General features: G+C 41.3%; 2 protein-coding genes and 1 long non-coding RNA gene across 4 annotated transcripts; 2 read left to right on the top strand and 1 right to left on the bottom strand.

Moving 5' to 3' along the window:
- The first annotated feature begins 28,236 nt into the window (after nt 1–28,236).
- Nucleotides 28,237–29,165, top strand: LOC134204250 (uncharacterized). Its single transcript, XR_009977816.1, has 3 exons — nt 28,237–28,390; nt 28,537–28,623; nt 28,697–29,165. It is a non-coding gene; the product is annotated as an uncharacterized LOC134204250 (long non-coding RNA).
- A 14,076-nt stretch (nt 29,166–43,241) lies between these two features.
- On the bottom strand, nt 43,242–101,419 carry LOC134204253 (protein gooseberry-like). Of its 2 annotated transcripts, none has more exons than XM_062679074.1 (3): nt 100,907–101,419; nt 44,235–45,429; nt 43,242–44,127 (listed from the first exon to the last, which is right to left on the bottom strand). In XM_062679074.1, exons 1-3 carry the CDS (start codon nt 100,959–100,961, stop codon nt 43,986–43,988), a joined length of 1,392 nt encoding a protein of 463 aa, XP_062535058.1. In that variant the 5' UTR covers nt 100,962–101,419; the 3' UTR covers nt 43,242–43,985. The 2 variants fall into 2 exon arrangements, with proteins under 2 accessions (XP_062535058.1, XP_062535057.1); XM_062679073.1 differs by lacking the exons at nt 43,242–44,127; nt 44,235–45,429 and adding exons at nt 94,281–95,173; nt 95,281–96,475 and having other exon boundaries at nt 100,907–101,390.
- Nucleotides 101,420–140,510: 39,091 nt separating this feature from the next.
- On the top strand, nt 140,511–141,845 carry LOC134204246 (uncharacterized). The gene has a single exon (XM_062679068.1). The coding sequence runs from the start codon at nt 140,511–140,513 to the stop codon at nt 141,843–141,845; it is 1,335 nt and encodes a 444-aa protein (XP_062535052.1).
- Nucleotides 141,846–144,179: the final 2,334 nt, after the last annotated feature.

Raw genomic sequence — 144,179 nt, 5'->3', positions numbered from 1 at the left:
CTTCCGTGCGGTCGTGCAAAACGCGAATCTCCCTAGCTTTCATATGCCACCGGGCGTGTATGTTTTTTAACTTTCAACTCGTATTAGTGTTTCCCATCCCATAGATCGCATCGCTTACCAAAGTGAATCCAGATAAATTATCCTTTGTAACTAAGACGATATCCTATCCCAAGACAATCGTGGAGATGCAGAGGTATACTCAGTCTCTAGTAGCAACGAGATTCGGACTAACAATCCTTCCATTCCTATATGACCGTAAGGACGTGGCCGGCGCCGTTATTGACTTTAAATATTTGAGCTCCCGAAACGTGTACATTGAGAATGGGTAGCTAATCCCAAGCCCTATTCATTGTGTTCTCTGTACAATTTCGCAAGTTCAGTCAATCACGGAGTAGCAACTACGAATTGTGCGGTCATAATGCTCATGCTCATGCTCATGCTCAAGGCGTTCACCTAATAGAGAGCGATTCTGTCGCTGACTGTCCCTTTTAAGGGGTTCCTCCTTCCTGGTATAGGATTTATTCCCGACAGTCTTAGTCAACTGTGGCGGTTATGTGTAACTTTGTGAGATAGGCGAAGGAGGGGTGTTGAAAGGCATTGGGAATAATTTATTCTCGGTATAACTTTTGGTTCATATTCATTTGATTTTCAGTTCGTTCTTATTTCTAGCTCATCGAATTGATTGTTTTTTTTGTGATTATATAATAACAATAACAACAGCAAAAATAATAATAATTTGTGAATAGTAATAGCAATAATAACAAATAATAAAACAGGGAATACCAAAACTACTGTGAAAATATTTACAAATGCGAACGTAACCGAAGTAAGAGGTTACAGATGAGGGATAAGGATGACGACATCTTGACGGACAAACGTGTAGTGATGAAAAGGTAGAAACAGCACTTTGTGGAGCACTAAGATGGCGCTTAGAGTAGAGGCAGTGAAAGTCCACTCAGCCGAGGAGATGATTATGTCCAGGCCTTGGAAAATTCGTTCAAAAACGAACGAATGCTTCGTTTTTAGCCCACAGTGAGGTTATAATTTCGGTACACCGATTGATATTCCTTCGATGACGTGCTGCTTACTGCACGAACAAGGGAAGAGGCAGTTACAAAACATTCGTTTTATACATTGAAAGAGGGGAGTTTTGAACGTGGCATCTTCACAAGCCGGGTACTACCGAGGAGGCATCGTTCAGTAGGGAAGCGTGAAATGAGGATGCTTCCTTCGTTCATCGGTAGTGTTTCATATGCGAGTGAGTGTTGTGTAAATACAAAACCACATTAGCGGGAAAAAGATAGCCTGCGTTATATACCTCTCTTTTACACATTCATTCCAACAGAAATGCGCAACTCAGTAGAAGTGAGGCAAGAGAGTTAAATATTCTCTGCACAAGCGGGTGCTTGATTTCACTCTCCAACTGTTTCGTATGGCAGTGTCATATGGAGCGAAGAAGCATTCTTCACTAAGCACTTTGAAATTGGTCTCTCATGAAGCTACCTTCCTCGGGAGTATATCTGGTGCTGAAGCATCCTCATCTTCATTGCTTCATTCATCCAAGCCCTGATTATGTCAGTTCAGCGGACGATGGAAACCAATTGGCCACAATTGAGAGAAGGGAAGGATGCCATCCAGCTCAGGAACAATAAAGGAGCTGGTGAGGATGGTGTCGCATCTGATAGGCCCGGAAGAGCTGGCCACCTGAAAGGGTTCGTGGGAAGTTATCAAGCCGGCTTAGTTGATGGCCGCTCGACAACGATTCAGATCGTTAAGGTCACTCCTGACGGAATCCAAGTTTAAAAGTGCTCGCGTTTTCGGGGGCACACCACTCGATTCAGAGGCGGCGCACAACTGTCATTTTTGTTGATTGACCTTGCTGCGTCCGTAGCATGCGTGAAATAATAAAAATGACAGTTGTGCCTTGCTTCCGTATCGAGTGGTGTGCCCCCGAAAACGCGAGCACTTTTAAACTTGGATTCCGTCAGGAGTGACCTTAATGTACGGCAAATGCTTCAAAAATACGGTTAATATTAAATCCTAAAGCTCCCTCTGTTTAGTGATTTCAACGCTATACACGATGGTATAAACCGCGAGGAGCTATGGAAGGTCATGAACGAGAAAGGCTTTCCCGCAAAGCTTATAAAATTAACAAATACTACGATGCATGGTGTGCAAACTTGTTTGGATACTTCGGGCAAATACTCCAGTCTGGTCGAATCCCACCGGGGACTACGAAAAGGTAATAAAATATTGTGACTGTTGTTCAATATTGTGCTATCATGTGGAGTGATGGGTGTAACAGCCGGGATACGCCATTCGGTAAATCCAGTCAATTTATTTGCTTTGCTGCCGAACATTAGAAAAGGTTGCAAAACTGTACACCCGCCGAAGATAAAGTATATGCTAATGTCTGAACCGATCGTGACATGGCTCATCTGGGAAGCAGTGTTGCGATAGTTGGGAATACCTTCATCCACTTTATATCCTTGCTAACGGCTGATAATAATGTCGTGCAATACGAAGGCACATCATCTCTGGAAGTCGGGCCCTCTGTGGGTTCTAAAAGAAAAGCGGTCAAAATAGATACACACTCGCAGCAAATGTGTCATGACAGAATGCTCATAAGTCCGAAGGTCCTTCACGGACATAAAACTTGGACCTGTAGGAGAACTTGCAAACACTCGGCAGTTTTCAAAGACGGGTGCTTAGGACAATCTGTGGTGGTTTGCAAGAGAATGGTTTGTGGCGGTGAGGAATGAATCACGAGCTTGCTCAATTCTACGGTAAACTCTGTATTCCAGTGTGTTTGCAAAGAAAGTGTTTGCCTCAGAGCCTGTCGGAACAACTTCGTAGACTATATCTGTCGCTAACCCCAAGTCGAGCACATCTGTTTATGGAGGCCCATATACAGATGTGCTCGACTTGCGGTTAGCGGCAGATATGTAGTCTACTAATTGTTTTATATTATTTATTTTCGATAGTAATTGATTAAAAGTTTAGAAATAGGTGATCCATCCAATCCCGTTCGTGCATCACAAGCACAGAAATCCAAATCGATCAGCTTGCGATCGACTTTCACCAATCATTTTTCCAGCATTTTATTTCGATACACGAGATAAGAGATTCCCAAAATCTCCAGTTTTAATAGATTGAGACGCATAAATCGTGCTTGTATTCAATTTTACCTTCGCTGGAAATGCTGTCCTACAAATAACGATATCGCTTCGGAATTTGCAACAGGTTTATGAGCCTGAAGCCTAGGCCCTAGGGGCGATTTCATAGTTAATACTCTGCTCTACTTATAAGAAACGGAATGAGTGAAATAGGAAACGATGGAGGTGCCCAAAAATTCTCCCTCTCCACCATGAAGCCCTCAGGTTAGCCACTTAAGTCAGCTAATTACAGCAAATGAAGTCAAGATCTTATGAAGTCAAGATATGTGCTGTTACTAAGAAATTTGGTATAGTCAAATATGGGTAAGACTGCTATCACTGCGGTGTTCTGTTCCCAATATTATGTCGAAATTCAATATCATTTAAATGAGAAAACAGACAGAACTGTGCAATAAAAATCCTATTCGACTAAATGCTGATGTCATATTAGAAATTTGGAGACAGTACTCGTCGATAGAAAATCCTTCCGCACGCGATGGCATATGAGCAAATCAAACCACCTTCCTTCTGCCAGTGGAGATATATCAGCTTCCACACTGATATTCTTCCCTCCCTCTTTATACGGGAGCTTGGCAGAAGGAAGGTCGTGTGATATGTGCCATCACAAATATTGCCCTCCGCTCGCTTTCAAATCGACTTCTATAAAAAAACATTCTTCATGCCTGCCGTATCCTGACGGAACAATCAATTCTATACTTTTGCCTCTAATTCTATCATGAACATGTACGTCTAAGTTTGGAAGATGATATTAGCATTTCCATATCATTACTTTATTAAAGTGTTTTTTTAATTTACAGATTAAATTTGCGGACGATATCGATATTATCGGAATTGATCGCCGTGCGTGGAAGAGGCTTTTGTGCCTTTTAAGAGGGAGACAGCGAGGATTGGACTCACGATCAATTCCAGAAAAACGAAGTACGTGTTCGCTGGCAATCAACGTGGGTTCATTAGTGGAGGTGGTAGTGATATGGTGAAAAATTTGAAGTGGTGGAAGAATTTGTGTATCTTGGAACATTAGTGACCTACGATAATGATGTTACCCGCGAGGTGAAAAGGCGTATTGCAGCTGCAAATAGGGCTTATTACGGACTTCGTAACCAGCTTTAGTCCCGTAGTCTGCAAACGAAAATCAAACTTGCACTGTATACTACTCTGATTCTTCCGGTGGCTTTATACGGCCATGAAACATATACGTTAAAGGAGGCTGATCGGAGAGCTTTCGGAGTGTTTGATCGTAAGGTGCTGCGGACAATACTCGGCGGTAAACAAGAGAACGGTATCTGGCGGCGTCGAAAGGTATATAAAGGGCTGGATATTATTAAGCTATACAACACGCCAGACTACGGTGGGCTGGTCACGTTGTTCGTATGCCGGAAGAACGTCAAGTGAAGATAATATTTAGTAGAGAACCCGGAAGAGGCCGCAGGCTTCGTGGAAGGCTGCGTACACGATGGCTTTTTGCAGTTGAAGAGGACCTGAGGGCGCTCAATGTCCAGGGCGACTGGAAGCGATTGGCCCAGGATCGAGTCCAGTGGAGAAGGATACTCCATTCGGTGGAAACTATAGAGTACGATTGTCGTTGCGGTTCCCTTTGTTATCGTCCCCTAACATGTTGGGTACCTATCTGTCAAAACGTTCTGATTTTTCCTTTGTTGACATTTAGTACCCTATCCTCGTCAGCAAAAGATGTTTCGCCAGTGACGACAGCGACAAGCGTCCTCTATAGTTTATTACCTCTATTGGTCGCACCCAGCTAATGCCATATTCTAACCTACTTCAATTTCTGCCTTACACATTACAATGAATTGCTAGTGTTTCCCGAGGAAAACCAAAAATAAATATTTCCAAATGGATATTTGGGAAGATTTACAAGTTCATGGAAAGACTCGTTTGATTTTTCCGGCGAAATTTAGAAGCCCTGAGCCCTATACGAAATGCGGCGGAACGGCGGCGCAAACGACAGGATTTGACAGTAAGCTCGCTTCGGTCGTCGTAGCGCTGAATTGCGTCTAATATGTTGAAAATATTCTAGAGAAATACAAAAAAAATCTCATAGGGACGGATGTTATAAAAAAACGGTCACGCCCATTCACGCCACTGCCCGTGGCAACCGACGATTTAACGAAACGAACCAGTAGTGACTTTTAGAATACGTTTATCAGAAGACGTGCCCATTCGCACCAATCTTAAGACAAGTAACGATTCCACTTCAGGACCTGCAATTGCTCCGAATCATGTACGTATTATTGTTTTTTGTGCCGATTATTCCATCTCCGCTTTCATTTCCGTGAGGCTGGCCCGGAATGGACTGCGCTGTGAGGCCGCCCGGCACTATCAGACCTTCGAATCGGGCCGACCGCGTGCGACCCGTCATCGCTGCTCGGCAGTTCCTTAAATATAAGCCTTTATTTATCCAACAATCAGAAACGGCAACGACTTCGCAGCGGCATTCGGCATCGGCGAGATAACTAAAGGGCCGCGCTAGTGAGGCTGCTTAATTTGATTACATACATCGCACCCCGGATGGCAACACTTGGCATCCGGGAGGACTTGGTCGGTTCACGGCAGGAGGGGAGGACAATAATTTGCTCACGCGTTCATGAAATCCGTGCTGCCCTCAGTGCAGAAAATTCGCTGCTTGGGTGGGACGGCTGGGGGATGGGTGGCTTCCTCCAGCGGCAGACTGGAATCGATGGTTATTTGAGTCGAATCTGAAGTGAGGAGCTTCTCGGTCGACGAGTGTCATGATGAGGCATAACAACGCGGATAAACTTGGGGAAGTCCTTCGGCGAAAAGTTGCTCTTCGTTCTCGGGGTGAATTTTCCACGCTCTTTGGGCGATAACTTGCGGTGAAGTTGCGGCCATTAGGATTTTCGGGTCTTGTCTGTAGCTTATTGTCAATCCCTGGATTATAGCATTTAAGTGGATATTCAAAAAGTGATACGCAAGAATCTAGTGAAGCAAATTGAATACTAGTATCAATGGATCGATGAATATTGGAATGTTTCATCTGGATTTTCAGATTCATAAAAATTCTCTATATCTTTCTCGCACCACGCCACCTACGTCATTCCTCCGTAAAGTCAGCAGGTCTTCCTGTTCGATTAGTGGGTGGCAAACCACCACATTGACTTCTGGTCTTTGCCGCTGCCATTCCTACTGCACTGCCTGACTGACATACAATCTCGTTCGGCTGCAAACAAAAGAATCTCCTTCTCGGCAGGATAATAAGACCCAATATGTTTGCCAGCTCGTTCGTCTGCGATTCATTTTGCCGGTGTCAGGTTCCGCAGGGCGGCATTCCGGACCTGTCGTCACATTATTTATCGCCATTCTGTAACTTAACTATTGTCGAATTCGTTTTTAAACCTGGGTCAGTGCCAACCCGAACCCTGAATAAAAAAACATTTTCGGTTCCATCGGTCATTGGATATGTTGGTGTGCGTAGCATCGTGTTTGTTTTGATTCGAAACATATGATCCAGGACATCCAGTGCACTGGCAGTGCGTTGGCGTTGACTAATCAGATCATGATAAATAAATATGTTTAAGTGCGTGAACTGATTTTTTGCGGATAGTGGAATTTACTTTTGGGTGGATATAAACAGGGAAACTGCTCGTGGAATTCATCTCATGGCTCCGATATTCATCCCATCAAAAACAAAGCAATGGAAAGGAATTTGGATTGTTTATTATTTTTGGGATATTTCTCAGCAGTGAGCACAAATGTTGACAAAAAGAGGCGACGAAATTGGTGCTGCATTTCTTTGTTTCCCGTTGAGATGAATATATGTTCAGTGAGATGGAGATCGGAACAGTTCCCCTATTTAATTATATTCAATAACCCTGTGCACATTTTTATACCAAGAATTTCGTATTTCCGTAAATTCATCTATTTCTGCAAAAGTTTTTTTTCGGAGAACACTCAGAAGCATGTAATAAAAATTCTCCAGGATTCGCTAATTTTTTTTCCTCGCTACCTCTCCTGATAAAGGTAGCCTCACACCTTGGGAACATTTTCCGCCGGATTTTGGGCCCCGTGCATTTTCAATTTTCAACAATCTCCCGGAGGAATGGCTCAAGGTACTTCCGGGGGAATTTATGTACGAAACTTGCGGAGCAATTCCTGAAGGATACTTCGAGTAAGTTCCTGTATTCTAGAAAGATTTCCTGAAGGAATTATATTGTAGGAATTTCCAAATTAGTTCCAGGAGCAACTTCCAGAGAAAATCCTGGAACAGTATTCAAAGATATTCCTAGAGGAATTTTCAAAGGAATTCATCTCGAAAGGATCCCTTGGAATTCTTGAAAGATATCGCCAAAAATTCAAGAAAGAATTATTGAAAGAATTTCTGAAGTAATTTCTGGCAGAATTCCCGAAGAAAATTTTGAAACGCACGAAAGAGAAATTCTGCATAAGAAATAATTGTATTTGGTATTTTTCAAATATATTTTTCTGACAATTTTTAGCGGATTTTGTGAACGGGTTTCAAGTGGAATTCCCAAACTACATAATTCCATCCACCGACCTAATTTAGGACATCATCTGTGAGGAAAACTGAATGAACTTATGAATACATAGCTTCCCTAACAATTATTTTTAAAACTGAATCTAGACAACATTACCGGATTAATTTCATTTTAAACTACAATAACAAATATCACAAAATTCCTCGAAAAAAGATTTTCAACGCGCATTTTATTTTAATAAACAGATAGTTTCGTTTCTCCCTTCTGCTTGTTTATTCCGTCCAGTCCCACCCACCCACGTGGTTTTGACAGTTGTAGTACAGTTGTATTGGTGAACCCGGTGCGAAACCGTGAAACAACACAGTGCGAACCCGACAGCTTTGGGGTTGGAACTAGTGCGAACCTAGTTCCAACCTGAGCGAATAAAAAAACACTTTGACAGCACTTAGGTTGGAACTGGTTCCAACCTAGGTTGGAACTTTTTAAAAACGAATTCGACATATGTGTGTTGTTCGTGTAAGCAATCCCATGTCTGTTCTATGCTGCTGCCCTGCTGCTATTCATCAATCGTGCTGCTGGGTGTGACGCACTTAGGACACTTTTCATCCATAGGCCGGAGGAAGAATTCACACCAAGACGATCCGTTCGTAAATAGCACATATCGACATATGGGGAGGATGGTGTGAAGTGCATCATTCGATAATTTCTAATCAATTCCCATTAGACAGTGACGTCATTAACACTTATCTATTCTAATTGACATTCTCTAAATATGTTTTATTAGCCAATAAATGTTTCTTGCGGTGTTATGCATAAGTAACATAGAAATAAATTCAAAATTTGTACATACAAAGCACAATTTTCCCCTCACAGACAGACCACCTCGATGGAGGACGCAACAAGGCCAAGGACCGAAGGCATAACAAGCAGTAGTCACAGTGGGACTGTGCTTCGTGGCAGGTTATTTCCATCCTTTTTGTTCTAATATTTCCATTCCGGCATGGCACCATCAGCATCTTCGACTGACGAACTAGCAGTCGATCCGGAAGAACTCAACAAAGGCATCCGAAACGAGATAATTAATGGCTTTTCGATACTGCTTGGACGAGATGAATTGGGCCACGCAGCGGTGACGGTGTTGTTGCTGAGTTGTCGAACATTCATTTCTAAAGGACGCAATCTACATGTTGCCGCTTGCTCTTGTTGTCGGTTTAGCTACTGGAGTTTGTCGGTTCGGCTACAATCAAATGTTACCGATGTTTTTTGTTGCCACGACAGGATCATTTCCCGAAAGAATTGGCCCAGTCATGCCGAAAGGACGGACCGCTTGTTGTGGTGTCGGGCGGGAGGATGAAAGCATGGTACGGAATTAATTTATTTGATTGGATCGTGGAATAATTCGAGGGTGAGGGTGTTAATGTGTTTTTGGATCGACAAAATAGGTTGTATAGCGGTGGATTGATCGAATTCCATACCAATCAGTTATTTTATAAGCCAGTAGCAGCAAGCTGTTTTAGTTATGGGAGACTTAAGAAAACGACTGACTATTCTATTACGGTCTAAAGATACTGTAGAAACAGAACAAGGAAGTTTTGAATTGAATGAACGACACCCACAAGAATGTGAAGCATTTTATCCATTAATGATAACTATGATAACGAACTGATAAAATATGCCGGCAAATGTTTACTACAAACAGAGATGAGAATTCTCGCATCATGAGCTGCGTAAAGTATTTATAAATTCGTGTGGACTGATGATGTTCCGTCCAACATTGTGCGAGCTGACAAAATGACGACCTATTTCGGCGACCTTCTCTGTAGGAGTTATCAAGCGATCCTTAGAGCCATTGCTGTCTAATGGGATCAAAGGTGGAATGGGTCGAGACTCGGATTTTATAATTTTGCCAACTTCCAGAACGGCTTAGCACAGTCTGGGAGGACGCGGGTCTTATTGGAAAAATCACTATTTCCGAGGTCCACCATTCTGGCCTGTATTACTTTTGTCAAGCGATTGCAACAGGTTTTGAGTGCAGGCAGCCCAGTACGTTGGGTGAGATCTTTGATGAGGGTGTCAATGGTTAGGATGTTGCTTACCTGACAAGCCGTTGGAACATGCTGCTCTCTTGCCACCGAGAATGCCTCTTCGATGGCGCATAGCTGGCGTTCAATACTTTCAGGCATATCCGGACGCACCTCGTAGTTGATGGTGGTGTCAACACACTGCTGGAACCGCTCGATGATAGTTCCTTCTGGAGAGTTGGTGACGGTTGATCGACAAACCGATTTCGGTCACCACCGGATAGTGATCACAGCTGAGCTCCTGGTACACGGTCGGTTGTAAGATGTGATCGTCCATGTTGGTTATGTACAGGTCTAACGTTGCGTGGACTCTGGGCCGATTAAGTCTAGTTAGGGAATCTGGGCGCAAGATCATGAAGTAACTTTCTTCCAGGTCGTTGCTCCAGATGGCACCGTTTCGATTGCCATGACCGTTCTCCCAGGCTTGATGCTTCGCGCACAGGTCACCGGCAATGATGTACTGACCTTCCCGCCACGTAAGCTTGACAATGTCCCTCCGAAGGGCAGTCGATGATCCAATTGACCAGACCCACCCTAGTAGTCATTTTCAATGACGAACATGCCCAGGGTGAAGATCTGGTCGAAGCGTGTTTTGCATCCGCGTAGCGTTGCCAGTTGGGGAAAAATCGGAACTAGCTGCGGAAGGTCACCCTCGGCCGGAAGGGGCTCATTGTCCTGACGACTGAATCCAGGAGAGGAAGTGGGGGACATTCGTTGGTAGATGGAGCGTGTGATGTTGAAGCTTGAATCGATGCTGCAGCGGCCGCCAGCCGTTTGTGAGAATGCAAAATTGGAAGTATTGGTATCCCTCCTCGGGGAGCCGGGATGGCCGGAAAGTTCGCCTCGTTGAGAGCAGGAACACGGTTCTTCTTCGGCAGGGTCCTGGCGGAGGCCTTCTTCCGGATTTCCAAAAACGCCGCCCGCTTTGGACAGTCCTTGGTTTTAGCCCGATGTTTGTCACCGCAGTTGGCGCATTTGGGATCAGCAGCGTGGCCTCATGCGGCTCCCAGTGTACGACGGTGTTATTTATAACGCCGACCAGCATCATGTCCTACCACGTGGTGAAGCCGTGCTCCAGGTGGACCGTCCGGACCGTCGCGATATCTCCACGTCTTGTCGTGACGAGCGATCTTGTGCAGGGTCACTGGCTTTTGGATGCAGCTCTCGATTTCCGCAATGCGATCTTCTTAATTCATGTTGTGAAGCACTCGCAGCAAAGCCTTAAGCGGCTTCGTGCCGGGGTGATCATGAGTGTAGTACTCATGTTTGTGGACCTCGACGAACTCTACGATGGATTGATGATGGTCCTTGTTTGCCGGCATCACTTTTACGCACTCGCTGAGGAGCCGAAAAGTTCATTTCAGCCCTTTAGCCATATGCTGGCGAATTTTTGGGCGCAAATCCGGCGGATCGCCCTTCACAAACACGGGCGGGCTCTTTTCCTTCCGCTCCGGTTGCACCTGCGGCAGCTGCGATTGCTGCTTCGTCCTCTTTTTCGGCGGATTGCCGGCGTCATGAAGCGGCAACGAAGAGAACACGTTGCTCTGCATAAGCTGCTTGGAGGAGTTAACCACGCCTTCAAGAGCAGTGCGCTTAGGCACTTTTCCCGCGACCGAATCGGCTACCGAGTCCACCATGACGTCCAGGAGAAAAAAACGCCAACGCGACGAAGCGAAAACGTAAACCACGAAAGAACGAGAGAAAAAACACTTGGAAAAAAAATGCGCGAGCAAAAAGCACGTCCGTACGAGCTGCTGTCTCGAACTGATGATCACGGGTCGATAAAGACCAATGTTATGGATTTTATACAGGTTCGGGCGAGACAGCACAAACGTGTTCGTTAAATGTCGGAATCAGTAACAGTGTTCGTTTTGCACGACGACGGCGGTGGCTCGGGTGCCGGAAACAAAAGAACGGTGACGTCAATCTCACACCTCATGAATGAAATTTGGTGTGAGTTTGACGTCAGCAATCAGCTGATCAGAAATGTTTACACTTTTTGAGCTACTAATACAAACAAAAGGCATGCACAACCGGACCTGTATAAAATAAATGCCATTGGATAAAAACTCCCCCAGATCTAAGCGATTTCATCGCCGCCACGGCTTCCATACCAACGGCGACAGAATCGCAGTCGCATGCTGAAGTCGACCAACGAGTGATCAACGATCGGCCGCAACGTGAGTGATTATTGTAAAGAGATGTTGAATAAATGAGCTCGAGATTCAATCTAATTTAAATGCACACGCTAAATAAGTTCTCCTCAAAAGTCACTTCAATATTAATGTTGAAATGTTTTGATTCTTCAAATCAATAAATTGTTTGATTATTGTCTGAACTAAATTGTCTAGAATTATTTTTTTATTTTATTACAGTCCATTTTGTTGCGTTTTTGCTTTATTTATACCTTCATATTGTTATTCCATTGCTCAAGTAACCATGGGGAAGGAAAGTCCGTCAATCTTTACCAGGAATCGAACGTCAAATGAACGACCCTAAAAGATAACCTAACTATCGCTCAAAAGAGACTGTTGTAGAGCCCACCCCAGTGCACACCGTGGCTAGACCAGTGTCTAGGGGAATAGCCAAGGGTCCATCTGACCCTTGCGGACATTAAGATAGTTCAGACTGCACCATTAATTCCTTCTCATCCCCGATGACCGTGAGGAGGTAGCCAGCGCCGTTATCGACCTTCCAAAATTCTAGAGCTCTCGGACTGTTCACATTGAGGTTGGAGTGCAAATTCCAAGCTTCCATCCATTGGTTTTCTGTGCAATTGCGATTGTTCTGGTCGATCACGGAGTAGCAACTACGAAATGCACGGTCATCATGCTCATGCTCATATATATAATTACGATCAAGATTACGATACACGTTCGGATTTTTTAAAAAACTAACACTGACATTATTTCTTATTTTAAACACTATATTCGATTGATTAAACTGCACTGATTGAAATAAAAACTTAGAATGAATCGATAATCGAGCCTCGGGCTCTATTTAATAAAGTAAAACTGCTGATCCAGTGTAACTGAGGAATTCCGCTGACTGCTGTGGTCTGTTGCTGGGTGCTGGTTGATAATTGCTGACTTTGCTTGGTGCAAAGTCCGATGTTGGGTTGATGGCCTGATGGTTCGTTGCGATGGCTAACGTAACTCCTCCGGGGTGAAAAAGTCGTCCTCGGCCTGAATGTTAATGTTTGTGGTTTGCTTTATGGGATGATTTCTCGAAGTTTCCTGGGGTCCTGGTGCATCTTTTGATTTGTCTGTTGAATAGCTCTTAGCACTTCGCTTCTGAGATGGTTGCTTAATTTTGATGATTATTCTCTTCCTTCGGAGACACAAGATAACGATTATTATGGTGATACTTGTGGTGGATGTGATTCCTCCTAGAAAACTAAATAACCAAATATTAGTTTTGTATTGTTTGAATTTGATATGATCAATTTGTTTTCGATTGACAATCGTCTGGTTTCCTATGTATGACAGGTTGTGCTGTTGAATAATTGTTCTATTTATGTAAAGTCCTGGGAATGCTCCCAATATTTCTGGTGCGTGTACCGTGGTTTCGGTGTTAGAAAATGTTTTGTTGTTTATCCAAACGGTGCAATTTGAGAAGGAAATCAAGAAATTTCCATGTAGAGTTCTATTGTCTGGACCACAGTTTGATGATAGGGTTACTGTTTCTATTCCACTTATTAGGATTTTGTCGTCCGAAATCATTTTGATGAAGCCATGATGTACCATGTGTACGCTACAGTGACTTTTTTTGCTGAAAAATAGTGACTCGGTGCATTCATTTTCTAGTTGTTTGATGAAGGGGTACCGTTGGATGAATTCGTTAGGTCTCTCTGTTGAAAAGATATCATGTCCATGTTTGATGATATGTGTTGGGATTTCAGTAATTATTGTATTATTTATTATTACTGGTATTATTTGAATGACTTCTGAATTCGCTTTGATTTTTGGTATGCGTAGAATGTACAATAACATGTCTTGTTTGATTGCAACTTTGGATTCAATGAAGTTAAGAGCATCCTCTGGAAATTGTGTCTTTATGCTGTTCGTTGATGATCGTTTCTATGGCCAGAATTTCTTTAAGTGTTAATAGTTTGCTGTTCGCGAGTGATAATCGTGACTTTAGAATCGTATCTTCTATGTCTCTGAGGATATTGTAGGTGCTGTCCATGTATGCAAATAGCGTAAGAGCATCTATTTCTTTTAGTAAAATTTGGTTTTGGACTCCGTTTCTTTGAATCATTTGATTGACTGTGCTTGTAATGTCCTGGATGCGGTCGTTGATCTTATTGTTGATTTGTAACTGTTGGTTGTTGCCATCGATTAGCTCATTTAACGTTCTATTGATGATCCTGAGGTCGTCCGCGTCTGGAGTTCCAGCTATCCATTTGAATGCTGTACCAATCTTATCGTACCTTCTAACTCTTCTACTCTTCATAGGCTTGATTTGATAAAAAGTATTGAATAGGGCTTTGTTTCGTTTTAATACAAGCCACAATAGGAAAAAAGGAGGTATTTTTGGCCAAAATTATGAATCCTGTAATAAATGGTGGTATTAATCATAAAAACATAGATAGAAACGAAAAATATTTTTTTCGAGCCTTTAATGGGGTATGGGACCAATTTTTGGCATAGTATCGATTTTAGTCATATTCTACAAAACCAACGGAATTTTGTCACTTTTTTGGCTTGCAATAAGCCCGCTTGATGCTGGATAAAATACTACTGGTCATATAAAGGGTTTTACTGTATATTCGTGTCACAGACAAATGGACGCAACACAGTTTTCCTAAAATGATCAAAAAAGCACTATTAGCTTCTGGTGTTGAAAATTCACTGAATAAAACTTATTAAACCAGCAAAGGAGAGTAGAACAGATTCAATTAGCGTCATATTGTGACATCAACGAAATGGAATTTCATTTATTTGATATTTCCATAAGATTTATTTCATAAATATAAAAACGTATTGTGACAAGGAGTTATTTAACACACTACTCATCCACCACTTTATGACACGTTATGGTTAAATCGCTTCTTTTATGTAGTAATGTCAAAATTGTAAATTTTGAACCCCTTCCCTTCTACTGCGTGACGCTTTTTATGTGTTAGTTGATTTTTTCTTGAATTAGGCGCAACGTTAAGACATAACCCTCCCCCTTCAAATGTTATGTAAATTGTGTTCGTCACCATTTTCAATAGAAGTGGCATTATTGAGTAACTCAGATGAAAATTTGCAAAAGAAGAAGTTTACCAAAACACCTGATTAATCCCCCTAGTGGTAATGTTATCTTTCTCGTACATTATAAGAAAATGTATTTTGGCCATAACTTTTGAGCCCATAGTCCGATCCAGCCTATTTCTAATAGGCAGCAATGGAACAATGTTCTCTGACGAATGAAACTCGTTACGAGTAAATCGGTTGAGTGTAAGTGCCCAAAAAATAGTTAAGATAATTTTTGCTCACACACATACAGACATTAACATACACGTACACACAGACATCACCTCAATTCGTCGAATTGAATCGATCGGTATACAACACTATGAGTGTTTGGGCGTTCTTTTTAATGCTTTTGGAGCAATCATATAGCTTCTACGTATACTTAGTACACGAGAAAGGCAAAAATAGGCATTTTTAAAAAATCATGTATCTTACAAAGTTGTGAATTTGGGCAGAATTTTATTCATGGTCCTCAAAGCTTAAGCGTTCAATAGTATAGTGCATGATGTTTTACTGCGGGGTATTGCGGGGTACCAAACTGTTTTGTTCGTTAAAAACTGCGTAAAATATGCTTTTACAAAACTACTTAAAACTAAATTCTGGACGGAGCTATTATTACATTATCAAGCCTATTGAATAGATCTGTTTAAGAGCATTGTAGCGATATATAAATATGTTACTTTTGAGACGAAAATATGGCAAAGCTGGCCGTTTTCCTAAAAAACGTAAAAATATCATTTCTAGGAGAGGCTAGTTTGAACGCCCCCCACCCCTCCCAAAAAAATCTAAAAAATAAAAACCGTCCTGATTATAAAAATATAGGTTCTAAGCTGTGTATTCATCACATTTTACACGCTCAAATCGAAAAATGGCCTTTTGGTAGTTTTGGCCACTCCTTTATATGGGGCTGTCCTATTGTGCAAGCTCGGAAATCGTCAATTTAGGATCGAGTTGTCTAGCTAATTTGTTATAAGTAAATATGTTTTCTTCAACATTCGTTAGATTGATGGGGTGAATTATCGCTGTGGTACCAGTTTGTATGCCACAATTTCCTAATTTTATCAGGAGTACTGGATTGGAATGTAGGTCTCTTATTTCCATTTTGGCTTCGGTTAGTAGTATAAATGTTACCAGTTGAATGATTATCTGAAAGAAGTAATTTACATTTTCTTTAACCTTTTAATTTTATTTTTATGTCTTTTTATATTCCTTTCATTCTTGAATGTTTTATGCCGTACATCGTGTACTTTAGTTTCCTGTGCTCGCGGTTCCTTTTTAGACCTAATGTTTGGAATTACAAATACTTTTCGTTCTCGACAATTTCAGGGGTCTTCTTTGTTTACATTTTGGCTTCTTTGTTTACTTTGAGATTTATACATGTTTATTTTGGCTTCTGTAAATAGCTTATTAGCTTTTTGACAATATCTATCGGATTTACATTATTATTATTATTGAAAAGGAGCTCATTCGGAGTGAATGAGGTGGCAGAGTGTACCGAATTATTGTATAATGCTACTGACAATTTAATCATTGATTTAGTTCCAAGATGTTCGAATTTGTGTTTGTTACTATTGAATATCTCTATAACAGTAGAATGTGCTCTTTCTACTTGACCGTTGGTCTCGGATGACGAGGCGTATGCTATGGAAGAACCTGCTTGAGTTACAAAGTTTCTGAATTGAATTGAATGAAAGGTAGTTTCATGATCGGTTACAATCAATTTTGGTATTCCAAATGATACAAAGTATTTTGTTAGGGATTTTTGTACATCAGTGAGATTCTTGGTCTTCATATAGAATAGTTGCAAATGTTTGGTAAAAGAGTCGATAAGTGAAAGGAAATTGCAAGAGGCTATTATGAAAATGTCCATGTGGACTCTTTCCATAGGTTTATCTGTTATAGGTCGGGGCGATATTTTGATATTGTACGGCTTCCGCTCGTACTTATGCTTATTACAAATGTTACAAGAATTAATGTACATGTTTACTAGCTTTTGCATTTTTGGGAAATAGTATGATCGTTTTAACTGAGCTATTACTTCTGTGATGCCTCGGTGGGCTCTATCATGTTCGTTAATTATCAAATCGTTTTGCCTTTCTACGTTTTGAACGTCCTCTACAAGTTTTGTAGCAAATACAAAATGGCCTTTCGCATTAAAATTTTCTTTAAATACTTCTTGTATAAGGAGCATAACATTATCCGGTGCCAAAATGGCTGTTTGCTTACCATTATGATGCCTTTTCAGAATGTTTGTTACGTCTTCCTTTGAAAAGTTTGGTTGGGTCACGATGGTTCTATAGTGGTTGCCAAAGAGAGTTTCTGCTATCGTGGTGGTGAATCCTGATGTCCGGAATATAAGTTGGCCGATCTACAAAATGTATATAAAAATCATTAGAATCTTCGCCGGAATGAACTGTATTGCAATCTGATGACTCGTCCAAATCTGATTGGTTCTGATGTTCAATATCCTGATTGTTACCTAAAATGGAAGAATTTGTATTAATTTCTATATGACTATTTACTTCCGGAGGTCGTCGACTTAAGGCGTCGGCTACAACATTAGCTTTACCTTCTTTATATTTAATGTCGTAGTCGTAGTTTTCAAGGTCTAACCTCCACCAGAGGATTTTAGGGTTTTTGTCGGATGTTTTTATAAAAGTCAATGGCTTGTGGTCCGTTATAAGAGTAAATTTTGCGCCATATAAGTAGGATTTAAATTTGTTTATGGCCCATTTAATAGCTAACGCTTCTTTTTCGTTGGTGGCGTAGCGTGTCTCTGTGTCTGTCAATGTTCTTGACGCAAACGCTATAGGCCTTTCAGTGCCTTGTTGCATTTGTGAAAGTACTGCTCCTAACGCGTAGTCTGACGCATCCGTTGTTAAAATAAACGGATTCTCAAATTGAGGGTAGGATAATACTTGATCTGTCGAAATTATCTTCTTCAATGTGTTGAAAGCGTTAATATATTGCTCATCTTGAAGATTCAAAACTGCGTCTTTCTTTAAATATTTTGTCATGTTTCTCGTGATCTTTGAAAAATCTTTGATGAAACGGCGATAATAACCAGCTAGTCCTAAAAATTGTTTTATTTGCTTTTCGGTTTTTGGGATAGGCCAGTTAATAATCTTATAAATTTTCTCTGGGTTTGGCTTGACACCATTTTCAGAGATTATGTGTCCTAGAAATTCTGCTTCCTTTTTTAAAAATTCGCATTTGTCGAATTGAATTTTAAAGTTGAATTTAGAGAGACGTTTCAGAACGAGAGTTAGATTTTCTAGATGTTCTTTTAGGTTCCTTCCAACGATAACGATGTCGTCGAGGTACACGTAACAAATATGTCCAATGTATTCACCAAGAATATTGTTCATAGCCCTCTGAAACGTGGCCGGGGCATTCTTTAAGCCAAATGGCATCCGGGTGAATTCAAAGTGACCTTTGTCTGTGGAGAATGCTGTTTTTTCCTTATGCTTAGGATCCATTTCGATCTGGTGAAATCCAGATTTCAGGTCCAGCGTAGTAAAGTAAACAGACTTGCTAAGATGGTCGAGGATGTCCTCAATCTGTGGCATCGGATATTTATCGTCTACAGTCTTCTCATTTAGCTTCCTGTAGTCGATAACGACACGAACTTTGCGTTTTCCAGACGCATCTGATTTTTTTGGTACTACCCATATCGGGGAAGAATATGGGCTAACCGAATGAGAAATGATACCGTTGTCCAGCATTTCTTGAATTTGTTCTTCAACATCTTTTCGGAAATGGTGTGGGTAACGGTAGCTTTTGGTATATACAGGAGCCTCGTTGTTGGTTATTATCTTATGTTTGATAGCCGTAGTAGCTGATAATTTTTCGTCTTTATGCAGAAGGACTTCTTGGTTTTCATGAATTAGGTCTAATAAATAAGATTTTTCCAGTGGTGATAGGTGTCCTGTTCGTATGATTTTATCTATTTCCTCGGTAGTTAGTTTATGATTGGGTGCAATAGGGATAGGATCAAGTGTTTCGAAGTTATTTATAGTTAGTTGAAGACTCGGAAATTTGGGAGATTTCTTTTCGGTACTTAAAATGTTAATAGGCTAGATGTACCAGTTGTGGCTATAGCACCAGTTGTCGCACTAGTGCTTTATATGCCAAATGGCCAATCAAATCATCGCAAACCAAATTCATATCGATAAAGCATATTCATATGATACGATAACACCTTTGATCTCCTCCAAAACAAGCAAAACATAATTGTAAAAATTGATTTTCCTTAATTTTTGACGTCCTTTGCACCAGTTATCGCACTAGTGGTCCCTATTTGGCCAGTCCCATAAGAAAACAATGGGATTTACCAAATAAGGAACCAAAATTAAGAATAGTGCCACAACTGGTGCATGCGTTCCTATTATGGATTAATTAATTATGAGGATAATAACAAATTTTATTGTGGTTTTCACAGCTGCTCTAAGAAGCAGGAAGTAAAACCATTCCCTTGATATATAAAGTTCACCCACATGCCTTCTACTTATTTTTTAAAAAATAGTTGTTCTTATGTATGGCGACAATTGGTACACCCACCCTAGTTGTTTTTAAATTTTCTGCTCTATATAAACCTAGTTTGACAAAGGAATCATCGCTTAATTTTTTAAATTCGGGAACGAACCAGTCGCCATTATTTTGTGTGTCTAGAGTTACTGTGTGGTGATATGTGGCGGCTTTCAAGGGGTAAAATTTTGAAAATTTATTTTTTTTTCCATTCAAAAGTAGTGTTTGGGATTGGAAGTTGAGTTGTGCTTTAAATTTTGCAAGTGTTTGTGCGCCTAATATTCCGTCAAAGAAATCATGGAATTGGAATTCATAGAAGGTAAGAGGTGGAAGGTATTTAAATAGGTTCAGTTTTCCTTTCTTTTCGATAGTGTGATTTTCTGAAACATTTTTTATTGAACTCTGGATAGATTTAGGGTTTGTAAGTATTCCTGGAGAGATTATATTTTTATTAGCGCCGGAGTCGATTAAAATTTTAATAATTTGGTTGGTCTTCGAGTATGGATGTGGAATCTCTAAATATGGAAGGTAATTCGTGTTCTTCATGTGATTGTCTCCGTCCCGGTGTTCACTAAAAAATTTATCGATAATTCATCTTCTTCTTTTTCTTCTTCTGAGTCGCTGTTTTCTAATTCTTGATTATTGATGAGTTTTTTGTTAAGCGTTAATCGACTCCTGATGGATGGGTCTATTTCTATCGGGATAGGCTGATTTGACTGTGTGGAATTAGTTGATTTGTTTTCTGAAGGACCCTGTCTTTAAAATTTGGAGTTTTGTCGGAATGGTTTGGAGGGTTTTGTCTCGGACATGTAAGAAGCAGCAATTTCTTTTGATTTGAATTTACATAAGAATGCGTAGGCATCCTCAATGTCGCTGGGTCTTGCAGCTTGTGCGTACCCGAAGTAGGGTTCCTTCAAGCCGGCTATGAAGGCAGCAAGGCTGTCTTCGTCGATGAACGAATTGATGGCTTTCCAGTTGTCTTTGTAAACTTGTTTTTGCTTGGCGAGATTTTTAATACTTTGCACAATTTCTTTGGTACGTTGATAATATTTATGTATCGGTGTGTTATCACCCATTTTATTCTGCCAGAGTTGGCATTTATAAGTCGAGAGCTCTTGTCTGTCGCCAAGAGCGTTGACTAAAATATCTTTTATAGAATCAAAATCTTGCGGGTTTCCAGCTAGGCATAGAATGTCCTTTGCTTTACCCTGTATTTTATTCGTCACCGCGGTGGTGTACATGTCAAACAGTGTATCGTTGACATATGGTTTGAATCGATTCAAAGTGTTTTCCGCTGTCTGAATCCAGGCGGATAATTGCTTCCTATTACCCTCAAAAATTGGAAGTGATTTTATTGGGTCAGGTATTTTGAATAAATAATCCAAGTTTGTTCTATTAACATCTAGCGGTGCACTGGACGATGCACTTGCTGACGAAGTTGAACCGGGCGACGGTCCGGTTACATTTCGTATGATTGCGTCGTGCTCGTTTTGTTTCGCGTTTATTCTCTCTATCGCCTGCATCATTGCGGTTAACTGTTGCGTAATGTGTTCCAGTGGGTTACTTTAATACATCGTTATGTTTTGAAATGGGATGTCTAGGTTTTTAATTGGAATATGCGAATTTTCTGCAGATTCGATTGAATCGTTATCAGATTCGTTAGTTGAGTCGGAATCAGATTGAGCTCTGATCCTATTTTTCAGATGTGCCTTTGTGATATCCAAGGCACTCTTGGCCTTGTTTGTAATTTTAGGCATTAACTGAGGGGGGGTTAAAATAATGCACACGTTCTCTTAGAACTCGTGTGTATTGTTCAGAAAACAATTCTCTAAGAACTTTGATTTTCTGATGGGGAAGAAGCTTCTCTAAGAACGGCTAAGACCCCGCGGGTAAATTATTCGAAAGATGAATAATAAAAGTACTCACCTAATTGCTGTCGTGGTGGGTCGCGGTTCCTTCTGATGTCGGTAGCGTGGCGGTGTCACCTCGACTCCAGCACACCCTCGATGACGCTGGATGATTTCGCTTGTTCTCTCAGAACTCAAGGTACTTTCGGATCAACTGAATTTGGATTTACGAATCCAAATTTTTACACTGTTTTCACACGCACTTTTTCGAAGCCCGGACGGCTGCGCCAATTACGATACTAAGTCACGTTCGGATTTTTAAAAAAAACTAACACTGACATTATTTCTTATTTTAAACACTATATTCGATTGATTAAACTGCACTGATTGAAATACAAACTTAGAATGAATCGATAATCGAGCCTCGGGCTCTATTTAATAAGTAAAACTGCTGATCCAGTGTAACTGAGGAATTCCGCTGACTGCTGTGGTCTGTTGCTGGGTGCTGGTTGACAATTGCTGACTTTGCTTGGTGCAAAGTCCGATGTTGGGTTGATGGCCTGATGGTTCGTTGCGATGGCTAACGTAACTATATATTTTTTAAAAGATGGTAAATTTTGATACACACATTTAAGTTTGTTTTCATGAGATATTGCGGCTGCCGGTGGGACTTGAACCCACACTATTTCATTAAGTACACGGACGTATTACCAATTATACAAAAGCTGCCCTTGCGAGAAGTTAATATTATAGATAGAGGTGTGCGCCGGACCGATATTCGTTGACGGTGGCGTTTGTCAGAATTTTGGTCGGCAGCGGCGGCGTTTTCGGCGTCATTTTAGCCGTCAGTGGTGGCGTGAATCGGCGTGGCGATTTTTTCATTACGTTTTTCTAAGATTTTTTTTTTCATTTTTTCGGGATATTTTTAAGACATTAGAATGAGAATATTTTGAATTTTCGACCGATTCAGTCAAACAGTCAATTCTTAAGAATTTCCGCGGGAGACTCTAAGGAGTTTTCGAGAAAAATTGGATTTCTATGGGAAATTCTTTATACAGTAGACGTTCGATAACTGAAAGTCATTTAACTGCAATGCTTTAAACTGCATTTCGAAAGTTACATCAGTTTTGCAGTTATCGGACAGCTGAGCTTCAAAACGATGTCAAATTCGATGATAGCTGCATAGCGGTGAACAATCATATGCACTTCTATTTTGACGACGTCTGACAATTGTTTGACGTTTAGAATGCGTCGCAGTTATCGAACGCCATATATGTACATTTTGCATGCAGTTAAATGGAGGCATGCGCCTATAGCGCCTCCACCATGTATACTTATTCGCTAGCATATGTGACTTTGTGTTGACTGGGTAGTGTATTTTCCATTCTTGGGTAATTCTATTGGCCGAAAACCGTATGTCCCAACTGGTAATTTGGCCGAAAAAGTCTTTTTCCCTAAGAGGTCGTTGTCTGAATAGGTCATCAGCCCAAAAATGCCGTTTGGCCGATATGATTGTTTGACAGAATAGGTCATTTGTCCGAAAATATCGCTTATGCAACAGGTCATACGGCCAAATGTCAATAACTGAATGGGTAATTCAGTCCAAAACATCCATCCGTCGTCCATGGTCGATAACGGCGCTGGCTACCTCCTCACGGTCTAGCGGGGATGGGAAGGAATTGATGATGCAATCACTCGCTCACTGCAAGCCGAGAACACCTCTGCACTCGCCACGAGTTCATGCGGAATTTTATTGGAATCTGGGGGCTAGGCTCTGTGGCAGAGATTCGTCTTGGTATATTTTAATTGGATGCCGAAACGTGCATTTTGCTCATTTCGAATTCTAACAGTTAAAGCTCGATCCACTTAGTACTTGGCCGTTTTTTTTTTCTAAATACTGCGGCGCCTCTGGTTGCCGTACCGAGACGTAAAATACATCACATCGTTGCGGAAGGTTTGTTTAATTTATGATGAAAGTTTCATCAGTATTGATGCTCACGTTCAAAAGTTATCGAAAACGAGAGATGGGAACAAATTTTGCACACTCACGTTAGAAATCCAACATAGTCAGGAGGAATGATTTCAAAGTATCTAAAATTAGTGAAATTGACTGTAAAAACTGTCAAACGTTATAGGGAAACACTATTACTGGATCGCGTAGCACAAAACAATCGTAGAACATACGACCAGAAACATCAAGTGAAAGTCTGCAGATCAGTTCGGAACCATTTTGGGATTTCCTTGCATGATTTAGCGAAAAAGTTCACTGTGCCGAACAGCACACGGTGCCCCCAGACGCGAATATTATCGCACTTTCATGAACCTCCGTGGTTTTCTCACGAAAAGAAAGCTTAGAGCACCAGGAAAAGGATACGGGGTGTTTTAAAATCTTTCATCGGTGAAATTTTGAATACGCCCTATTTTTAAATTGTATGGGTTTTCCCATATACATACATGTAAGCTGCAAACTATAAATATATAGTGCTTACCTTTTCAATAATAATTAAATCAAGTATTGTTAAAATGACAGTAGCAATACGAAATCTTCCAAATAAATGAATGTTCTTCGACATTCATGTAATGTGTCCAGCCAACGTAGGTCTGTCATGCATTAAGATTGGTCGAACTATGAATCTGATGGAAAAACAGTGCTGAACGCGTACGTTTTTGCTCTTACTTGCACAGTTTACTCTTCAGATTAGACAATCCAATGTTTTCAAGGGAATAAACCCATACGTCAAGACATGTTTTAATATTAAGTAAGTGACAAGATAAGTGATATGTTCCCAATAGTCATGAACATCGATCACGAAAAGCGCCGCAACTTAGTTTGCGTTCTATGCTTGGAAAGGAAATCCTAATAAAAGATGTGTGCAAATGCCAATTCACTATTGCATTATCATGATAAATTCAACGAATTTTATTGGATAATAGGTATTGTTAGAAAAGTGTCACATGTAAACATAATAAATTAAAACAAGCATAGAATATTCGCTTTCCTAATGCATCAGTAATTGTCTGGGCACAGAGATGTAAAATTGAATGATTATAATTAAAACAAATTACTAATTACAAAAACCTACACGGACAGATAGATCAACCCAAAACTTGAGTTCAAAATATTTACTGATGAGAATATCGCGACAAAATTTTCTCAAAATTTGGGCATTTTTCCCTTTCTTTCCAATTATTCTTGATAAAACGATAAAGCGTCTCGCCGGGGTAGTTCGGCCTAACAACCCAAATTTTGAGTATATTTGATATTCTACATATTAATGAGTAAATGAGTTTCTCCGTGTATTGAAATTAGCCATAGCAGGAAAGCAGCTGAGTAATAAACGCTAAAAATAAAAATAATGATGATGTATTGTTCGCTTTTGGACAAATTTTAGAATGATTGAAATGCGATATTTTCAGTGTAAAACAATAGAACTTGCTAAGCTTACCGTGTACCGATTGCATAGGTATTGAGTCTTTTGTTAGATTATTGTATCCAGTGACTTGTTTTATTATAATCATACAATTTTGCATATCATGCTCTAGAACATCAATCTTGCATTAAGATCAAAAAAATATCATTAACAACATTCTACGCAACTCTGCTTACTTTTCTACTGTTTGTTTACATTTTCTAACACCGAACTTAATACAAACACTGATCTCGGAATGCAGTCATGGATAGAACTTACCAGGCTCTAGAACATCAATCTTGCATCAAAATCAGAAAACAATCATTAACAACATTCTACGCAACTCTTTGCTTACTTTTTTTTCTACTCTTTGTTTACATTTTCTAACACTGAACTCAAGGCAAACACTGATCTCGGAATGCAGTCATGGATAGAACTTACCAGGCTCTAGAACATCAATCTTGCATCAAAATCAGAAACAAATTATCAACAATATTCTACGCAACTCATTGCTTACATGTGTCTCTCTTTGTTTACATTTTCTAACACTGAACTCAAATCAACTACTGATCTCGGAATGCAGTCATAGATAGAGCTTACCAGGCTCTAGAACAGCAATCTCACATCAAAATCAGAAATAAATCATCAACAATATTCTACGCCAGTATTTGCTTACATGTTCTTACTCTTTGTTTACATTTTCTAACACTGAACTCAAATCAACTACTGATCTCAGAATGCAGTCATAGATAGAGCTTACCAGTCTCTAGAACAGCAATCTCACATCAAAATCAGAAATAAATCATTAACAATATTCTACGCGCGTATTTCCTTACATGTTCTTATTCTTTGTTCACATTTTCTAACACTGAACTCAAATAAACCAATGATCTCGGAATGCAGTCATGGATAGAACTTACCAGGCTCTAGAACATCAATCTTGCATCAAAATCGAAAAATAATCATTAACAACATTCTACGCAACTCTTTGCTTACTTTTCCCAACTTTTTTGTTTACATTTTCTAACAACGAACTCAAGACAAACACTGATCTCGGAATGCAGTCATGGATAGAACGTACCAGGCTCTAGAACATCAATCTTGCATCAAAATCAGAAAACAATCATTAACAACATTCTACGCAACTCTTTGCTTACTTTTTTTCTACTCTTTGTTTACATGTTCTAACACTGAACTCAAGGCAAACACTGATCTCGGAATGCAGTCATGGATAGAACTTACCAGGCTCTAGAACATCAATCTTGCATCAAAATCAGAAACAAATCATCAACAATATTCTACGCAACTCATTGCTTACATGTTTCTTTCTTTGTTTACATTTTCTAACACTGAACTCAAATCAACTACTGATCTCGGAATTCAGTCACGGATAGAACCTACCAGGCTCTAGAACATCTCGCATCTAAATCAAAACCAAATCATCAACAATATTCTACGCAACTATTTGCTTACATATTCATACATTGGTACCCTCTCGGGGGAATGATTTGTTACCCTATCAGGGATACCCTCTCGGGGGAATTACTGTTTACCCTCTCGGGGGAATTATTGTTTACCCTCTCGGGGGAATTATTGTTTACCCTCTCGGTGGAATTATTGTTTACCCTCTCGGGGGAATTATTGTTTAGCCTCTCGGGGGAATTATTGTTTACCCTCTCGGGGGAATTATTGTTTACCCTCTCGGGGGAATTATTGTTTACCCTCTCCGGGGAATTATTGTGTACCCTCTCAGGGGAATGATTGTTTACCCTATCAGGGATACCCTCTCGGGGGAATGATTGTTTACTTTATCAGGGATTACCTTTCGGAAAATTATTGTCTAGTTCACACTACTAATAGTCCACATTTTGAAATCTATAAATTTAATCCACTTAGTTTATCAGCGCACACATAAATATCTCCAAGCGATATACAAATAATATATATTCAAATAAAATTTCTGGTTGTCTCGAATGAGAAATTTACCTTTTTAAGAAAAATAATTTTTATGGTGTCACACATTCTATTTTTGCAAAAATTTTTTTTCCCAGTGTCATACATGTCACAAACGAAACTTTATTATTATTGCGTTTCCGTGCACGCTAACTTGAAATAACCCAGTGACCGGGTCGTTTGTACCCGGATTTTTTCAATGTTAGCAGTTGTCAAAATCTGGGTATGTCAACAAAATGGATCTGAGTCAGACGAACCCGAAATCTGGGTAACCGGGGACTTAAACATTTTCGGATATAACAACATGGCGTCGACGTCGTATGCCGGAGTAAATGCTAGGTGATTTTGCTGAATGCAGCAAGAAAAAAGGTCAAATGAATGGCAGCGGAGCATTGTCGGCACAGCCGGCAAGTGATATGCGTTTGGGGAAATTGTTTTCTTTAACATTTTTTACACAATAATAATTTTCTGAAGCGAAAATAGCTGGGTACCGGTTACCCAGATTTTTTCGCTTGTTCGGTTACCCAGATTTGAGTTTAGGTACCCGAACCCAAATTAGAGTAACCACGGTTTTGCCGAATCTGGGTCACTTTGACATGATTCTGGGTAGGTCCAGGTTAGCGTGTGTACTTTTTTTCAAACAAAACAAGCACTCGCGATCAGGGCTGCCATATTTACAGATTTATCTGTATTTTACAGATTTTTAAACGTCAATACAGACATGATACAGATTACAGATTTTATACAGATTTTTCAAATAGAGTACAGATTCGTACAGATTTTTTGTTATTTTGAATGTTATCGTCCCTATAAAAATCACGTACAAGATCTAATGAAAATTCTAAATAAAATCCCTTAAGTCTAAACTGTAGAGCTTATTGTGAGAATAGGCAAGCAGGTTTGGTGGAAAACTATCATATATATACTATCTGCCATGGTTCACCACAGGCATTTAACTGACGGCAAATTTCCACGATTTCTTTGAATCACATTTCAGGTGGCTCTCCGGTGTGCTTCAAATAAACTCTTTTTCGATGCTATTGCCGATGGATATCCCGGATAAAAATTTACAGTACCTCGTATGGCATAATCCATTGGAGTACAATAGATTGTATGGTAAACAAAATAATCTATTGTACGTTTATTGTAGTTTTTTCACGGTCATAAAAATCTTTTATTGTGCTTACTTTAAGTGCACAATAAATTTAACTGTTACTAATACATTCTATCTTGTTTTTATTGTGCGCTTATGTTTTGTATTGCTCATGCCAAAATTAAATATATTATACAAGTATTCTAACTGGGTGATCAGAAAATCCGTCGTGAAGAAAAAAATATATAATTTTTAAGCATTTAATTTGTTTATTGTATTAATGAAATGACAATTGAATACAATATAGTAACAAAAGGTTTAATTATTAAATGAAAAAAAAAGTTTTACCGATTTTTAAATAAATACTTTTTATTTCAGGTCTGTAAATATTCATATTTTGACCAGGTTGAATTAAAAATATAAAAAGAAACAAAAACTTTTGCATATTATTTTACTCGAAGATTGGCTGGATTTATTTGAGCGTGTAAGTTTTGTTTATGATTAGTGGAATGAAAAAATGAAACTGATGTTGTGGTGCAGGAAGTGTCCCTTCCTAACGAATTCTAAAAGTGGGCAAGCGGCGGATCATAGGTGAGTATCTATAATGTTAACATCATAATACCGGATGATTTTGATGCGAAAGAACTTTTAAAGTATCTTTAGGAAGGGGTTCTTAATTTCCACCGCTGAAGCAGTTCGGAACATTTTTGTTAACATGCATCCTTGTTCCTTTTCAGGAGGAAGTTTATGGTAAGACCACGTAAGACAGAATATCGTTATTATTGGCCTATCTTACCAATTAGATACAATAATAGCTGATACAGGTAACTTTTCTTTTTTTCTTAAAGTACTTTTTGTAAGGAACTGACATGCTTTTATAATTAACATTTTTTACAGGTTCACACATAACCTGATGTGTTAGAGACAACGACTAACTTCGATTCACCCACTCAAGAAAAAACGTATATAAGTCTTATAGGAGACATATCAAACTCCCTTTCCTGGTGGCTGAAATTACAGCGTGCTCAGCGAGTATAGCGAGGTGCATCATCGGCGCATTTGATTTTAACGTCAATGCATCAGTGACTAAGCAACAGCAAAGCGCCAAACAACAATACTAACACATTAAATTTCGGATTGAATGAAAACTAATTTGAAATCGATCAAAAACTGAATTAAAACAAAATTTAAATTGAATTCAAATGAAATTGAAATATAATTAAAATAAATTGGAATTAAATTCAAATTCAAATTATTGTTGAATCACATTGAATTGAAATTAAAGTAAAATTAAGATCAAACTTATTGAACATTAACCTTATATTAAAATAAAATTAAATTGAAATCATATCAATAAAATAAATTGTAGGACATAAAGTTGTATTGTATTTCTATTGTAATATTAGAGTAAAATGTATTCTAAATCCTATTATATTTATATTGTAAAACAATAAAAAAGTGAGAGAAAACATTCAACATACATTATTTTCTATTGTTTTGTCCCTCTAAATCGTCCCATTGGAGAACCGTTGAATCAATTGTTTTGCTCTGAAAAATGTATGGAAAATTTTCGATTTTTTTATTGTAAAGATACATAACAACCCCCCTTTTTTATTGTAAAAGTCCCATTTACAGTTCATTTTATCGTGGAAAACCATTATTTTCTATGTGATTTAATTGTTAAAATTCCATTATATTCAATGGTAAATCCTTTGTTTTAGATGGTGTTGTTACAGTAAAAATTATGATATTTTAATTATATTTTTTATCCGGGATTGCCTTTCCATAATTCAAACCCAGTAAAATTTCACTGCCACACATAAACCATACTTGAAACTAATAATTTAATAATAATATAAATTGAGGTATGAGTGTTTTCTGCGTATTTGACAAACTGAAACTCAACTGTTTCAGATAAAGAACTGTTATTTCTATTGAAATTGATTGGGCCTCAAAAGAACACAAAATATGTTTTAAAGAAGTTTCGAATATTTGAGTCTAAGTAAGTAAGTAAGTTAAGTAAATTAAGATGTTTCACAGTCACACTTAAAATTGTTTTGCCATTGTGATTTATTCTTCATTTATACTTTTACTTAATTGGTAGAAGTAAATAGACAGGTTTAATTCATATCTATGGAATACATAAGATATTTATTACTATAGTTTATTACACAACAATTGCTATATTTTGTTATTTTGATATATACCTGTGTCATGAGCATCAGTTGATTGGGCATGTATGAAAAATAACAAAATATAGCAATTGTTGTGTAATAGAATTTAGTAATCTTTATTTAGACATTGACAAAAATCATTCCGAATTTTGGTAGAATATTGTAGAAGCTACCCAAAATATTTGAACAACATCAGTTGTAGAATCATGATAAAATTTTTGCTGAAATCGAATAATGATTAAGATGAGATGCGGTTTTCAAAAAACAACATGAATTTCGGAAAGATTCAATTTTGAATGTGAATCCTAACAACTGAGAAAATTTAAGTGATGTGATGCTTCTACATAATTGCAAAGAGCCCCCTTAATAGGTTTTAACGGATTTCTGGGATCTCCAATTTTGTTTAACTGGCTTAAAGAACTTATTGAAAATGTTAACATCACATTACAATTATCAGAATCGCTTTTTTGCATGATTTATAAAAAAAACTATTTTCACCCAAATACAGACAATACAGATTTTTTACGCATGCCAATACAGATTTACGAAAAAATCATCTGACAGCCCTGCTCGCGATTCCGATTTTTTTTCCACTTGCGAACGAGCGTATAATTTCGGGAGCGCCACTGATCATAACATACCGACTTGGCCATTGTCGTGTCCTCAGGAGACGGCTGCATCCGAATCAGCCGTCTCCAGCTGCTGCTCGATCCGCAGCAGCTCCGAAGCACTACTGCTTCCCGCGAAATACATCACAAAACTGAAGCTGACTACGCTCATCTGTCACTCACACATCTGACACTCGAGTCCAATGTATATGCCCTCTTATTCTGTTTATATTTATATTATCAATACCCGTCTCAATCCCTACACTGTGCTCAGGCTTTAACAATTGCTGATGCATTAGGAAAGCGGATATTTTATGCTTGTTTTAATTTATTAATTTATCGTGATAATGCAATAGTGAAATGGCATTTGCACACATCTTTTATAAGGATTTGCTTTCCAAACACAGAACGCAAACTAAGTTGCGGCGCTTTTCGTAATCGATTTTCATGACTATTGGGAACATATCATAACATAACATGTCTTGACATATTGGTTTATTACCATGAACACATTGGATTGTCTATTCTGAAGAGTAAACTGTGCAAATAAGAGCAAAAACGTACGCGCTGAGCAGTGTTGTTCCATCGATGTTATAGTTCGATCAATCTAAATGTATGACCGACCTACGTGGGCTGGACACATTACCCGAATGTCGAAGAACATTCATTTATTTGGAAGATTTCGTATTGCTACTGGCACTTCAACAATACTTGATTTAATTACTATTGAAAAGGAGATCCTATATACATATTTATATTTTGCAGCTAACATGTATGTATATGGGAAAAACCATACAATTTTAAAATAGGGCGTTTTCAAAATTTCACCGATGAAAGATTTTAAAACACCCCGTATCCTTTTCCTGGTGCTCTAAGCTTTCTTTTCGTGAGAAAACCACGGAGGTTCATGAAAGTGCGATAATATTCGCGTCTGGGGGCACCGTGCAGCATAGCATAGCATAGCATATGTGATTGTACAAATCGTGGGTGGCTATACAATGCTCAATTGAGCAATCTACTGTATATTGTCGCAAATTGGTACTTGGGATTAGTACCTTTTCCTATACAGTAGCAGTTGTATACATGGCCACGTCCTTACAATCACGGAAGGAAGGAAGGAATGTTAGTTCAACATCTACTAGTGAAGATGCAGGAACCCATACTACCTTCATAGATGTCTCAGGAAGGAAAATTTGTGTTAGTGGGAAAGGTGAATAATAGGGAGCTCTATTCGACAATATAGAGCGTTTGTCAATAACAGTATATGCTGAAAAATAATAAAATATATTCATCAATTTACTTACGAACCGTCCTAAGGAAAAACAAAAATTTCGGCAAATCGCGCGATCGTTCTGCTGTCCGAAACACGATTTTTCGATTGTTTTCAGTTTTCACGACTGTTCGACCAAATGACATTCTCGGCCAAATAACTTTAGGCTAGATACCCTAGAAAAATCTGAAAGCATTATGAGAGCATATAGAAAGCAGATTTTGACATCAAATTGATTCATAGTTTGTTTTCAAATATATCATCATGATTAATCACATATTTTGATCTCATTTTGCTGTAAATTACTAAATTTAATGCTATCGGAAACCAATATCAAATTTGGTTTTCGATTTGCTCTCATCGACAGCAGAAATAGTTTTTGATTTAATGTCACAGTAAGATCATTCTGCTATGCGGTATGTTATTTTAACCAAAAAGATATCAAAATTAAGTCAACATAATCGATGATTTCACAATATTAAATAAGTTATCGATTTGCTCTTAAGCTGTGCTCGGGTAGGCTTCTACCAAATAGTCTTTTCGGAAATGATTCGACCAAACAACTTTCAGCCTTGTGACTTTCTGTCCATCAACTCTTTTCTGTTCAAAAATTCAATTAGTTTTTTTTTTTTCAACGGGAACTCCTTCGCAATTTTCACGCTTAGCTCTTGATGATGATGATGATGGTCCCGCCACATACCCCTACAAAGGTTTGAGCTAGACGATTTATCTTTAAGATAATTAATTGAATGATATAATAAAAATTTAATCAGACTTGCAAAAAACAAAAACGATCTGATTACCATCACAGATATGAATTACTTAACTTTTCATTACTATCCAGCAAAAAAGGTAAATTAAGAAAAAAAAACTGTTGTTTTCATCTACAGATTCTCATAAGCATCGGTAGTGATACTTCGAGTTTATACTAAAATGCAAAACTTGTGATACCTCTCGCACAGATTTCAAAAGTTCCACCAAGAATCGCGTTTCATGTTTATACAAGACCACTTAACGTTTATCACTCGTAAGCATCAATAAAATTAATAATCTAAGTCGTCAACAAAACTAAAACTTGTGTTACCGCTCCGTCGATATCAAAAGTTTCGGTATCAACCACGGAACAAAACTCTACCAGATAGCCCATTACTAATCCGAAGAATCATTCAAACAGTTGAAAATGCGCAAGACTGTACATAAATTTGAAAAATCATCCATATTTGCTTTGCGCGCTAGACTCAAACTTTTGTAGACTTCACAAAAAAGGTCAAATTACAATTACGTAAATATATATAAAATCCATCATCATCATCGAGGCGAACAAAATAGTTCATCAGTGTCTCAATAAATAAAAAATACAATTGTCCAAACAAACAATCCGTAGGTCAAACTTCGTCAAGATACAAAATTTATTGAATTATAAAAGTCAACTAAGTAGCTGCTTAAAAGGCAGCTTTACGTGTGAAACACAAAGTCTCTTAAACTGTGATAGTGTAGTTGCACGTTTGATATGTGTAGGCATCGAATTGAAATAATTGATACCTTTAAAAACAAAGAATTTTGTGAAGCTCCATGCGGTGTACGGTGTTCTTATATCTTCCGCGTTTCTAGTGTTATATCTATGAATGTCACTTCCTCTTTCAATTCGATCACACAAATATCGAGGCAGCAATCCGTTAATTACTTTAAAAATGAACACCATTGTCAAATACACAATTCTTTGCTTCACCGAGAGCCACTGCAAAGCATCCAACAAAAAAGTTGAGGAAGTGAATCTGCTACATCTCAAAATCAAACGCATAATCTTATTCTGCAAACGCTGCAATCTCGATATTTGTGTCTGATTTGCTAAAACAAAATGGAAGGACAAAAGTCCAAGTGAGGAGAGATGATTGATTTGTACAACTGTATTTTGCTAGCAATATTTAATTCGTTTTTCAGTCGACAGAGGATTCCATACTTCTTGGCTATTTTCTTGATGACATTGTCAATGTGTTGGTCAAATTTCAATTTATCATCAATAATCACGCCAAGATATTTAATTTCCCGTACGCGATCAAGTGTCTCGTCATCAATTTTCACAGAGACATTATCTATTGAACGATTTCGCGAAATAATCATATACTTTGTTTTACTAATATTCAATTTCAACTGTTTGTACTTCAACCATCTACTTAAAGAATGCAAATCTTCATTCAAGCGTTCAATCGCATCTTCTAAGTCTCTAGCTGCAATGAATAACACAGTATCGTCTGCAAATAAGTTTATATCACAAAAACGTAAAACCCGTCGCATGTCATTTATATACATAATAAACAAAAGGGGCCCCAATACACTTCCCTGTGGCACTCCTAGGGTGTTCTCCACGGGACGAGATACAGAATCATTAAAAGCAGTCCGTTGAGTTCTGTCAGACAAATAGCTTTTAAACCAATTGTATGCAGAACCTGAAATTCCAAAGCGGTCTATAGTTTTCAACAATAAGGGCCTAGAAATTGTCTCAAAAGCGCGTTTCAGATCCAAGAACACAGCAACAATCGTATCTTTACGCTCTATGCTTTCTTTCCATTTAGCTAATACCAAGTTCAAAGCGGTTTCGCAGGAGTGACCTCCCGGTATCCTGATTGTTCCGGTATTAACAAGCTATTACTATTTAAATACATAAGTAGCTGGCCTTTCACAACAAGTTCTAAAATTTTCTCTACTGTGTGCAACATGTTGATGGGACGAAACTCTTCGGCTTTAATCGTTCCAGCAACTTTTGAATTGGAATCACTAACGATTCCTTCCAAACTTGCGGCACGTGCCCAGTTTGCAATGATTCATTTATCAGGTCCAGCAGGTTGTGTCCGATGACATGAAAGCAATCTTGTGTAATTTTAGCATTAACGTTATCAATTCCAGCCGTTTTTCCTAAATTAAAACAAATCGTTTCAAGTTCTTGAAATGTTATGGGGTGAACACTTTCGAATCTCAATTTACTGTTGTTTGGTTGTTTTATTTCGTCAGGTTCATCCACTAACTCGACAGATCGATTAATGGTTGAAACACTGTCGACAAAATAATCATTAAATTTAGACGCAATTACTTCTTCTGACTCTTCTAATGTGCCATTAAAAGTTATGGATCGCGGTTTACAAGAACTAGGTTTTAACAAAGATTTTAATATTTTCCATAACTCTTTGCTGTTGTTTTGATGCTGATAAATTTTCCTCTGAATATATTCGCATCGAGTATGCTTTAAACATTGCGAATATTTATTCCGCGCAACCTGGTACCTATTCCAATGATTTTCATTATTACTTTTACGACATTTTTTGTACAACTTATCTCTTTTACGTTTAAGACGTAAAAGATCTAGATTGTACCAGCTGTTTGAATTATTCAAAGTTACTAATTTCTGTTCAACTAATTGATTGGTACAGGATTTTAAGACGCTCGTGATAACAGCTGCTCTTTGATCTAAATTACCAGTATTTTCTCGAAAATCCACGTTTGTTTCGATAAGGCTCGTAATTGCTTGTTTCGAATATTTTCTCCAGCACTTAAGTTTTACCAAATCGTTATTATTACTACTGTCATCTGTAATGCTAATGACTAGTGTTTCATGATCGGTTACTTTTAAATCACAATTCGTAACACTAGTGACAGAATCAAAGTTAGAGTAAACATGATCAATCAAAGTTCTACTGTGCCGAGAAATACGCGTATACTCATTTACTTTTTGTTTTAAATTAAAAAGTCAACTAATCGCTTCAAATGATTCGAATTTGAATCGTCACACCAATTGATATTAAAATCGCCAGCAATAACATTTAATTTACTAGGATCCATAAACGACTCTAACCAGTTTTCAAAAATTTCCAAAAAATGCTGGTCATTAGCACTGGGAGAGTGATATAAAATACCGTAATTACCCAGCTTCATGCCACGTACAACTGCAATGCCTAAGAACCAATTGCCATCGCAAACTTCGTTCAATTGAAGCTTGAACTGAACTGATTCTTTGACATAAATAGCAACTCCGCCGGTGTGTCTCGAATGTGATAGACAAGCAGCAACACTATATCCCGGAATACTATATTGATCAAATGCTTCTAAGTTAACAATATGAGTTTCAGATAGAAATACTAAAAGTGGACGTTTATCTTCTACAATCTTACGTAGTGCAACGTAGTTTGTAGACAAACCAGCAATATTCAAATACAAAATATCTAAATTATTCACATTTCTACTGGAACTTGGTTGCTATTCATTGAAACGTAAGCTGCTCTTTTACGATCAAATAACCTTTTATAAACTTTACACTCAGTACTAAATGCTCCGTGGTTTACGTCCAGATTCATTTTACGTTCTTTATTCATTTTCAAACAATTGATACATTTCAAAGCAGTTGACGTGCAATCAGATGTTTTGTGACCTTCACTGCACTTAGAACACGCAATACTATTCTTGCATTCCGTACTCATGTGCCCAAATTCTCCACATTGGAAGCATCTTAGAACACTAACTTCGGGAACTACAAGGCACCGATCAAACCTTATATTCACTTTCTTCGCGGTCAGCAAGCAACTATGAGTATCCTTATCGACTTCAATCACAACATTGTATTTGTTGTACTTGAAACGTGGATTTTCGTACGTCCTGATAACCTTTACTTCATTTATAGCGATGTCTTCATTTTGATTTTTAAAATCTCGATGAAGTCATCGGAGGATAATTATCGCACATGCCCATCACTTTAAGCCTTGGCACCGAAGTGGGAACAACAGCATTATAGCTTTCACCCAGATCACTTTGAATGCCATCTTTCACAACATTTACATTGTATCCTGTTGCACACTCAGCAATAATAGAGCCGTCTTTCCCGTTCCTAAAGTTACTGATTTTGTGTGTTTTTGGATCTAATTTATCGTTCAAAAATTTCCGAGTAGCATCACTACTCTGGTTGGACTCCTTTGGTTTAATCACAATAACCGGACGAGCCTTACGTTTAGTTTTCGCTTCCTGTGAAACAGCGATTTTATTACTAATTTTAACTTTATTCCCAGCTTTCTTTTTTACAACATCCGCGAAACTAACATTCTCAGTCAACAAATTCTCTGACGCTTCATTAACATCATCCTGAACTTTACGCTTTTTAGGTCTGGGAGTCTGACCTGGCTCTGAGGCCGGACTTGAAGTACCATGCATTACATTCATTGCAGCCAAACTTTTATTCGAATTAAATTGAAAAAATGAACATTTCATATTTTCCAACTCTTGACCAACAGATTTTTGGAAGCTACTAATAGCCTCACCCAAAACGCAATTCAATTTACTTGCCAATTGTTCCATACCGAGCTTCAACGCGCTGTCTATCTGGGCAGTAATGTGATCTCGGATGCCACCAATCGAATCGGAGAGAGAAGAAATTTTCTTCATCTCTTCCTCAATACGGGTAACATCCGACACCTTAACATTCTGCCCGTCGCAAAACCGACTCGACAGACAGTCCGAACACTTGAATAGCACATTTGCGTTCTCCGTTATCAACCTCGCTGCTGCCTTATTCTCGATAGGAGAACAGCGGGCGTGAAAGTGCTTATCGCACTGACAACAACACAGCGGAAAATCGTTGATAGCGATCCCCACTTTGCACTTTTCGCATTCCATTATCGCTACACAGCAGTGGATACCAATATGCAAAACACCACACAATACACAGAGATAGAAAAATCAAAGGTGCAAAAAACGACAACGACAGCTTGCCGCACGAAACTATAGGTTGTACTACGGCTTCGCGGGATGCTGTGTTGGGTAATAAATCACAAAATTAGATATAATTAGGCACAGAGATAATATATCTCCTACTTATCCTGATATAAAAATACTTCAGGCACACTTTAGAAACTAATTTCTCGTGGCACAAGTACACTTTCACACGTAATAATTATATTTTTATCACTGCACAGAGGCAAACAAACTATCATGTCCACCATCACCACAAGAATGTAGCTCTTCGAAATTTTAACAAGATATTTTATGGAATTCCATGAAAATAATTGGTATCTTCACGGAAAAAAATCTGGAGTTTCAACGTAATGTTGTAGAGATCTATCAGGAAATTATGCGGAAAATGCACTGAATCTTCGGAGTTTCCACTGAAAATTTGAATGGGCTCCACGCCCACATATTATAGATCAGCAGCGGCGTGACAAGTTTTAAGCGGCGGCGCTCCGATACATAAATGTCGGCGGCGGTGGCGTGACAAAAACTGTCGGCAGCGGCGGCGTGGCGCGGTGACGCACACCTCAATACAACAGCAGCTGTTCCGGGCAATTTCCATCTTCGACTGCCACAAATTGATCTTCCCAAATTCGCTAAGGATTTCTCGAAGTAGCTATCCTTTCGGGACACCATCACATTGATGGTGCACTCGAACGCCGACATTCCAACTGTAGCCAAATTGCAGTACCTGATTCAGTCCCTCGAAGGAGAGGCACGGAAACCGTTCGAGACTTTGCTGGAATTGTTTCCGAACCGGTCACCATGCTAGAAGCTGCTCATCTAAGTATTCTTGTCGAACGTGTCGCGATCGCCACCAACGCGTTGCTGCATGATCCATCCAGACTGTTAAGTCTTCTGCTGCTCCTGCCGTGATGTCGAAACCCCATGACGTGATGTCCAATTCTGTCATGCTGGCCAATCCGGGACCGCCTTCCTCTTCCCAACAAGTTAGCATGTCGGTTCAATCCCAAGCACGGTTCTTGTTTTCAATCTATCTTAAAATTGTTTTCAATGATAGCGAGCTATGGGATGAAGTGCCGAACCGTTCCTCTTTCTATTTACATAAAAAAGAAATTCTGTCTGTCCTTACAGACTCGGAAACTACTGAGCCGATCGGCCTGAAAATGTGTATGCCAGGGGTTTTGGGGCCGCAGAAGTTTCTCAAAATGGTGCGAGACCCCTCCCCGCTCTATAATGGAGGCTCCCATACAAATAAAACACAGAAGCATATGTCGGGATCTAATCAAGCAAATGGAACCAAGTTTGGCATGAGGAAGTTTTTGAAGACACTAGTCAGCTAGTAAATAACAAATAATTACTTACTTACTTATGGATCCTGTAAACCTCCGGTGGTGCAACTGTCCGACTTGAAAGATCTCCATCCTGAGCGATGTCCAGCTATTGCTTTAACCTGTTGCCAGGTTAGACTTCTTTTATTTCTTTATTGAGGCTTCGCCGCCATGAGCCTCTGGGTCTGCCTCTGCTGCGATGTCCCGCTGGGTTCCAGTCTAATGCTTGTTTACAGATTTCGTTTCCGCCCCTACGTAGAGTGTGGCCGACCCAGCCCCACTTCCGATCCCGAATTTCTGTTGCTATCGGCCTCTGGTGACAACGACGATGGAGCTCGTTGTTTGAGATCCAGTTGTGAGGCCACCAGACCCGAATTATATACCGCAGGCATCTGTTAATGAACACCTGCAGCCGTTGAGTGTTCTCCACTGATACACACCATGTTTCGCTAGCGTATAACAGCACAGATTTCACGTTAGAGTTGAAAATTCGTATTCTGATGCTTTCACTTATTTGCCTGTTTCTTTTTTCAGATATTTCTTAAACTCGCAAAGGCAGCCCTTGCTTTCTTGATCCGTGCACCTATGTCGATCTTGGTACCGCCGTCTGACGCCATTTGGCTACCAAGATATTGGAAGCTTTCAACATTCTCCACTGGTTGCCCGGCTACTGTGAAACTGGAAGGAGTCACCGTGCTTACATCCAACGATTTGGTTTTGTTGACGTTGATGACTAAACCTGCCGAGGAGGAGCGCTCGGCAAGGTCGTTGAGCTTACTCTGCATATCAGAACGCCGTTGCGCGAGGAGTGCTACGTCATCAGCCAATTCGAAGTCGTTTAGGTGCTCCATGGTTATAGGCTGCCATAACAGCCCGCGGTTTGGTTCACGGTCAATCGCATCTACCAGAATCTCATCGATTACGATGAGGAACAGTAACGGTGATAGAATACATCCTTGTCTCACACCAGCTACGATCCGGATAGGGTCGGACAGGACCCCATTGTGCAGCACTCTACACGAAAAGGCCTCGTACTGTGCTTCGATGAGGCCGATGATTTTCTCAGGAACCCCCTTGCGTCTCAGGGCGCCCCACATATTCTCGTGATTGAGACGGTCGAAAGCTTTTTCGTAGTCAATGAATACCAAGTAAAGGGACTCTTGGAATTCGTTGACCTGCTCCAGAATTATGCGGAGCGTGACAATATGGTCCACACAGGATCTTCCGGCACGGAATCCGGCCTGCTGCCGACGGAGAGTCGCATCGATCTTCTCCTGAATCCGGGCTAGGATAATTTTGCACAAAACGAAATAAACGATGCAGTAGTTGAGCGGATGTCATGGGGTCAGCTTTGAGCATCTCGGCTGATATGCGGTCGACCCCTGGGGCTTTATTCGATTTCATGCTTTGGATGGCGGTTTGAATCTCTAGCAGTGATGGAGCTTCGGTATTGACGCGTGTTATACGTCGGATCCTAGGCAGATCATGACGAGGTGGTGATGGCCTGGCTGGCACTTGAAAAAGTTGTTCGAAGTGCTCGAACCAGCGTTTCAGCTGGTCAGTTGGGTCGGCCAATAACTGATCATTCGCGTCTTTCACAGGCATCGTTGCATTCATCTTCGCCCCGCTTAAGCGTCGTGAGATATCGTAGAGGAGGCGAATGTCCCCGGTCCTTCGTCGGCCAGAGAGTCTGCCCACGCTCGCTTGTCCCGTCGACATGAGCGTTTTACTTCCTTCTCAAGAGCCGCGTATCGTTGACGGGCTAAAACTTTGGCTCCTCTGGTTTTCGATCGCTCTATCGCGGCTTTGGCTTCTCTTCGCTCATCTATCTTCCTCCAGGTCTCATCGGTGATCCATTGCTTTCTCTGGGTGCGCAGTTCGCGGAGATTATTCTCGCTGGTGGCGACGAAGGCATTCTTGATGGCGGTCCATTGGTCTTCCACGCTGCCACCTTCCGGAATATCTGCAGCTCGCGTCTCCAGTTCTTCAACGAAGGACCGTTTCACCATGGCATCTTCCAGTCGGCGTGTGTTGAATCGTCGTCCAACTCTTTTCTCCTGCCGACGAATCCGCGCAATGCGCAGGCGTATTTCGCCGATGAGGAGGTGATGATCAGACGCGATATCGGCACTACGTTTATTCCGTACATCAAGAAGGCTCCGTTTCCATTTTCGGCTGATGCAGATGTGGTCGATTTGATTTTCTGTAAAGCCGTCACGGGAGACCCACGTGACCTTGTGAACCGGTCGATGAGGGAAGAGCGATCCCCCGATCACCATGTCGTTATTACCACAAAATTCCGTTTTCGCTCATTTCTCCGAGACCATGGCGTCCCATAATGCGCTCATGGTTCGAGTTGTCGGATCCGATCTTCGCATTGAAATCGCCCAAACAGATCTTGATATCACCCTTAGGAAATTCTATCAACGACGGCATTGTGTTGACTGTAGAAGTTCTCTTTGTCTTTCAGATCGTCAGCATCGGTTGGCGCATAACATTGGATTATAGTAAGGTTTCGGACCCGTGTTCTAAATCTGGCAACGATTATCCTTTCACTTATAGGTTCCCACTTCATAAGCGCAGAGTGTGCCTGAGCGCCTAGTAGGAAGCCAACTCCGCGATGCCGGGGAGCGTGTTCACCTCGTAAACCAGAGTATAGCAGAACTTGTCCCGACGGCGTTCTGTGTTCTCCAAAGTTTGGCCAACGGACTTCACTCAGTCCCAGGATCTCAAGCTTCATGCGGCGTGCCTCATTGGCAAGTTGTGCCAATTTACCCTGCTGGGCTAGGGTTAAAACGTTCCATGTTCCTATTCGTGTCCGTTGTTTCGCGCTAAGAGTCGTCGCCGTAAAATCAGTCCGTATTCTTTCATTATCGGATTCTCGAACAAAATTGATGTTTCGGGAACAGTAGGTTGTTGGCCCAAGGTTCCCTATCCACCGAGATGGGGCTGCCATCTTAGGTATAGCTTCCGGGGAATAGCATTTCATACTCAGCCGCTGGATGCCAGAACAGACGCTGTTGGAGCCGCACCTCCTTGTTGAACAGACGCTCGGTCAGTCGGGTCAAATTTGTTTAAAGTTCCACCCAACACCAGGACTAGGCTAGTGCGCTTTGAGCGGCACACGGTCGCTTTGATAGGGCCTGCTTGGGGACACATGCAGCTTTTTATAGAAGTTCAACAGAGCCCACTGTCGAACCCCACCACATCCTAGGCAGACCCCACAGGACGCACCCTCTCACTCTAGCTGATGTCAGAAGGACAACAGTGCCCAGGCTGCACTACCAGCTAAGTACGCAACCCTTAGCTGGCGGTCAATTGTCATCGGAAGACCCGTGGAAGCGTGAGTATTGGAACTTGTGAGGACCAGAGCTATGTTAGGCGCCCCTTCCGGGATGTCAACTCACCATTTCGCAGCCCAATAACAAATAATGATCACATACATACTCTTGGACATACTTCTTATTTTCTACCCATATTTTCTGATACATTCGAGGATATGTACTCCAGAACAGTATGGGCTGCTTAGGACATCCGAAAAAAATATTTCAATACCATTTTTGCCCTTTCTATACTAGTTATGGCGTAAGTTAGTTATTTGTCCATTAGATCGGCGTAAAAAATTCGCCCTGAAAGGATTGACCAGATAAGAGCATTGACACTTTAAGTTAACCTACTTTTTGGTGCTTGCAAAATTGAAAAAAAAAGTAATTAAAAATCTGATTGGCAGCTGCTAAGAACAACTTCACAGGGATTATAAACGCATCCCTTAACAAAGTGAATCGAGAACAACAAGAGTCGAGCTAACAATCTTTCCTTTCCATGTTGACCGTAAGGAGGTAGCCATTGCCGTTCTTGCCTTAGTGAATTAATAAAACTTCCGAACATAGGGCATTATAACTAACCTCTTAGCCCAATTGACCTTTCCCGTCACAAATTTTGTCTCGTTTATTGTCATTATTGTTTCCAAAGAAACCATATTTTTTGAAGCCTCTAACTATTTTTAAAATCGAAACAAAAACCGAAAAAGTGCTGCACGTGTGAACCCTGAAAAAATCACCCGAGATTCGTTCAAAATAGGAAAAAAAACAGCGCTTTTCGATTTTTGTTTTAAGTTTTAAGAATGCCTAAAGGCGTAAAAAAATATGGGTTTTTTGGGAAAGATAGCCAATGAATCGATTGAGTAAATAAAAAAAATGACGGGAAAGGTCAAATCATTTGTTGATTGTTATACCTAATTGTTTTGTGACTCGGATGATTATATTAAAAAAAAGGTTGAGGGATCATTTCTTTCAACTTTTTCAACAACTGAATTATTTTTGAACAGTTTATTACGCATTAATCTCTTTGTACCTCATTTTTGTATATAAATATCTTCTCAACTTATTAGTTTAATGTAAGGAATTCAATTTTATCTAATTTAGAAATATTCTTATCGTCTAATTGTCTCATATCTAGTGAAAAACAGTCTGATAACATTTCTCTCAATTTGTAAAGTAAATCTACATTCGCACCTTTCGCGCACTGCACACGTCGACGACTACTAAACCTTTGTTACCTTTGCTACAAACTAACCCTGCTCGAGCTAACCCTTACTGCTAATAAAACTGAATTTATGAAAACCCCCGAACAAGGCACCCATCGGCAGCTCATATCCAAATATTTACAACTTTGCAGCGCGCTTTGTCCTGTCGGTCGATCGATCGCCGTGGCCATGCAAAAGCCCATAAAAATTAGCTAAGGTACATATTTTCAGCCAACTTGAAACACTTAAAAATCTAGCCCCCTTCTAGAGATAACGAGATACAGCGCAAAGTCGCGCACCGCTCCATGAAAACCGCACCGAACTAAACGCGTGCTTGAATATTTATGAACTCCCTGAAAACGGAAACTTTTCGCTATCTACATTGCGGCGGGTGTGAACGGCGGGGGCACCGTCGGCGGTCAAGTGCATTGGCCGCGCGCGCGGGACAAATTATGCATTTTTTTTGGATTGCACACACTGTCCCACTCTTTCCCATATTTGAAGGTGGGTGTGTGAGTTAATTATTATTAATTTATAGGTGTGTTTTTGTTTCAATGCAGGCGGCTCATGTCCAGGCCTCCGAGCTGACCGAAGTACGGGTAGCCGGACTTGGCTTCGGCGGCTGCGGCTGCCGCCGCGGAGTAAGCGTGGTGCGGGTGATGATGGTGGTTCATGTTGTTCGAGAAGAACGTACTGCGGAAGGAAGGAGAGAAATGAAAGAGTGTTGATTAGATATTGTTTTTGTTTGGGAAGGGAAAGTTTGTTTTAGTTGGGGGAGGTGTTAATTGTTTGACACTTACCTATAAGCGTCCCATTCGGTGGTGGCTTTGTTGTGGGTTGAATGAGACGAGCGCCATTGTGATGATGAGTTGTCGATGGTGGTGGAAGCGTTGGCGGAGGTGTTCGTCGGAGCGTAGGAAGCAGCAGATGCGTAGGACTGGGAGTTGTCCAGCATGGGGAAGTAGTTGTAGTTGGAGGAGGTGGTGGTTGAATGGTGGTTTGCGGAGCTGGCCGAGGGGATTTGGTTGTGGACCGGGCTGATTGATGTCGGCGGGCTGAGGGAGGCTGGTGGGCTCATGGTGGCTGATGTTGGGTGGATCATGGTTTGGGCCAGTGGGTTGTAGGCCGTTTGGGATGCAGCGTGGATGGATGTTTGGTTGGTCGGTGGGTAGCACGCTTGACTCCACGATTGCATGCTTGATGGGAATCCGGCGGAACTTGTTGGGATGGAGGCAGCGGCTACAGCAGCAGCGGAAGCAGCTGCTTGTTGTTCGAATGGAGCAGGGTACTGGGCGTTGTAGGCAGCGAGCTGCTGGGAGCTCATGTGCTTACGTAGACGTGCACGACGGTTGGAGAACCACACTTGAACGCGGGCCTCCGTTAGGCGAGTTTTCTGCGCGAGTTCTTCACGAGTGTACACATCAGGGTACTGTGTTCGGGCGAATGCGATCTCCAACGCCTCCAGCTGTTCTCCGTTGAAGGTAGTTCTGCAACGACGCTGCTTTCTCTTCAGTTCGATTCCAGGTTGAGATTCCGTATCGCTATCCTCATCGCACGAAGATCCACCCAAAATGCCATTGATCGAGTGATTTCCATGGCGTTCATCCTCGGGACGACCTCCACGAAGAATTCTAGTGATCGAGCTAACCGACGGCGCTGAATTCTTATCGCAAATTCCCTCCTTGATCAGTTTCTCACGGATATCGTAGCTGTAGATTCCGGGATTACCCTTACGCATCTCTTCGATTTTGTTCTCGATCTCCGGTGTGGAAACGCGTGGCTTAGATCCTCCGATAACTCCCGGGCGAATGGATCCCGTTTCTTGATAGCGATTCAAAATCTTCGAAACACACCCGTGCGAAACTCGTAGCTGCCGGGAGATGGAACAGGGCCGCACGCCGGCCGCAGCCATCTCAACGATTTTCAGTCGAATGTGATTGGGCAGGGGGCGCCCGTTGATGAAAACTCCTCCGAGTTGGTTCACACGTCCCTGTCCTGTAAAAAAAGAAGAAGAAAGAATCTCATTAGGCTAACCTGTTCACAAATTTGTACAATTCATAGCGCGGGTGGTCGAAAGACTTCAAAGGCGGTCAACCGATCTGCACACTTAGAACCTCGGTGGTGAGAAACTGAGGCTGCTGAATGAGCCAACGAGAAGGCGGAATGAAAAATTGATCCATTTCTCTTTCGGAGCCATTCGGGACCGTCGTAGTCGTCGTCGGTCGGGTTTTGTGCCGTGTCATACTCCGGCGGGGTGTCACATTGTTGTGTCATCCGAATTGTGTTCGGGCCGACGGCAGTGTGGCGGCAGAAGAACAAGTGGGACGACAAGGGGCAAGCGATTAGGATCTTGTAATGAGGCCGGTCGGGTATTGTTCGGTGACCGTTTTGAAAGGGAACACAAATTGAGGATGAAGTGACGCGAGAGAATAAGCTCAATTGATCGTGGGTGATCGATCAATTGCAGGGGAATTCAACCGGTTTAATTAATTTCCTGTTGATGCATGGCGGGAAAGAGGGTGAGCGGAAAGAGGGAACGGGCTTGTTGATTCATATTGATTAAAACCTTGCGGCGTTTCGCGATCTTCGTTTTTGATCGCGCTGGTGCGCAAAACATGTTTTTATAGAAGTCGATTTGAAAGCGAGCGAAGCAATATTTGTGATGGCACATATCACACAACCTTCCTTCTGCCAAGCTCCGTATGAAGGGGGAAGAATATCGTGGAAGCTGATATATCTCCCCTCATACTTCAATTTCTGCCTTTCTGCTCACACATTACAATGAATTGCTAGTGTTTTCCGAGGAAAACCAAAATAAATATTTCAAATGGATATTTGGGAAGATTTACAAGTTTATGGAAAGACTCTGATTTTTCCGTCGAAATTTAGCAGCCTGAGCCCATATATTTTCTATCAAATCTTGCGGTTTCGGTCGTCGTAACGCTGAATTGCGTCTAATATGTTGAAAATATTCTAGAGAAATAAAAAAATATCATGGACGGATATTATAAAAAAAACGGCCACGCCCATTCACGCACCTGGCCGTCGCAACCGACGATTTTACGAAACGAACAAGAAGTGACTTTTAGAATAAATCAATCGGAAGACGCCCATCTGCACCAATCTCAAGACAAGAACGATTCCACTTCAGGACCCAATTGCTCCGAATCATGTACGTATTATTGTTTTGTGCCGATTATCCCATCTCCGCTTTCATTTCCGTGAGGCTGGTCCGGAATGGACGCGCTGTGATGCCGCCGGCACCACTTCAGACTTCGAATCGGGCCGACCGCGTGCGACCCGTCATCGCTGCTCGGCAGTTCCTTAAATATGCTTTATTTATCCAACAATCAGAAACGGCAACGACTTCGCAGCGGCATTCGGCATGCGAGATAACTAAAGGCGCCTAGTGAGGTGCTTAATTTGATTACATACATCGCACCCCGGATGGCAACACTTGGCATCCGGGAGGACTGTCGGACACGGCAGGAGGGAGGACAATATTTGCTCCGTTCATGAAATCCGTGCTGCCCTCAGTGCAGAAAATTCGCTTCTTGGGTGGGACGGCTGGGGATGGGTGGCTTCCTCCTGCGGCAGACTGGAATCGATTTGAGTCGAATCTGAAGTGAGGAGCTTCTGCGACGAGTGTCATGATGAGGCATAACAACGCGGATAAACTTGGGAAGTCCTTCGGCGAAAAGTTGCTCTTCGTTCTCGGAATTTTCCACGCTCTTTGGGCGATAACTTGCGGTGAAGTTGCGGCCATTAGGATTTTCGGGTCTTGTCTGTAGCTTATTGTCAATCCCTGGATTATAGCATTTAAGTGGATATTCAAAAGTGATACGCAAGAATCTAGTGAAGCAAATTGATACTAGTATCAATGGATCGAGAATATTGGAATGTTTCATCTGGATTTTCAGATTCATAAAATTTCTATATCTTTCTCGCACCACGCCACCTACGTCATTCCTCCAAAGTCAGCAGGTCTTCCTGTTCGATTAGGTGGCAAACCACATTGACTTCTGGTCTTTGCCGCTGCCATTCCTATTGCACTGCCTGACTGAATATACAATCTCGTTCGGCTGCAAACAAAGAATCTCCTTCTCGGCAGGATAATAAGACCCAATATGTTTGCCAGCTCGTTCGTCTGCGATTCATTTTGCCGGTGCTCAGGTTCCGCAGGGCGGCATTCCGGACCTGTCGTCACATTATTTATCGCCATTCTGTAACTTAACTATGTTGTTCGTGTAAGCAATCCCATGTCTGTTCTATGCTGCTGCCTCTGCTCATCAATCGTGCTGCTGGTGTGACGCACTTAGGACACTTTTCATCCATAGGCCGGAGGAAGAATTCACACCAAGACGATCCGTTCGTAAAGCACATATCGACATATGGGGAGATGGTGAAGTATTCATTCGATAATTTCTAATCAATTCCCATTAGACAGTGACGTCATTAACACTTATCTATTCTAATTGATATCTCTAAATATGTTTTATTAGCCAATAAATGTTGCTTGCGGGATGTATAAGAACATAGAAAAATTCAAAATTTGACATACAAAGCACAATTTTCCCTCACAGACAGACCACCTCGATGGAGGACGCAACAAGGCCAAGGACCAAGGCATAAAAGCAGTAGTCACAGTGGGACTGTGCTTCGTGGCAGGTTATTTCCATCCTTTTGTTCTAATATTTCCATTCCGGCATGGACATCAGCATCTTCGACTGACGAACTAGCAGTCGATCCGGAAGAACTCAACAAAGGCATCCGAAACGAGATAATTAATGGCTTCGATACCGCTTGGACGAGATGAATTGGGCCACGCAGCGGTGACGGTGTTGTTGCTGAGTTGTCGAACATTCATTTCTAAAGGACGCACACGTTGCCGCTTCTTGTTGTCGGTTTAGCTTGGAATTTGTCGGTTCGGCTACAATCAAATGTTACGATGTTTTTGTTCCGACAGGATCATTTCCGAAAGAATTGGTCCAGTCATGCCGAAAGGACGGACCGCTTGTTGTGGTGTCGGGCGGAGGATGAAAGCATGGCGGAATTAATTTATTTGATTGGATCGTGGAATAATTCGAGGGTGAGGTGTTAATGTGTTTTTGGATCGACATATAGGTGGATTGATCGAATCTATACCAATCAGTTATTTTATAAGCCAGCAGCAGCAAGCTGTTTTAGTTATGGGAGATTTAAGAAAACGACTGACTATTCTATTACGGTCTAAAGATACGTAGAAACAGAACAAGGAAGTTTTGAATTGAATGAACGACACACACAAGAATGTGAAGCATTTTATCCATTAATGATAACTATGATAACGAACTGATAAAATATGCGCAAATGTTACTACAAACAGAGATGAGAATTCTCGCATCATGAGCTGCGTAAAGTATTTATAAATTCGTGTGGACTGATGATGTTCCATCCAACATTGTGCGAGCTGACAAAATGACGACCTATTTTGGCGACTCTTGTAGGAGTTATCAAGCGATCCTTAGAGCCATTGCTGTCTAATGGGATCAAAGGTGGAATGGGGCTGAGACTGGATTTTATCCAACTTCCAGAACGTTAGCACAGTCTGGGAGGACGTGCCTATTGGAAAAATCACTATTTCCGAGGTCCACCATTCTGGCCTGTATTTTTGTCAAGCGATTGCAAAAAGTTTTGTGGTGCGCAGCCAGCAGTGAGATTTTGATGAGGGTGTCAATGGTTAGGATGTTGCTTACCTGACAAGCCGTTGGAACATGCTGCCTTGCCACCGAGAATGCCTCTTCGATGGCGCATAGCTGGCGTTCAATACTTTCAGGCATCGGACGCACTCGTAGTTGATGGTGGTGTCAACACACTGCTGGAACGCATGATAGTTCCTTCTGGAGAGTTTGACGGTTGATCGACGAACCGATTTCGGTCACCGATGAATGATCACAGCTGAGCTCCTGGTACACGGTCGGTTGTAAGATGTGATCGTCCATGTGCGTGGGTCTAACGTTGCGTGGACTCTGGGCCGATTAAGTCAGTTAGGGAATCTGGGCGCAAGATCATGAAGTAACTTTCTTCCAGGTCGTTGCTCAGATGGCACTGTTTCGATTGCCATGACCGTTCTCCCAGGCTTGATGCTTCGCACAGGTCACCGGCAATGATGTACTGACCTTCCGCCGCGTAAGCTGACAATGTCCTCCGAAGGGCAGTCGATGATCCAGACCAGACCCACCCTAGAGCTTTCAATGACGAACATGCCCAGGGAAGATCTGGTGAAGCGTGTTTGCATCCGCGTAGCGTTGCCAGTTGGGAAAAATCGGCAGCTGCGGAAGGTCACCTCGGCCGGAAGGGCTCATGTCCTGATGACTGAATCCAGGAGAGAAGTGGGGACATTCGTGGTAGATGGAACGTGATGTTGAAGCTTGAATCGATGCTGCAGCGGCCGCCAGCCGTTTGTGAGAATGTAAAATTGAAGTATTGGTATCCCTCCTCGGGGAGCCGGGATGGCCGGAAAGTTCGCCTCGTTGAGAGCAGGAACACGGTTCTTCGGCAGGCCTGGCGGAGGCCTTCTTCCGGATTTCCAAAAACCGCTTTGGACAGTCCTTGGTTTTAGTCCGATGTTTGTCACCGCAGTTGGCGCATTTGGGATCAGCAGCGTGGCTTCATGCGGCTGTATTGCCTGACGTCACGGTGCACTGGCCGATATCGCTCCCAGTGTACGACGGTGTTATTTATAACGCCGACCAGCATCATGTCCTACCACGTGGTGAAGCGTGCTCCAGGTGGACCAGGTAAAGCTGGTCGCGATATCTCCACGTCTTGTCGTGACGAGCGATCTTGCATGGTCACTGGCTTAGGATGCAGCTCTCGATTTCCGCAATGCGATCTTCTTAATTCATGTTGTGAAGCACTCGCAGCAAAGCCTTAAGCGCCTTCGTGCCGGGGATCATGAGTGTAGTACTCATGCTTGTGGACCTCGACGAACCTACGATGGATTGATGATGGTCCTTGTTTGCCGGCATCACTTTACGCACTCGCTGAAGAGCCGAAAAGTACATTTCAGCCCTTTAGCCATCAGCTGGCGAATTTTGGCGCAACATGGCGGATCGCCCTTCACAAACACGGGCGGGCTCTTTTCCTTCCGCTACGGTTGCACCTGCGGCAGCTGCGATTGCTGCTTCGTCCTCTTTTCGGCGGATTGCCGGCGTCATCAAGCGGCAACGAAGAGAACACGTTGCTCTGCATAATGCTTGGAGGAGTTAATCACGCCTTCAAGAGCAGTGCGCTTAGGCACTTTTCCCGACCGAATCGGCTACCGAGTCTCCCATGACGTCCAGGAGAAAATAACGCCAACGCGACGAAGCGAAACGTAAACCACGAAAGAACGAGATAAAAACGCTTGGAAAAAATGCGCGAGCAAAAGCACGTCTGAGTCGCTGTCTCGAACTGATGATCACGGTCGATAAAGACCAATGTTATGGATTTTATACAGGTTCCAGGCAGCACAAACGTGTTCGTTAAAGTCGGAATCAGTAACAGTGTTCGTTTTGCACGACGACGGCGGTGGCTGGTGCCGGAAACAAAGAACGGTGACGTCAATCTCACACCTCGAATGAAATTTGGTGAGTTTGACGTCACAATCACTGATCAGAAATGTTACACTTTTGAGCTACTAATACAACAAAAGGCACGCAACCGGACCTGTATAAAAATAAGACATTGAAAGACTCCCCAGCTCTAAGCGATTTCATCGCCGCGACGGCTTCCATACCAACGGCGACAGAATCGCAGTCGCAACCCGCATGCTGAAGTCGACCAACGAGTGATCAACGATCGGCCGCAACGAGTGATTATTGTAAAGAGATGTTGAATAAATGAGCTCGAGATTCAATGCAATTTAAATGACACGCTAAATAAGTTCTCCTCAAAAGTCACTTCAATATTAATGTTGAAATGTTTTGATTATTCAAATCAATAAATTGTTTGATTAGTCTGAACTAAATTGCCCAGAATTATTTTTTATTTATTACAGTCCATTTTGTTGCGTTTTGCTTTTTTCTACCTTCATATTATTCCATTGCTCAAGTAACCATGGAAGGAAGTCGTCAATCTTACCAGGAATCGAACGTCAAATGAACGACCCTTAAAGATAACCTAACTATCGCTCAAAAGAGGTGTTGTAGAGCCCACAGTGGACACTGTTAGAACAGTATAGGGGAATAGCAAGGGTCCATCTGACTCAGGACGTTAAGATAGTTTCAGACTGTATTAATTCCTTCTCATCCCTGATGACCGTGAGGACATAGCCAGCGCCGCACAATGCACTATGGTCCAGGATTCAGATTTACGCGGAAAGATGCATTTTAGCCAAAACTATATTTTAAGAAAAACTGTTGTTCTACAAAATTGTTCGAAATAGTAAGCCATCATATGGTTCTACCAAAAATAGGGTGGTCCATCACATAAAAAATTAGAAAATATTTTTTTATTTCTGAATATTGACATGTTATGTTTACAAGTTGTAGCGTAGCTTATTCAATCAATTTTGCTAAGAAATTTTCATGCTCTTAAGTTTGATTTAGACTACTTTACCTAATTGGATTAGGTGTACCTCAAAAAAACTGTATTTCGATCTACTTTTTGTTTTACATTTCTCGAAAAATCGTCTTCAAATGACTTTTAGAGCTCAAAAAATGCAACTTTTGATGGTGAATATGCTCAATATCTTTTTCCGAGTTATAATTGTTTTTCTTCAAATTATATTTTTCATAAGTTGATATCTCCGGTTAGGCAGACCAAAAAATATATTTACACAGCATTTGAAAGAGAAATTAATTATTTATTGTCAAACAAATGGGATATGTTATTTTTTCCTCGAGTTTTATCAATTTTACTAAAATCAGTTTTTCAAATAAATTAATAACTCGACAACGGAAGAAGATACAGACGATATTCTTATAGCAAACACGCGTTTGAAAAGCCCCAAAGTCTTCAGAAGATGAATCGTGTAGAAGGAAAATAAAAATCTACAGCTTAAACACTTTTATAATATTATCATTATCATCGTATTGCAAGATTTACGAGAAAAGATGCATTTTGGTCTGAAATATATTTTGAAACAAAATTTGTTCTACAAAGTTGTTCTGGATACTTGAGCCCTTATTATAGAGTTACTGAAAAATAGTGGGCCATTTTATAAAATGTGAAATTATTTTTATTTTTGCGGAAATTGACATAAAATGTTCTACAAAGTTGTAGCGCAGCTTTTCCCATCAACTTTGCTATATAAACTTTTATGTAACTCTTAAGCTCACTTGTTTAGAGTAATTTTATTACCAGGATTAGGTGTCCCTCAAAAAGAATATTTATGATCCTATTTCATTTTTATTTTCACGGATGCTCCTTCTGAAAACTTTTGAGGCTTTTAAAACGCGTGTTTCATAAGAATATCGTCTGTATCTTCTTCCGTTGTTTAGTTACAATTTATTTAAAAACATGATTTTAGTAAAATTGGTGAAACTTGAGATAAAAATAAATATCCTAAATTTTTGACATAATAAATAATATTAATTTCTTCAGATGCCGTGTGAATATATTTTTGATCTGCCCTAACGGAGATATCAACTATGAAAAAAGTAATTTTGACAGAAAACGATTATAACTTTGATCGAAAAGATATTGAGCGTATTTACCATCAAAAGTTGCATTTTTTGAGTCCAAAAGTCACTTAAGACGACTTTTCGAGAAAAGTAAACAAAAAAGTAGATCAAAAATACAGTTTTTTGAGGACCTAATCCAATTAGAAAATTGCTCTAAATCAGCAAAGAGCTACAGAAAAGTTTTTTAGCAAAATTGATTGGAATAAGCTGCGCTACAACTTTTGTAAAACATCACATGTCAATATTCTGATAAATAAAAAATATTTTCTATTTTATTCAATATGATGGGCCACCCTATTTTTGGTAGAACCATAATGATGGCCTTTACTATTTCGAACAATTTGTAGAACAAATAGTTTTTCTAAAAATATTGTTTATGGCAACCCATGCAAATCTGATCTGGACTTTTGATTTTTTTCTACAAACAAATTTTATACAATGAATGTAAGATATAATGAATTATAATAAGGTATATTTTATTCAAAGTTATTTGAATTAATTCTGGCACCAAATTTTAAAAGAAGTCTAGATAAATTAATTAATGACATTTCATCCAATAGGTATTAAATGTTCCAAAATTATGGAGAACAAACTGTTTATGAACTATCAAGCAAGATCGAGGAAATCGTAGATGTATATTTTTTCTAAAAGTCTTTAGCTTTTATTTCATAAAATAGATTTAAAATCGGTCCAGTAGTTCAAAAGTGGATTTTGACTAAAGAAGTTTTTGATAATGGTATCTTTTCAAAATTATTCATCCTAATGGCCAAACAATAAAGCAACGGATCTAATTTTGCAGAGGAATAATCTAAAATTCAACCAAATTTTGCAAAACTCTGAAGGTCGTAAATCGGTTTCACTGATATTGCTGTACGTGTACCTGCATTACGATATACCATCTCTATAAAAACGATATTTTCGAATATTTACTTTTGTCAAGAATCCATAACGTTTGAAATACTGAGCCGATTTTCAATCTATTATTATGAAATGAAAGCTTAAGAATTCTACTTGAAGAAAAAATACGAAATCTTACAATTTATTCGATTTTGCTTGACTACTACGAAACAGTTTGATTTTTGATTTTGGACATTTTAAAATACCAATTGATGAAATGTGCCTTATGAGACCTGATAATTATTTATCCCTATCTCATTTTAGACATAATGATAACAAATTATTTAAATTTAGGGCAAGAAGTGCAATTGAAAAAATAAACATTTAAAAAATGGCACCTATTTGACCTAATAATCATTATATCATCACTTATTCTCATTGTATATTGCTGAGTCTCCTTAAATTGGTATATTTTACTTAGATATGCAAGTTCACAGAACATACTGAGTTGATTAATTGACACTAAACACGGAAAACCTAAAACCGATTTTGAGGATAGTTTACTAAATTCACTGATTTCTCCAAATGTAGTCCAAAGTAGAGTAAAGTTTATTCAGCAAAGAAGTTCAAAATAACATACTCTACATTTTTGTTGAAGATATCAACCTCTAAAAAATTTCATAAAATTTATTTTTGCTCGGGTATTCAAGTAATTTACCTTGAATTCTAGTCCTGCTGATGCAGGAAAAACATGAGACTACCTAGGGACACCGTGGCGAAAATGCCGTTTAGGGGCAAACATATTGATCGTCTATTTTCAGGATGATCCCATTGTGCGCCGTTATCGACCTTCCAAAATTCTAGAGCCTTTGACTGTTCACATTGAGGTTGAGTGCAAATTCCATGCTTCCATCCATTGGTTCCCGTGCAATTGCGATTGTTCTGTCGATCAGAGTAGCAACTACGAAATGCACGGTCATCATGCTCATGCTCATATATATTTTTTAAAGAAGTTTAATTTTGATACACACATTTATGTTTGTTTTCATGGGATATTGCGAAAAAATATTTGGCTGCTATTTCATTAAGTTCACGGACGTATTACCAATACAAAAGCTGCCTGTCGTAACCGGACCGTTCAGCTGTTACAATTGTTTGTTGGCTTCCACGTTCCGACTAAAAGGGCGGTGCCACCCGCTTCCCGCGTCGGAACGGAGCAATCCTCCAGCACAGAACGGTTGTTTCAGGTTCTACGCTCCGACTAATGGGGCGGTGCCACCCGCTTACCCATGTCAGAGCGAAGAGTCTCCATCCGGATGCTCTCAGTTGATATCAGCATCTGCCGAAAACCGAGGAAGCCGTGGTACATGTACCGCATGTATGTCCATCATGAACATGTTACATTAGTGATGGTAGACGAATCAACTCTTCGGATCTGATGTCACGTCGTATGACGTTTTTTGTCATATAGAAGACGCTTCCAAAATTGATTCGATTTTTTCTTTTCTATTACGATTATCATTTTAATTACAAAACAATATTTGGGTATATTAAGAATTTATATTTTAAATGTTTATACTATATATTACTACACTGCCCTTGAGAGAAGTTAATATTATAGATAGAGGTGTGCGCCAGGCCCGATATTCGTTGACGGCGGCGTTTGTCAGAATTTTGGTCGGCAGCAGCGGCGTTTTCGGCGTCACGTCGAAAGTTATTTTAGCCGTCGGTGGTGGAATCGACGTGGCGATTTTTTCATTACGTTTTTCTAAGATTTTTTTTTTTTTCATTTCTTCGGGATATTTTCAAGACATTGGAATGAGAATCTTTGAATTTCCGATCGATAAAACAGTCAATTCTTAAGAATTTGCCGGAGACTCTAACGAGTTTTCGAGAAAATTGATTGCTGGAAATTTTTCAGTAGACGTTCGATAACTGAAAGTCATTTAACTGCAATAAGCTTAACTGCATTTCGAAAGTTTCATCAGTTTTGCAGTTATCGGATAGCTGAGCTTCAAAACGATGTCAAATTCGATGATAGATGTATAGCGGTGAACAATCATATGCACTTCTATTTTGACGACGTCTGACAATAGTTTGACGTCAAGAATGCGTCGCAGTTATCGAACGCCATTCGCTTACTGAAACGAAAAATGTTGCAGTTATCGAACGATCACCCAGCAAACACAACGTATATCATAGCGAATAAGTGTATAAAGTGGAGGCTATAGGCAACATTTTGCATGTCAGTTAAATGGAGGTCAAAATGCAGCCCCTCCCATAATATTCCTGCCAGCATATGCGATTCTAGGTTATTGGGTATGTGTATAGTCCGAACAGGCCCTCGGAAATCGGTCGAAAACAAAGGTCCGAACTGATAACAGTGTTCAACCCTAACAGAAGTCGATATTCATAGCCAAAAGCGATCTAACCAAATCCCATTAAAGCTGAATTGAACGTTTATCCGAAACTGTCATATCAAAATATTGACCAAAAATGTAGTTTGACCGAAAACGAAATACAATAGAAATTGTACCTGGCCGAAAATGCCGTTTGGTAAGAATGGTAATTTGCCGAAAATGTCCTTCCAAACAATCTTCTGACCGAACGGCACTTTCAAAGAACAAAGGAAATTTTAAAAATGGCTCTTTTCTGCCAAATGACATTTTTTTACCTAAATGGCATTTTTGGTCAAATGACCTGATAAGGTAAACAACTTTTTACAAGTCCGTCCATATTTTCCTTTGACTTAACGTCGCTTTCGGCAAACTACATTTTCGGACACACCAGTTTTGATCATATAATAGTTTGCGTGAAACGTTTTGCTAAATGGTACCTGGCTAGATGTCTTTTGGCCTAAAGTCCAGTATCGACTTAAAATAGAGAGACACAGAATTTTGTCAATGGTCAATTGACAAAAGGATCTTTGCCAAACAAGTCGTGATTTTTGACATATTACTCGTTCAGTACGAGGTTTAGTCATTGAAATTTGCCATGACCTCGTTGGACAAATTATACACAAATGGCCTGTTCTGTAAAGAAAACTATTTCGTTAAATAGCATTTTTGGCCAACAATCGTTTCGGTCAGACAACCTGTTAGGGCGAACGGCTTCTTCAAATTACCAGCTCGACGTCTGTCAATCACTAAGAATTTTTCAGAAGAAATCCAAAACAATCCTAAAAATTCCGAGTATTTTTCGATGTTTAAAAGTTCTCTATGCCAAACTAGCTGTTTATTGATGAACTTCTCCCTGCGAAAAAAAGTCACCAAAAGCATGAGCATGATGACCGTGCATTTCGTAGTTGCTACTCCGTGATTGACCAGAACCATCGCAATTGCAAGGAACCAATGGATGGAAGCATGGATTTGCTCTCCAACCTCAATGTGCACAGTCCGAGAGCCTCATCATTTTTAAATGGTCGATAACGGCGCTGACCTCACGGTCTAGCGGGGATGGAAGGAATTGATGATGCAATCACTCGCTCACTGCAAGCCGAGAACACCTCTGCACTCACCACGAGTTCTTGCGGAATTTTATTGAATCTGGGGCTAGGCTCTGTGACAGAGATTCGTCTTGGATATTCTATTGATGCCGAAACGAGCATTTTGCTCATTTCGAATTCTAACAGTTAAAGCTCGATCCACTTAGTATTTGGCCGTTTTTTTTAATTACCTGGCGCTCTGGTTGCCGTACCGAGTAGTAAAATACATCACATCGTTGTGGAGGGTTTGTTTAATTTATGGTGAAAGTTTCATCAGTATTGATGCTCACGTTCAAAAGTTATCGAAAATGTAGGGCGAGAGATTGGAACAAATTTGCACACTCACTTTAGAAATCCAACATGGTCAGGAGGAATGATTTCAAAGTATCTAAAATTAGTGAAATTGACTGTAAAACTGTCAAACGTTATAGGGAAACACTATTACTGGATCGCGTAGCACTAAACAATCGTAGAACATACGACCAGAAACATCAAGTGAAAGTCTGCAGACTTCGGAACCATTTTGGGATTTCTTGCATGATTTAGCGAAAAGTTCACTGCGCCGAACAGCATAGCAGATAGCATATGTGATTGCTAAATCGTGTGGCATACATAACTATTGAGCATCTCACTGTATATTGTCGCAAATTGGTACTTGGATTAGTATTTTCCTATACAGTAGCAGTTGATACCTGGCCACGTCCTACAATCACGGAAGGAAGGAAGGAATGTGAGTTCAACATCTACTAGTGAAGATGCAGGGAACCCATACTACCTTCATAGATGTCTCCGGAAGGAAAAATTGTGTTAGTGAAAGGTGAATAATAGGGAGCTCTATTCGACAATATAGAGCGTTTGTCAATACAGAATATGCGAAAAATAATAAAATATATTCATCAATTTACTTACGAACGTCCTAGAAAAACAAAAAATCGGCAAATCGCGCGATCGTTCTTGCTGTCCGGAACAGATTTTTTCGATTGTTTTCAGCTTTCACCACTGTTTGACCAAATGACATTCTCGGCCAAATATCTTTAGGCGAGATATCCCAGCAATATGTGAAACATAATGAAAGCATTATGAAAACATATTTTGATTTTGACATCAAATTGATTCATAGTTTGTTTTCAATATGTATAAATCATCATGATTGATTACATATTTTGATCTCATTTTGCTGTAGATTACTAAATTTAATGCTATCGGAAACCAAAATCAAATTTGGTTTTCGATTTGCTCTCATCGCAGAAATAGTTTTGATTTAATGTCACAGTAAGATCATTCTGCTATGCGGTATGTTATTTTAACCAAAAGATATCAAAATTAAGTCAACATAATCGATGATTTCCAACATTAAATAAGTTATCGATTTGCTCTCAAGCTTTGCTCGGTAGGCTTCTACCAAATAGTCTTTTCGGAAACGATTCGACCAAACAACTTTCAGCCTTGTGACTTGCTGTCCATCAACTCTTTCTGTTCAAATATTCAATAAGTTTTTTTTTCAACGGGAACTCCTTCGCAATTTTCACGCTTGGCTCTTCGAAATTTTAACAAGATATTTTATGGAATTTCATGAAAGTAATTGTTATCTCCACGGAAAAAATTCTGGAGTTTCAACGTAATGTTGTAGAGATCTATCAGAAATTATGCGGAAAATGCACTGAATCTTCGGAGTTTCCAGAAAATTTGAATGGGCCCCACGCCAAATATTATAGATCAGCAGCGGCGTGACAAGTTTTAAGCGGCGGCGCCTCACATAAATACGGCGGCGGTGGCGTGCCAAAACTGTTGGCGGCGGCGGCGGGCGCGCATGCACACTCTAAATACAACAGCAGCTGTTCCAGGCAATTTCCATCTTCAACTGCCACAAATTAATCTTCCCAAATTCGCTAGGATTCTCGAAGTAGCTATCCTTTCGGGACATCTTCACATTGATGGTGCACTCGAACGCCGAATTCCAACTGTAGCAAATTGCAGTACCTGTTATAACAGGAAATGTACAACAATCTCAGCATTTCGGACGAGCTTTTAAAAGAGGCCTAATATTTTAATTTAACAAAAAAATATATAATCTCCAAAAGACATTGAATTATTATTCACAAAATATCAACACAAGGGAAGAGCTTTATCTTCTTCTCTTATATATAAAAATGAAATGGCCTGTGTTCGTATACGCATAACTCGAAAACGACTGGAAGGATTTTTTCATTCCTTCAGCAGATCTGTTCGTTATCGTTTACGACGGGTTTATATGTTATTTCCGATGCGAAACCACGAGTAAAGTTGAGAAAACGTGAGAAACTAAAATTAAGAATCGTATGGAAATTCTGCAGTTCAAAACGCGCATTTTCGCCTATTGCAGGACAACGTGCTGGTCGACTAGTTGTAGTAGAAAATTGAAATTTGTTTGATGCACACTACGGAAAAAAGTTTTTTAAATCGCTTTTGACGATTCCGGCCAACTCGACCAGCGGTTGGCAGCACCATCTCAGAATCGAATGAAACTTGGTGGGCATAAAGATATGGTATTTCGCCACTCTGCATACTTAGTTTTCAAAAGTCAAGAGTAACATTTGATGAGGGCCTAATTTTTTCATGGATTTTATAAATCGATGGAACTCTGAAATGCAAGACCTACAAAAAGTGTTGTATGCGGACTGTCGAATTCAGAATTTTTTGGAAAATATCCAAAAAAAATACCGTTTTCTACACTGAAAAAAATAGTTTTAAAATTAAAATCGATATTACAAAAAACCTCATCTCAGAAATCGATGAAATTTTTCTGCAGATAGGTATTTAATTTCTAACTTTTCTGGAATAATGTTCTGTGACATATTTAAGGAAAAAAAGTTTTCTAACAAAAACTTTTTCATGTCCATATTGAGGAAAATTTATCAGCGTGGTTTATGCTTCAATTATAGGCTCATAGTCATCAACCAACGACACATTTTGGAAGTATAAACAAATGTTTAGGAAGCAATTTAGCATAATCTAACATTAATGTGGACCAACATTTGAAAAGGGCGTATATTTTCTAGATTGCTTATATTAATGTTACAAATGACCAGATTTGAAAATTGTGATGTTTGACGACTATTGTAAATTTGTTCGAATCATGAAGTCTGAAACATAAAAGAGCGTTTCGTTCAACGAGAAAGTAAATTAATGAATGTAAAGATTAAAATTTTTAGCAAAAATAAAATTGAGGTTGATTTTTTATCAGATAAACATTTTGATTCCAAACGATGAAACTCGGTAGGTAATTTCATTAGGGGATTTCCAAAAACAATTTAAAGAATAATAAATTTCGCATTTTTTATTTTTCTTCAATTTTATTTGTTTAATTTAATTTGTCGAACAATTCAAAGACTTTTTGGGTCTTCATCTGAGTTGGAATATTTTTAGGATTTTATTATGAGCGATTGGTATAAAAGAATGAGGCTTTTGTGCCAATTAGTGTTTTGCTTTTTGAATAGTTCATCAAAATTTTGTTGAGTACCGTCGTCGGGGTGACAATGGGTCAAATGGGGTGAGAATGGGTCACTGTTTCAATTACTTAGAATGCTTGCAGAATGGGTATCTGAGGACAAGAAGACAAAATATAAGAGACCTTTTTGAACAATTTTGTTTTACGCCCTCCATGCTTGCGGTGAGAACGATGACCCATTCTCACCCCCAGACCCATTGCCACCCCCGATGGCGATATTGCTCTATTCGTGATATAATAAAGTAATATAGTGATATTTTTGTTTGATTGAAAACGCCTATTCGCCCATTCGTACAACTCCTGAGGAGTCTTGATAGTATTTCCATAATCTTTGGCAAGAGTTGCTCGTTTTGCATTCGTGAGAGTGCACCAATAGCTTCTCAAGGCCTTTTCCAGTGCGATGTTGTAAAAGTGCCATTCTGCTTCTAAGCCATGTTTTGAATTTAAATTACACAGACTTGCAAAGTTCCTTTTATTTTTATAATGTGGCAGCTCACCCAGACACAACAGTAATTTTGTAAAATCGATCGACTGTTTCAAAAGTCAATTAATTTTAAATGAATAATGAACAGCTTTTGTGTCATGGGTCATTACTTCTGATTAATAAGCTAACGTTTTCTAACTAACTGTTTCTTTTACAGTAAACTTCGAATGGATGTATTGTTGCCGAATTATCCAAACTTGAGCAGCATTTTGGATAATGAATGGATAATTTTCAGATAAATCTAACAGTACAAGTGTTTTGTTGTTTGAAATAATGTCATAAGTTTTAAGTTTATCAATTTTTTCAATAAAATACGATACAAAATCATCTACAGGCTTTATAACGGTTTCTAAATTACATGTTCAGTGGTTAGCCTTTGCTGAAAAACAGCATCTTCTTTTCCACTATTACAATTAAATATAACATCAGTTTCGTTTCGAGAACATTGCCCGTTTCCAAAGTAATTATTTTTTGTAATAGTTTTTTTGTTACTTGATACAAAAAGTCAAATAAAACATAGACCTTTTCAAATGTTGGTCCACAATTATGTTAGATTATGCTAAATTGCTTCCCAAACAAATGTTTATACGTCCAAAATGTGTCGTTGGTTGATTATTCGCTGAACCTATAATTGGCGCTGTAGGCATAAAACACGCTGATAAATTTCACTGATATGGATGAAAAAGTTTTGTTAGAAAACTTTTTCCTTAAATATGTCACAGGAACATTATTCCCAGAAAAGTTAGATAATTAAAATACCCATCTCGCAGAAAAAATTTCATCGATTTCTGAGATTTTTTAATTTTTTCAGTGTAGAAATGGTATTTTATTTTTGATATTTTTCCAAAAACTTGGGAATTTCACGATAGTCCGCCATACAACACTTTTTGTAGGTCTTGTCATTTTAGAGTTACATCGATTTATAAAAATCCAGAAAAAATTAGGCCCTCATCAAATGTTACTTCGACAATTTTAAAACTAATGCAGAGTGGCTTAGAAATACCATATCTTTATGCCCACCAAGTTTCATTCGATTCTGAGATGGTGCGCCATCATGAAGGGTTATGAAATTCGTCTCTTTTTCAAATGGCGCAAATTTGCGCAAGATTTTTGTGGAATCTGAAAGTTCACATCCCAAATATGATCCCCAACTAAATATCTCCGTGATGTGGCTGAATTTTAGAGTTGAAAATACTCTATTTTTCAAAATTTTGTTCGTATTTTGATTTTTAATATTTTTTCCTTCGATGACGATGTTCGTTAGTACGATACGTCATGCTTGCTTCGAACGACACCTCTATTCCAGTGCAAAACATTCTCCAAGATGCCCGTCAGCCAAAGAAGAGAGCTGATATCCCAGGAAACTTTGCTGAATTGTTTCCGAACCGGTCACCATGCTAGAAGCTGCTCATCTAAGTATTCTTGTCGAACGTGTCGCGATCGCCAACGCGTTGATGCATGATCCATCCAGACTGTTAAGTCTTCTGCTACTCCCTGCCGTGATGTCGAAACCCATGACGTGATGTCCAATTCTGTCGCTGCCTAATCCGACGCCTTCCTCTTCCCAACAAGGAATGTCGGTTCAATCCCAAGCAGCAGGTTCTTGTTCACTTATCTTAAATGTTCACATGTGCTGGCGGATGAAGTGCCGAACCGTTCCTCTCTATACAAAAGAAATTCTGTCTTCCTTACAGACTCGGAAACTACTGAGCCGATCGCCTGAAAATTTGGCAGGGTTTTTAGGTAGCGAAGGTTCTCAAGATGGCGCTAGACCTCTCCCCGCTCTATAAGGGGGCTCCTAAGCAAACAAACCATTTTGCTCGGATTCGCAAATGTCAAGTTTTTTGAGGAGGTTTTTGAAGACTCTAGACAGCTAGAAAAAAACAACAATACCACTTATGGATCCCGCACACTCCGGTGTGCAAAGGGTCGAATTGAAAGATCTCCATCCTGAGCGTTGCCCGGTATCGCTTTAACCTGTTGCCAGGTTGAACTTCTTTATTTCTTTAGAGGCTTCGCCGCATAGTCTGTCTCTCTGCTGCGATGTCCCGCTGGGTCTGTCTAATGCTTGTTTACAGATTTCGTCGCTCTACGTAGAGTGTGGCGACCCAGCCCCACTCTGCTGAATTTCGTTCTGTATTTCGGCTTATGTCGACGATGGAGCTGCGAGATCCAGTTGTGAGGCCACCAGGCCTGAATTATATACCGCAGGCATCTGTTAAGAACACCTGCAGCCGTTGAGTGTCTCCACTGATACACCATGTTCGCCGTATAAGCGAGATTTCACGTTAGAGTTGAAAATTCATTCTGATGCTTTCACTTATTTGCCGTTTCTTTTTCAGATATTTCTTAAACTCGCAAAGCTTGCTTTCTTGATCCTGCACTCATGTCCGATCTTGGTCTACTACGCCAAGATATTGGAAGCTTTCAACATTCTCCACTGGTTGCCCGGCTACTGTGAACACGGAAGGAAGTCACCGTGTTACATCCAACGATTGGTTTTGTTGACGTTGATGACTAAACCGCGAGGAGGAGCGCTCGGCAAGGTCGTGAGCTTACTCGCATATCAGACGCCGTTGCGAGGAGTGCTACGTCATCAGCCAATTGAAGTCGTTTAGGTGCTCCATGGTTATAGGTGCCATAACAGCCCGCGTGCACTGGTTCATCAGAATCTCATCATCGATTACGATGAGGAACAGTAACGGTGATAGAATACATCCTTCACACCAGCACGATCCGGATAGGGTCGGACAGGACCCCATTGTGCAGACTCTACACGAAAACTTACGCTTCGATGAGGCCGATGATTTTCTCAGGAACCCCGTCTCAGGCGCCCCATATTCTCGTGATTGAGACGGTCGAAAGCTTTTCGTAGTCAATGAAACCAAGAAAGGGACTCTTGAATTCGTTGACCTGCTCCAGAATTATGCGGAGCGTACAATATGGTCCACACAGGATCTTCCGGCACGGAATCCGGCTGCTGCCGACGGAGAGTCGCATCGATCTTCTCCTGAATCCGGCTAGGATAATTTTGCACAAAACGAAATAAAGATGCAGATAGAGCGGATGTCATGGGGTCAGCTTTGAGCATCTCGGCTGATATGCGGTCGACCCCTGGGGCTTTATTCGATTTCATGCTTTGGATGGCGGTTTGAATCTCTAGCAGAGCTTCGGTATTGACGCGTGTTATACGTCGGATCCTAGGCAGATCCGACGAGGTGGTGATGGCCTGGCTGGCACAAAAAGTTGTTCGAAGTGCTCGAACCAGCGTTTCAGCTGGTCGTTGGTCGCCAATAACTGATCATTCGCGTCTTTCACAGGCATCGTTGTCATCATTCGCCCGCTTAGCGTCGTGAGATATCGTAGAGGAGGCGAATGTCCCCGTCCTTCGTCGGCCAGAGAGTCGCCACGCTCGCTTGTCCGCGATACGAGCGTTTTACTTCCTTCTCAAAAGCCGCGTATCGTTGATGGGCTAAAACTTTGCTCCTCTGGTTTTCGATCGCTCTATCGCGCGGCTTCTCTTCGCTCCATCTATCTTCCTCCAGGTCTCATCGGTGATCCATTGCTTTCTGGGTGCGCAGTTCGCAGATTATTCTCGCTGGTGGCGAAGGCATTCTTGATGGCGGTCCATTGGTCTTCCACGCTGCCACTTCCGGAATATCTGCAGCCGCGCTAGTTCTTCAACGAAGGACCGTTTCACCTGGCATCTTCCAGTCGGCGTGTGTGAATCGTCGTCCAACTCTTTCTCCTGCGACGAATCGCGCAATGCGCAGGCGTATTTCGCCGATGAGGAGGTGATGATCAGACGCGATATCGGCACTACGTTTATTCCGTACATCAAGAAGGCTCGTTTCCATTTTCGGCTGATGCAGATGTGGTCGATTTGATTTTCTGTAAAGCCGTCACGGAGCCACGTGACCTTGTGAACCGGTCGATGAGGAAGAGCGATCCCCGATCACCATTCTTATTACCACAAAATTCCGTTTTCGTTCATTTCTCGAGACCATGGCGTCCCATAATGCGCTCATGGTTCGAGTTGTCGACCGATCTTCGCTTGAAGTCGCCCAAACAGATCTTGATATCACCCTTCGAATTCTATCAACGACGGCATTGAGTTGACTGTAAGTTCTCTTTGTCTTGCAGATCGCCAGCATCGGTTGGCGCATAACATTGGATTATAGTAAGGTTTCGGACCCGTGTTCTAAATCTGGCAACGATTATCCTTTCACTTATAGGTTCCCACCTCATAAGCGGAGTGTTTGCGCCAGGTAAGCCAACTGCGATGCCGGGGAGCGTGTTCACCTCGTAAACAGAGGTAGCAGAACTTGTCCGACGGCGTTCTGTGTTCCAAAGTTTGCCAACGGACTTCACTCAGTCCCAGGATCTCAAGCTTCATGCGGCGTGCCTCATGGCAAGTTGTGCAATTACCCTGCTGGGCTAGTTAAACGTTCCATGTTCTATTCGTGTCCGTTGTTTCGCGCTAAGAGTCGTCGCAAAATCAGTCCGTATTCTTTCATTATCGGTTCTCGAACAAATTGATGTTTGGAACAGTAGGTTGTTGGCGAATCACCACAGAGATCGGCTAGTCTGGAATCGCATGCATTTCTTTGACTCGCAGACCTCGATCGAAAGTCGCCGCCGTACCAAACTGACAATCACAAACGCTAATTGACTGGTAGTCCCTAGCCGAGACCGGACGATGCTCGTGGAGGACAACCACTGAGTTTTCGAAAGGAAAGTGCCGTACCATCTATGGTGCAGAGCAGTACGTGGAGAGGGAATGAACCACGAGTTGCTCAGCTGTTGGAGACCATCCATCGTTCACACGCGAAAATCGAAGACTGGATGGGCCGAGCACGTAGCCAGGTCGACAGTACCCGATGGTTCTCGACAACGATCCGACGGGCACAAGAAGGCGAGGTGCGAGCGGGTGGATGATCGGTGGAAGATGACTCAGACCTCCAGACTACGTGGTTTGATGTAGCCATGGACGAGCCGAACGAGAAGACTCTATACCGCACAGGCCACTCCTGGCCTTAGTCTGAAAAAACAAATAAGGTTGTTGGCCCAAGGTTCCCATCCACCGGATGGGCGCCATCTTAGGTATAGCTTCCAAAGCATTTCATACTCACGCTGGATGCCAGAACAGACGCTGTTGGAGCCGCACCTTGTGAACAGACGCTCGGTCAGTCGGGTCAAATTTGTTTAAAGTTCCACCCAACACCAGGACTAGGCTAGTGCGCTTGAGCGGCACACGGTCGCTTTAGGGCCTGCTTTGGGACATATGCAGCTTTTTAGAAGTTCAACAGATCCCACAGTTGAACCCTATCACATCCTAGGCAGACCCCACAGGACGCACCTCTCACTCTAGCTGATGTCAGAAGGACAACAGTGCCCAGGCTACACTACCAGCTAAGACGCAACCCTTAGCTGGCGGTCAATTGTCATCGGAAGACCGTGGAAGCGTGAGTATTGGAACTTGAGGACCAGAGGTGTTAGCCCTTCCGGATGTCAACTCACCATTTCGCAGCCCAATAACAAATAATGATCACATACATACTCTGGACATACTTTTTATTTTCTACCCATATTTCTGATTATCTGAGGATATGTACTCCAGAACAGTATGGGCTGCTTTGGCATCGAAAAAAAATTACCATTTTTGCCCTTTCTATACAGTTTGGCGTAAGTTAGTTATTGTTCATTAGATCGGCGTAAAAAATTCGCCTGAAAGGATTGACCAGATAAGAGCATTCTACTTTGAGTTAACCTACTTTTTGGTGCTTGCAAAATTGGAAAAGTAATTAAAATCTTATGGCAGCTGCTAAGAACAACTTCAGGATTATAAACGCATCCCTTAACAAAGTGAATCGAGAACAAGAGTCGAGCTAACAATCTTTCCTTTCCATGTTGCCGTAAGGAGGTAGCCATTTCCGTTTTTGCCTTAGTGAATTAATAAAACTTCGAACATAGGGCATTATAATCAACCTCTTAGCCCAATTGACTTTCCTGTCAAAATTTTGTCTGTTTATTGGACAATTGTTTCAAAGAAACCATATTTTTGAAGCCTCTAACTATTTTTAAAATCGAAACAAAAACGAAAAGTCTGCCGTGTGAACCTTGAAAATCAATGATGTCGTTAAAATAGGAAAAAAAACAGCGTTTTCGATTTTGTTTAAATTTAAAACCTTAAGGCGTAAAAAATATTGTTTTTGAAAGTTGACTCAATAATCAGATCGATTGAGTAAATAAAAAAAGACGGGAAAGGTCAATCATTTGTTGATTGTTATAATTGTTTTGTGACCTGATGATTAATTAAAAAAAAATTAGGGATCATTTTTTCAACTTTTCAACAACTGAATTATTTTTGAACAGTTTATTACGCATTAATCTCTTTGTACCTCATTTTTTGTATATAAATATCTTCTCAGCTTATTAGTTTAATGTAAGGAATTCTTAATTTTATCTAATTTAGAAATATTCTTATCGTCTAATTGTCTCATATCTAGTCAAAACAGTCTGATAACATTTCTCTCAATTTGTAAAGTAAATCTACATTCGCACCTTTTGCGCCACTGCACACGCGACGACTACTCTTTTGTTACCTTGCTACAAACTAACCCTGCTCGAGCAACCATTTGCTAATAAAACTGAATTTATGAAAACCCCCGAACAAGGCACCCATCGGGTGTATCCAATGATCGTTGCATTGTTCGGTTGCCATTTATCCGGGTAACGTTGGAGAAATGCCTCCGAGAAAAACAAGTTATCAGTCGTCATCAGGCAGCCGTGACGGTAAGGCGCGTACCCCAAAACGCCACCGTATGGGCAGGTCCGGATTTAGCAGAAAGGGGGCCCCGGGGCCGACAGCTTGTGGGGGCCCCGAAATGTACAAAAAATGTTGGTTTTCTTACATAAGATTTATGGGGGCCCGGGGCGCGGCTCAAACAGCGTCTGCCTGGTACCCAGCGGCTGATCAACGAAATGCTGTATCGCGTCAGCTATACCTAAGGTGGCAGTCCCATCAGCGCGATGTAGGTAACGCGAGCCCGGTAAGGTAGCTTACTAAAGCCTCTCTCTCAAATACCACGAAAAATGGAGATAGACGAAAAAGAGAACGTTATTTTTGGCAACCAACCCGGCAACGAAATAAGGACTATGATTGGATACTCGGTACCTGGAATGTCAGGACCTTAATGAACCTGGACGAGTGAGCCTTCTGATTCGTGAACTGCAGAAGGTTGGAGTGAACGTGGCCGCTATTCAAGAAGTCCGATGGCTTAGATCCGGAGAACGTGAATTCCGAGCCGTGGACCCCACGACCAACACTGCATTCAAGTATAACATCTATCACAGCGGCGGCGGAAAAGCAGAGCATGGAGTTGGTTTCGTAGTGATGGGTAAGCAGATGAAGCGAGTGATGCGGTGGAAACCCATTAGCGTACGAATCTGTGTATTGAGGATACGGGGCAAATTCTTCAATTACAGCCTAATCAACGTTTACGCACCGACAAACGATAAATCCGACGACGTGAAGGGCACGTTTTATGAATGTCTTGATAAAACCTATGGAGAGTGCCCAAAGCATGACGTGAAAATTGTTATCGGAGACGCTAAAGCTCAGGTCGGTAGAGAGGACTTTTTCCGTCCCATAAATGATAGGGAGAGCCTTCACTCCGCTACCAATGACAACGGCCTACGGCTAGTAAACTTCGCTGGTGCTAGAGGGATGGCCATCAGTAGCACCTACTTTGCACGAAAGAATATCCGAAAGCACACCTGGAGACACCCAAATGGTGAAATTTGCAACCAGATAGACCATGTTCTGTTTCTCGGATGTTATCGATGTGCGGACATTCAGAGGTCCGAACATTGACTCTGCGATCACTACCTCGTTGTCAGTAAGATTCGATCACGGTTGTCAACTGTATCGAACGAAAGATCACAGCGAACGATGCGTTACAATATCCAGCGATTGTCGGCGGAAGAAGTATCGGCTGAGTACCGCCAGAAGCTCGACGAACGGATAAGTGCAATTAACGTTAGCGACAACATCAACGATCTATGGGAGTCGATCCATGGAGCGGTGAGCACAACAGCACGAGAAGTGGTAGGCACTACACAGAGGCGATCCAGGACGGGTTGGTTCGATGTGGAGTGTCAGAGAGTGACAGACGAGAAGAACGTTGCCAGAAGCCGGATGCTAGTGTCGGGTACCTGATCGAATAGAGATCGGTACAAGGAAGCAAGTGCAGCCGAAAAACGAACCCACCGCAGGAAGAAGAAAGAGTACGAAGAACAAGTTATTAATGAGGCGCAGGAAAAATTTAGCAGAACGATATGCGTAGGTTTTATGAGTCTATCAATGGCGTGCGGAGAAAGACAGCGCCATCTCCCGTCATGTGCAACGACCAACAAGGGAATTTGCTGACTGATAAAACCGAAGTGGCTGCCAGGTATAATATAAGCAACACTTCGAGACTTTGTTGAATAGTGAAGGACCAGCTCCCGGCTGAACTTCTCAAACATGGCAGGGAGCAGCTTTATGAAGTTCTGCACCATTGGTTGGTTGGACGGCCTCATTTGCCATCTCTTTAAGAAAGGGCACAGATTGGAGTGCGCCAATTACCGAGGAATAACCCTCCTTAATTCGGCGTACAAAATTATGTCCCGTATTCTGTTCAACAGATTGAGACCGCTTGAGGAGTCCTGGTTTTCCGGCGAAACTGATACGGCTGATTCGTATAACGTTGGATGAATCGAAATCAAGTGTAAGAGTTGCGGATTAAAATTCGACGTCATTTGTTACCTTAGATGGAATAAAGCAGGGTGATGCACTCTCGAATCTTCTGTTCAACATAGCGCTGGAGAGAGCGATTAGGAGAGCTGGCGTGCAAAGAAGCGATACCATTATCACAAGATCGCATATGCTCCTGGGTTTGCGGACGATTTTTTTTTAATCTTTATTAAAGTAAATTAATGATTTTGTGTGTGTTACTTCTACGTGAAGTTAAATGATTTACAATGATATGGAAATGCTAATATCATCTTCCAAACTTAGACGTACATGTTCATGGTAGAATTAGAGGCGAAAATATAGAATTGATAGTTCCGTTAGGATACGGCAGGCATGAAGAATGTTTTTTATAGAAGTCGATTTGAAAGCGAGCGGAGAGCAATATTTGTGATGGCACATATCACACGACCTTCCTTCTGCCAAGCTCCCGTATGAAGGGGGAGGGAAGAATATCAGTGTGGAAGCTGATATATCTCCACTCTCAATACTTCAATTTCTGCCTTTCTGCCTTACACATTACAATGAATTGCTAGTGTTTTCCGAGGAAAACCAAAAATAAATATTTCCAAATGGATATTTGGGAAGATTTACAAGTTTATGGAAAGACTCGTTTGATTTTTCCGTCGAAATTTAGCAGCCCTGAGCCCATATATTTTCTATCAAATCTTGCGGTTTCGGTCGTCGTAACGCTGAATTGCGTCTAATATGTTGAAAATATTCTAGAGAAATACAAAAAAAAATATCATAGGGACGGATATTATAAAAAAAAAAACGGCCACGCCCATTCACGCCACTGGCCGTCGCAACCGACGATTTTACGAAACGAACAAGAAGTGACTTTTAGAATAAATCAATCGGAAGACGTGCCCATTCGCACCAATCTTAAGACAAGTAACGATTCCACTTCAGGACCTGCAATTGCTCCGAATCATGTACGTATTATTGTTTTTGTGCCGATTATTCCATCTCCGCTTTCATTTCCGTGAGGCTGGTCCGGAATGGACTGCGCTGTGATGCGGCCCAGCACTATCATACCTTCGAATCGGGCCGACCGCGTGCGACCCGTCATCGCTGCTCGGCAGTTCCTTAAATATAAGCCTTTATTTATCCAACAATCAGAAACGGCAACGACTTCGCAGCGGCATTCGGCATCGGCGAGATAACTAAAGGGCCGCGCTAGTGAGGCTGCTTAATTTGATTACATACATCGCACCCCGGATGGCAACACTTGGCATCCGGGAGGACTTGGTCGGATCACGGCAGGAGGGGAGGACAATAATTTGCTCACGCGTTCATGAAATCCGTGCTGCCCTCAGTGCAGAAAATTCGCTGCTTGGGTGGGACGGCTGGGGGATGGGTGGCTTCCTCCTGCGGCAGACTGGAATCGATGGTTATTTGAGTCGAATCTGAAGTGAGGAGCTTCTCGGTCGACGAGTGTCATGATGAGGCATAACAACGCGGATAAACTTGGGGAAGTCCTTCGGCGAAAAGTTGCTCTTCGTTCTCGGGGTGAATTTTCCACGCTCTTTGGGCGATAACTTGCGGTGAAGTTGCGGCCATTAGGATTTTCGGGTCTTGTCTGTAGCTTATTGTCAATCCCTGGATTATAGCATTTAAGTGGATATACAAAAAGTGATACGCAAGGATCTAGTGAAGCAAATTGAATACTAGTATCAATGGATCGATGAATATTGGAATGTTTCGTTTGGATTTTCAGATTCATAAAAAATCCTCTATATCTTTCTCGCACCACGCTACCTACGTCATTCCTCCGTAAAGTCAGCAGGTCTTCCTGTTCGATTAGTGGGTGGCAAACCACCACATTGACTTCTGGTCTTTGCCGCTGCTATTCCTACTGCACTGCCTGACTGACATACAATCTCGTTCGGCTGCAAACAAAAGAATCTCCTTCTCGGCAGGATAATAAGACCCAATATGTTTGCCAGCTCGTTCGTCTGCGATTCATTTTGCCGGTGTCAGGTTCCGCAGGGCGGCATTCCGGACCTGTCGTCACATTATTTATCGCCATTCTGTAACTTAACTATGTGTGTTGTTCGTGTAAGCAATCCCATGTCTGTTCTATGCTGCTGCCCTGCTGCTATTCATCAATCGTGCTGCTGGGTGTGACGCACTTAGGACACTTTTCATCCATAGGCCGGAGGAAGAATTCACACCAAGACGATCCGTTCGTAAATAGCACATATCGACATATGGGGAGGATGGTGTGAAGTGCATCATTCGATAATTTCTAATCAATTCCCATTAGACAGTGACGTCATTAACACTTATCTATTCTAATTGACATTCTCTAAATATGTTTTATTAGCCAATAAATGTTGCTTGCGGTGTTATGTATAAGTAACATAGAAATAAATTCAAAATTTGTACATACAAAGCACAATTTTCCCCTCACAGACAGACCACCTCGATGGAGGACGCAACAAGGCCAAGGACCGAAGGCATAACAAGCAGTAGTCACAGTGGGACTGTGCTTCGTGGCAGGTTATTTCCATCCTTTTTGTTCTAATATTTCCATTCCGGCATGGCACCATCAGCATCTTCGACTGACGAACTAGCAGTCGATCCGGAAGAACTCAACAAAGGCATCCGAAACGAGATAATTAATGGCTTCTCGATACTGCTTGGACGAGATGAATTGGGCCACGCAGCGGTGACGGTGTTGTTGCTGAGTTGTCGAACATTCATTTCTAAAGGACGCAATCTACATGTTGCCGCTTGCTCTTGTTGTCGGTTTAGCTACTGGAGTTTGTCGGTTCGGCTACAATCAAATGTTACCGATGTTTTTTGTTGCCACGACAGGATCATTTCCCGAAAGAATTGGTCCAGTCATGCCGAAAGGACGGACCGCTTGTTGTGGTGTCGGGCGGGAGGATGAAAGCATGGTACGGAATTAATTTATTTGATTGGATCGTGGAATAATTCGAGGGTGAGGGTGTTAATGTGTTTTTGGATCGACATATAGCGGTGGATTGATCGAATTCCATACCAATCAGTTATTTTATAAGCCAGCAGCAGCAAGCTGTTTTAGTTATGGGAGATTTAAGAAAACGACTGACTATTCTATTACGGTCTAAAGATACTGTAGAAACAGAACAAGGAAGTTTTGAATTGAATGAACGACACACACAAGAATGTGAAGCATTTTATCCATTAATGATAACTATGATAACGAACTGATAAAATATGCCAGCAAATGTTTACTACAAACAGAGATGAGAATTCTCGCATCATGAGCTGCGTAAAGTATTTATAAATTCGTGTGGACTGATGATGTTCCATCCAACATTGTGCGAGCTGACAAAATGACGACCTATTTCGGCGACCTTCTCTGTAGGAGTTATCAAGCGATCCTTAGAGCCATTGCTGTCTAATGGGATCAAAGGTGGAATGGGTCGAGACTCGGATTTTATAATTTTGCCAACTTCCAGAACGGCTTAGCACAGTCTGGGAGGACGCGGGTCTTATTGGAAAAATCACTATTTCCGAGGTCCACCATTCTGGCCTGTATTACTTTTGTCAAGCGATTGCAACAGGTTTTGAGTGCAGGCAGCCCAGTACGTTGGGTGAGATTTTTGATGAGGGTGTCAATGGTTAGGATGTTGCTTACCTGACAAGCCGTTGGAACATGCTGCTCTCTTGCCACCGAGAATGCCTCTTCGATGGCGCATAGCTGGCGTTCAATACTTTCAGGCATATCCGGACGCACCTCGTAGTTGATGGTGGTGTCAACACACTGCTGGAACCGCTCGATGATAGTTCCTTCTGGAGAGTTGGTGACGGTTGATCGACGAACCGATTTCGGTCACCACCGGATAGTGATCACAGCTGAGCTCCTGGTACACGGTCGGTTGTAAGATGTGATCGTCCATGTTGGTTATGTACAGGTCTAACGTTGCGTGGACTCTGGGCCGATTAAGTCTAGTTAGGGAATCTGGGCGCAAGATCATGAAGTAACTTTCTTCCAGGTCGTTGCTCAGATGGCACTGTTTCGATTGCCATGACCGTTCTCCCAGGCTTGATGCTTCGCGCACAGGTCACCGGCAATGATGTACTGACCTTCCCGCCGCGTAAGCTTGACAATGTCCCTCCGAAGGGCAGTCGATGATCCAATTGACCAGACCCACCCTAGTAGTCATTTTCAATGACGAACATGCCCAGGGTGAAGATCTGGTCGAAGCGTGTTTTGCATCCGCGTAGCGTTGCCAGTTGGGGAAAAATCGGAACTAGCTGCGGAAGGTCACCCTCGGCCGGAAGGGGCTCATTGTCCTGATGACTGAATCCAGGAGAGGAAGTGGGGGACATTCGTTGGTAGATGGAACGTGTGATGTTGAAGCTTGAATCGATGCTGCAGCGGCCGCCAGCCGTTTGTGAGAATGTAAAATTGGAAGTATTGGTATCCCTCCTCGGGGAGCCGGGATGGCCGGAAAGTTCGCCTCGTTGAGAGCAGGAACACGGTTCTTCTTCGGCAGGGTCCTGGCGGAGGCCTTCTTCCGGATTTCCAAAAACGCCGCCCGCTTTGGACAGTCCTTGGTTTTAGCCCGATGTTTGTCACCGCAGTTGGCGCATTTGGGATCAGCAGCGTGGCTTCATGCGGCTGTGCATTGCCTGACGTCACGGTGCACTGGCCGATATCGCTCCCAGTGTACGACGGTGTTATTTATAACGCCGACCAGCATCATGTCCTACCACGTGGTGAAGCCGTGCTCCAGGTGGACCAGGTAAAGCTGGTCGCGATATCTCCACGTCTTGTCGTGACGAGCGATCTTGTGCAGGGTCACTGGCTTTAGGATGCAGCTCTCGATTTCCGCAATGCGATCTTCTTAATTCATGTTGTGAAGCACTCGCAGCAAAGCCTTAAGCGGCTTCGTGCCGGGGTGATCATGAGTGTAGTACTCATGCTTGTGGACCTCGACGAACTCTACGATGGATTGATGATGGTCCTTGTTTGCCGGCATCACTTTTACGCACTCGCTGAAGAGCCGAAAAGTACATTTCAGCCCTTTAGCCATCAGCTGGCGAATTTTTGGGCGCAAATCCGGCGGATCGCCCTTCACAAACACGGGCGGGCTCTTTTCCTTCCGCTCCGGTTGCACCTGCGGCAGCTGCGATTGCTGCTTCGTCCTCTTTTTCGGCGGATTGCCGGCGTCATCAAGCGGCAACGAAGAGAACACGTTGCTCTGCATAAGCTGCTTGGAGGAGTTAATCACGCCTTCAAGAGCAGTGCGCTTAGGCACTTTTCCCGCGACCGAATCGGCTACCGAGTCTCCCATGACGTCCAGGAGAAAATAACGCCAACGCGACGAAGCGAAAACGTAAACCACGAAAGAACGAGAGAAAAAACGCTTGGAAAAAAATGCGCGAGCAAAAAGCACGTCCGTACGAGCTGCTGTCTCGAACTGATGATCACGGGTCGATAAAGACCAATGTTATGGATTTTATACAGGTTCGGGCGAGACAGCACAAACGTGTTCGTTAAATGTCGGAATCAGTAACAGTGTTCGTTTTGCACGACGACGGCGGTGGCTCGGGTGCCGGAAACAAAAGAACGGTGACGTCAATCTCACACCTCATGAATGAAATTTGGTGTGAGTTTGACGTCAGCAATCAGCTGATCAGAAATGTTTACACTTTTTGAGCTACTAATACAAACAAAAGGCATGCACAACCGGACCTGTATAAAATAAATGACATTGGATAAAGACTCCCCCAGATCTAAGCGATTTCATCGCCGCCACGGCTTCCATACCAACGGCGACAGAATCGCAGTCGCAACCCGCATGCTGAAGTCGACCAACGAGTGATCAACGATCGGCCGCAACGTGAGTGATTATTGTAAAGAGATGTTGAATAAATGAGCTCGAGATTCAATCTAATTTAAATGCACACGCTAAATAAGTTCTCCTCAAAAGTCACTTCAATATTAATGTTGAAATGTTTTGATTATTCAAATCAATAAATTGTTTGATTATTGTCTGAACTAAATTGCCCAGAATTATTTTTTTATTTTATTACAGTCCATTTTGTTGCGTTTTTGCTTTTTTTCTACCTTCATATTGTTATTCCATTGCTCAAGTAACCATGGAGAAGGAAAGTCCGTCAATCTTTACCAGGAATCGAACGTCAAATGAACGACCCTTAAAGATAACCTAACTATCGCTCAAAAGAGGCTGTTGTAGAGCCCACCCCAGTGGACACTGTGGCTAGACCAGTATATAGGGGAATAGCCAAGGGTCCATCTGACCCTTGCGGACGTTAAGATAGTTTCAGACTGTATCATTAATTCCTTCTCATCCCCGATGACCGTGAGGACATAGCCAGCGCCGCACAATGCACTATGGTCCAGGATTCAGATTTACGCGGAAAGATGCATTTTACGCCAAAACTATATTTTTAAGAAAAAACTGTTGTTCTACAAAATTGTTCGAAATAGTAAGGCCATCATTATGGTTCTACCAAAAAATAGGGTGGCCCATCACATAAAAAAAATTAGAAAATATTTTTTTTATTTCTCAGAATATTGACATGTTATGTTCTACAATGTTGTAGCGTAGCTTATTCCAATCAATTTTGCTAAGAAAAATTTTTCTGTAGCTCTTAAGTTGGCTGATTTAGATCAATTTTACCTAATTGGATTAGGGTGTACCTCAAAAAAACTGTATTTTCGATCTACTTTTTTTGTTTTACATTTCTCGAAAAAATCGTCTTCAAATGACTTTTAGAGCTCAAAAAAATGCAACTCTTGATGGGTGAATATGCTCAATATCTTTTTCCGATCAAAAGTTATAATCGTTTTTCTGTCAAAATTATATTTTTTTCATAAGTTGATATCTCCGGTTAGGGCAGACCAAAAAAATATGTTTACACAGCATTTGAAACAGAAATTAATATTATTTATTATGTCAAAAAAAATGGGGATATGTTATTTTTTTTTCCTCGAGTTTTATCAATTTCACTAAAATCATGTTTTTTCAAATAAATTAATATAACTCGACAACGGAAGAAGATACAGACGATATTCTTATAGCAAAACACGCGTTTTGAAAAGCCCCAAAAGTCTTCAGAAGATGACATTCGTGAGAAATGGAAAATAAAAAATCTACAGCTTAAACACTTTTTATAAATATTATCATTATCATCGTATTGCAAGATTTACGAGAAAAGATGCATTCTCGGTCTGAAACATATTTTTAAGAAACAAAATTTGTTCTACAAAGTTGTTCTGGATACTTGGGCCCTTATTATAGAGTTACTGAAAAATAGGGTGGGCCATTTTATAAAAATGTGAAATTTTTTTTTTTATTTTGCGGAAAATTGACATAAAATGTTCTACAAAGTTGTAGCGCAGCTTTTTCCCATCAACTTTGCTATATAAACTTTTTATGTAACTCTTAAGCTCACTTGTTTAGAGTAATTTTACTTACCAGGATTAGGGTGTCCCTCAAAAAAGAATATTTATGATCTGCTCATTTCATTTTTTATTTTTCACGGATGTCACCTTCTGAAAACTTTTGAGGCTTTTTAAAACGCGTGTTTTGCTATAAGAATATCGTCTGTATCTTCTTCCGTTGTCGAGTTATATCAATTTATTTAAAAAAACATGATTTTAGTAAAATTGGTGAAACTTGAGATAAAAAAATAACATATCCTAAATTTTTTGACATAATAAATAATATTAATTTCTCTTTCAGATGCCGTGTGAATATATTTTTTTGATCTGCCCTAACCGGAGATATCAACTTATGAAAAAAATGTAATTTTGACAGAAAAACGATTATAACTTTTGATCGGAAAAAGATATTGAGCGTATTTACCCATCAAAAGTTGCATTTTTTTAGCTCTAAAAGTCAGCTGAAGACGACTTTTTCGAGAAAAGTAAAACAAAAAAAAGTAGATCAAAAATACAGTTTTTTTGAGGTACACCCTAATCCAATTAGGTAAAATTGCTCTAAATCAGCCAACTTAAGAGCTACAGAAAAAGTTTTTTTTAGCAAAATTGATTGGAATAAGCTGCGCTACAACTTTGTAGAACATAACATGTCAATATTCTGATAAATAAAAAAAATATTTTCTATTTTATTCAATATGATGGGCCACCCTATTTTTTGGTAGAACCATAATGATGGCCTTACTATTTCGAACAATTTTGTAGAACAACAGTTTTTTCTAAAAAATATTGTTTTGGCGTAAAATTCATCTTTCCGCGTAAATCTGTATCCTGGACCATAGTGCAATGGAATCATCCTGAAAATAGACGATCGAAAATGTTTTGACCCCCTAAACGGCATTTTTTTCGCCACGGTGTCTTCCTAAAGTAGTCTCATATTTTTTCCCTGCATCAGCAGGAATATAAATTTCAAGGGTCAATTTACTTGAATACCCGAGCAAAAAATAAATTTTATGAGACATTTTTTTAGAGGGTTGATGTCGTCAGCAAAGTTGTAGAGTATGTTATTTTGAACTTCTTTGCTGAATAAACCTTATACTTTGGACTAACATTTGTGGGAGAAATCGGTTCAATTCGGTAAACTAACCTCAAAATCGGGTTTTTAGGTTTTCCATGTTTTAGCTCCAATTAATCAACTCAGTATGTTCTGTGAACTTGTATATTTAAGTAAAATATAGCAATTTAAGGAGACTCCAGCAATATACAATGAGGATATGTGAAGATATAATGATTATTAGGTCAAATAGGTACTATTTTATTCAAAGTTAATTTTTTGAATTGGCACTTCTTGGCACCTAAATTTTTAAAAGTTTGTTAGCCCATTATGTCTAGAATGAGGTAGGAGATAAATAATTATCGGGTCTCATAAGGCACATTTCATCCAATAGGTATTTTTAAATGTCTCCAAAATTATGGAGAACAAACTGTTTAGTGAACTATCCAAGCAAGATCGAGGAAATCGTAAGATGTCATATTTTTTCTTGAAAGAAGCTCTCTTAAGCTTTTATTTCATAATAATAGATTTAAAATCGGTCCAGTAGTTCAAAAGTTTTGGATTTTTGACTAAAGTAAGTTTTTGATAATGGTAATACTTTTTCAAAATTATTCATCCTAATGGCCAAACAATAAAGCAACGGATCTATTAATTTTCGTAGAGGAATAATTCAACAATTCAACCAAATTTTGCAAAACTCTGGAAGGTCGTAAATCGGTTTCACCTGATATTGCTGTACGTGTACCTGCATTACGATATACCATCTCTATAAAAACGATATTTTCGAATATTTACTTTTGTCATGAATCCATAACGTTTGAAATACTGAGCCGATTTTCAATCTATTATTATGAAATGAAAGCTTAAGAATTCTACTTTGAAGAAAAAATACGAGATCTTACAATTTATTCGATTTTGCTTGACTACTTCACGAAACAGTTTGATTTCCTTGATTTTGGCGACATTTTAAAATACCAATTGGATGAAATGTGCCTTATGAGACCCGATAATTATTTATCCCCTATCTCATTTTAGACATAATGGGCTAACAAATTATTATAAATTTAGGTGCCAAGAAGTGCCAATTGAAAAAATAAACATTTAAAAAAATGGCACCTATTTGACCCAATAATCATTATATCATCACTTATTCTCATTGTATATTGCTGGAGTCTCCTTAAATTGCTATATTTTACTTAGATATGCAAGTTCACAGAACATACTGAGTTGATTAATTGACACTAAAACACGGAAAACCTAAAAACCCGATTTTGAGGATAGTTTACCAAATTGCACCGATTTCTCCTACAAATGTTAGTCCAAAGTATAAAGTTTATTCAGCAAAGAAGTTCAAAATAACATACTCTACAACTTTGCTGAAGACATCAACCCTCTAAAAAAATTTCTCATAAAATTTATTTTTTGCTCGGGTATTCAAGTAAATTTACCCTTGAAATTTCTAGTCCTGCTGATGCAGGGAAAAAATATGAGACTACCTTAGGAAGACACCGTGGCGAAAAAATGCCGTTTAGGGGGTCAAAACATTTTCGATCGTCTATTTTCAGGATGATCCCATTGTGCGCCGTTATCGACCTTCCAAAATTCTAGAGCTCTCGGACTGTTCACATTGAGGTTGGAGTGCAAATTCCATGCTTCCATCCATTGGTTCCCTGTGCAATTGCGATTGTTCTGGTCGATCACGGAGTAGCAACTACGAAATGCACGGTCATCATGCTCATGCTCATATATATTTTTTAAAAGAAGTTTAATTTTGATACACACATTTATGTTTGTTTTCATGAGATATTGCGAAAAAATATTTGGCTGCTATTCCATTAAGTTCACGGACGTATTACCAATTATACAAGAGCTGCCTGTCGTAACCGGACCGTTCAGCTGTTACAATTGTTTGTTGGCTTCCACGTTCCGACTAACAGGGGCGGTGCCACCCGCTTACCCGCGTCGGAACGGAGCAATCCTCCAGCACAGAACGGTTGTTCTGTAGCTCCCACGCTCCGACTAATGGGGGCGGTGCCACCCGCTTACCCATGTCAGAGCGGAGCAGTCTCCATCCGGATGCTTTCAGTTGATATCAGCATCTGCCGAAAAACCGAGAAAGCCGTGGTACATGTACCCGTATGTATGTCCATCATGAACATGTTACATTAGTGATGGGTAGACGAATCAATCGTTCGGATCTGATGTCACATCGTATGACGTTTTTTTTGTCATATAGAAATGGGCGCTTCCCAAAATTGATTCGATTTTTCTTTTTCTATTACGATTATCATTTTAATTACAAAACAATATTTGGGTATATTAAGAATTTATATTTTAAATGTTTATACTATATATTACTACACTGCCATTGAGAGAAGTTAATATTATAGATAGAGGTGTGCGCCATGACCGATATTCGTTGACGGCGGCGTTTGTCAGAATTTTGGTCGGCAGCAGCGGCGTTTTAGCCGTCGGTGGTGGCGTGAATCGGCGTGGCGATTTTTTCATTACGTTTTTCTAAGATTTTTTTTTTCATTTCTTCGGGATATTTTCAAGACATTGGAATGAGAATCTTTTGAATTTCCGACCGATAAAACAGTCAATTCTTAAGAATTTCCGCGGGAGACTCTAAGGAGTTTTCGAGAAAAATTGGATTTCTGTGGGAATTTTTTTATACAGTAGACGTTCGATAACTGAAAGTCATTTAACTGCATTTCGAAAGTTACAGCAGTTTTGCAGTTATCGGACAGCTGAGCTTCAAAACGATGTCAAATTCGATAATAGCTTCATAGCGGTGAACAATCATATGCACTTCTATTTTGACGACGTCTGACAATAGTTTGATGTCTAGAATGCGTCGCAGTTATCGAACGCCATTCGCTTACTGAAACGAAAACATGTTGCAGTTATCGAACGACTACCCAGCAAACACAAAATCGTATATCATAGCGAATAAGTGTATAAAGTGGAGGCTATATAGGTACATTTTGCATGCAGTTAAATGGAGGCATGCGCCTGTAGCGCCTCTTCCATGTATACTTATTCGCTAGCATATGTGACTTTGTGTTGGCTGGGTAGTGTATTGTCCATAAGAAATTCTCGGGAAATTCCATTGGTCAAAAACCGTATGTCCGAACTGGTAATTTGGCCGAAAAAGTCTTTTTTCCCTAACAGGTCGTTGTCTGAATAGGTCATCAGCCCAAAAATGCCGTTTGGCCGATATGATTGTTTGACAGAATGTGTCATTTGTCCGAAAATATCGCTTATGCCAACAGGTCATACGGCCAAATGTCAATAACTGAATGGGTAATTCAGTCCAAAACATCCATCCGTTTGGCCTAATGGTATTTACGTTGAAAAGGGCTTTTGTCAAACGACCGTTGAGCGAAATTTCGTAACCTCTCTACTTTTAAGTCGATACTGGCATTTAAGCCAAAAGCGATCTAACCAAATCCCATTAAAGCTGAATTGAACGTTTATCCGAAACTGTCATCAGGTCAAAAATAGTTTGACCAAAAATGTAGTTTGACCGAAAACGACATACAACAGAAATTGTAATTTGGCCGAAAATGCCGTTTGGTAAGAATGGTAATTTGGCCCGAAAATGTCCTTTCTGCAAAACAATCCTTCTGACCGAACGGCACTTTTCAAAGAACAAAGGACATTTTTGGGCCAAATGGCTCTTTCTGCCAAATGACATTTTTTACCAAATGGCATTTTTGGTCAAATGACCTGATAAGGTAAACAACTTTTTACAAGTCCGTCCATATTCTCCTTTTGACTTAACGTCGCTTTCGGCAAAACTACATTTTCGGACACATCAGTTTTGATCTTATAATAGTTTCCGTGTAACGTTTTGCTAAATGGTACCTGGCTAGATGTCTTTTGGCCTAAAGTCCAGTATCGACTTAAAAATAGAGAGACCACAGAATTTTGTTCAATGGTCAATTGACAAAAGGACCATTTCGCCAAACAAGTCGCCATTTTTGACCATATTACCCGTTCAGTACGAGGTTTAGTCATTGAAATTTGGCCGTATGACCCCGTTGGACCAAATGACATTTTTGGCCAAATGGCCCGTTCTGTAAAAAAAAAACTGTTTCTGTTAAATAGCATTTTTGGCCAACAATCGTTTCGGTCAGACAACCTGTTAGGGCGAACGGCTTCTTCGGCCAAATTACCAGCTCGACCGTCTGTCAATTACTAAGAATTTTCAGAAGAAATCCAAAAACAATCCTCAAAAATTCCGAGTATTTTTCGATGTTTAAGAGTTCTCTATGCCAAACTAGCTGTTTATTGATGAACTTCTCCCTGCGAAAAAAAATCACTCAAAAGCATGAGCATGATGACCGTGCATTTCGTAGTTGCTACTCCTTGATTGACCAGAACCATCGCAATTGCACAGGAAACCAATGGATGGAAGCATGGGATTTGCTCTCCAACCTCAATGTGCACAGTCCGAGAGCTCTAATATTTTTAAATGGTCGATAACGGCGCTGGCTACCTCCTCACGGTCTAGCGGGGATGGGAAGGAATTGATGATGCAATCACTCGCTCACTGCAAGCCGAGAACACCTCTGCACTCGCCACGAGTTCATGCGGAATTTTATTGGAATCTGGGGGCTAGGCTCTGTGGCAGAGATTCGTCTTGGTATATTCTAATTGGATGCCGAAACGAGCATTTTGCTCATTTCGAATTCTAACAGTTAAAGCTCGATCCACTTAGTATTTGGCCGTTTTTTTTTTCAATTACTGCGGCGCCTCTGGTTGCCGTACCGAGAAGTAAAATACATCACATCGTTGCGGAAGGTTTGTTTAATTTATGGTGAAAGTTTCATCAGTATTGATGCTCACGTTCAAAAGTTATCGAAAATGGAACGCGAGAGATGGGAACAAATTTTGCACACTCACGTTAGAAATCCAACATAGTCAGGAGGAATGATTTCAAAGTATCTAAAATTAGTGAAATTGACTGTAAAAACTGTCAAACGTTATAGGGAAACACTATTACTGGATCGCGTAGCACTAAACAATCGTAGAACATACGACCAGAAACATCAAGTGAAAGTCTGCAGATCAGTTCGGAACCATTTTGGGATTTCCTTGCATGATTTAGCGAAAAAGTTCACTGCGCCGAACAGCATAGCATAGCATAGCATATGTGATTGTACAAATCGTGTGTGGCTATACAATGCTCAATTGAGCAATCTACTGTATATTGTCGCAAATTGGTACTTGGGATTAGTACCTTTTCCTATACAGTAGCAGTTGTATACCTGGCCACGTCCTTACAATCACGGAAGGAAGGGAAGGAATGTGAGTTCAACATCTACTAGTGAAGATGCAGGGAACCCATACTACCTTCATAGATGTCTCGGGAAGGAAAATTTGTGTTAGTGGGAAAGGTGAATAATAGGGAGCTCTATTCGACAATATAGAGCGTTTGTCAATAACAGAATATGCTGAAAAAATAATAAAATATATTCATCAATTTACTTACGAACCGTCCTAAGGAAAAACAAAAAAAAATCGGCAAATCGCGCGATCGTTCTGCTGTCCGAAACACGATTTTTTCGATTGTTTTCAGTTTTCACCACTGTTTGACCAAATGACATTCTCGGCCAAATATCTTTAGGCGAGATATCCTAGCAATATGTGAAAACATAATGAAAGCATATAGAAAACATATTTTGATTTTGACATCAAATTGATTCATAGTTTGTTTTCAAATATGTATAAATCATCATGATTGATTACATATTTTGATCTCATTTTGCTGTAGATTACTAAATTTAATGCTATCGGAAACCAATATCAAATTTGGTTTTCGATTTGCTCTCATCGACAGCAGAAATAGTTTTTGATTTAATGTCACAGTAAGATCATTCTGCTATGCGGTATGTTATTTTAACCAAAAAGATATCAAAATTAAGTCAACATAATCGATGATTTCACAACATTAAATAAGTTATCGATTTGCTCTTAAGCTTTGCTCGCGTAGGCTTCTACCAAATAGTCTTTTCGGAAACGATTCGACCAAACAACTTTCAGCCTTGTGACTTTCTGTCCATCAACTCTTTTCTGTTCAAAAATTCAATAAGTTTTTTTTTTTCAACGGGAACTCCTTCGCAATTTTCACGCTTGGCTCTTCGAAATTTTAACAAGATATTTTATGGAATTTCATGAAAATAATTGGTATCTCCACGGAAAAAATTCTGGAGTTTCAACGTAATGTTGTAGAGATCTATCAGGAAATTATGCGGAAAATGCACTGAATCTTCGGAGTTTCCACTGAAAATTTGAATGGGCTCCACGCCCAAATATTATAGATCAGCAGCGGCGTGACAAGTTTTAAGCGGCGGCGCTCCGGTACATAAATGTCGGCGGCGGTGGCGTGCCAAAAACTGTCGGCGGCGGCGGCGTGGCGCGGTGACGCACACCTCTAAATACAACAGCAGCTGTTCCAGGCAATTTCCATCTTCAACTGCCACAAATTAATCTTCCCAAATTCGCTAAGGATTTCTCGAAGTAGCTATCCTTTCGGGACATCTTCACATTGATGGTGCACTCGAACGCCGACATTCCAACTGTAGCCAAATTGCAGTACCTGTTATAACAGGGAAATGTTGTTAAGCAACAATCTCAGTCATTTCGCGACGAGCTTTTAAAAGAGGCCTAATATTTTGACTCTTTAACAAAAAAAAATATATAAATCTCCAAAAGACATTGAATTATTATTCACAAAATATCAACACATAGGGAAGAGCTTTTATCTTCTTCTCTTATATATAAAAATGAAATGGTCTGTGTTCGTATCCGCATAACTCGAAAACGACTGGATGGATTTTCTTCATTCCTTCAGCAGATATGTTCGTTATCGTTTACGACGGGTTTATATGTTATTTCCTGATGCGAAAACCACGAGTAAAGTTGAGTAAAACGTGAGAAACTAAAATTAAGAATCGTATGGAAATTTCGCAGTTCAAAACGCGCATTTTCGCCTACTATGCAGGACAACGTCTGCTGGGTCGACTAGTTGTAGTAGAAAATTGAAATTTGTGTTGCTTTGATGCACACTACGGAAAAAAATGTTTTTTTTTAAATCGCTTTTGACGAATTTCGCGCCAACTCGACCAGCGGTTGGCAGCACCATCTCAGAATCGAATGAAACTTGGTGGGCATAAAGATATGGTATTTCTAAGCCACTCTGCATACTTAGTTTTTCAAAAATTGTCAAGAGTAACATTTGATGAGGGCCTAATTTTTTTCATGGATTTTTTATAAATCGATGGAACTCTGAAATGACAAGACCTACAAAAAAGTGTTGTATGGCGGACTGTCGTGAAATTCCCAGAATTTTTTTGGAAAAATATCCAAAAAATAAAATACCGTTTTCTACACTGAAAAAAATTAGTTTTAAAAATTAAAATCGATATTACAAAAAAACCTCATCTCAGAAATCGATGAAATTTTTTCTGCAGATAGGTATTTTAATTCTCTAACTTTTCTGGGAATAATGTTCCTGTGACATATTTAAGGAAAAAAAGTTTTTCTAACAAAAACTTTTTTCATGTCCATATTGAGTGAAAATTTATCAGCGTGTTTTATGCCTACAGCGCCAATTATAGGTTCAGCAGCCTATCATCAACCAACGACACATTTTGGAAGTATAAACAAATGTTTAGGAAGCAATTTAGCATAATCTAACATTAATGTGGACCAACATTTGAAAAGGGCGTATATTTTCTTAGATTGCTTATATTAATGTTACACACAAATGACCAGATTTGCAAAATTGTGATGTTTGACGGACTATTGTAAATTTGTCTGAACTATGAAGTCTGAAACATAAAAGAGCGTTTCGTTCAACGAGAAAGTAAATTAATGAATGTAAAGATTAAAATTGGTTTAGCAAAAATAAAAATTAGAGGTTGATTTTTTTTATCAGATAAACATTTTGATTCCAAACGATGAAGCTCGGTAGGTAATTTCATTAGGGGGATTTCCGGTAAACGCACATTTAAAGAATAATAAATTTCCGCATTTTTTTATTTTTTCTTCAATTTTATTTGTTTAATTTAATTTGTCGAACAATTCAAAGACTTTTGGGTCTTCATCTGAGTTGGAATATTTTTAGCCAGGATTTTATTATGAGCGATTGGTATAAAAGAATGAGGCTTTTGTGTGCCAATTATAGTTTTTGCTTTTTTGAATAGTTCATCAAAATTTTGTTGAGTACCGTCGTCGGGGGTGACAATGGGTCAAATGGGGGTGAGAATGGGTCACTGTTTCAATTACTTAGAATGCTTGCAGAATGGATGTATCTGAGGACAAGAAGACAAAAATATAAGAGACCTTTTTGAACGATTTTGCTCTACGCCCTCCATGCTCGCGGTGAGAACGATGACCCATTCTCACCCCCAGACCCATTGCCACCCCCGATGGCGATATTGCTCATTCGTGATATAACAGAAATGTAATATAGTGATATTTTTGTTTGATTGAAAACGTGCCCATTCGCCCATTCGTACAACTCCCGAGGAGTCTTGATAGTATTTCCATAATCTTTGGCAAGAGTTGCTCGTTTTGCCATTCGTTTGAGAGTGCCACCAATAGCTTCTCAAGGGCCTTTTCCGTGCGATGTTGTAAAAAAGTGCCATTCTGCTTCTAAGCCATGTTTTGAATTTAAATTACACAGACTTGCAAAGTTCCTTTTATTTTTATAATGTGCTGCAGCTCACCCAGACACAACAGTAATTTTTGTAAAATCGATCGACTGTTTCAAAAAGTCAATTAATTTTTAAATGAATAAGTGAACAGCTTTTGTGTCATGGGTCATTACTTCTGATTAATAAAGCTAACGTTTTCTAACTAACCGTTTCTTTTACAGTAAACTTCGAATGGATGTATTGTTGCCTGCGAATTATCCAACCTTGAGCAGCATTTTGGATAATGAATGGATAATTTTCAGATAAATCTAACAGTACAAGTGTTTTGTTGTTTGCAAATAATGTCATAAGTTTTAAGTTTATCAATTTTTTCAATAAAATACGATACAAAATCATCTACAGGCTTTATAACGGTTTCTAAATTACACCGTTCAGTGGTTAGCCTTTGCTGAAAAACAACATCTTCTTTTCCACTATTACAATTAAATATAACATCAGTTTCGTTTCGGCAACATTGCCCGTTTCCAAAGTAATTATTTTTTTGTAATAGTTTTTAAGTTACTTCGATACAAAAAGTCAAATAAAACATAGACCCTTTTCAAATGTTGGTCCACAATTATGTTAGATTATGCTAAATTGCTTCCCAAACAAATGTTTATACGTCCAAAATGTGTCGTTGGTTGATTATTGGCTGCTGAACCTATAATTGGCGCTGTAGGCATAAAACACGCTGATAAATTTTCACTCAATATGGACATGAAAAAAGTTTTTGTTAGAAAAACTTTTTTTCCTTAAATATGTCACAGGAACATTATTCCCAGAAAAGTTAGATAATTAAAATACCTATCTGCAGAAAAAATTTCATCGATTTCTGAGATTTTTTTAATTTTTTTCAGTGTAGAAATCGGTATTTTATTTTTTGGATATTTTTCCAAAAAACTTCTGGGAATTTCACGATAGTCCGCCATACAACACTTTTTTGTAGGTCTTGTCATTTTAGAGTTACATCGATTTATAAAAAATCCATGAAAAAAATTAGGCCCTCATCAAATGTTACTCTTGACAATTTTTGAAAAACTAAGTATGCAGAGTGGCTTAGAAATACCATATCTTTATTTCCACCAAGTTTCATTCGATTCTGAGATGGTGCTGCCAGCCCCATAGAAGGGTTGGCGCGAAATTCGTCTTTTTCTCAAAATGGCGCAAGTTTGCGCAAGATTTTTGTGGGAATCTGAAAGTTCACATCCCAAATATGATCCCCAACTAAATATCTCCGTGATGTGGCTGAATTTTAGAGTTGAAAATACCTCTATTTTTCAAAATTTTGTTCGTATTTTGATTTTTAATATTTTTTTCCTTCGATGACGATGTTCGTTAGTACGATACGTCATGCTTGCTTCGAACGACACTTTCTATTCCAGTGCAAAACATTCTCCAAGATGCCCGTCAGCCAAAGAAGAGAGCTGATATCCCAAAGGAAGCTTTGCTGGAATTGTTTCCGAACCGGTCACCATGCTAGAAGCTGCTCATCTAAGTATTCTTGTCGAACGTGTCGCGATCGCCACCAACGCGTTGATGCATGATCCATCCAGACTGTTAAGTCTTCTGCTGCTCCTGCCGTGATGTCGAAACCCCATGACGTGATGTCCAATTCTGTCCGGCTGGCCAATCCGGGACCGCCTTCCTCTTCCCAACAAGTTAGCATGTCGGTTCAATCCCAAGCCAGCACGGTTCTTGTTTTCAATCTATCTTAGAATTGTTTTCAATATAGCGAGCTATGGGATGAAGTGCCGAACCGTTCCTCTATCTATATACATAAAAAAGAAATTCTGTCTGTCCTTACAGACTCGGAAACTACTGAGCCGATCGGCCTGAAAATTTGTTTGCAGGGGTTTTTAGGTTGGGGCCGCGGAAGGTTCTCAAGATGGCGCTAGACCTCTCCCCGCTCTATAAGGGGGGCTCCCATACAAATGAAACACACATTTCTGCATATGTCGGGATCTAATCAAGCAAATGGAATCAAGTTTGGCTTGAGGAGGTTTTTGAAGACTCTTGACAGCTAGTAAATAACAAATAATTACTTACTTACTTATGGATCCTGTACACCTCCGGTGGTGCAAAGGGTCGACTTGAAAGATCTCCATCCTGAGCGTTGCCCGGCTATCGCTTTAACCTGTTGCCAGGTTAGATTTCGGTCGACTTCTTTTATTTCTTTATTGAGGCTTCGCCGCCATGAGCCTCTGGGTCTGCCTCTGCTGCGATGTCCCGCTGGGTTCCAGTCTAATGCTTGTTTACAGATTTCGTTTCCGCCCCTACGTAGAGTGTGGCCGACCCAGCCCCACTTCCGATCCCGAATTTCTGTTGCTATCGGCCTCTGGTGACAACGACGATGGAGCTCGTTGTTTGAGATCCAGTTGTGAGGCCACCAGGCCCGAATTATATACCGCAGGCATCTGTTAATGAACACCTGCAGCCGTTGAGTGTTCTCCACTGATACACACCATGTTTCGCTAGCGTATAACAGCACAGATTTCACGTTAGAGTTGAAAATTCGTATTCTGATGCTTTCACTTATTTGCCTGTTTCTTTTTTCAGATATTTCTTAAACTCGCAAAGGCAGCCCTTGCTTTCTTGATCCGTGCACCTATGTCGATCTTGGTACCGCCGTCTGACGCCATTTGGCTACCAAGATATTGGAAGCTTTCAACATTCTCCACTGGTTGCCCGGCTACTGTGAAACTGGAAGGAATCACCGTGTTTACATCCAACGATTTGGTTTTGTTGACGTTGATGACTAAACCTGCCGAGGAGGAGCGCTCGGCAAGGTCGTTGAGCTTACTCTGCATATCAGAGCGCCGTTGCGCGAGGAGTGCTACGTCATCAGCCAATTCGAAGTCGTTTAGGTGCTCCATGGTTATAGGCTGCCATAACAGCCCGCGGTTTGGTTCACGGTCAATCGCATCTACCAGAATCTCATCGATTACGATGAGGAACAGTAACGGTGATAGAATACATCCTTGCCTCACACCAGCTACGACCCGGATAGGGTCGGACAGGACCCCATTGTGCAGCACTCTACACGAAAAGGCCTCGTACTGTGCTTCGATGAGGCCGATGATTTTCTCAGGAACCCCCTTGCGTCTCAGGGCGCCCCACATATTCTCGTGATTGAGACGGTCGAAAGCTTTTCCGTAGTCAATGAATACCAAGTAAAGGGACTCTTGGAATTCGTTGACCTGCTCCAGAATTATGCGGAGCGTGACAATATGGTCCACACAGGATCCACACAGGCACGGAATCCGGCCTGCTGCCGACGGAGAGTCGCATCGATCTTCTCCTGAATCCGGGCTAGGATAATTTTGCACAAAACGAAATAAACGATGCAGTAGTTGTGCGGATGTCATGGGGTCAGCTTTGAGCATCTCGGCTGATATGCGGTCGACCCCTGGGGCTTTATTCGATTTCATGCTTTGGATGGCGGTTTGAATCTCTAGCAGAGTCGGTATTGACGCGTGTTATACGTCGGATCCTAGGCAGATCATGACGAGGTGGTGATGGCCTGGCTGGCACTTGAAAAAGTTGTTCGAAGTGCTCGAACCAGCGTTTCAGCTGGTCAGTTGGGTCGGCCAATAACTGATCATTCGCGTCTTTCACAGGCATCGTTGCATTCATCTTCGCCCCGCTTAAGCGTCGTGAGATATCGTAGAGGAGGCGAATGTCCCCGGTCCTTCGTCGGCCAGAGAGTCTGCCCACGCTCGCTTGTCCCGTCGACATGAGCGTTTTACTTCCTTCTCAAGAGTCGCGTATCGTTGACGGGCTAAGACTTTGGCTCCTCTGGTTTTCGATCGCTCTTTTGCGGCTTTGGCTTCTCTTCGCTCCTCTATCTTCCTCCAGGTCTCATCGGTGATCCATTGCTTTCTCTGGGTGCGCAGTTCGCCCAGATTATTCTCGCTGGTGGCGATGAAGGCATTCTTGATGGCGGTCCATTGGTCTTCCACGCTGCCACTTTCCGGAATATCTGCAGCACGCGTCTACAGTTCTTCAACGAAGGACCGTTTCACCGTGGCATCTTCCAGTCGGCGTGTGTTGAATCGTCGTCCAACTCTTTCCTCCTGCCGACGAATCCGCGCAATGCGCAGGCGTATTTCGCCGATGAGGAGGTGATGATCAGACGCGATATCGGCACTACGTTTATTCCGTACATCAAGAAGGCTCCGTTTCCATTTTCGGCTGATGCAGATGTGGTCGATTTGATTTTCTGTAAAGCCGTCACGGGAGACCCACGTGACCTTGTGAACCGGTCGATGAGGGAAGAGCGATCCCCCGATCACCATCTCATTATTACCACAAAATTCTGCGAACAGCTCTCCGTTTTCGCTCATTTCTCCGAGACCATGGCGTCCCATAATGCGCTCATGGTTCGAGTTGTCGGATCCGATCTTCGCATTGAAGTCGCCCAAACAGATCTTGATATCACCCTTCGGAATTCTATCTACGACGGCATTGAGTTGACTGTAGAAGTTCTCTTTGTCTTGCAGATCGGCAGCATCGGTTGGCGCATAACATTGGATTATAGTAAGGTTTCGGACCCGTGTTCTAAATCTGGCAACGATTATCCTTTCACTTATAGGTTCCCACTTCATAAGCGCAGAGTGTGCCTGAGCGCCTAGTAGCAAGCCAACTCCGCGATGCCGGGGAGCGTGTTCACCTCGTAAACCAGAGTGTAGCAGAACTTGTCCCGACGGCGTTCTGTGTTCTCCAAAGTTTGGCCAACGGACTTCACTCAGTCCCAGGATCTCAAGCTTCATGCGGCGTGCCTCACTGGCAAGTTGTGCAAATTTACCCTGCTGGGCTAGGGCTAAAACGTTCCATGTTCCTATTCGTGTCCGTTGTTTCGCGCTAAGAGTCGTCGCCGTAAAATCAGTCCGTATTCTTTCATTATCGGATTCTCGAACAAATTGATGTTTTGGGAACAGTAGGTTGTTGGCGAAAATAACACCAGCAGAGAAATTCGGAGACGCATAGTGGCTGGAAATCGTACGTACTTTGGACTCCGCAAGACGCTCCGATCGAATAGAGTTCGCCGCCGTACCAAACTGACAATCTACAAAACGCTAATTAGACCGGTAGTCCTCTACGGACACGAGACCTGGACGATGCTCGTGGAGGACCAACGCGCACTTGGAGTTTTCGAAAGGAAAGTGCTGCGTACCATCTATGGTGGGGTGCAGATGGCGGACGGTACGTGGAGGAGGCGAATGAACCACGAGTTGCATCAGCTGTTGGGAGAACCATCCATCGTTCACACCGCGAAAATCGGAAGACTGCGATGGGCCGAGCACGTAGCCAGAATGTCGGACAGTAACCCGGTGAAAATGGTTCTCGACAACGATCCGACGGGCACAAGAAGGCGAGGTGCGCAGCGGGCAAGGTGGATCGATCAGGTGGAAGATGACTTGCGGACCCTCCGTAGACTACGTGGTTGGCGACGTGTAGCCATGGACCGAGCCGAACGGAGAAGACTCTTATATACCGCACAGGCCACTCCGGCCTTAGTCTGAATAAATAAATAAATAATAGGTTGTTGGCCCAAGGTTCCCTATCCACCGGGATGGGGCTGCCATCTTAGGTATAGCTTCCGGGAATAGCATTTCATACTCAACCGCTGGATGCCAGAACAGACGCTGTTGGAGCCGCACCTCCTTGGTGAACAGACGCTCGGTTCAGTCGGGTCAAATTTGTTTAAAGTTCCACCCAACACCAGGACTAGGCTAGTGCGCTTTGAGCGGCACACGGTCGCTTTAGGGCCTGCTTGGGGACATATGCAGCTTTTCATAGAAGTTCAACAGAGCCCACTGTCGAACCCCATCACATCCTAGGCAGACCCCACAGGACGCACCCTCTCACTCTAGCTGATGTCAGAAGGACAACAGTGCCCAGGCTGCACTACCAGCTAAGCACGCAACCCTTAGCTGGCGGTCAATTGTCATCGGAAGACCCGTGGAAGCGTGAGTATTGGAACTTGTGAGGACCAGAGGTATGTTAGGCGCCCCTTCCCGGATGTCAACTCACCATTTCGCAGCCCAATAACAAATAATGATCACATACATACTCTTGGACATACTTTTTATTTTCTACCCATATTTGCTGATGCATTCGAGGATATGTACTCCAGAACAGTATGGGCTGCTTCGGACATCAAAAACAAAATTACCATTTTTGCCCTTTCTATACTAGTTTTGGCGTATGTTAGTTAGTTGTTCATTAGATCGGCGTAAAAAATTCGTCCTGAAAGGATTGACCAGATAAGAGCATTGACACTTTGAGTTAACCTACTTTTTAGTGCTTGCAAAATTGGAAAAAATAATTAAAAATCTTTTTAGCAGCTGCTAAGAACAACTTCACAGCGATTATAAACGCATCCCTTAACAAAGTGAATCAAGAACAACAAGAGTCGAGCTAACAATCTTTCCTTTCCTTGTTGGCCGTAAGGAGGTAGCCATTTCCGTTTTTGCCTTAGTGAATTAATAAAACTTGCGAACATAGGGCATTATAACTAACCTCTTAGCCCAATTGACCTTCCCGTCAACTATTTTGTCTCGTTTATTGTCAATTTTTCTAAAGAACCCATATTTTTTGAAGCCTCTAACTATTTTTAAAATCGAAACAAAAACCGAAAAAGTCCTGCCCGTGTGAACCTTGAAAAATTCACCCGATGTTCGTTGAAAATAGGGAAATCATTAAAAAAAACAGCGCTTTTCGATATTTTATTTCAAATTTTAAACATACTTAGAGGCGTCATAGAATATTGGTTCTTTGAGAAAGTTGACCTTCAATAATCCAAAGGATCGATTGAGTAAATAAAAAAAAAAGACGGGAAAGGTCAATTCACTTGTTGATTATTATAATTGTTTTGTGACTCAGATGATTACTTTAAAAAAAAGTTTGAGGATTATTTCTTTCAACATTCTCAACAACTGAATTATTTTTGAACAGTTTATTACGCATTAATCTCTTTGTACCTCATTTTTGTATATAAATATCTTCTCAGCTTATTAGTTTAATGTAAGGAATTCAATTTTATCTAATTTAGAAATATTCTTATCGTCTAATTGTCTCATATCTAGTCAAAAACAGTCTGATAACATTTCTCTCAATTTGTAAAGTAAATCTACATTCGCACCTTTCGCGCACTGCACACGTCGACGACTACTAAACCTTTGTTACCTTTGCTACAAACTAACCCTGCTCGAGCTAACCCTTACTGCTAATAAAACTGAATTTATGAAAACCCCCGAACAAGGCACCCATCGGCAGCTCATATCCAAATATTTACAACTTTGCAGCGCGCTTTGTCCTGTCGGTCGATCGATCGCCGTGGCCATGCAAAAGCCCATAAAAATTAGCTAAGGTACATATTTTCAGCCAACTTGAAACACTTAAAAATCTAGCCCCCTTCTAGAGATAACGAGATACAGCGCAAAGTCGCGCACCGCTCCATGGAAAACCGCAGCGAACTGAACGCGTGCTTGAATATTTATGAACTCCCTGAAAACGGAAACTTTTCGCTATCTACATTGCGGCGGGGGCACCGTCGGCGGTCAAGTGCTTTGGCCGCGCGCGCGGGACAAATTATGCATTTTTTTTCGATTGCACACACTGTCCCACTCTCTCCCATATTTGAAAGTGGGTGTGTGAGTTAATTATGATTAATTTATAGGTGTGTTTTTGTTTCAATGCAGGCGGCTCATGTCCAGGCCTCCGAGCTGACCGAAGTACGGATAGCCGGACTTGGCTTCGGCGGCAGCGGCTGCTGCTGCGGAGTAAGCGTGGTGCGGGTGGTGATGGTGGTTCATGTTGTTCGAGAAGAACGAACTGCGGAAGGAAGGAGAGAAATGAAAAAGTGTTGATTAGATATTGTTTTTGTTTGGGAAGGGAAAGTTTGTTTTAGTTGGGGGAGGTGTTAATTGTTTGACACTTACCTATAGGCGTCCCATTCGGTGGTGGCTTTGTTGTGGGTTGAATGAGACGAGCGCCATTGCGAGGATGAGTTGTCGATGGTGGTGGATGCGTTGGCGGAGGTGTTCGTCGGAGCGTAGGAAGCAGCAGATGCGTAGGACTGGGAGTTGTCCAGCATGGGGAAGTAGTTGTAGTTGGACGAGGTGGTGGTTGAATGGTGGTTTGCGGAGGTGGCGGACGGGATTTGGTTGTGGACCGGGCTGATTGATGTCGGCGGGCTGAGGGAGGCTGGTGGGCTCATGGTGGCTGATGTTGGGTGGATCATGGTTTGGGCCAGTGGGTTGTAGGCCGTTTGGGATGCAGCGTGGATGGATGTTTGGTTGGTCGGTGGGTAGCACGCTTGACTCCACGATTGCATGCTTGATGGGAATCCGGCGGAACTTGTTGGGATGGAGGCAGCGGCTACAGCAGCAGCGGAAGCAGCCGCTTGTTGTTCGAATGGAGCAGGGTACTGGGCGTTGTAGGCAGCGAGTTGCTGGGAGCTCATGTGCTTACGTAGACGTGCACGACGGTTGGAGAACCACACTTGAACGCGGGCCTCCGTTAGGCGAGTTTTCTGCGCGAGTTCTTCACGAGTGTACACATCAGGGTACTGTGTTCGGGCGAATGCGATCTCCAACGCCTCCAGCTGTTCTCCGTTGAAGGTAGTTCTGCAACGACGCTGTTTTCTCTTGAGTTCGATTCCAGGTTGGGATTCCGTATCGCTATCCTCATCGCACGAAGATCCTCCCAAAATGCCGTTGATCGAGTGATTTCCATGGCGTTCATCCTCAGGACGGCCTCCGCGAAGAATTCTAGTGATCGAGCTAACCGACGGCGCTGAATTCTTATCGCAAATTCCCTCCTTGATCAGTTTCTCACGGATATCGTAGCTGTAGATTCCGGGATTACCCTTACGCATCTCTTCGATTTTGTTCTCGATCTCCGGTGTGGAAACGCGTGGCTTAGATCCTCCGATAACTCCCGGGCGAATCGACCCCGTTTCTTGATAGCGATTCAAGATCTTCGAAACACACCCGTGCGAAACTCGTAGCTGCCGGGAGATGGAACAGGGCCGCACACCGGCCGCAGCCATCTCTACGATTTTCAGCCGAATATGATTGGGAAGGGGGCGCCCGTTGATGAATACTCCTCCGAGTTGGTTCACACGTCCCTGTCCTGTAAAAAGAGAAGAAGAAAGAATCTCATTAGGCTAACCTGTTCACAAATTTGTACAATTCATAGCGCGGGTGGTCGAAAGACTTCAAAGGCGGTCAACCGATCTGCACACTTAGAACCTCGGTGGTGAGAAACTGAGGCTGCTGAATGAGCCAGCGAGAAGGCGGAATGAAAAATTGATCCATTTCTCTTTCGGAGCCATTCGGGACCGTCGTAGTCGTCGTCGGTCGGCTTTTGTGCCGTGTCATACTCCGGCGGGGTGTCACATTGTTGTGTCATCCGAATTGTGTTCGGGCCGACGGCAGTGTGGCGGCAGAAGAACAAGTGGGACGACAAGGGGCAAGCGATTAGGATCTTGTAATGAGGCCGGCCGGGTATTGTTCGGTGACCGTTTTGAAAGGGAACACAAATTGAGGATGAAGTGACGCGAGAGAATAAGCTCAATTGATCGTGGGTGATCGATCAATTGCAGGGGAATTCAACCGGTTTAATTAATTTCCTGTTGATGCATGGTGGGAACGGAGGTGAGCGGAAAGAGGGAACGGGCTTGTTGATTCATATTGATTAAAACCTTGCGGCGATTCGCGATCTTCGTTTTTGATCGCGCTGGTGCGCAAAAGGGTACAATTTTCCTTCCATCTTTTGCGGTGCGTTTTGCGAAGAAGTTCTGCGTCGGCAAGCGAGCAGAGAATTAAAATCCGGCAGACTTTTGACACGCCACAGCCAGTTCCATGGAAGGGATGGATCAGAAGAGGGGATGTCATTTGTCAACGGAATCGTGACCAGCAGGCTCCAAATAAGGGCAACGATTACTACGCCCAACCGTCACGTTGTTCTGTCCTTTACGCAAGTTACGGCATTTCCTGTGCGTGACTAATGCGACGACTGACAACGTGTGAAGGTCAAACCTATCAATCATCGGGCTGAAGATGCCGCGCGACGTCCCGGCGTGAGGACTCTTCCACAAAGTATGATCCACTCGGACATCCAGACATCGACCTTGGCGTCGTATTTGATTACACTTCAATTAGGCGCGAATTGCAATTAATTATTCCGCCAATGGTGCCTGCCTGCCATGTCTTCAGCACCAGGCGAGGCTGGGCGAAGCGAAACAAAATACCGAAACGATCATTAGGCTACTGTTCGGTGTCCCGGCTGGAGCGAGTCCGAAGCGAACCCTCCTGGGGTTCATTTATCATTCCGCAGCGGAATTCGTGTTCGCGCCGCGGACTTGCTCCCGCTACGGAACGGATGGTAGCTTAATTAGAATTTAATGGTTTTTAGCGGAGCATGCGGATTTGTGGCATTCAAATTCTGACGAATTGTTGGCCTTTTGTATTTTTTGGATGAGTGTAAGCGTGAAAATGCTGCACACTCGGAAGGTCACGATCGGTAGCCAGACGGGAGAACGATGCCATTTGATACGAATGCTTTGTTTGAGGCCATGTGTTTCAAACGATCCTCGCCAGGCTTTTCCGCCGAAGCAGTAAATTAGATTTGCTGTCCCGACGTGTGTGATCCGGAATCCTCGAGGCGGATTATAATTTTGAATATTATTATTTGCACTTTCGTGGTTGGTTCCCGGCGGAAATTGCTCAATAAAATTGTGAAATATTTTGACGACGAGGAAACCGGTTCCTGCACGAAGGTGATCCTACAGAAATCAACGCCAAAGTCAGTCGACTCGGAAGATGATGAATGTGAACAGCATGTTTACACGTTGTATATTAAAATCTAATTATATGGTGCGGGATTGTTACGCCTTTCTTCGGGCATGATCGTGGCGAGGCAAGGCAAGCTGCCATCGATCGTCGATCAATTCCGCAAGCATGATCACGATGTTTGACTTCAATTTCTGCCTCACTTGTGTGCTATAATTAGACGCAATGCTCGATCGTTATTCCGAAAGGCTGTGGAGTTACTCGAACCTTCTGGAGTCTCCCATGTGCCGCGGAGCAGAAATTGAATTAGTGACCTATAAATCAGTCCTCGATCAATGAACATGGCAGCCTCTTGCCTGCGTGCGTGTGTGTTCATCAGAGGTCCATAAATTTCTTGTAGTGAACCCATCCGAGCAACGAACGTGTTGAAAAGATAAATGATCCCCTTTGAATGTAGCCGTGGACACATGTTGCTGTCGGTGTCGTTGTCGGCATTCCGTGAATAACCAACTGGTCGATTTCGGCAATTTGATTAAATTCTGCTCGCTTGAGATCCGCCTCCGCACGCCTCTTCGAGGGTCCCAGCTCGGCCTAGACGGCGATCGCGCGATCAATTGATTAAAATGTACGTCGTTGTGCAGAGTCCTGAAGTACTGAGTGCGCCCCCGGCGGCGATACTTTATCATATAAATTGATCATTTAGTTTATAAATATATTAAACATCCATATAAATTATTACATTAGGAGGTTCCTTCGGGGACCTCGGTGGACCATGCTGGAGTAGGACGTGGCCAGGTCGGCGAAAAATTTCGACGCGATTTATTCTCACTGCGCGTTTGCACCCAAAGATCACGATCCTCGGAGAGCTCCCTCGGTGTGTTCTCGGAGGGACCAGCTAGCGTTGAAGTAATAAAATATTTCCAATACCATTACGTTATCATTATCGAGCATCTTCGTCTGAGACCCGGGGATCCCGTCGCCCCATCGTCCATCGATCGCTCGGAAGAAATCGCGAGAGAGGGTGTCGAGTTATTGTTGAAAACAGGAATTACTGAAAATAAGATCAAAGGCAGTTCGCCGCCCTCACTCCATAGAGCTCGCGCCGTGGTCGACCGGTCGACGGATCGCAGCCCGTGATGATACGGTGGGAGGTACCGCTGCTGATCCCCTCCGGCCCTGGGCGACCCGGGATCAGCGCTCAAATTTTGTAATAAAATATGTGCGCGCTTGTATCGCCGCCCTGCCATACCACGCCACCCGCCGTGATCGCTTCTTCCTTTTTCCGTCCTTTAGGGCCCCGAGCTCGTATTCGGTGCGCGGAAGATCGATCGAAAGCGGAGAGCGCAAAAAATGCGCGCCAGCGTGTCTGGGAGTGCGCTTCTGGAGTGCATTCGTGCTCTTCGCGGGATGCATTTGACAGGGAGGTCACGCGAGCGGGGAGAAGGTTCTGAAAAGCGAAGGTGATGTATCTCGAATTTTAATGAGTTTTCAGGTGGGAAATTGAAGGATTATGGCGAGGGAATAGACACTTATTTATGCGAAGGCCAATAGCGGAGCTCGATTCAACGCGATCATAATTGAGCTGTTCGTGGCATAACCGATGACCAGATTCTTAAACAAATCATGATTGATCCCTCAAATCATTGACACACCCTGACAATCGATCAGGACTATGGAGTCCTGCTACAAGTATTTTTAATTTAAACTCCATGGAAAGCCCGTCAAGTCAAGAATGCTATAAAAACAATTTAAAACTTCAAAAATATTACAAACACTGAATGTGGTGCGGTACAGAAAAATCAACAAGTTTCAGTTCTTCAATGTATCCAAAACATAGATTCATAGTAAATAAACCACACCTTTTTTAATCAGATTTGGAAATACTTTTGAAAGACTTAAACTTATTGAATCTTGAAGTCTGACTCATAATGACGGGATGCACAAAATGCATCCTTGCTTGATTTACTCAATTTCCAAAATGCAATCGTGCGTAAGATTTTTACGTTTTCTGCTAAGCTCACGCAAAAATCTAAATCCTGGATCGACTCAACGTCCTAATAAGCTTATCTTAATCCCTGATCTACAACCAACGCAACACCCGATAGGATCTATGTCTCCGTCATGCCTTGCGCACAAGCAAACATCCAAAAGATCAATTTAATCCTCTTTCCCAGCTCTCAAGCACTTCTTCCCCGTTGCACAAAGCCAGTCCATTTCCCGAGCCCCGAACAATGACCAAACAATAACATATTTACAATCATTAATCTTGTTAGCCCCTTGCCGAGTGCAAGCAGTTCTCCTTCGGTCTCTCGATCGATTCGGTCCCTTTGATATTCATCCCAAGTAACCTTCTGTTACAATGGCTTCTCACCCTACAAATGGTTGAGAATTTATTCACGATCAGAACCCACTTTCCCCGTCGGCCGCATTCGAATTAAAAATTACAACGCCCTTCTTTTCCCTAGAGGAAAAATAGATCCTTGCCTGCCGTCTGTTGCCGCACAGAGGATCAAACTTTCTCACCTCCAGTGCTGCCGCCGCCCGGCAGGATCGCTATGATTTATGATCCCGCAGAAGCGATAAATGATCGACACCGATCGACCAAACGCAACAACATATGGCTCCGCGGGACCAACTGTTATCCGTGATCCCGCGAGACACAAAGCCCAACCGCCCGACGGCTCACCGCCCTCAGTCTCTCACTTTGATTAAACGATCATGACTTTCCAGAAACGAACATGAAAACCTTGCGCCAGCATCGCAGACTTACCTTGGAATGGATATCCGGAGAAGATCGGCGACATGTTCAAACTTGCCACTGCCATTCTGTCGTTTAGATCACCGTGCAGCTCCAACTTGATCGCGTTCGCCAAATATCGGTCCAAATTAACTTTCGTATCACTTTCAGTTCAACAACACTTCCCGATCGATTAAACAGTCCCAAAAGCAAACACTTCTCTCACTTTCGGTCCGTATTGCCAACAAACATAAACTCCTCAAAGCAATCAAAATAAACATTCACTTGACAGCGACGATCACTTCGCTTCTGTTTACTCTCGCCCACTCCTCCTTGCAGCTTTGTATTCCAAAGATAATGTTCTCAACGACTGAAGAAAGGAAAAAAACTAAACCGAAACCAGTTTTCTTGCGATGAGGACGAGATGTTTCTCCTTGAGAGGCTAGCACCTTACTGACTGCAACATTCGCCCGCTCGGCAGGTTCTTTACTCCACCGAACCCGGGCCGGCTTCGGCATCATCATTCCCACGTTTTTTTTTTTCGTTTCCATCTTCTCTGCGGTTCTTCCATCGTACTCTCCCAAACAATCGCATCCAAACGCCTGGCCACGCCCACCCCATTCTCGCGTATTCCGCTTTGTCTTTCCCGTTCTTCTTCGATCGTCCATCATAGCGCAGAGTCGACCAAGTCGATCATCGTTTTGCGCAGCCGCTCGTCGCTGATTGGTTCGAGCGCCGCACCAATACCAGTGGACGTCAGTCTTCAATGCATCGCGTGCATTCGTTGCATTGTGTCACCCCGAAGACTACGACGACGACTACCACTTCGTCGGAGGGCGACAATTCTCCCTGCGATGATCGATGTTTCTTATCAGTGGAGGCGGCAAACCGGGCTTTGATCTTCTCCTTGAAGGTGGTCGGTCGCCGCCGCACAGATGTGGTGATCGATATATTATAGCCCGCGCTATTCTGGGCAGGGATTTGAGGGAAGTTTATGGCGTTTAACGGCCTTAGAGCCACAGAGGGAAACTGCCACACGAATAGGGGGCAGTAATGTGTGGCACAGGGAAAGCCTATGTGGCAGCTTCGTTGGCGGTAACTTCTGAGCCAATGTCGTGTTTGTTGGGTGACAAATGGTCCAACGGCTTAGAACTGGAATTGTGCACAATGCCATTAAGGCAGTTTGATGATGATTGTTTCGTGTTTTTTCGGGTGCTGGGAAGCGGTGGTGGTGTGTTGGTTTAAAATTGGAAGAATGTTCCAGTTTGAAACCAGGATTAGTTTATGAACTTGGGTGGTGTAAAAATAGGGTTGATTTACAGCGATAATTAGAATGTAGAGGAAACGAGATGCAAGTTTTTTTTTAGTATAGTAGTAGTGATAGATTAAGTTTCTGGAGGAGCCTTGCCGCTAAAGGTAAGATCTAAGCGGTAAATCCGACAAACGAGAATCATGATAGTACTCGTCGTCATATAATGATGGCATGGCTGGAGTAAATCAAAAAGTTTGCAAGAGATTTGACTTGCGATGGATTTGTTGGAAGCAATCAGGGAGGATGGAATACGTCAACCAAATCAAATAGACAATGATCTAGATCGGACCCCAATCTTAAAAGTTTTAGCCGAAATATTATTTTTCAAATTCAAACTGCGTTTTGAAATCTCACTTTTTTTCTAGCATAATCAAATAAAGATCTTTGTTGACAGAATGCATTGATCGCAGCAGTTTTATTCTGCTGTCTCGTATTTCTCTATGAAAATAAAATGTGTGGTGCAGCAACTTCAGTACACATGATGATTCAGTGACTCTTTTCCAATGACGTTTATTTATCCTAAATTTTACACATGATATTATTCATTACTTTTGTCGAATTTTAATTCTGGAGACATAGTTAAACTTTTAAATATTATTGACTTGGTCGATATTGATATTTAACCTATTTCGATTGTTTTCTCCAATTATAACCAGCCATCGCAAATTTACAAAAAGCCAAAATTCGGTAGTTCGGATGATGAAAATTCATAATAGAATTTACAATGTTGTGAAAACTCATATGTGAATATGTACATTATGTGGAAGATATTGATTTGGAAAATGTATTGGAGGTCACCACTTTCCCTTCGATGGGACTCAAACCCATGGCCCTACTGAACTTTCAAAATCGTTTGAAGTCTGTTCAGAAAATGAGCTTGCACAATAAAATAAGCATATGCAGTATTTCGAAAAAAATCGTTTAGGGCATTCGAAACTGTATTCCGCGAAATTTGAATATAACAAAATCTGATATTCAATTTTCTGGTTTCGTTTCAGTAAATTAAGAAAATTTCGACAGAAGAATCATAATTTCAACAAAATTAAACGGAATTTCGCGGAATTTTTGAATTAATTAAAGAATTCCAAGTTGAATACGCCGCTGAATAAAGCCATTCAAACTGTATTTAAAATGTTATACATATAAATTCATCCATTAAATCTCACTACGTAATACAATTCTGTATCTCAAATAAAAAAGAATTTAGTTTTCCGCTTGAAAAAATTTCTTCAATGTTTTGTGGAAAGTATTCAAGTATAAAATGTAATACATATCTATTGATTTAAATAATATTGTTCAGTAAAGTAAAAATAATTTGTACATCTCATCGTTTTGGTATGCTCTATTTTTATTTAAGTTGACTGAGTTGTGTATGTAATATGTAATGTATTATGAGGTGATTGTTTGATTTGTACTTTTGGAAACTGGTGGAAACTCGCCGATAAGCGAAATATTCCTGAGTATTGTACGTTTTCCGTTTTCTTTTGAAAGTATTTAGTTTGAACACCCATGTTTGAAAACAGTGAAATGGAGATGGTGATGTTTCAGAAGTTTTCCTGATTTAGTAGATGTTAAGATATTTGCAGAACTAAGAATTCACCAGATTTGAGGCATTCTTAAAAATTATAACTCATTTATTTCAGATTGTGGAAATGATTCAAATCCTTCCGATTGAGATCATTGTAATGACTAAACTTTTATCTTCAGATATTTTTAATTCCGTATATCATAAAAATCTATAATTTTTCCACGTTTGGTATTTATTAATTTTTAGGTTAGCATGAACTTTCGCAGCTTATGAAATACTATCTGAATTTTCTTTGATTTTTTGTGATTTTTTCGTGGGGTGAACTCATAGTTTTATTGACGCTAAATGTCGTAATCGACTAAAACCCACCCGTGTAAAAAAAGAACTGGGTGTATTCAGATCTGTTACGGATTTCTTTACATTCTATTTCCAATGGATGTAATCTCCAGGCATTACATGAATGTGGAATGTGTGTGAATATTTGATTATTGTTAACAACAGTTGATTGCAGTTGTTACCAACAGGTAACATTTATAATTATTGGTTGGATATGGAGCGTGAAAAATTTAGGCTAGCTATAATTTTATGGGATAGTTTGTTAAACGGTCGTTTCGAATGGGGTGGTCGACAATGCGAAACGCATTTCTGCAAAGACACTCACGAACGATGTGTGCGATCGCTGAAAGCAGCTATGAGCGACGGAAATTAGGAACGTGCGTTGCAAAGCGAAGAAGATAATAGCTGGGTGTTGCGAATAAAAGCTCCGCAGTAATTTGAACATTTTATAATTAATGATCAGAGAAAAACTTTAGCATCCCTATTGACGATAAGTGTATGTTTTTTGTATTGAAAGCTAAAGTTGAGCAGAAGTGAAACTGCATTGCGAGTAAGATGGAGTGCAAGTATAGAGACAAAGTGTTTTCACTATTAATTACCGAATTTGTAAGTCATTGTTCATAGTTTTAAGTTTTACTTCAGCCAATAAATTTATTTTATAGCTTTGTAGCTGATCCTAGGCCAAACGATGTGTCTATCATCTGCTGAAAGAGTCGGGCATTCTCTAGCTCTCCGTACAATCGCAACACTGGGGATAAGGGAGCTTGTGAGTGGATATGGGACCCAGTTGATAATTGGCGGGCGAGTGAAACGTTGTGGTGTTGTTTTTTTTTCTAACCGTTGTGACAGAACGCGTGAGATTCCACTGGACCTTTACCCTTTTGCGACAGCTTCGTCGGGTCTTCAAGGCCGCCTCCGCAGCAAGATTGTTCCGGACTTCTTGACATCGCTGGTGTCCAACGGCCGCCGCCCTCGTCGCGGCATTTTCCGAGCCGACTCCGCTGGCCGCATTCATAAGCCGCAAGCAACGCTCGGCGGCTGTAATCCATCGGCCAGGCCGATCACCAATCCCAGCTGCATTCCCGAGCCGCGATTCAACAAATCTTCAAGGATATGGTTGAAAATTTGATGATAATAGAAATGGAGTGGTAGCACTTTGAATCTGTCAGACTTTTCAAAATGATGAACAATCTAATCAATATGAAATCTGTTGATTACAGTTGAAAAATTGGCTTTTATTTTTTACTGAGGTCTGTTGGAAATATTAAGCGATCAATATTTTTACGTTCTTTATGGTGAAGTGAAGAAGCATACTTTTGAAAAGGGTGAACAGGACCAAAACTCATCTGTTACTTATATCCTTTCATAAAATTAGGCTAGATTCTCCCTATCAGGCTTGCTAACGTTTGATCATCTATCTCTTTCACGCACATAGAAAATATAGGAGATAGATAGACCCTTCCTGTGTCCGTGCAAGAGAGAGATGACTAAACATCAGCAAGCCTTATGGCAGTTGGGTAACAATATTCGACTCTAAAAATATTAAACAAAATTAATTGGAAGTATATCTGAATTTCGTTTCGTTTCGAACCAACAATAGCATTTCTAATTTTGTTTCGTTTCGTTTCGTCAGGAAAAATTGTGCTATCGCATACCCTTAAATAAGATGTGTGAACTTTGATATCAAGATACTCCTTATCAAGTGATAAAGCTTGTAGTCTGGAAAGGCTGAAACGAGAAAGGCATTATCACCGCTTGATGGATGTGTTTTCATATTGTAAAAATACCATGTTTCTATTCGTTTATAAATTTACAATATTGTTTTTTTTTTGTATTTTCATATTTTCATGATTCAACATTTCTATAGCCCAATTTAAACCTCACCTGGACATGGTGTTCCTATAGCTGCGGTAGTATGGTTTGCAGGGAATCAGGGAATCAACTAATCAAACGCAGTAACCCATATTACCAGTCAATTAGTTGTCCTGTCATAACACGATAAAGACAAAAACAACATTTGCATTCCATTTAAACTGGTAAAGCATCATTAAAATAGTTAATTTTTTTCTCTCCCTTGAGCCAATAGTTGCGGTAGTGTTCCAATAGTTGCGAATCTCATATAAAACCTATGGGATTCGCAAATATAGGAACACGTATAACAAAATACCGTAACTATTGGAATTCTGCACCAATAATTGGAGGATTGATTTCAGGCAACAAAAAAGGATTTTGAGACAACTATGGCACGCTCTGGGTAAAACTGGAATAATGAGTTTTCAGATGCACTCTCATGGTAAGGGAAATGAAATATCAATTAGAAGTAATCGGAGCGTGCTTAGTTCCTCCACTATTCGGTCTTATACCCTATCTGATAGTAATAACATTTTAAATAATAATTAAATTCGACGCTGGTCAATTTGTCGGTGGCGCGCTATACGCCGGTTGGCTCCACGCCGCTTAATTTTGTATTTCACGCCGATGATTGGCCAACACAAAAATCTAAGTATGCAGTGCGTTTGCATCTGCCGAATCAAGGCACGGGCCCACCGACCAAACCCCCCTAAATCCTTGAAGGTCCCTATAACTTTTTCTAATTGGTCATTTCTCTATTTCTAATATTGGCTTCAAGGCATAAATGTCATGACTTCCCGTGACATTTTTTTTTAGAATTTGCTTCTCATGGCTCACACTTCGAATTTAGAGCAATGATATGTTTGACACAGTTCTAGTAGCTTCCCTGGGCATGAAGTCGTTAGTTAGCTTCGTGATATGTGAATACAAAAATGATTACTTGGCTTTAGCTCCAGAAGTACAAATTGAACATTGCCTCCAGGTGATTATACTACCTATACAATCAAGCCATGTGATGAATTTCAAATTCAATGCATAGTTTCTACTCCCATTATCAAAAGTTCAAATCAAGCGTTTGCGTAATAATTTTCGTTCAATGCTGAAATTAAAGTCTATTGTTTGGCATAAGTAAGCAATCAAGCCATGTGGTGAATTTCCGAAAGGGTCGTTTGGTCGAAAGGGTCATTTGGCCAAAAGGGTCGTTTGGCCGAAAGAATCATTTGGCCGAACGGGACATTAGGCCGAAAGGGTCATTTAGTCTAAAGGGTCGTTTGGCCGAAAGGGTCATCTAGCCGAAAGGGTCATTTGGCCGAAAGCTTAGCTTAGCTTAGCTTAGACTGACTGTACATATCAATGGTTGCTACTCCGTGATTGATCAGAACTGGTGCAAATTTCACTACGATCCAAGTGAATAGTGGTTGGGGTTTACCACCTATTCTCGAAGTGCACGTTTCAGCAGCTCTCAAATGTTGATCAACAACGGCGCCGGCCAAGACCTTACAGTCAGTTGGGGAAGGTAGGGAATGTTAGTGTGTGGTTATTGTTGACCACCACCACCATGGAAAGTGATGTGACTATGCAACTTCTACCCTACAGTATTGGCATTTCCTTGATTTGTTCAATTGTTTATTCTTCGCGAGAATAAACAATTAATCGCTCAAAATGAGCGATTGTTCATTTGAATTTCGGATGAGGCACCCACGGCATCATTTCGTCAACGCAAGGAAAGTAAAAAAGAAACGGGATTTAAATTGAAAATAAAGTAATAATCACGGCTGTTCAACCAAATTGATAGTAATTGGAAAACTAATTATGTTATCTCTAGTTGACGTTAAATAAGAATGTTCAGCCATACATATTTTGTTAATTTACGTTTAATTTCCATGTCGTTTATTTTGCAAAGGGTCATTTGGCCGAAAGGGTCATTTGGCCGAAAGGGTCATTTAGCCGAAAAGGTCAATTGGCCGAAAAGATCATTTGGCCGAACGGGTAATTTGGCCGAAAGGGTTATTTAGTCGAAACGTTCGTTTAGCCGAAAGGGTCATTTGACCGAAAGGGTCGTTTGGCCGAATGGGACATTTGGTCGAATAGGTCAGTTAGCCGAATTTAGCCGAATAGTTCATTTGGCCGAAAGGGTCGTTTGGCCGAGAGGGTCATTTGGCCGAAAGGGTCATTTAGTCGAAAGGGTCGTTTGGCCGAAAGGGTCATTTGGCCGAAAGGGTCATTTGGCCGAAAGGGTCATTTAGTCGAAAGGGTCATTTGGCCGAAAGGGTCGTTTGGCTGAAAAGGTCATTTGGCCAAAAGGGTTGTTTGGCCAAAACGACCATTTAGCCGAAAGGGTAATTTGTCCGAAAGGATTATTTATCCGGAAGGGTCATTTGGCCGAAAGGGTCAGGTGAGACATCTCACTACTCACTTTTTACAGCGAGAGAAGTGAGACGTCTCACTTCTTATTCCTCATTTCTCACTTGTCACTGTGAAAAGTGAGTAGTGCGAAATGGGTAGTGAGACTTCTCACTACTCATTTCGCTATTCTCACTTCTACAGTGAGAAGAGAAACATAAAAAGTGAAAAGTGAGCGGCCTAATGACCCTTTCGGTCTAATGAATCTATCGGCCAAATGACACTTTCGGCCTAATGACCCTTTCGGCCAAATGTTCTATTCAGCCGAAGGACCCTTTCGACTGAATGACCCTTTCGGCCAAATTACCCTTTTGGCCAAATGACCCTTTCGGCCTAATAAATCTATCGGCCAAATGCCACTTTCGGCCTAATGACCCTTTCGGCCAAATGTTCTATTCAGCCGAAGACTGAACTTTCGACTGAACGACCCTTTCAGCCAAATGACCCTCTCGGTCAAACGACCCTTTCGGCCAAACGAGCTGAATGGGCGACCCTTTCAGCCAAACGACCCTTCCGGCCAAATATATAACGAGTAAAAATGGGGTAAAAACATTGTTTTTTGGCCAAAACAGCCAGAAAAAGATTCGTGCCGTGAACAAAAGGGTTGGGGCCAAATTCCTCATTGATTTTTTTTTCTTTTGGTATAAAACCATGGAGTGTAACTCAGTGGCTCCCTAAGGTATTGAATTCTGAGAATTTCTGAAAAAAAAACGAGTTGTGCAGTGTATTCAGGACGATATGCCCTTATCAAATGAATACAAGCGTGGTGAGCCTGCATCAGTTCCTTCCAAATGGATTTGTTTAGCAAAGAAAAATAAGAGGTTTTTTTTATAGTTTAACATAAAGAGCATGTTTTTCTGATCTCCAACATATTTTTATTTTGTTTGTAAACCTTTTATTTACATTTTTGTAAAGCAAACAATAAGCCATGTCAATCGATAGAATGATATTAACATTCATAGAATGACAGTTGGCCCATGCAGCATAAGAACAAATTTTTAGTCCCATATAAATTTAAAATGCAAATTAAAAATAGTTCCGGGGCTTCAAAAATTCTGAAAAATTGGAGTTCGGCTCAGTTTTTCCTGCAGATTCAGAATATGTAAAAACATCGATACTTCTAAACAATTATATAGAAACTATTGAAATGTAATTCAAACCAGCTTGAATGGATTTATGTTGGTTTTTAATGTCAAGCACATAATGATTTGTTACCTTTTTATTATGATGTAGATAAGGCTATGAAACGTCTGTGGTAACGGTGGGGCGTTTTACCCAGGCATTTTTTGAAATTCATTTTCTCACGAAGATTTTCCATAAAAGCTTTATAATATTTTAATATGACTACTCACAGGCAATGCATTGGCGATTTTTTCGACTTCCGAATAACACATAGTTTGCATAAATTGCGTTGAAAAGTAAACAGTTGTCATAGGTATTGTCTTAGGGGGAGGGGCATATTATGCCGTCTTACAATACTACTCGTACGTAAAATCTCTTTAAAAATCTCTTTAAAAATCTCTTTAAAAATAGGATTTGTACTTCTTCTCCTGAAATACCTCTAGCCCAGACAGGAAGATATCTGCCCGTTTAATTGGAGATAATCCTGATATCACACGCAACGCGTCATTGGGGCCTTACGCTGTCCTTTATTTGTTTATGCGATCCTAAACACCTAAAGTGTTTTTTTATCTTTCTAATGTGATTTCTTCAATATATTTTATGATGCACGAGAAAGGCGTTATCGCCGCTAGATGGATTAATCTGATTTTTTTTAAATTTCACATTACACTTTCATATTTCATAGTTTATGTTTCAATATTCTAAAATCATCATAGGGGGAATGACGGCTTTGGCAGGTTTTGTTCTATTATTGGCAGGGGGTTTTTTATGACTGACTCAAATTTGGCCTAAACATTCTTTGCATATCAAAGAATATTGTGGCCAAATTTCATAAAATTTGGTCGACAAAAACCCCTGCCAATAATAGAACAAAACCTGCCAAAGCCGTCTTTCCCCCTATTTATTTTTTTTTTGTATTTTCATATTTATATAATTTTATATTATATATAATTTCATATTATAATGTTTTTATATCATCATATATTCCATATTCTTATATTTTTTTATTTATATACTTTAATACTTTTATATGTTCACATTATGGTGATTTATATTTCCATGCTTTCACATTTTCACATTTTTATACCTGTATATGCTTATATTTTCAAACTTCTGTATTTTCATATATTTGTATTTTCTTTTCTCAAGTTATCATATTTTCATATTTATTATAATTTCAAATCTTCATTCTTTTATTTTCAAATTGTTATCTTTCTTATATTTTTTATTTTCATATTTTCATATTCCCATTTTTATTATTTATTTTTTTTACTTTCATATTATTATGTTTCATATTCTTCAAAAATTGACTATTAAAAATCACATTGAAGGCATTCAAGCCAAATGTAACAAATAAATTAAGTGCTATTAACAGAAAATCAAAACAAATTTTTGATTAACGAACAAATTTTTAAACCAGCCACGTTGTGTCCTGTGACAATATGGACTAGTTTCTGCAATACCAGAAAGACGGCACTGATATTTTATTTCACGTTTCCCGGGAAAAAATTGAACAATAATTCAATAAGCTAGAAACTTAAAAAAAAATCAATCACGCTTGTTTAACGATATGATAAATAAGTCAGCATTTTAAGGTAAAGCACTCCCCAATACATCATGCAAGGGTAGCAACATACAATGTGTCTAGCCATTTATTCGGCCACCACTCACATTAGTCTGGAATTCAAGAGCAGCCACAACACAACACGCACCCGTAAACTAATTATCAGCGATTTATCAAAAGAGTACAACACGATAATGAACGTGGTCCATCCCGAGTCGGCAATCATTTCAGGACATCAATTTTTAATGAGCGGCCACATTTATTTTGTAGATTCGTTTACATAGGTCCTAGAAATAGAAAAAAAAACACTTCGGATGATTTAGTTTATGATGGGGTAGGAGTAGGACCTCAAAAAAAAAACTCTTCAAAAATACTAATCGTTTCAATTATGAACGCACTGCAGCTACTGATACAGATTGAAATTGAAAAAAAACCTCCGCTTGAAAATGGAAAATAGTTTTCATGGTACTTGAAGGCCATAAAGTCACTGCCTCTTGGGTAAGCTTCTTTCCTCGTCCCCATAGCTTCTCGGAGCTGGTGAACAATCTGTGCTCACAAATAAATATTATAGGATAATTTATCGCTACATTAGACGCGGACCCGAATAATGTGGGCAAGGAGAAAAAAACGCCGGAAAAGAGAAGCGGATTTGAATTTTCTCGGTTCAATATTGGAAATTGGAGGCTGGTGGGGCGCAGTTTAGGTTGAAAGTAGCAAACAGTAACACAGTATATATGCATAGATTTCGAAGATATAGATGAGCGTAAGCAATGACTTAGTTTCACTATTCTGAACTTTTTAAATAAATCTTTCCTATTTTATGAAGTGATGGACGATGCCAACCGGGCCGAAAATCAGCAATGACTAGAAAGTCGTCGACTATATAATAATAAGCTTTGCACAAACGCTTCGTTATCAGCGCATTTGCTGATGAAGAAATGTGTGTAACTCCTAATAAGCTATTAAAATTTGTCAAAAAAAAAAAATCGTGGATTATGTAGTCGGCGATAAAAATATTTTCATCTTCTTCTGTTCCGAACCGGACCGAGAATAGAACTCGCCATCTCCGGATTGGCAGTCCTATACCTTTGCTTGCAAGGCTACTGGAGACCTACACTTCTTTAGCTATTGTTTTATAATTCAACGATTGAATTACTTTACAATAATGTTGGATTAGAGAACTGAAGTAGAAGTTGCTGTAAAGGAGGGAAAGAAACTCAAGATTATTAAATGATGACGATGATATTGTTTATTCTATGTTCACGTTCTTAGCTCTCTTATCTTATTTCTAACTTCTATATTTTCATATTTGTTTCTCATCTCACTTTTAACCTTTAACATATTTTCCTCACTGTTCTCATAAAATTCAATTATTTTCCACTGCTTACGTTCCGCTTCGCATTTCACACTCTTCAAATTTCTCCTCTCACATGTCATTTCTCATTTCTCATGCTTCGTGAATCACTTCTCACTTTTCAATTCTCACATTTCACTTCTTGTTTTTCCCTTGAAGCGTCTCATTTTTACTTTCTTGCCTTTCGTTTTCCATATCTCATTCCTCGTATCTCACTTATCGCTCCTCGATTCTCGCTTTACGCTTCTCAATTTTCACTTCTTTCTTCACATTTTTCACTTTCATCTTACTTATAACTTCTCATTTCTCCCTTGTTGTTTTTTAGCATAACATAACATACACATTGGCCCAGGTAACATTTTAAGTTTTATAAAGTTCTTAAAGTCCATAATTTACCCTACAAGAGTATTATAAAACCATCATAAAACCAAACTGTTACTAGGAAGGTGGTAATACAATTCTCAACTAAGCAATCTATTCCATATACATAAATAGATGTATACCTGGTCACGTCCTTACAATTGGCTTACTTTCATTTCTCACTTATTGTATTTTAATTCTCTAAAAACCATTTCATGCTTCCCACTTTTCATTTGTAACGTCTCGATTCTCAACTCTAGCATTTTTTTCTCATTGTTTAGTTCTCGTGTCTCACTTCTCACTTCTCAATTTCATTTTTCACTTTTCACTACCCACTTTTCATTTCACAATCTTCTCGCAATTCACACTTCATTTCTCACTTCTAAGATCTCATTCTCATATCTCCTACTTCCTTCACAATTTTCACTTCTATTTTCTCACATGTCATTGCTCACTTCTCACGTCTCGTGTCTTACTCTTCACTTCTTATTTCTCACCTTTCAATTCCTACATTTCACTTCCTATATTTCACTCTTTGTTTCTCATTTTTCAAATCTCATTCTCACTTCTCATGCCTTGGTTATCATTTCTCAAAACATAAAACTTTGCAGCTAACGTGTCTCACTTCTCCCATCGTAGTCTCTTCTCCGCTTCTCGTCTCTTGCTTCTCACTTCACTCTTCCCACATGTCATTTCTCATTTCTCACGTTTCGTGATCAATTTCTCACTTTACAACACTTACATTTTTTCACCTCTAAATTTTAATTTTTTCAATCTAATTTCGCATTAAAACTAAGGCCGGGGTGGCCTGTGCTGTACATAAAAGTCTTCTCCTTTCAACTCGGTCTATGGCTGCACGTCACTAGCCACGTAGTCTGCGGAAGGGCCGCAAATCGTCTTCCATCTGATCGATCCACCTTGCAGGCTGCACAGCTCGCCTTCTTGTGCCCAACGGATCGCTATCGAGAACCATTTTCACCATGTTATTGTCCAACATTCTGGCTACGTGCCAGCCTACCGCAGTCGTCCGAATTCCGTGGTGTGAACGATGAAAGGTTCTCCCTGATGCAACTCGTGGTTCATTTGTCTCCTTCATGTAATGCCTCCACCGTAGATATACGACTACAATTTCTCCCTTAAGGTGTCTAACTGCTCGCTTTTCATATTTCACTTCTTTCTTCCCAATTTCCATGCCTCATTTCTCACATCTCACTTATAGCACCTAAAGCCTCGCTTCACGATTCTTCACTTCTTCTTTCTCATTTGTGGTTTTTGCTCTACTCATTCATAGAAATACCATTTCTTGCTTAAAAATTTCACTTCTCACTTTTCAGTTCTTATGTCTAGCTTCTGAATATATTTTTTCTCTTCACGCTTCCCGCTTTTAAGTTTACATTTTCACTTCTCACAAGTCACTTTTTATGTCTCATCTCATATTCTTCATTTCTAACTTCTTATTTCTCATTACAAATTCTCACATTTTACTTTTTCTTGTTTCTCACTTATCTCATAAGTCATTTCTTATGTCTCATGTCTCACATAATATTTTTTCCTTTTTACGTCTCACTTCTCACATTTCCTCTAGCAGCACTCATGTTCCACACAAATTACTGCAACTGATATAGGACCAGATTTACACTGTTCACTTCTTTTTTATAATTTTTTATTTTTTGTTTCTTATTTCTTATCCCTTCTCACAATTCACTTCCTGCTTCTCAGTTCCCTCCCTCCTTTCTCGAATATCACTAATTCTCCTTTCTTCCCACATTTTTTTTCACTTCTGTACTTTCTTTAAACTTATCCTTTCCTCACTTCTTGAATTTGCTTACTTATTATTACTTACTTATTCCTCACCTCACCATTTCTAATTTTCACTTCTCTTTTCTCACATCTTATTTCTCAATGCTCATATATCCCTATGAGCAATTTTAACTTCCCAATTCTCTCATTTCATTACTCACTTCTCACATCTCGATTATAGCTTTTCATTTCTTGCTTATCATTTGCATATAAAACTTTCTACTTCTTATTTTTCATTTCGTAAATCTCATATCTTTTTTTCTGAATACTTGCGTATCGCTTTTCAATTCCTAATTCTTATCACTTCCTCTCACTTCTGGCTTCTCCCATCTCTCACGGCGCATATCTTATACCCCAATTTTAAGTTTACAATTATCGAATTTTACTTCTCTTTTGCCATTTCTCACTTCTCACGTCCCATCACTTATAATTTCTCACTTGGCACTTTTTACGTCTCCTTTGTCATTTTTCACTTTTTACTTTTTTATTAATAATAAAATTATGTGTGACACATGCCTTTATCAAACTACCTACTGGAAAGTTAACATTAACATTTTTTTTTGCCTTTCCCGTACAACGAAGTTGTATCGAAAGGTTATCATTTCACTCCGAAAACGACCTTTTTATAGAAGCCTCTGAGACCCATAGTGTTATATACCAATCGTCTCAGCTCGACAAACTGAGCACATGTCTGTCTGTCTGTGAGTATGTGTGTGCACAAAAGCTATATAAAAAACGTTAGCCAACTTTTTGTATAGCAATCCTCAACCGATTTTCTCGCAACAAGTTTTATTCGACAGGGGACAAAGCCTTCTTGATCACTATTGAATTTGATAACGATCGGTTATTGCGTTTAAAAGTTATGAAGAAAATGGTACTTCGGACTATATAAACCTTATATATAGTTGGTGTCTTAACTAAATGCGAGAGCTATCATTCCAGTTCGAGACAGCAACACGTACGGACGTGTTTTTTGCTCGCGCATTTTTTTCGAAGTGTTTTTTCTCGTTCTTTCGCTGTTTACGTTTTCGCTTGTCGCGTTGGCGTTATTTTCTCCCGGACCCGTCATGGGAGACTCGGTGGCCGATTCGGTCGCTGGAAAAGTGCCTAAGCGCACTGCTCTTGGAGGCGCGGGTAACCCCTCAAAGCAGCTTTTGCAGAGCAACGTGTTCTCGCCGTTGCCGCTTGATGACGCCGGCAATCCGCCGAAAAAGAGGAAGAAGCAGCAATCGCAGCTGCCGCAGGTGCAACCGGAGCGGAAGGAGAAGTGCCCTCCCGTGTTTGTGAAGGGCGATCCGCCGGATTTACGACCAAAAATTCGCCAGCTGATCGCTAAGGGGCTGAAATGTACTTTTCGGCTCTGCAGCGAGGGCGTGAAAGTGATGCCGGCCAACAGGGACCATCATCAATCCGTCGTGGAGTTCCTCGAGGTCCACAAGTATGAGTACTACACTCATGACCACCCCGGCACGAAGCCGCTCAAGGCCTTGCTGCGAGGACTTCACGACATGAAGGAGGAAGAGCTCCAAGCAGAGCTTGAAAGTTGCGGACTGAAGCCAGTAGCCGTCCACAAGATCGCTCGTCACGACAAGGCGAGGAAATATCGCGACCAGCTTTACCTGATCCATCTGGAGCACGGTTCCACTACCTGGAAGGACCTGAAGCTGGTTGGCGTTATAAATTACACCGTCGTTGACTGGGAGCGATATCGGCCAGTGCACCGCAACGTCACGCAGTGCACCAACTGCTTCAACTTCGGGCACGGCATCAGGAACTGCCGCATGAAGCCGTGCTGCAACAAGTGTGGCGAGCCTCATCCGACTGACGTGTGTGACAAGACGCAGGTGGCCGATCCCAAATGCGCCAACTGTGGCGACAAACATCGGGCCACCACAAAGGGCTGCCCAAAGCGAGCCGAGTTCCTGGAAATCCGGAAGAAGGCTTCCACCAGGACCATTCCGAAGAAGAACCGTGTTCCTGTAATCAACGAGGTGAACTTTCCAGCTATCCCGGCTCCCCGTCGTGTGATTCCAATACTCCCACCGCTACAGCCGCACAAGCGACTGGCAGCGGCAGCTGCATCGGTCCAAGCTCCAGCATCGTCGGCACCATCCACCAGCGAATGGCCCCCGCTTCCTCCTCCTGGGTTCCGTCGGCAGTCGGAGAACGAAGCCGTCCCACCGGAAGAATCTGCCCCGCTGTACACTCCGGAGCAACTGATGCCGATCTTCGCGCAGCTTGCCACTCGACTGCGCGGCTGCAAAACCCGATTCGACCAGGTCTTCACACTTGGCATGTTCATCATTGAAAATGGCTGCTAGGGTGGGCCTGGTCAACTGGAACGCTTGCTCGCTCAAGAGCAAAATAATGGAGCTGAAGGATTTCCTTGAGAAGAAGGAAATAGACGTGGCGTTCATCACCGAAACGCACCTAAAACCGGAGGTGAACATCAACATCCCGGACTTCCGCATCGTGCGACTCGACCGGCCGACCAGGGGAGGTGGTGTGGCCATCGCTCTTCGCTACAACATCAACTGTCGTCTGCTTCCAAGTTTCCAGCTCAGTGTCATTGAGGCCATCGGTGTCGAAATCACCACTTCGGTCGGCACAATCGCGCTCATCGCGGCGTACTGTCCAACGCAAGCCAAAGCCGGCGATGGATCATCGGCTGCCCTTCGGAGGGACATCGTCAAGCTGACGCGGAGGCAAGGCCAGTATATCATTGCCGGCGACTTGAATGCCAAACATCAAGCCTGGGGCAACAGTCGCGGCAATCGAAACGGCACCATCTGGAGCAACGACATGGAGGAAGGCCACTACACGATCCTGAGCCCGGATTCCCCACTCGGCTGAGTCGGTCCGGTGCCCACGCAACGCTCGACCTCTACATAACAAACCTGAGTGACCACGTCTCGCAGCCGGTTGTATACCAGGAGCTCAGTTCGGATCACTATCCGGTGGTGGCGGAACTGGGCTCCTCGGTCAATCGGCACCAGCAGTTACGGCGGAACTACCACCGAGTGAACTGGCAGCGGTTCCAGCAGTGCGTCGATAACACCGTCGACTACGAGGTGCGTCCGGAGACGCCGGAAAGTATCGACCGCCAGCTGTGCGCTATCGAGGAGGCGATCACGGCGGCCCGAGAGCAACACGTACCGACGGCTCGGCAGGTAAGCAACTCCTTAAACATCGATACACTCACCAAAGATTTGATTCGATTGCGGAATGTCACTCGCAGGCAGTTTCAGCGTACTGGACTGCCTGAACTTAAGGCACGCTGCAATCGAATCACAAAAATTATCAAGGCCAGAATGGTGGACCTCAAAAATAACGACTTCTCGAATAAGATCCGCACTCTCCCAGATTATGTTAAGCCGTTCTAGAAAAAGACCAAAATTCTAAAATCCAAGCCTCGGCCCATTCCACCTTTGATCCCACTAGACAATAATGGCTCTAAGGATCGCTTGATAACTCCTGCAGAGAAGGTCGCTGAAATAGGTCGTCACTTCGTCAGCTCACACAATCTTGGGCAGAACATCGTCAGTCCACACGAAGCAGCCGTCAACGAGCATGCTAACAACATCCATTTGATTCCCAACGACTTCTCGGAGGAGTTGGAGATCTCAGCTGACGAATTGACGGCCTATATCAAATCGTCGAAGAACATGAAGGCCCCAGGCTTCGACAGCATCCTGAATCTCGAGCTCAAACACATGAGTGCTCCGTTCTTTGAGCACCTCTCGCTGATCTTTAATCAGTGTCTCCGGCTTAGCTACTTCCCATCGTCCTGGAAGTCAGCGAAAGTCATCCCCATCCGGAAGCCTGGGAAGGATCCTTCCTCCCCCAAAAGTTATCGACCCATCAGCCTTCTCTCAGGGTTATCCAAGCTATTTGAAAAAGCTATTCATCATCGGTTACTTGAGTCTGCCGAAAATCTCAACATCTTGCTCGAGGAACAGTTTGGTTTCCGACGCGGTCGGTCAACTGTACACCAACTGACTCGAGTTACCAACGTCCTCAGACGGAACAAGTATGTCTCAAAAGCATCCGCCATGGCCTTACTCGATGTCGAGAAGGCGTTTGACAATGTATGGCATGATGGCCTGGTGTTCAAACTACAACGCTACAATCTTCCCAGCTACCTAATGAAAATCATCAACAATTACCTGTCGGCAAGGACATTCCGGGTCTCAATCAGCGGAGCGAGTTCCAATGCGCACAACATCGTCGCAGGCGTTCCCCAGGGCAGTATCCTCGGTCCCCTGCTTTTCAATCTGTTCACCTCCGACATGCCAGAACCTCCAGAAGGCGGCATTCTGTCTCTGTTCGCAGATGACACATCCATCGTCTACAACGGTAGAGTGATCAGAGCGCTAGTGGCAAAACTCCAACGAGGCCTGGATGCCCTGACAGAGTACCTCACCAGCTGGAAGATCTGTATCAACGCGGCGAAGACCCAGGTCATCATTTCCCCCCACTCCAAATCCCCTAAACTTGTTCCGCCTGGGGACTGTAAAATCATCCTCAATGGCACGACCGTGGAATGGGCCAACGAGGCCGGCTACCTTGGCTTGACCCTCGACAGCAAGCTTATTTTCAGGCAACAGGTTGACAAAACGGTGACAAAGTGTAACGTCTTGTTGAAACTACTGTACCCTTTGATCAACCGCCGGTCGTCATTGTCCCTGAAAAATAAGCTTGCTGTCTACAAGCAAATCATCCTCCCTGTGATCGAATATGGCATGCCGGTCTGGGAGAGCTGCACTAAAACCCACCACCTCAAACTTCAACGGGTCCAAAACAAATTCCTGAGGATGATCCTCAACACCCTCCCAGGACAAGAACATCCGAGGTCCACCGTCTGGCCGGAATAAAACCTTACATGAACGCTTTGGTGAGTGTAAAGAAAAGTTTAGGGTCCGTTGCTTGCATTCGGATCAGGCTCCAATTAGGGCGCTAGTTCCAATCTAGGTTATCAAATTTCTTATTGTAAATATTAGTGTACATAGTAGTTAGGTTATCAAATTTGAAAAAACACACCAGCGCCTCCTAAAGGCCGTCATGATATATCATATTAACACTTAAATAACAATGTAAACATAAAAATTTAAAATTGAAGTTGGAGGGCCAAGCCGGCCGAGCACTGTACATGTAAAAAATAATTGTAGAACAGAAAATGAAACAATAAAGAAGAATTTTACTACTTACTAACTAAATGCGAGAAAGGCACCACCAACGCTAGGTGGATCAATCTGGGTTCAATCTGGGTTTTGTGGATCAATCTGGGTTTTGGGATGCGGATTGGCCTTAGCACTGCTTTTAAAAAATGTGAGAAAGACAGACAAATGTGATAAAATCACAGGTTCATACAATTCACTTAGCAGTCTGATAAGCTTAAACTTCCAAGAACTGGAACCAGAAAATTAATCTAAGATTTCCATTGGTCTGGGAACATTTAGGACCGCTATGCACGTTCGATATGTGAATGAAACTTCTCCCACTTTTGTACTCATAAGTGGCCTTCATTGCTTCATTCATATAATAAATATCAATGAATTTCTAATACAACACACAAACCCTCAAAATAAATTGCGTAAGCCAACGGATCTTCAAGACGCTTGCCTCATATGTGCCTAATTCATTGATTAACTCATTCATAGAAAATGCAAGAATTTTTGCTAACCAATCAATCGCAGTCGACGCTCAAAATAGAATCCCTATCAATAAACATTCGATAATTAGAAATAACAAATGACCGGCGCAAACGCGATTTGACTCACCTGCGCAAATGCGAACGAAAGTTAAGTGCGAGCCCCGGAATCACAGCTCACGAATCGTGCCTTCCGCCAAGTGCGGCAGAATTAGACCGCATCCACTTGGACGTAAATATGAAAATTGAAAACGTCCATCCATTCAGCCAACGCGCAACGCTCGCGTATGAATCATTCCCGGCCCAACCACCGCTAGATTGATTTCGGACATATTTCATTTTCGGAGTTTGATAAGTACCTACCTACATGTGGCTAAACGACTGGAAGAGATTTACTCGGACGGAATCTGAATTGATTGGTTCACCCTCGCGAGGGATTACCATGCCGGCCTGGGGCCCCGGTTATAACTTCTTTCTCTAGCTTTTCATTTGGCACCGGAATCAAGCGAAATCGGATTGGAAGACGATATCGCCCTCGGGGTGATTATCAATCAAAGGCAGCTAATTGTTAAGTATCTACAGTTTTGGGTTCGCTTCGAGGGTTGGAGAACACACGGATAAAAGTACGTCATAATATTTCATCTCGAGGAGTCGGAATCCGTTCAAAAGATGTTCGCGGCTCCACGGTTCGGGACCCCTTGCTGTGTGCGCTCCGGTGAAGCGAGCGAGGGTGGGTTGCAGTCGGTTTGTCCGAGCGCGGCTCCATTCAGCCTCAGCGCATAATAATCAGAGCATGAATGCGAATGGGTCTTGGAAGCGGAATCTGAACTAGCAAGTGGAAGCATCTTTTGATCCTTCATCGTGGCGATTTGACTGCGCTGAAACTTATCCACTCACGATAAATATATTGTTCTGATTCTAGCGGACTTGATAAATTCGATCACTCTTCAGATTTCGATGGAAGCCTGCAGTGAGGATAAATTGAGGCAATTTAATTCATTGTACGATGAGAAGCTTTAGCGATAGATTACAGTAATTTAGTTTTCTTTTACAACTATAATTAAAATTTGACCCACTCGTTAGCTTAATCGTAAGTGATTCAGACGATCGTCGATTTGTGTTTCAGATCAATCAGTCTGACCTCTTTTTTCAAAAATGTTAGGAACGATTTCATGTGATTCTACACCTGGAAAGTTATCAGTTGTTTACGATATCGAGAATAAACATCATAAAACAGACGTTGAGTGAAAATACTTTCATATCTCTAAAAAAACTGAGGTTTTCGCTGCGTCATCGTTGATTATAAAATCTATACATTTTGGCACAGTGGTTTAAATTGCAGGAGTCTACATTATTCAGTACAGTGTTATTACAATATAAGATCAGATGAGATAACGATTGTATGCATCTGCGTTACTTGCCAAAATTCAAATTTCCCTTTTGAACATGTGGAAACTGCATTTACAATACTAGTCAGAAATATTGAATATTGAATATGTATTTCCCCAGATTGTTGTTCCAGTTGTTTTTTAAACCTTCATTTCTACTCGTATCCCTTAAACAGGAACGGATGAAAAGTTTTACAATAGTGAACGATTGTTAATCCTTTCATCGAATGTTTTCTCTTCAATGTCAATTTTCGAAGGGTTTCGTTTGCAAATTATGTTACGCTAAATTTGGAATTATTGACCCTCTTCTTGCCCCTCGTAACACTTTTTGAATGGAATAAGCAAATTAATCGTATAAATCGTAATGCTTGGGCACACCCCCTTCCTCCACTTAAAGTGTTATGTTATTTATGAATAGGCCTAAAGGCATCGGTGGAGGGATGGTTTGTTCAACAGATTTTGAGTTTTCTGAGAAAATTTCCAATGAAAACCCCAATTAAAAATATTCAAAGACAATTCAATTTTGTTATGAGGAAATTCTAAATATTTCCGAAAATTTAATTAAAAAGCCCTTTGGTAGCTCGAATGAAATTTTAGCGGTTTAAAAAGAAAAAGAAGAAGCCAAGGAGATATTCACGCGATTACAATCTAAACAATTCTCAAAAAATAGGAAAAGTCCCGTAAAAGAATTTGAAGTGTTAATGCAAAAGAATAATACACAAAATCTCTAGACCTGCACGCCACACCGACACCGCCGATGAATTTTGTACGCCACTACCGCCGCTGTCCAAAACGAATCAGCGTACCGCCGTATAAAAATTGAAGACGCCGCTGAATAGTTATTACCATGCCGATGGCTGATGACCGGCCTTTTTTTTAGGAGGCAGCAGGGACTATGTCCAAGGGCTCGACGATCCCTCCCCAGGCCATCTGCGAGTTGTGGCGCCTGCCTAGGATGTGGTGGGGTTTGACAGTGGGCCCTGTCAAATTCCTATAAAAAGCTGTATGCATCCGCAAGTAGGCCCCACCAAAGCGACATGGTGCCGCTCAAAGCGCACAAGCCCAAGTTCTGGTGTCTGGTGGGACACAAAACAGACACACAACACGACGGCCCTCCGACAAGACAGGAGGTTTGCGCAGCCCCAATAAGCCGTCTGGAAAACCAATCATTACGAACAATATAAGAGATAATGCGACTCGATATAATCGGCAAAGACTTAGGCGACGAATAAAGGATAACGATTGAAATGCTTGGAACATGGAACTGCAAGTCGCTAGGCTTCGCTGCTGGGAAAGATGCGCCAACGCGTGATTGGGTGGCAGCCAATCAACGCAAGGATGTGCAAGCTGAGGATAAAAGGCCGTTTCTTCAACTATAGCATCATCAACGTGCACTGCCTACACGAAGGGAGACCCGACGACGAGAAAGAAACGTTCTATGCACAGCTGGAGCAGACATACGATGGATGCCCACTGCGGGACGTCAAATTCGTCATCGGTGACATGAACGCTCAGGTAGGAAGGGAGGAAATGTATAGACCGGACATCGGACCGGATAGTCTGCACACCGTATCGAATGACAACGGCCAACGATGCATAAGTGTTGCAGCCTCCCGTGGAATGGTAGTCCAAAGCACTTTCTTCCCCGCAGGAATATCCACAAGGCCACATGGAAATCACCTAATCAAGTAACGGAAAACCAAATCGACCACGTTCTAATCGACGGTAAATTCTTCTCCTACATCACGAACGTACGCACTTACCGCAGTGCAAATGTTGAATGAGACCACTACCTCGTAGCAGCATGTCTGCGCTCAAAACTCTCGACGGTGATCAACACGCGTCGGAGTCGTACGCCGCGGCTAAACATTGGACGGCAACAAGACGGTATACTAACCCAAGAATACGCGCAGCAGCTGGAAGTGGCACTTCCAACGAAAGAGCAGCTAGGCGCAGCGTCTCTTGAAGATGACTGGAGAGATATTCGATCCGCCATTGGAAGCACCGAAACCGCTGCACTAGGCACGGTGGCTCTGGATCAGAGAAACGACTGGTATGATGGTGAATGTGAGCAGTTAGATGAGGAGAATAATGCAGCATGGGCGAGATTGCTGCAACACCGCACGAGGGCGAATGAGGCACGATATGAACGGGCGTGGAACAGACAAAACTCGATTTTCCGGAGGAAAAAGCGCCAGCAGGAAGATCGAGACCGTGAAGAGACGGAGGAACTGTATAGCGCTAATAAAACACGAAAGTTCTATGAAAAGCTAAACCGTTCACGTAAGGGCCACGTGCCACTGCCTGATATGTGCAAGGACATAAACGGGAACCTTCTTACAAACGAGCGTGAGGTGATCCAAAGGTGGCGGCAGCACTACTAAGAGCACTGAATGGTGATATGGCAGTCAACGGTATGGTGATGAACCTAGGAGCACGCACGCAGGACATGCGAGTTCCGGTTCAAGTTCCGAGTTCAAGGTTTGGGAGGATGAGGTTCTGCCGCAGAATGGATGGAAAGTGTAGTGTGTCCCATCTACAAAAAGGGCGATAAGCTGGATTGTAGTAATTATAGCGCAATCACATTGCTGAACGCCGCCTACAAGGTACTCTCCCAAATTGTATGCCGCCGACTAACACCAATTGCAAGAGAGTTCGTGGTACAGTACCAGACGGGATTTATGGGCGAACGCTCTACCACAGAGCAGGTGTTCGCCATACGTCAGTGTCGTATCCCGCACAAATCGCATCAGCCGAATACTAAAAATTTGAACCAAACGACCGGTGCATGAAGCTTCGTGTTGTCGTCACAAAACTGCCCATGATTTCATAGTTGACGTAACAACCAGCACCATCGATGTTGGGAAAACGCATTTTTATTATTTTACCCGAATCATCATATCAATCAACAAAATACATGAACTAATCTGTCTAAATGGACAATATTAGTAGTTATTTTAAGGCCGCGGGGAATTAATTATTCACCCATATTCTTGTTTACGGACGAACGAAACTTTCGAACGAATGCAGTTCGTTCGAATCGTTTCCCCATTTGATTTTGCTGGCGTAAACGAGAATGCGCATCAGCTTTCGTTCGAAAGCACGTTCGAACGTAAACAAGAATAAGGGTGATTATTCCTTTGATTGAAAAGGTCAAAATATGCATACGACAGTTTATGCGATCAAACAAACGTTTTGTGAAATGTTTGTTCCCATAACATGGCGTAAAAACCAGGCTACTACGAGTGGTTATATAGCGCTAAAGAATAATTGTAGTTAGTTCCAACGATTTATTGATTGTAGGAGGGAAATCTTTTGAAAAGTTCTAGTATCCGAGAAAAGTTTTTCGGATAGCTCTTTCCGTGAAAATTAAAATTATGTGGTGAAGATCAGGGTGTCTACTCATCTGTAAAAACAAAATTCCCTGATTTTTCCAGGTTTTTTCCAGGTGTTTACATTGATTTCCAGGCAAAAACAAACGTGCCATATATAGATTTTAGCAGCAAAATGATCAATTCAAAAAAGTTATTTTAAAAATATTATTTTAAAGAATATTTTTGGTGGCTTCACAAAACAATGTTGTAAATTACTTAAGAAATTCCTCCAGGAGTTCCTCCGCAAGTTCACCCAGAAATTGCTTCAGTCATTCAATCAAAATTCCTTCAAGTATCACATAGGAAATTCCTCCAAGTATTCCTTTGAAAATTTCTCCATAGATTCCTCCGGATTTTAAGAATTGCTTCAGAACTTCCTCCAGGATTTAATTTGAAAATGTCTTGGCTAAAACTTTAGAAACATTGACAAGACATTGTTTCGGCCCTTAGAGACGAATTTGGCGATTCCTTTACCATTTTTTAATTCCTCTAGGTGTTTGTTCGCAAATGTCTCGGAAATACCTTTATAAAATTCAGGTTTAGGGTCATTTGGCCGAATGCCGTTTGGCCGAATGTCGTTTGGCCGAATACCATTTGGCCGAAAGGGTCATTTGGCCGAACGCCATCTGGCCGAATGCCGTTTGGCCGAATAGTTGAAATTCTCCGAATGAAGAATAAATGAAGAAGAAGGAAAGAGATAGAAGAAAGAACCATAGAAGAAGAAATAATCAAGAAGGAAAAAAGAAGTAGGAAGAATAAAGAAGGAAGAAGGAAGATAGAAGACGGAAGAAGGAAGAAGAAAAAAGGAAGAAGGGAGAAGAAAGAAGGAAGAAGGATGAAGGAAGAAGGAAGAAGGAAGAAGGAAGATAGAAGACGGAAGAAGGAAGAAGGAAGAAGGATGAAGGAAGAAGGAAGAAGGATGAAGGAAGAAGGAATAAGGAAGAAGGAAGAAGGAAGAAGGAAGAAAGAAGAAGGGAGAAGGAAGAAGGAAGAAAGAAGAAGGAAGAAGCAAGAAGGAAGAAGGTAGAAGGAAGAAGGAAGAAGGAAAATAGAAGACGGAAGAAGGAAGAAGGAAGAAGGATAAATAAAGATGGAAGAAGGAAGAAGCAAGAAAAAAGAAGGAAGAAGGAACAAGGAAGAAGGAAGAAGGAAGAAGGAAGAAGGAAGAAAGAAGAAGGAAGAAGGAAGAAGGAAGAAAGAAGAAGGAAGAAAGAAGAAGGGAGAAGGAAGAAGGAAGAAGGAAGAAAGAAGAAGGAAGAAGGAATAAGGAATAAGGAAGAAGGAAGAATGAAGAATGAAGAAAGAAGAAAGAACAAAGAAGGAAGAAGAAGGAAGAAAGAAGATGGAAGATGGAAGAAGGAAGAAGGAAGAAGGAAGAAAAAAGAAGGAAGAAGGAAGAAGGAAGAAGGAAGAAGGAAGAAGGAAGAAGGAAGAAGGAAGAAGGAAAAAAGAAGAAGGAAGAAGGATAAAAGAAGAAGGAAGAAGGAAGACGGAAGAAGCAAGACGGAAGAAGGAAGAAGGATAAAAGAAGAAGGAAGAAGGAAGAAGGATAAAAGAAGAAGGAAGAAGGAAGAAAAAAAAGGAAGAAGGAAGTAGGAAGAAGGAAGAAGGAAGAAGGAAGAAGGAAGAAGGAAGAAGGAAGAAGAAAGAAGGAAGAAGAAAGACAGAAGAAGGAAGAAGGATAAAAGAAGAAGGAAAAAGGAAGAAAAAAGAAGGAAGTAGGAAAAAGGAAGAAGGAAGAAGGAAGAGGAAAGAAGGATAAAAGAAGAATTAAGAAGGAAAAAGGAAGACGGAAGACGGAAGACGGAAGAAGGAAGAAGGATAAAAGAAGAAGGAAGGAAGAAGGAAGAAGGAAGAAGGCAGGAGGAAGAAGGATGATGGAAGAAGGAAGAAGGAAGAAGGAATAAGGAAGAAAGAAGGAAGAAGGAAGAAGGAAGAAGGAAGAAGGAAGAAGGAAGAAAGAAGAAGGAAGAAGGAAGAAAGAATAAGGAAGAAGGAAGAAGGAAAATGAAAGAAGGAAGAAGGAAGAAAGAGATGGAAGATGGAAGAAAGGAAGATGGAAGATGGAAGAAGGAAAAAGGAAGAAGAAAGAAGGAAGAAGAAAGAAAAAATAAGGAAAAAGGAAGAAAGAAGAAGGAAGAAGGAGGAAAAAGTTCTCTGTTAACTTTTCTCTTCCCACTTTTTATTGTTCACTTCTCACTTCTTACTACTCATTACTCACGTTTCATTTCTCAATCTTCGCTACTCGTAATTTGAGGTAAAATTTTTAACTATTCGGCCAGACGGCATTCGGCCAAACGACCCGTTCGGCCAAACGGCATTCGGCCAAATGGCGTTCGGCCAAACGGCATTCGGCCAGACGGCATTCGGCCAAATGGCCTGACACCAAAATTCAGATTTCTTTAGATATTCTTCTGATTTTTTTTAGGAATTTCTTTGGAAACTTAGTTAAGAATTCTTTCGGAAATTTCTTTGAATTTTATTTCGGCTGTTTTTTTTTAAAGAAACTTAAGAAAACTTCTTAAGGAAATGTTCCTGAAATATGTTTGGGAATTTCTTCAGGAAATTCTTCAGAACTTCTTACGAAAACTCCTTCAGGAAATGTGTTGATGCAAAAATATTAGATTGCTGGGTCCATGACGTTAGGCATAAGGACGTTAGGCATAATACTTTCTTTATGTCGTGGGCTATTTTTGGGGCATTTTTTGCTTAACATCCTTTATGCCTAACGTACTCATACCTAACGTCCTTATACCTGTTCGCGTGACCAACATCTAGTTTGTTTGGACCTAGCAGCCAAGGTACCGGTACTATAAGTGTCAAACGGCCAAGTTACAGCCTATTCAGATTACGCCATTTATGATCATAAATATCGTGATAAACAACAACCTGATGCCATCCCCATATATTCAATTTTCTTTCGCCGCTTTAACACGATATTTATTACGATAAATAATTTAATCGTAATCAAATTGGCCATTAAGCTAATTGAATCATATTTTGGCAGAATAATTTCAATGGTTACAGCGCCACTACCCAAGTAGCACACGCAACATCTTTCTAAAAGCACCTTGTTTCTATTCAGTTCCATTAAAGGCATTGGAAAAACATCAAAGCACAAAAAAGTTGCATCAAGATGTCAAAAGCGTTCGAATTGTGATCAATGTTTCATTAACATTGCAATGCAGCACGTGTTTGACATTTGGAAACAAACAACCAAGGAATACTGCTTTTCATGTTGCAAACACGGAACAAAATCATTAAGTTGCATATTTTTATCCATGTAACTTCAATGTGCCTTTCAAAATTTATTTGTTTGTTTAAATTGAGTTGCAGATAAGTTGAGTGTGTCTTCATGTTTAATTTAGCATCGTTCAACGTTTTGACAAACGACAATTTTTTCCTGTGATGGTGCAATCAAGTAACAGGAAACCCGAGTACAAAACTTCATAATCGTATGGTTTTTATAGTGAGTCTACATGCAGTCCCTTCGAAGTGTCCAATGGTGCTGTGGTAGAGTGAAAGACTATCAATCACAAGATCCATAAATCGAATCCCATTTTATATTTTTATTTTTATTTTTTCCGCTGTAGTATTTTGCAACATTATTGCAATTTTACTGCAATCGAAGGATGTTTCCGTAGGCTCCACCTCTTGCGCTTTTTAGATTGCAAGAGAGTTATATTTGATGGCATATATGCAAAGATGGTTTCTCTCCGAATAGTTGCAACACAGTGAAATGTTCAGTAGTGAAACAAGTTGTGCTGCTTGGGTAGCGTTCTATTACTGATTTACTGTAAAAACCTTCGGAAAATGCTTTGGATATTTTTTTGAAATTCGTTGGGATTTTTAGAAACTCATTCAAAAGTTTTTTAAGGAAAACTTTAGAAAACACATGTAGAAGTATTTATGGATATTTTGCTTTTAAGAATTCGTTGGAAATACTTCGAGAATACCTTTAGAAACTCCTTTGAAAAATCCATTCGGGAATCCTTCGGCTATTCTTTCAAGAATTCCTTTAGCAAAAATCCTTCACAAATCACTCCACACTTTTTTTTTGAAAATCCATCCAGGTTCCCTTACCGGAATTTTTTAAAGAAACCATACGAAAAATCGTCCGGAAATTCGTTTTGAAATTCCTCCGGGAATTCTTTTCGATTTTAATCTTGGAAATTCCTCCAGAAATAATTTAGAAAATTGCTAATCATTCTTATGGACACACAAAAGAATTTACAAAGCAATCCCTGATTGATTTCCTGAATAAATTCCCAGATTTCACCAAGAATAGCTTCGTTCACTACATTTTCGATAGACTTGATTGGTATATTTATACGAATATTTTTAAGGATTTTTTCATCTTTTGAGAGAATTTCACTCATGATCACCGGGTATTAAAATTTTCCTGATTAAGTCAGGAATTCCATGATAATTCCAGGTATTTTCCAGGTGGGGAGAAATTCCCTGATAATTCCAGGTTTTCCAGGTTTTTCCAGGTAGTAGACACCCTGGAAGATAAAATTATGTGTGGAAGAGTTCGTGTTGCAAAGAATTTTATCAGTACCGTACGGGGGTTATTGCACTATTACAGCATTAGAATGGTTCTGTAACAAGTGTGCAAGCAGTTACCGTTTTCATGTATTGGCCAAAGTCCTCGTTCCAACCAAATTTTAAGCAAAAATGGTTCCAATCCCTATTTTAAAATACCCGAGTAGACGAGGATTAGAAGTAAATCAATCGTGATTAGATTGTCAAATGAGATATGGGCCTGATTTATATGTAGGATATAAAAGCACAAAATATCAGACGACAATATCCGAATTTGCTCTGAAATATCATGAGGTTATCAGTTAATGGTATTTGGAAGAAGTGATTAATAACTCGAGCAATTATTTTGTTTTTATCCATAACACATCTTGATATTTAAATAATACTTCGGTGCATTTTTTTGTTGATATTTTTGCCTACTCTTTTGAATCTTACATCGAAATCCATATCATGTTTTATAATTCAGTTTTGTCCAGGTAAAGTAATGAAAAACATGAATAAGAATTGCATTGCAATTGTAAAAACTAAAATAACAGCCGTTGGAATAGGGGAACGGTTCGCCACTGGAGGTACGTCAACTTATGCGATCAAATGACCATTTTTCCAAAAACAATTATCGCCATAACTCAAATGTTTCCGAACAAAACATGAATATTGTTTCATGGAGCATATGTATAATCGTACGAAAAATCCATATCCGCAAAAAAGTGTGTTTTGGTCATTTTGGATTTTACGTCAACTATGTGATCATGGGCAGTAAAAGTCGTTAGCAAACTGAATTCCAAACATCGAACTCCTTTCCATAGCAACGATTCACTCTCGCAACTCGTTGCTGTGTCAGACTATAGGGTGCCTACATTTTTAGGCAAAATATCTACCATAACCACTACAGTCAGGTATTGCAGCAATGCCGCGAATACAACGTGCCCACACATCATCTATTTATCGACGACGGCAGCTAATGCACGAAAACGAATTTCCGGATAAACTGATACGGTTGATTGCGACGATGGATCGGGTGATGTGCGTAGTTCGAGTTTCAGGGGCATTCTCGAGTCCCTTCGAAATGCGCAGAGGGTTATGGCAAGGTTACAATCTTTTGTGTCTGCTATTCAACATCGCTTTGGGAGGGGTAATACGAAGAGCTGGGATTAACACGAGTGATACAATTTTCAATAAGTCCGTCCAGCTATTTGGCTTCGACGACGACATAGATATTATGGCACGTAACTTTAAGAAGATGGAGGAAGCCTACATCAAACTGAAGAGGGAAGCCAAGCTGATCGCACTAGTCATCAACACGTCGAAGACGAAGTACATGATAGGAAGGGGTTCAAGAGAAGACAATGTGTGCCACCTACCTTGAGTTTGCATCGGTGGTGACGAAATCGAGGTGGTAGAAGAATTTGTGCACTTGGGCTCACTAGTTACTGGCGAAAATGATACCTGCAGAGAAATTCGGAGACGCATAGTGGCTGGAAATCGTACGTACTTTGGATGGAGCGTCTTGCGGAATCGAATCGAATCGAATAGAGTTCGCCGCCGTAACAAACTGACAATCTACAAAACCCTTATTAGACCGGTAGTCCTCTACGGACACGAGACCTGGACGATGCTCGTGGAGGACCAACGCGCACTTGGAGTTTTCGAAAGGAAAGTGCTGCGTACCATCTATGGTGGGGTTCAGATGGCGGACGGTACGTGGAGGAGGCGAATGAACCAAGAGTTGCATAAGCTGCTGGGTAGCCAAAATGTGGGACAGTAACCTGGTTAAAATGATTCTCGACAACGATCAAACGGGCACAAGAAAGCAAGGTGCGCAGCGGGCAAGGTGGATCGATCAAGTGGAAAATGACTTGCGGACCCTCCGTAGACTGCGTGGTTGGCGTCGTGTAGCCATGGACCGAGCCAAATGAAGAAGACTTTTATATACCGCACAAGCCAATTCGGCCTTAGTCTGAATAAATAAATAATAATGTGAGGATTGAGATGCTGAGCAAAAGTCAGTGGAAATATATAAAGCATGAAGAAGAAATAAGAAAGATGGAAAAATACATGGGAAGGAAGAAGAATTATACGAGAAAAGCAAAAACAGACGAAGGAAGAAGGAAGGAGTTAGACAAAAGAAAGACTAAGGAAGTAGAATAAAGAAATAGGAAAAAGTAAAAAGGACGAAGGAATAACGAAACAGGAAGGAGAATGTAGGAATAAGGAAAACGAAAGGAGAAAGAAGGATGAAAACAATAAAAAGTAGGAGGAAGAGAGAAAAAAGGAGAAGAAATAAGGGGAAAGGACAAGTGGAGAAGGTAGAAAGTATGAAGAAATATAAGGAAGAATAAAGAGGGAAATAGTTAAAATAAGAAGAAAGAAAAAGGAAAAAGAGAGCAAAAAGAAGAATGAAGGAAAATAGACATCTCACTTCTCACCAGTCCACAATCCACTTCTCACTCCTCGGTCCTCAGTTCTCACTTCTCACTTCTCATTTCTTACTTCTCGCTTCTTCCCTTTCACATCTCACCTCTCACCTCTTACTCCTCACTACTTACTTATCACTTAGCACTTCTCACTTTTCTTATCTCAAATCTCACTTCTCACTTCATACTTTTCACTTCTTACTTCTCACATCTCATTTCTTACTTCTCACTTTTTTCTTTTCACTTTTCACTTCCCACTCTCATTTTTCATTTCTCACACCTCGCCTCGTATTTCTCATTTATCAATTTTCACTTCTCTCTTCTCATTAATTACTACTCATTACTCACTTTTCAATTCTCAATTCCCACTTCTCACTTCTTTCTTTTCGCTTCTCACTTCATTCTTTTCCCTTCTCACTTCTTTCTTTTCACTTCTTACTTCTTTCTTACGAGGATAGAAGGAAGAAAGTGGAAGGAAGTATGAAGAAGAGGGAAGAAAGAAGAGAAGAGAAAGGGAAATAGAAAAAAAAATAGAAGGAAGAGAGAATGAGGAAGAAGAAAGCTAACTTACCGCCTTTCACTTTTCAATTCTTTATTTTTACTTCTTACTTCCCACATCTTACTTCTGTGTGAAAGTGAGAAGTAAGTACTTAAAAGGAGTTACTTATTTCTCACTTTTGATTTTTTCTTCAAATTTCTCATTTATTACTTCTCACCCTTCGTTTTTCACTTTTTTAATTACAATGGACCTCGTGATACTCGCTTTAATAGCAGCCGACGAGTCATCTGCACTTCCACGAGAAATCACTGGGATGTTGGATAGATGGGGTAGGGAATGTGACATAGTTCGTTTTGGTAAACGGTCTGCCGTGTATAGTGTGTAGTTTGATTCAAAACACAAACAATCGAACGAACGCTTATTATTTTAATTATCGGCCGCACTACACAACTGCATACGAACTAAATGTTCTGATTAACTTACTCAACCGCTCAATGCAGAAAAAATACGGTCTTTGCAAAGATCTAGTAAAGGAATTACGAAAAAGTGAGTTTTGACAAATAAATCTGGAGATATGCATATTTTAATTTCTGGTGATCCCCCAGTGCCGGACGCATAAGCCATTTAACGAAAAACTCTCTTTTCATTTGGATTATGTTTACTTGTATACCATACCAAACTATATTTAATTATTTTATCATTTTAACAAGTGCATCGACGGTGTATTTTGAGGATGAATTTTGGTGTCCTCAAGTAGCGGACACTATTGCATCATGTTCAAATATGACCAAGTTTCTGTTACATGAGTAAAGACATCATTTAAAATAGTAATATTTTTCATTTGCTTTAAGTTGTAGATAATAAAATGTGTTAATAGAGCTTATTTGACTCTCCAGCAAAATTTTTTACACCCTACTCTAAATCCCCACCTCTTTCAACGACATCCTCAATTTTTGTTTCTGATTATTTCTGTGACTTTCTGATACCTTAGCAAGAAGAAACAATTGAATTGAAGTAAGTTTAACAAAACAGATGTAAAGAATGACTATTTGATCACATGAAAAATCTCACTGTCCGAACCCGGGGACAGCTACCGGATACAGAAATTGATTTTGCACCACAGTTTCATTATATATCTAACAAATCATGATCGTTATTTAAAATATGGTTCATTTTGACCATCTCCACATAAGAAAAATGCTTTCGATTAATTTTAAGATTGATGATTCAAAAGTTTAAGGCAAGGTGAAACAAAAATTTTATACGAATTTAACAGCATGCGCATCTGATATTCCATGCAGGTAAATGACTTTTCAAAGCTTTCTTTGTACTACGTTGAATGGTGAATGCAGGGTGAATGGACCTCTGAAAGTGTATTTTTAACAAGTGTCCAGCATTGGAAGTTTTCCGGCACTCGGGAATCATCCCGTATATCACAATGGTCATTTTGTTTCCAGAAAAATGGTACTTGTACAACTCTACACACTAAAAACAGCTTATTTAAAAGAAAATTTGGCACCATGGATGTTTCCGCAATAGATTTTAACCCTATTATGAATTTCAAGATACCCAGTTTTCTTTACACGGGTGGATTTTAGTCGATTAAGACCTTTAGCGTTAACCCTATGAAAAAAATTACGAAAAATCCGAAAATTCAAGTGGTATTTGAAAAGCTGTGAAAGATCGGGTTAACCGGGAAATTAAAGAAAACCAACCGTGTAAAAAAAATGTTGGGTGTACTGTCATTTTGAATGATTTTTGTAAATGTACATGTACCACTTTTACTGACAACGATTTTCGGTTTCTATTACACTTGTTTTTTTTTAATAGTTCTCATTTTGTTCTCATTAATACATGTGCATCTTGTGCTAATGATCTTGAAATTTGTGAACTTCGCATATTTTTCACTACTACCTTGACTATCTGTCAATCAATTTCAATATATTGGGTTTATTGGGTTACCTTTGGATTAAATCTGATGTTGAAATACAAAACATTCATGCAAATAATCGTTTAAGCATAGAAAATAATGACTAGTATTCTAGTGTTCATGCAATGCTGTAATTTTCGTGATGAAATGTGTCTCAAACTTTCGGGTAGTTTATTATTAGAACCAATTCAAGTATGTTACTGATTTTTATATAACTAGCTAGGATAGGAGATAATGAATTGCATTTTTCTTGAAATTGGATAAATTTGCTTAGCCTTGAAGTACGATCCGACACTCAGTTCAGAGTTGCGTTTTTTTTACTGATATTAGGGTTGATGTACCAGTCGTGATTATAACACCAATTCTCGCCCTAATGCATTATACACCGAATGACACGCCAAACCACAACAACACATGTTCTGATAAGTGGATCATATCCATAGGATACGATAACACCTTCAATCTCTTGCTATAGAGCATGAGCATGATTGACCGCCCACGGTTGCTACTCCGTTATTGCCAGGTCAGCTGTAATTACACAGAGAACCGACAGATGAAGTTTGGTACTAACATCATCTTTAATGTGTAAGAACTGGTGATGTAAAAATAAGCAATACCAGTGCCGGCCGTGTCCGAATGCAGGTCAATTAGGGAATAGGTTGGAAATTGTTGACATGATACTCGCTTTGATAGAAGCCGACGAGTCATCTGAACTTCCACGAGAGATCACTGGGATGTTGGATATATGGGGTAGGGAGTGTGGCAGGGTTCGTTTTGGTAAACGGTATGCCGTGTATAGCGTGTAGTTCGATCGATGAAAACAATAGGGGAGACTGGGTAGACTTGATCCCCTTTTCTGATTTTCGATGTATCACAGCCAAAAATAAATAAACATACGCGATTTCCACACAGACTCTCTAAGAAATATAGTTTTTAACTTTACTGATGTATGACAGTCCTTAAATTATTGTTGTTATTGATACACAATCGATTTTTTGAAGTGCTGTCAAAAATCGACTTTTTAAATTTTCGGGAGAAATTGATCCCTCTCCAAGAACTTGCTTTGATAAAATTAGAAAGGTGCCTTCAGATTTTTAAAATATTTGTCACGTCACCCCCCTGCCAATCATCCACTGTGGCGAATTTGTGCTGCGGTCATCATTATGGTCACTCAATCGTTGACCAATACAGCGATACACTGACCACCAGCGAAAAGAAGGATGGAATAGGTGATGAACAAAACAACAATAAATTGTTCCTCATGCTGCATTAAGAGTTGTTAGAATAAGTTAATTTCTATCTTAAACGTATACTTAAAACTATTGTGCTACTCATATTCCTAAGACTAAAGTGCCAATAACTGCATACAGGTAACGAACGAAACAAATACTTAGGTAGAAAACATGCAATTATGATATATTAAAATTAACCTAAATTGATTGCAGACCTATGTAGATTTTACACCCGATCTATAGATGATAGCTCGGAGACAAATCAGGAAACTTTGCATTGTGGTTTGCACAGAAATGTGAGTAATGATATTAATTTAAACAGGCATCAGTAAACACATTTATATTGAATTTGTAGCCAAAGTGTGAAGCATAGCCAGATCCCAGAGGGTGATAAGATCCCACACTCTAAGGTGTTCACAAAAAAAAAAAAAAAAAAACATTCTAAAAGATTTTTTGTACGTGGGTAGCAAGAATGGACGGATCTGTGGACAGTGTCGAGAAAGCAATGCTGCTGGTTCTACGATCTCTTCTCGATTGCGGTCTCGAACCAAACGAGTACCGTCAGCTAAAGCGCCGGAAGGCAGACCAGGCGTGAATACTTTCGAGAAGGAAGCGTCGATCCAAAGTGGGAGTAGTCGATCGTCGGTTGTTAGAGCCCGAATAGCCTTGATCAAGGAAGAAGCGATGCTGAAAAGGATTGAGCTGGAAGAAGAAGAAGCCTTCAGAAAGCTTGAACAGGAAGAAGCCGAAAGGAAATTAGAAGAAAAGAAACGCCAGTTGGAGGAGGAACGGAAGCTGAAGGATGAAGAATCAATCCTTCGACAGCACAAGCTGGAAGCAGATAAAGCGCGTCTGTTAAAACAGCAAACGATTCGCCGAGAGTCGTTAGAGAAGAGAAACGAGTTGATGTTGCAGATTTCCGAACGTGGTAGTGTGATAGAGTCGAGTAGAAGATCTAGAGAAAAGGTCTCGGACTGGTTGGTGGCCCACTCTGCACATGGGAAGACCGGTTGGGAAACACTGGGTAATCGGAACGATGTCCCAGCTGAATTGGTTCCTCCGGCCCCCAAAAATGTCAGGCCAATAACCATCGATGTTCCTTCCAACAGGGCATTCGTATCGAAAACATCTGTATCACAAGTTCAAACAGCTGCAAATTATGTTCACCCCATACATCCCACCGACTCAACGGTCGCAAAGGACATTCTGGAGCCCAATTCTCGCTCAACGAATTACGGAATCCAGTGCCAGCCCGTACGATCGGCTACCATCCGTGAGCCCTTCCAACAGTTCACGACGTCGTCAAGGAAATTTCAAGCATTCCCCGCGTCAGTATACTCGTGTCCTCCGGCAATTCATCGGTCAAACGCTCCAGCTTAGTATATAGATGCAAATGTCCACCAGAGTTGTTATCAGCCAGAACCAACTTCCAGTACCCCCATCCGGTATGGCGAAATAGCAAATCCCCAGCCGGCGAGTCATCGTTCCTTCGTTCCTGCAAATGAAGGTCGTTTGGAATCGGAACATCAAAAACCATCATCGAAAGGTCCAGATAGGTCACAGAATTCCCATCTATGGACGCGGAATGAGGCACCAGGGGCTCTTAACTCGCAACAAATAGCCGCAAGGCAAGTCGTAGGCAAGGATCTGCCGACATTCAGTGGGAATCCGGCGGACTGGCCGATGTTTATTAGCAGCCTAGAGCAGTCAACAGTAGCGTGTGAATACTCAAACTCCGAAAACCTTGTACGTCTGCAACGATGCCTCACAGGACACGCACGAGAAGCAGTTCGCAGCAGACTGTTACTTCCCGCTAACGTACCACAAGTCATTAGCACCCTTCGCACGCTCTATGGTCGCCCAGAGCTGCTGATTCGTTCGCTACACGAGAAGATCCGCCAAACGCCTGGACCCAAACATGATCGTCCGGAATCCATTCTGGAATTCGGGCTGGCAGTGCAGAACTTCGTGGACCACCTTCAGGCGGCGGGCCAGGAAGAGCATTTAGCTAACCCCAAAACTCATGCAAGAATTGGTCGAGAAGCTGCCGGGGCCGATGAGAATGGACTGGGCCACTTTCAAGGGCCAACAAATGCGAGCTACGGTGTCAACCTTCGGCGACTTCATGGCTAAGCTAGTTAGCGCAGCTAGTGAGGTCAGTTTTGAGCTCCCAGGACTTTCCAGAGGAATAAAGGCGGAGAAGCAGCAGCGACCAAGGGAAAAGGCTAGAATCCAAGCCCACTCTACTGAAGCAACTTCATTCCACAAACCAGTTACCGGAGATGCACGCAAGCCAGCGAAGGTGTGTGCAGTTTGTGAAAGCGAGGGCCACAGAGTGGCTGATTGCTTCAAGTTCAAGAAGCTTGACTTGGATGAGCGGTGGAAACAAGTTCAGAATCGAGGTCTTTGCCGAACATGTCTCAACAATCATGGCAAATGGCCATGCAAATCATGGAAAGGATGCGAATTCGATGGATGTCGACTAAAACACCACACTCTTCTTCATTCTTAAACCCCTCCAACAACCTCGCCACACTCGGTGAATGTATCGTCGGGTATACAAGCTGCTGACGCTGGGAATACGCTTTTCCGAATTTTGCCAGTTGTGCTCCATGGAAATAGGAAAAGTCTAACTGTGTTTGCATTCGTGGACGAGAGTTCTTGGAACTTGGTGTTTCTGGCCCAAGAAAGCCTCTCACTCTTCAGTGGACAGGGAACGTCAAACGCAACGAACAAAGGTCTGAAGAAGTTAATCTGGAAGTAGCGGGGAAACACAGCAGAGTTCGCCACGAGTTGCGTAATGCGCGGACCGTTAGTTGTCTTCTTCTACCTACGCAGCGTTTTAATTACAAGGAGATGGCATCGCGCTTCCCGCATCTGAGAGGACTTCCAATTGAAGATTACGATCTAGTGCGACCAAAGCTCCTAATCGGACTAGATAATCTGCGTCTCGGTGTTCCACAGCGGTTACGTGAGGGAAGACCGTTTGATCCTATAGCAGCTAAGTGCCGATTAGGTTGGGCAATATATGGCGCATCAACAAAGACGCTGCCGAGAGCGATTGTTAACTTCCACACGGCTGCGGCGCCTACCGTGGATGATCTACTAAACGAACAACTTCGAGATTATTTCACTCTGGAAGAAAATGGAACTACTAATCCAGGAAAGACGATCGAGTCAGACGAGGACATAAGAGCGTGGAAGATACTGGCGGATACAACAAAGCGTACAAAAACTGGGTTTGAATCTGGCCTCCTGTGGAAAGTTGACGATCCACAGTTCCCGAATACGTACCCCATGGCCATTCGCCGAATGAAAGCGTTGGAGAAGAAGTTGCAAGGAAATCCTGCATTGATGCAGCGAGTTAGCGAGCAGTTGTGCGACTTCGAGCGGAAGGGCTATATACGCAAAGTCAGCCAGTCAGAAGCGATCTTCATTGACTCTCGGAGGACTTGGTTTCTACCTCTAGGCGTCGTGTTCAATCCGAAGAAGCCGGCGAAAATTCGGTTGATATGGGATGCTGCGGCAAAAGTTGGTTTCCTTCAACTCATACTTGCTAAAAGGTCCGGATCTTCTCACACCCCTGCCAAAAGTTCTCAGTGGTTTCCGATTGTTTCCTGTGGCAGTTTCAGGGGACACCAGGGAGATGTTTTTGCAAATAAAACTGCAAGCTAGCGACAAGAACACCCAGATGTTTGTATATCGCCACAAGCCTGAGGAGCCGGTTCAAATCTACGCTATTGAAGTCACTATGTTTGGTTCCACGTGCTCTCCGTCTACTGCGCAATTCGTCAAGAATACAAACGCCCAGCATTACGCACTCCAGTACCCTCGTGCGTCGGCGGCAATCATCGACCACCACTATGTGGATGACTATTTGGACAGCTTCATGACAGTTGACGAAGCTGCACAGGTGGTAAACGAAGTCAAACTTGTCCACTCAGGAGGCGGGTTCGAAATACGCAACTTTCGATCGAATGAAGGCGAAGTACTGAGGAGAACTGGGGAGATCGAACCAGATTCATCCAAAGATTTTGTTCTAATGCGTGCAGAAACTACCGAATCAGTTCTAGGGATGAAGTGGATCACAGCCGAAGACGTCTTCACGTACAGTTTTGCTATGCGCGACGATCTACTGCCTGTTCTCGATAAGGATCACATTCCGACGAAACGCGAAGTCCTGAAAGTGGTCATGAGCCTTTTGATCCCTTTGGGATTCCTGTCTTTCTTCCTAGTTCACGGCAAGGTATTGATGCAGGACATTTGGGCATCTGGAATCGGTTAGGATGAACGAATCAGCGATCAGCTCTACACCCGTTGGCGTCTATGGACCAACTACTTTCCGCAATTGGACACTGTGCGGATTCCTCGCTGCTATTTTCGTGCTCCATTTCCCACTAACTTTGACGGTGTAGAGCTCCATGTTCTCGTCGACGCTAGTGATTCCGCTTATGCTTGCGTTGCATATTCTTCTTCTTCTTCGTTGGCATTACATCCCCCACTGGGACATTGCCGCCTCGCAGCTTAGTGTTCATTAAGCACTTCCACAGTTATTAACTGCGAGGTTTCTAAGCCAAGTTACCATTTCTGCATTCGTATGTCATGAGGCTAACACGATGATACTTTTATGCCCAGGGAAGTCGAGACAATTTCCAATCCGAAAATTGCCTAGACCGGCACCGGGAATCGAACCCAGCCACCCTCAGCATGGTCTTGCTTTGTAGCCGCGCGTCTTACCGCACGGCTAAGGAGGGCACGGCCTAAGGAGGGCGTTGCATATTACCCCCTCGAAACGGAGAACGGAATTCATGTAACGCTGATCTGCTCGAAGAACAAGGTGGCACCTCTCAAGGTACTATCGGTCCCTCGCTTGGAGTTGAAAGCAGCGGTCTTGGGAGTTCGGATGCTGGAATCAGTGCACAGTTATCACACTTACCCTATTCGTCGAAGGTTCCTCTGGAGCGATTCAAATACCATGCTGGCATGGATTCGGTCTGAACATCGTCGATACAATAAATTCGTCGCCGTTCGGATTGGCGAGATTCTTACCGCAACAGATGTCCGCGAATGGAGATGGGTTCCCTCCGGGTTAAATACGGCAGATCTCGTCACTAAGTGGAAGAATGGACCAGATTTTTCGCCAGACACTCCTTGGTTCGACGGACCGTCGTTCCTCCACCAGCCAGAAGACTCCTGGCCACAACAAGTGCAAACAATAACCACCAGCGAAGAACTGAAAACTATTCACACCCATTCTACGGCTGCATCGTTAATCGACCCCTCACGGTTCAGCCAATGGCTCCGTCTGCAACGAACGATGGCGTTTGTACTCCGGTTCATCAACAATCTAAAATGTAGACGAAGTGGTGTTACACCACAACTTGGCATTCTCTGCCAAGACGAGCTGAAACGTGCTGAGGAAGAACTGTGGAGGGTAGCACAAGGTGATGTCTTTCCGGAAGAAATGTCCATCCTCTCGGAAACCCAAGGTTCACCTGATGCGCGTCACAGACGCGTAGCTAAATCCAGCCCGATTTACAAGAACTGGCCATTTTTAGACGTACGTGGAGTACTACGTCTTCGTGGCCGAATTGGTGCTGCCACATTCGCACCAACCGAAGCTAAGTACCCTGCGATTCTTCCCCGACAACACATAATCACCCTCCTAATTACAGACTGGTACCATCGTCGTTTCCGCCACGCCAATCGCGAAACCGTCGTCAACGAGATGAGACAACGCTTCGAGATCTCCAAGCTACGCGCCTTGGTCGAAAAGGTCGCGAAAAACTGCATGATATGTCGAGTGAAGAAAGCCGCCCCAAGTCCTCCCGCAATGGCTCCACTTCCTGCTGCTCGTTTGCAACCATTCGTTCGGCCATTCAGCTTTGTTGGGGTGGACTATTTCGGACCGGTATTGGTCAAAGTGGGAAGGAGCCATGTGAAGCGGTGGGTAGCTCTGTTCACCTGCCTTACGATTCGTGCCATACATTTGGAGGTAGTACACAGCCTGTCTTCTGAATCCTGCATAATGGCAGTACGACGCTTCGTAGCTCGTCGCGGGTACCCGGTCGAGTTCTACTCAGATAACGGAACATGCTTCCAAGGTGCGAGCAAGGAACTGCAGAAAGAAGAGATAACGAAACGGAATAACGCATTGGCCACAACGTTTACAACCGCTCAAACTCGATGGTGCTTTATACCACCTGCCGCCCCACACATGGGAAGCGCATGGGAGCGCCTCATTCGGAAGCGCCTCTGTAAAGGAAGCTATAGGAAACCTAGCAGAGGCCCCACGTACACCGGACGATGAAGTTCTAGAGACGGTGCTGCTCGAAGCTGAGGCTCTCGTCAACTCACGCCCACTCACTTATATTCCTCTGGAGTCGGCGGATGAAGAAGCCCTCACCCCCAACCATTTTCTTCTGGGGACTTCCAGTGGCGACAAATGTCCAGCCAATGAACCTGTGAGTAGCCCGGCCGTATTACGAAGCAGCTGGAGACTGTCTCAAACAATAGCCCAACGGTTCTGGGCAAGATGGATCAAAGAGTATCTACCAGTAATCACACGCAGATCAAAGTGGTTTGAAGAGGTTCGGGACATTCAACCGGGAGATTTAGTATTGGTTGTTGGTGGAACGGCGAAGGACCAGTGGATCCGCGGACGAGTGGAGACGGTGATTCCTGGACGGGATGGGAGAGTACGCCAAGCAACAGTCAGGACGGCAACTGGAGTGCTACGACGGCCAGCAGTGAAATTGGCAGTACTCGACGTTCTAGATAGGAGTGAACCAATCGGATATGTAGCAGAGCAACAAAAACGTGACTAGAGTTCACGGGAGGGGGGATGTCACGTCACCCCCCTGCCAATCATCTACTGTGGCGAATTTGTGCTGCGGTCATCATTATGGTCACTCAATCGTTGACCAATACGGCGATACACTGACCACCAGCGCAAAGAAGGATGGAATAGGTGATAAACAAAACAACAATAAATTGTTCCTCATGCTGCATTAAGAGTTGTTAGAATAAGTTAATTTCTATCTTAAACGTATACTTAAAACTATTGTGCTACTCATATTCCTAAGACTAAAGTGCCAATAACTGCATACAGGTAACGAACGAAACAAATACTTAGGTATAAAACATGCAATTATGATATATTAAAATTAACCTAAATTGATTGCAGACCTATGTAGATTTTACACCCGATCTATAGATGATAGCTCGGAGACAAATCAGGAAACTTTGCATTGTGGTTTGCACAGAAATGTGAGTAATGATATTAATTTAAACAGGCATCAGTAAACACATTTATATTGAATTTGTAGCCAAAGTGTGAAGCATAGCCAGATCCCAGAGAGAGGGTGATAAGATCCCACACTCAAAGGTGTTCACCAAAAAATGTAAGCTAGTGATAGGGTAGCCAAATCGATTTTTTCGCTAATAAACTCATTGCTTAGCTTTTAGCTAACCATCACAAAATCGGGTTTGCTTAAAGGAATTTGGAACCTTTCCCCACCACAACAATATTTTTTCTTCAAAATACGCAGAATTTTTGAATTGCTGTGCGTATAGGGGAACAGGTGGTAAAATGAACACGTTAAGCTTTTTCTCGTATCATTCTTAAACTAAACAATAAAACACAAAACAAAGTACATCAGATCATTTTTTTAATACATCTCCATGATAAGTATTGGAAATTAGTAGTCAAAATCGTGATTTTATATGTATTTTTTGCATTTAAAAAAACTGTGAAATTCCAGACCTTTAAAAGTTATGCGGGTAAAATGAACATATGGGGGTGGTAATATGAACATAGCGGGGTGGTAAAATGAACATATGCAGGTGGTAATATGAACACCTTGTGAGGGTAAAATGAACATATTGGTTTCATTGACATTTTTCATGTTAAAAATTGATAGCACAAAACATTTATGGCAACATATTATCAGATCAGAGTTTATTTTCTTGTATATATATTGTAATAAACGTAAAAAAAAGTCCATTTCATAACTACCTTTAAAACAACTTAAAACAAAAGAAAGGATTGAAAAGTGTTAAAACACTTAAGTCTGTCGTCCACGTTAATGAGAGATCTCAATTGCAGGAGCAGCATTTAGAATCATCCTCGTTCGCACTACATTCAACGTGGAACCACATCAAACATGAAATGCATTTCTCCCATTTTTGACCGTCGATTGATTCCGAAAACGTAGCACCACATAGATCGCACAATATATCTTCACAGCTTTCATCCTGTTTTTGGACTTTGCCTCGGGTTTTTGCCGGTTTTCGTCCTTTTTTTATCGCTTTGATCGTTTTTGATACTTCCGACGCCGTTATGCTTTGATAATAGCTGTCCCCGGTAATCTCAACTGCTCGTTCGGATTTACGCTTCCGCTTGGAGGCTCTCGGAGCTGTCATCTTAGGCAGCGGAAGTATCTTCATCGGAGAGATATTGAATGACGAGGATGTTTCAGAAGGTGGTTCCAGTACCGAAATATTGAGCGAGGATTTTGGAGAAGCTTCTGAAGGTGACTCAATCCGATAAATCTGGTTCACGTCAGGCGCGGGAACATCTTCAGGAAGTTCATCAGACTGAGGGAGAACGATAGCATTCGGCAAAGAAATTTGCTGTATTGTT

The sequence above is a fragment of the Armigeres subalbatus genome, unplaced genomic scaffold (genome assembly GCF_024139115.2).
Source record: "Armigeres subalbatus isolate Guangzhou_Male unplaced genomic scaffold, GZ_Asu_2 Contig486, whole genome shotgun sequence".
Classification (NCBI taxonomy): domain Eukaryota; kingdom Metazoa; phylum Arthropoda; class Insecta; order Diptera; family Culicidae; genus Armigeres; species Armigeres subalbatus.
Note: the sequence above shows the minus strand (reverse complement) of the source record. Positions and strands in the feature narration are given on the sequence as shown.

Coding starts and splice junctions, on each gene's coding strand:
- LOC134204253 (XM_062679074.1), bottom strand. CDS start 100,961: ATGGCAGTGGCAAGTTTGAACATGTCGCCGATCTTCTCCGGATATCCA. Junction 45,430..100,906: donor CTCCGGATATCCATTCCAAG/GTAAGTCTGCGA, acceptor CTTTTTTTACAG/GACAGGGACGTGTGAACCAA. Junction 44,128..44,234: donor ACCGAATGGGACGCTTATAG/GTAAGTGTCAAA, acceptor TTCCTTCCGCAG/TACGTTCTTCTCGAACAACA.
- LOC134204246 (XM_062679068.1), top strand. CDS start 140,511: ATGCTGGCATGGATTCGGTCTGAACATCGTCGATACAATAAATTCGTC.